Below are 137,712 nucleotides of genomic sequence, written 5' to 3' on the forward strand. Positions count from 1 at the left end.
TTTAGAGTTATAAACACAGGTATCGTCATCGGGAGCGCGGTTGCGCAACGTCTACCTCGCTACTTGAGGGAAAGAATAGAGGGCGGTGTCGGGCTGGAGAGATGGCTCAGCCGTTAAAGGCTAGGCTCACAACCAAAAATATAAGAGTTCGGTTCCCAGCACCCACGGCTGTCTCTCCAGCCACCTTTTTTGTCCGACACCGCACCGGCGCACACAAACTGTTACTATAGATAAAAAACGACTCTTAAAAAAATGCTAGCGGTATGTAGAATAGGTAAATGAATAAATTTTAAAAAAGAAAATAAAAATAAGTAAAAAGGAAAAATTCTCTTCCTCGCCTTACAAACCAACTCAGGATTAATTTTCAGCGCCCAGCCTTACCAATTTAGCTGCCCTGAATTTGTCAGTCTGTTTCAATTAACCGTTTTGAAAGTCAGCTTCAAACCAGCACCACTCCTATTGCTCACAGACCCTCAAAGACACAGAAAACACTTCTCTGCTGCTCCGCACCGTCTCTCTTGTGCTTGGTGTTCTTGACTCAACTTCAGGGCTCACAGTGTGGGTCACAGCGAACACCCAGCAAAGACATCTGCACACCCACACCCCGCTGCTCCACACCCTGCACGCGAGCCGCGGATCTGCGCGCTGGCGTCTGTCCTAGTCACTTAGCGTGGTGACCTCTTTTACCCGGTGCGTGATGTTTCTTCCCTGGTTTTGTTGTTGCTAGTGACTCCAACTCGAAGTCGTCCTCTTCCTCCTCCCTTTACTACTCCGTTCATTTTGAAAAAAAAAAATAATAATTTTGGCATACGTGGACCTCCCTCAGTCCACCAGGACCTAGGAACTCCCGACAGCTTTCCCCTTCTTCTAGGCTCTTGGGCTCAGCTGTCCTCAACTATTCCCCAGGTTGCTCAGAGTTCTCCCTCCCTTCCCTAGATGGTCTGTGGCAATTCCATCACATCCAGGAGGAAGGGACCACTCTCCTTTCTATGGCAGGCACCCTGTTTGTCTGCTCACTGACCGAGGTCCCACAAGATCGACTCTTCACTGCAACTCTGGTATGCCCCCATGTGGTCAAGGCCACTAAGTGCGTCTGTCAAAGGTGCTGTGTGTGATGCCAGCTGCTGGCCAGACCTAAGAGCCTCTGCTACTGTGGGGTGAGGACAAGGGTGGACATTGGTTCGTTCTGCCGTGGATTTCCAGGCTTTTCTCAGTGTGAACGGAATGGAGGTTATAGAAACGAAACAGTCCTTCCTTCCCAGGCGTAAGAATCTGGGCTCACATTGTTTACTGGGTGACCAACCATTCCAAGATAAACAAATTTGCCTGTTGTTTGGCCACTCAGCTGTTGTGGATGCTGCTGCCATCAACGTGGGTGACTGAGTATCTGTGTGTTTAGAACCCCAGATTCATATTCAAATCCATGAGTGGATGTGCCCCAGAAGAGTTACAAATACAGAGAACAAATATGTATATTTACTTAAAACAGTGTGTGTGTGTGTGTGTGTGTGTGTAAAACTCAACACTGTGGACCTCCGTGGTGAACTTTTTGTATGACATTGTCTTGTCGCAATGTCCAAGGCTGGACATACTTGTTTGCACACCTGGTCCTCACTCACTGTGTTAACACTGAGTAGGGCAGGATGCTGACATTATCTGGCTTGGTAGATGGTCTTTGTTGGCTACTCTCTTAGCTTTGGAGTCCTGTTTCACCATTTTCTTCTCACACAACTTTCTTCCAGTGGGATGATGCTTTCTTGAGTCCCTCACTGTCCATGAGATCTCACCTACTCTTGGCTTAGGCTTCAAAATCACAGATCAGAGAAAATTCTTTTCATGAAGTAGGATTATTTGTGAAATGGAATAAACACAAGGGGAGAGAGACAAGAGAGGCTGATATCATGATAAATGTGACCAAAACATTATTATATGTATGCGTGATCATATCACAAGGAAGCTTGTTATTTTGTATTATTAATACATTATTGCTGGGTGATGGTGGAGCATGCTTTTAATTCCAGGACTCAGGAGGCAGAGGCAGCCAGATCTCTGTGAGTTTGAGACCAACTTAGTCTATAAAGTGAGTTCCAGGACAGCCAGGGCTGTTACACAGAATAATCCTGTCTATAAATAAATAAATAAAATAAATTATTACTAGCAGTTGAAAACGGCGATAATCAGTTCAGTTTTCTTTATGTACATTACCTACCTTCAATTATTTCATTATAATTTCAAAAAGTAGTATTATACAGATCAGGACTTCAAAGTGAGGGGAAAAAACCCAACCAAATACTGTATTTAGCACACAAACAAACAAACAAACAAAAAAAGAGATTTAGGAGGTGGCTTAGCTACCAAAGGTGGTATGGACTTTCAGTTTGATCCCTACAGTTGAGGTGGAAATACCCATTTCAAGTTGAAAAATTACTCCAAAATTCAGTTATTTATTATAACAAGCATTATTTCACACGACAATCTGCAGGTCAGAAGTGTGGGGTAGCTGAGCTGGCTACTGTCACCCTAGTTTCTTTCCAGACTTCAATCAAGGAACCTGGCAGGGCTGGAGTCATTTCAGACAGAGATGGGAAACATGGCCGACCTAAGCCAGACGGAGGAACTCAAGTTGTTTTGGGGTGCTTGCCAGAGAAGTGAGGTTCTGAGGCTGACACAGAGAGCATGCATGATTGCGTGCTCATGTGAACACAGACAGACAGACAGACAGACACACACACACACACACACACAGACACACACACCACACAGACAGACAGACAGACACACACACACACAGACACACACACAGACACACACACCCCTCTTGTGGGCGACAACGGGCACATGGTCACTTCGGCAATGTTGTCTGCTGTGATAAAGAGAATAAGGGAAGTTACATCCTGGCTCTGCTTCCACATCACACACACTTCATCATCAAAGGAAGTCAAGACAGGAAGTCCAGCAGGGCAGGAACCCTGGAGGAAGGAGCTGATGCAGAGGCCACGGAGGGGTGCTGCTTACTAGCTTGCTCAACATGGCTTGCTCAGCCTGTTGGCTTATAGAACCCAGGACCACCAGCCCAAGGATGGCACCGCCCACAGTGGGCTGGGTGGTGTCAATCAATAATTGGGAAAATGCTCTACAGGCTTGCCTACAGCCCCATTCTTATGGAGGCCCAGCCCATACCCCCTGTAATGTTTTTATTAATTATTTGGGACAGCCTGGTTCTTAAGACAACCAGCACTAAAATAGTCATACACGTTGAGTTGACTACAGTAGTCACATGGTCGTGCCTGGATTCATGGGCACCTAGGTTGTCTCTGTTATGTTCAGATGTCAAGGGCCCTGCAGAGGCTGAGTGTGGGACACTTGGTCTACAAAAGGTAGGTGCTGTGAGAGGTGATTGGATCGAGAGAGCTCAGCTTCCACTAATGGATTGATCCACACATGGCTTCATAGTTTATAGCCTTGCCCAGTTAAGTGAGGGAAACTCTGTAAGTTGTGGATCTCGTTGTTGGAGTCCCTGAGGTGTTTCTTTGGGGTCTATGTGTTGTCCTGTCCATGGATCTTCTCCTCTTAGTCTCTCTTCGTAGCTGCCCAGCGGCCATGGATGAATTAGGTTCACCTGAAAGGAGGGCTGGAAATGAAAAAGAGATGGAGGGGCTAGAGAAACACGGAACCAAGACAAAGTTCTCTGATCAAGGCTCAAAGTTTAATACTCAGCACTGCGGGTTATATAGAGGAAGGCCACCAGAACCCATCCTTTGTTTCAGCCGGGTAACGTTGCAAAGCTGGCTCAGCAGACAGTCTCCTCTTCTAAGTTCTTTTAGGAAGTTGCAAGTGTAAACAAAGCATCTGGCTTCGTCTAGATGTTAAAGTCCTGTAGGAAGTTGTAAGTGCAGCCAGAGTGGATGACTCCACCTACTTTCTTTTGTAGCAAGGTCTATTGCGATAAACAAGGTCTTTCCCGCCTGCTCAAGGCTGAGGGAGGGCACATCTCATTACTGTCAGGGAACTGTCTTCTAAGTTGGGGTTCTCCGTGTTAGAGACCCTGAGGTGTGTTTTTTTTTTTGGGGGGGGGGGAGGGGGAGCCATGTCTTGTCCTTGGGTCTTCTCCTCTTAGTCTCTCATTGCTCACGGTTAAGGGGGAAGCTTTGCTGTGCAGTAAGCACTCTGTCACCTCATGCCATTCCGTGGGCCCAGAAAGAACATATCAGGACTAAAGCTTCTGATATTGAGTCGAAAGAAGTGCTTTCCGCTTAGACATCTTGCTACAGCCACGTACAGGTGAACGCACCCTGGGCAAACACTGTTAAAGCTGGGGCTGAGGCGGTCCTCTTGATCTGGTGGGGACCTTGAAGGGGTTGTCTACGACTGCAGGAAGGTGAATGTTCTGGTGATCGGGGGACCACTGGGCAAGAATCAGAGATGTCCACGCACTATTTTATTTTTGTGTCGAGTCTTCTTCCCACCCTGGTCCGGCCTTTTCTGGAGTCCCGCACTGATTTACTTGGACGTAAATCAGGGCCCATCTTCAAAGTGGCTAAGTGGCCCCAACAGGTGGCCTGAGGATTGAGTTTTGAGACCTGTCAGTCATCCCTGAGGAAGGCGGCCTCCGTGTGCAGCCTCCTTGCAGTCCCCGATCTTCCGCTATGAACGCAGAGGGCGAAAAGGCAGAGGAATAGCGTGTAGAGAGTAATCCACGCGCGGGCTGCGGGTCATGGCGCTGGGCAGCGGAGACTTGCGGCTGAATGCGCATCCGCCTTGCGGTGCTGGGACAGAGTTTCCCGGCGTGTCTGGCGAGGGACGCGGGGCGGGAAGGATGTTCCGGGATCGTGCGGGTGTGTTTCGGTGAGGACGGCGGGCGTGATTCCGGGAGAGTGCGGGAGCTCATTGGAGAGTGTGTAGAGATGGTGGAGAGCATGGAACAGACGGAGTGATGTTGGTAGCACTGTTGGTGCAATCCTTCCTATAAATAGCCGTTAGCCTGCGTCACTGGAGAGACGCTTCAATAGGTCTATTTTCAAGAAAACCTCTGCCGGTTCTGGTGGCGCAGGCCGGTAGGATTTGCTGAAGGAGGCAGAGGCAGGAGGATCTGGAGTTCGAGGCCAGCCTGGACTACACATTTTTTCTCCTTTCTTTTTTTCGACAAAAACACAAATCCACGGCTACACTACACCCCAAACAAACCTCCAACCACAACAAGGCCGCCTCTAAGTCTTTTCCTCCCGGAATCTGATCGGATATCCGTAGCCCAACCCGGACCAGCTTCTCCAGCCGCACGGGCTCCCGCTCAACGCTGCAGCTCACAAGCCTTTATCCACGCACACGCGCGACCCTCACGCTTGCCCACGCCGCACTCCACACCCCTCTCTCCCCTATAGGCTCTGCTCTCTACAATTCGCCTGCTCAGCCCTCTCGCGACCCTTTTCTCCGGTTCTGTACGTGCGGAACGAGTCAGCGGCCACCGCTCAGAGGAGGAAAATGTTGGCTGTAAAGAGTCTGACTTTTTCTCTCCTCGAGTGTTTGTTTTTATGTACAAAGAGCGAAAGCGAGCGTCGTTTAGCGTTTATAAACACAGGTATCGTCATCGGGAGCGCGGTTGCGCAACGTCTACCTCGCTACTTGAGGGAAAGAATAGAGGGCGGTGTCGGGCTGGAGAGATGGCTCAGCCGTTAAAGGCTAGGCTCACAACCAAAAATATAAGAGTTCGGTTCCCAGCACCCACGGCTGTCTCTCCAGCCACCTTTTTTGTCCGACACCGCACCGGTGCACACAGACTACTATAGATAAAAAACGACTCTTAAAAAAATGCTAGCGGTATGTAAAATGGGTAAATGAGTAAATTAAAAATAAATAAGTAAAAAGAAAAAATTCTCTTCCTCACCTTACAAACTAACTCAAGTTTAATTTTCAGCGCTCAACCTTACAAATTTAGCTGCCCTAAAATTTTCAGTCTGTTTCAATTAACTGTTTTGAAAGCCAGCTTCAAAGCAGCACCACTCCTATCGCTCACAGACCCTCAAAGACACAGAGAACACCTCTGCTGCTCCGCACCATCCCTCTTGAACCTGATGCTTTTGACTCAACTTCAGGGCTCACAGTGTGGGTCACAGCGAACACCCAGCAAAGAGATCTGCACTTCCACACCCCGCTGCTCCACATCCAGACCCGCGGATCTGCGCTGGCGTCTGTCCTAGTCACTTAGCATCGTCGTCCTCTTCCTCCTCCCTTTACTACTCCGCCCATTTAAAAACAAAAACAAAAACAAACAAACAAACAAACAAACAAACAAAAAACGTTTTGGCATACGTGGACCTCCCTCAGTCCACCGGGACCTAGGAACTCCCGACAGCTTTCCCCTTCTTCTAGGCTCTTGGGCTCAGGTTGCTCAGAGTTCTCGCTCCCTTCCCTAGATGGTCTGAGACAATTCCATCACATCCAGGAGGAAGGGACCACACTCCTTTCTATGGCAGGCACCCTGTTTGTCTGCTCACTGACCGAGGTCCCACAAGATCGACTCTTCACTGCAACCCTGGTATGCCCCCATGTGGTCAAGGCCACTAAGTGCGTCTGTCAAAGGTGCTGTGTGTGATGCCAGCTGCTGGCCAGACCTAAGAGCCTCTGCTACTGTGGGGTGAGGACAAGGGTGGACATTGGTTCGTTCTGCCGTGGATTTCCAGGCTTTTCTCAGTGTGAACGGAATGGAGGTGATTGAAACGAAACAGTCCTTCCTTCCCAGGCGTAAGAATCTGGGCTCACATTGTTTACTGGATGACCAGCCATTGCTAGAGATTTAAAAAATAGTCTTATACAGATTATGACTCCTAAGTGGGGAAAAACCCCAACCAAATACTGTATCCAGCACACAAACTAAACTAAACTAAACTAAACTAAACTAAACTAAACTAAACTAACTAAACTAAACTAAACTAAACTAAACAAACAAAGAAAGTTAGGAGGTGGCTTAGCTACCAAAGATGGTATGGACTTCCAGTTTGATCCCTACCATCGAGGTGGAAATACTTATTTTCAAACCACATTCCACATTTCCCCTTGTATGGTTCCTTCTTGATGGTTATGTTTGGTTTTATTGAAGTTGAAGAATTACTCCAAAATTCAGTATTTATTTTAACAACCATTATTTTATACAGCAATCTGCAGGTCAGAAGTGTGGGGTAGCTGAGCTGGCTACTGTCACCCTAGTTTCTTTCCAGACTTCAATCAAGGAACCTGGCAGGGCTGGAGTCGTTTCAGACCGAGATGGGAAACATGACTGACCTAAGCCAGATGGAGGAACTCAAGTTATTTTGGGGTGCTTGCCTGAGAAATGAGGCTGACACAGAGAGAATGCATGCTTGCACATGCACACACACACACACACACACTCCTCTGGTGGGCGACAACTGGAGACCTCCTTTCTAATATATAGGAATCCACAGTGTGCCCACTGAGGTTGTTTGGAGTCCCTGTTTTGCCTCTCTTTCATTCCACGATCCACGGGCACATGGTCACTTCGGCAATATTGTCTGCTGTGATAAAGAGAATAAGGGAAGTTACACTCTGGCTTTGCTTCCACATCACACATCATCATCAAAGTAAGTCAAGACAGGAAGTCCAGCAGGGCAGGAACCTGGAGGAAGGAGCTGATGCAGAGGCCACGGAGGGGTGCTGCTTACTAGCTTGCTCAGCCTGCTGGCTTATAGAACCCAGGACCACCAGCCCAAGGATGGCACCACTCGCAATGGGCTGGGCCCTCCTCTGTCAATCAGTAATTGGGAAAATGCTCTACAGGCTTGCCTACAGCCCCATTCTTATGGAGGCCCAGCCCATACCCCCTGTAATGTTTTTATTAATTATTTGGGACATCCTGGTTCTTAAGACAGCCAGCAGTAAAATAGTCATACAAGTTGAGTTGACTACAGTAGTCACATGGTCGTGCCTGGATTCATGGGCACTTAGGTTGTCTCTGTTATGTTCAGTTGTCAAGGGCCCTGCAGAGGCTGAGTGTGGGACACTTGGTCTACAAAAAATAGGTGCTGTGAGAGGATTGGATCAAGAGGGTTCAGCCTCCACCAGTGGATTGATCCACGCATGGCTTCAGTTAAGTGAAAGAAACTCTCTAAGTCGTGGATCTCCTTGTTGGAGACCCTGAGGTGTTTCTATGTCTCGTCCTTGGGTCTTTTTCTCGTAGTCTCTCATTGCTCACTTAACGTTAAGGGGGAAGCTTTGCTGTGCAGTAAGCACTCTGTCACCTCATGCCATCTCTGTGGGCCCAGAAAGAACTTATCAGGACTAAATCTTCTGATATTGAGTCGAAAGAAGTGGTTCTCGCTAAAACATCTTCAGTCTTATTCACAGAGATGAAAATGAGCAGGCACTGCAGAGAAACAAAGAATCGAATCCATTTTTGAACAACACTAGCATTTTAATGCTTTCACAAAGCACTCCCGAATTCCGAACAAGACTGTGTTTCCCCGGGAAGGATGTTCCGGGATCGTGCGGGTGTGTTTCGGTGAGGGCGGCAGGCGTGATTCCGGGAGAGTGCGGGAGCTCACCAGAGAGTGTGTGTTGGGAGAGCGGAGAGCACAGAACAAACAGAGTGCTGTCAGTGTGATCCCTTTCTGTAAGTAGCGGTTAGCTTGCGTCACTGAAGAGACGCTTCAATAGGACTATTTTCAAGCTTTCTCTCGCCGGTTCTGGTGGCGCAGACCGGTAGGATTTGCTGAAGGAGGCAGAGGCAGGAGGATCTGGAGTTCGAGGACAGCCTGGGCTACACATTTTTTTCTCCTTTTTTTTTTTGGACAGGAAACACACAAATCCACAGCTACACTACACCCTAAACAAACCTCCAACCACAACAATACCGCTTCTTCTGTTTCTTCCGCCCGGAATCTGATCGGATTACCGGCGCCCCAACCCGGACCAGCTTCTCCAGCTGCACGAGCTCCCTGCTCAACACACTTCTCCTTGCACACACCGGATTCTCACGCCTGCCCACTCCGCACTCCACACCCATCTCTCCCCTACAGGCTCTCTCTCCTCTCTACCACCCGCCTGCTCAGCTTTCTTGCGCCCCTTAGGTTTTTTCTCTAGTCCTGAACCACAACGAGTTGTCATCCACTGCTCAGAGCAAAATGCTCGCTGCGAAGAACTATTATTTTTTTCTTTTCTCTTTGAGTGTTCGGTTTTATGCACAAGGAAAACAAATGAGAGTTATTTAATGTTGAGAAGATGAATGCACTTGGCGGAGGCGTGGTTGAGCAACGCCCAGTTCACTACTTTGGAGAAAGAATGCAAGACCCTCTTGGGCTGGTGGGATGGCTTAGCCATTAAAGGCTGGGCTCACAAACAAAAATTCAGAGCGAGCAGGGCCGGAGCTCTCTCCAGTCACCTTTTTTGTGTGATACCATTCCCGCGCACACAGACTACCGCTACGTATAAAAACCACCATGTTAAACAAAACAATAACAAAAAAAAAAAAAAAAAAAAAAAAAAAAAGGAATCTATTCCTCACCGATGAAACTTCAATTCGGGTTTAATTCTCAGCGCCTAACCTTACCAATTTAGCTGCCCTGAAATTCCCTGAAACGCCCTGAATTTCAATGAACTGAATTGAAAGTCAGCTTCAATTCTACACAGACATTCACAGTCACAGAGCCACACTTTCTCTGCTGCTCCGCACCATCTCTCTTGTGCCTGGTGTTCTTGACTCAACTTCAGGGCTCACAGTGTGGGTCACAGCGAACACCCAGCAAAGACATCTGCACTCCCACACCCCGCTGCTCCACACCCTGACCCGCGGATCTGCGCGCTGGCCTCTGCTGTAATTACTTAGCGTGGTGACCTCTTTCACCTACCGCAGTTTCTTCCTCTCCCATTTGCTGCTGTGGCCACAGCGGGATCTCTATTTCCTTGTCCTCCTTGCCCTCCTCACCATCCTCTTTCCCTTCTTTTGAAAATATTTGTTATTTCCTGAACCTTCCTAGAGTTAGTTTCTGCAGGTCAGCTAAAACACCAGGACCAACTACAAGTTGGGGAAGAAAAGGGATCATTTGCTAACATGTCTTAATCCCACTCTGTCACTGAGGGGACTGAGGGCAGGAACCAGGAGCCCCTGGCGGAATGCTGCTTTCAGTCTTGCTGCATGTGACTTTCTTCTCAGTGTGCTTCCTTATACTGTCCATGATCACCAGCCCTAGGATAAAAACCTTACCGGATATGCTAGTCTACCCCGCCCCTATTCCATCCGTCATCAATCAAGAAAGTACCCTGGCAGGCAGGCCTACAGCCCATTCTAATGGGGGCTTTTTTTTTTTTTTTTTTTTTTCAATTGATGTTCCTTTCTCCCCCATCCCTCTAGCTAATCCTAGCTTGTGTCAAGGTGACAAAAAAATAAAAATAACCCAGCAAAATTAACCCCTTGTAACTTGACACACAAAGACCATAATTTTTTCTTTCTTGTTTGTCTCCAAGATGTAGTGTTAATATTACCACCACAGTATAAAACATAGTATAACTTTAAAAGTCATGCAGTCTTAAAATTTTTTTTTTTAGCACTTTAAGAGTCTAAGTTCTACGTAAAAGTCTAATGTCTCTTTAAAAGTCTAAAGCCTCTCAATTGTGGGCTTCTATAAAACCCTGAACCCCTCTAAAACGCCAGGACACAGGTTCTCCTAACACCTTTCTTGTTTTCTGGGCTCTTTTGCTGAGGACTCTGAGTGTTCAGCTGGGAAAGCAATTCCTGCCTATGGTGGTCATTGTGTTTCTAGGCTGGCTGACCAAGGTCCCCTATATTATTGACTATCAGCCAGGAGCTCAATGTTGCCCCCTAGTGGTCAAGACTCCTTATGCCTTTGCTAAAATCTGTCATGTAGTGAGCATGCAGCCAGCAGGGATCCAGCATAGCCTGCGCTTCTGCTGCTGGCTGATAGGGGCCAGAGCTGTTAGTGATTCATGCAACACTGCAGTTTCAAGATCTTCCTCCTTCTGGACGGCATACTAGAGACCAAACGTAAAAGCTTCTTCCTTCTTAAGGGTATGGAATGGCCTGCACTCTGCTCAGGTCACTCAGTGTGTAAGCCCAACCACTGCTTCTGCCATTTGCCTGTTGTAGATCCTGTTGAATCAACATGGGAGTGAATGAATACAGGTCCAAGACCCCGCATGCGCATCCGCTGGGTCTTGTATGCTCTGGGATAGTTTAGAATGCATTCCAACCTAATACCGTAAGCGTGCTTAGAATGTGATGAGATTGTGCCGAGAGAGAGAGAGAGAGAGAGAGAGAGAGAGAGAGAGAGAGAGAGAGAGAGAGAGAGAGAGAGACAGAGAGAGAGACCTTTTTTTGTAACATGTTGTGTAGCCTGAAGCTTGAACTTTGTGGACAACATTGTCCTGTTGCAGTGTCAAAGAAAATTGGATGTGCTTGGATATGCCTGATTCGCACCCTTGATTCTCACGTATTCACGCTCAGGGGTGAGGCAGTGGGACCTGGTGGGAGGTCCTTTCTTGCTCCCCTCTTGGCTCTAGTTTCCTGTCTTGCCACGTGCTCTCCCCTCCTCACATGCTTCTTTCCCTAGGATGCTGCTTGAGCTCTTCGCCAGAGGCCAAACCACGAGTCCACATTTTTTCGGATTTTCCTTCAAAACCAAGAGTAAAACAAACCTCTTTTAACCACAGTAGAAGATGGGCTATTTGTGAAGAGAAATAATGGAAGAGGGGGCAGAAAAGTGAGGGTGATGTCATCAGAGCTGGTCAGTGTCATCAGAACATGTGTGCACCCATGACAAGATCACAAGGAAACTCATTATTTTATGTAGTTAACAAATTCTTATTCAAAGTTGAAAAATGAGAATCAGATATGATATACATGTATGTATGTACATGAGTATAAACTGGCCTCGATTTTTTATTAGATTACAGGAAATTCTTCACACAGAAGTGTTAGTGGAGAAAACTTTTTTCATTTGTTTGTAGCATTTTATGTTTATTTGTTTCCACTTTTAAAACATAATTTTTCAATGGTTATTGGGATTTCACATACCCTGATCGTCCTTATTTCCCAGTCCTCTCAGGTTTCCCTCCACCTTGTCCCCCACAATTGTGGTCTCCCCTCTCCAATTTTTTTTTTTTTTTTTTTTTTTTTTTTTTTTTTTTTTTATCTGTATAGTCACTGGAGTACAGGCAAACTCCTGGTGGCCAGCCAGTCCCTTAAAGAAGAGTGAGTTCTTCCCCTCCCCCAGCCTCTCTGTTGCCATCTATTTGTGGAGAGCTACATTTCAGTATCCTTATCATAATTTTTAAAAGTTCTCTTTGATGTTTTCCTGTCTAGACTGTTACTTTTTGGGGGTGCAGGGATGGAGGTTAGGGTTTGCCACCGAAGCTTTCTATGTCCTTCTTTCTCAACTGTGAGTCTGTGGTCATCGGTACCACTGCAGAAGAAGAAGCTTCCTGTCCGTTATAGTCAGCAGAAGCACGGATCACGGACCTTCACATGGTATCTGCTAAATGCACGGATCATGATATCCGCCTGTCAGCATGCGCCACAGACTCAGCATGGTCTCCAGTGGCAGCAAGGGTCATGGGCCCCATCACCATCCTCTGAGGGAGCTCAGCCCGCAGACATCAACATGGCCTTCAGTGGTAACAAGGGCCACAGGGATCACGGACACTGCAGCAGGGCCACGGACCCAGACTTGGCCCCTGGCTACAGCACGGACCACAGACATCAACCTGGCCTCAGGTGGCGGCATTACAGGACATGCTCAGGTTCTGGACATCAAAATGGTTCAGCCTCTCTCCACAACCTATGCACAACTTAGTTCCTTCATCATTCCCACCCCTCCACGGAAAATTCATTCATCAAAATGGCATGGAAACTGCAGCACATCATTCAGGATATATACACATATATATTTAAATATATGTAAATATATACACACATATTCATATATATGTAAACACACATATTTATATATGCACACACACACACATTAAGTGGGGAAAAACTTAAAATTTAAGCACAAATAAAAAAGAGGGTTAGGAGTTGGCTAAGCTACCCCAGATGCTGGCTTTGCAAGCCGGACTGCCAGAGTTTGATCCAGGAATTCATGTTGAAACCCTCATTCCCAAACACATTCCACACTTTCCTCTGTTATATGGTTCATGGTTCTATTTCTGTTAGTTCCTTTTTTTTTTTTTTTTTTTTTTTTGCAGTTAAAGAAATTACTCCAAAGTTCAGTGATTTATTATAACAACCATTATTTCATATGACAATGTTCAGGTCAGAAGTGTGGGGTACCTGAGCTGGCTACTGTCACCCTAGTTTCTTTCCAGACTTCAGTCAAGGAACCTGGTAGGGCTGGAGTCATTTCAGACAGAGATGGGAAACATGGCCTACCTAAGCCAGACTGAGGAACTCAAGTTGTTTCTCAGGTGCTGGGGTGCTTGCCGGAGAAGTGAGGTTCTGAGGCTGACACAGAGAACATGCATGTGACTCCAGTAGTCACATGGCCATGCCTGAATTCATGGGCATATGCCTATAGTCCTATGTGGCCTTTGTTATGTTCAGATGTCAAGGGCCTTGCAGAGGCTGAGCGTGGAACGCTTGCTCTGCATAGGATAGATGCTGTGAGAGGTGATTGGATTATGAGGGCTCAGCCTCCACCAATGGGTTGGTTCACACATGGCTTCATAATTTACAGTCTTATTGTGAGGTGAGGGCAACTTTCTGAGATGAAGCCTACCTGTTGGAAGACATTAGAGGTATGTCTATCTTATCGTTGGTTCCTTTGTGGTTTCTCGGTTTTCCCTGTCACAAGGGGACCATTGCTCTCTCACATGTTCCCTTCCATTGAGTTGTGCATCTCCGTGTACCTAGAAACAACGCACTGGGACTAAAACTCCTGAAATAGAGCCCAAAGAAATACTTTCTGCTTTAAACTTCTTCCAGATAATCAGAGATGAAGTTTTATTAACACCTTACAGAAAAAAAAAAAAAAAAAAAACAGCAACAAGCTAACATCAAATCCATTTTTGAATAGCATTAATATTTTAATATTTGCACAAAGCATTTCAGAATCCAGAACGACACAGTGTTAACATTTCAGAATGTATGCTCATTATAATTTTTTTTGAGTCTTTTAAGGAACAAAACTGTGAGGATAAATATTAATTGCCAACTTGCAGACTCTATAGAATTACCCGTGAGACATGTCTCTCAGGATACTTGTGAGGGGTCGGGCCTTTAGAGTAACCCGAGTCTCTGAGAATGTGGAAGGAGCCATCTTAATTGTGGGCTAGACCATTCGTTATGGACTCTTGAGTGTATAAATGGAGACAGCGAAGTGGACACGAGCCACTCATTCTTCTTCCTCTTGGTGGATTCCCTGTGACCATTTTTTGCTGCTTTGACCTCTCTGCATTGACAGGCGGTAACGTGAACTGTGAGCTAAAAGAAACCCTCCCCTCCTTAAATCGCCTTTATCACAGCAACAGGAAAAGAAACGAAGATAACAACCTTGTATTGATGAAACAGTCCGAGAATTGGATTTTGTCCAATCTCTTTATCCTTTAGCTTAAAGAACAGAAAATTGTAACATTCTTTAACATTTTGCACCATCCCTGGCAAGGACGTTTCTAAAGCCGGGCTGGGATAGTTCTCCTGAGCTATGGAGTCCTTGAAGACGCTGTCTCCAGCTGAAGGAGGCCGATGGGAGGACCAAAGGGCCAGAACCTGCGGTGTCCACGCATGTTTAGTCTCCCTGTTGAGTTTTCTTCCCGCCCTGACTCAGCCTCTCCTGGAGTCCTGGAGTCAGGGTCAAGCCTCCCAGGACTAGTGGGCTGAGCAGGTTGTCGGAGAATTGATTTTTTGCGACTTGTCGATCACCTCTGAGGAAAGTCGTCTCCACGTGCAGCCTCTCCCCGCATTGATCTTGTGCTGTGAATGTGGAGTTCAGAGGACTAAATAGCCAAGGTAGCCGAGACGCATGCGCGGGCTGTGCAGCAGGGCAGAGCTTGTCGCTCTGGCAGCGTTGGAGTGTGTTTCCAGGAGTGGCCAGTAGGGGGCAAAAGATCTTTGCTTGAATTTCTTGAAAACAACCGGGAAATACCTAGGCGACCTACGTCATAAAGAGAAAGCTTCAATTACGAAAATAGCAAAGAAGGCGCTTGCCGGTTCTGGTGGCGCAGGCCGGTAGGATGTGCTGAAGAGGCAGAGGCAGGAGGATCTGAGTTCGAGGCCAGCTTGGTCTACACATTTTTTCACCCCCCCAAAACATTTTTTCTGCCCCTCTACAGTTACATTCGTTGGTAGTGAGCAAGCTATATGTTCCCCCTCCACCCCAAACATCTTTTACGCCTCTCTAGAGTTACATTCGTTGGTAGTGACCAAGCTATACGCCTTTATTTTGAATGCATAGCTGAGGTATACTTGTATATCTCAGATATACCTTGAATTTTCTTCTTTTAAGTACCTACAGATGTTGGGAGGACGCTTCCCAACTTCCTTGCAAAATATTTAGGCTGGCCACAAAAGGTGTGTGTTCACAAGGGAATGCCCTGGATTCCTTCAGGACGCGGTATATATTATGCAAATTAATGTAGTGGTAAGTTTAGTAAAGCCTTTGTGTCTGTCTTTGAGTGAACTATTTCAGCAAAATCTTTGCTAGGTTTGGGTCAACCAGTAGAGACTAAGAAATTGTTAGGAGCCTGTTTAAACCTTGAAGAATGTTTTCTCTCTGGAAAGTCTGCACTTGCTATGTGACAACTTGCTCTAATCTGGATCCTAAGACTCCTGGCAAACCTGGAGTTCTTTTGATTATGGTTAGCCATCATCAATAGGGACCGAGATTTGTGTGAGTTGTCTGCTGTCATGAGCAGCAAAGGGCAAGAGAACTTTGGTAGCTGGAACCTTTCCCAGCCCCAATTAACCTTGTATAGTTGTTTAAACAAGGAAACCGATGTGAGCTAGCTGGGTGTCAGTCTTTCCTGGGAAGGCTGAACCCTTCTGCTCCTTCAGAAAACGAAGGCTTAGCATCTTGGTGAGCTTCTCTGTCTACCGCTGCAACTCCGACCAACATCAATCAATAGTACAGGGAGAACCTTGCTACTATAAACTTGGCCTGTTCAACCTTTGGTAATCAATGACAAAAGAATTACTGCTTTGGCGTTACAATGAGCTTGTGGAAATAAAGATAGACAAGAATTGTTGAACCAGATGTAAGTTTCAAATAAGAAATACATAATCAATAATCCTGCTGTAATTTCCCCTTGGGTAATGATTTTGTTCTGTTTTTGAAGAATATGTTTTTGTGGACATTGTTTAATTTGTGGCTATGAGGTAACTTTCTTTTTAAATAGAAAACTTTGTTTTAAGGGTATTAAAGAGAGTTAAGGGAACAAAAGTAAATTGATGGATCCTGCTTTTGCTTCAACCACTGTGTGCGTGTGTGTGCGCGTATGAGCCTGTGTGTGTGTGTGTGTGCGCGAGTGTGCATGCGTGTGTTTGATTCCCCTCCTTTTCTTTTCTTTAATTGCTGGCTGCATAGGCAGCAGTCCTTATTGATCAGTATCTGAACTGACCCCGATAGCTGCTCTCAGCACTGATACCAACTGCTGATGTCACACCTCGCTGCCTGCCTTGATTTACCCTGTGGTGTCAAAGCTGGCGTTTGACAACAAACTCAAATAGATTGTCTGGTTGTGGTGGTTCTCCAAAACCACAGAGGGCTGAACTTAATCACTGCTAAAAAAGAAGGCAGGAAGGCAGCTTTGAGTTGAATCAACCCTAGGAAGGGCAATGCTAGATGATTAGGATGAACTGAACACAGAGCAAAGGCAAACCGTACTTTCTGGAAGGACACCTGACTGCTTGCAGACTATGGATCAACCTTTGGACTGCCAATCATTATAGTTGTGCTGACTTCACTGCTCGGTTCCTGCTTTTCAGCTGTCTCACCAACTTCCTCTTACAAAGACTACGTGTGTCACCACCCAGAGCATCACTGGATTCTTCATGTCTAAAAACTAGCAGCTTTTATCTGACCTCAACCTGCCCACTCTGCCTTTGAGACCCACCAGCAGCCTCGCCAAATGACTGCTCTCTATCTTTTTCTTTTTCTCCTTGCCAGAGGTGAAATATTTTGGGTAAGAGTCTAGGTAGTGAAAACAAGTTATTCTGCTTCCAATCAAACCACAAACACAGCTGTGTCTCTCTGGTAGCCAGACACACACACGCACACGCACACGCACATGCACACATGCAAACATGTATGTCCCCATCCCCTCTAAAGGTGCTCTACTGTCATGTCACGGAAAGGCTGGGCCCCTCTCTATTCCAATAAAGCAATCTCAGCCTGCTCATATCTTCTCTATCTTGTCTCCCTGTCTCTGCCTCGATTCTCCTACAGTGGCAATGTGCTCTTCTAACCAGTCCCCAGAGTCACTCCCCATTGTGATCAGCACAACTCTTACTTCAAAGGGGATAAGAGTTTACTCTGGAGACAAAATGAGTGACCATGCTCAGGAACACAGATTTAGATTACCCCAGATAGAACAAAGAAGCCATCCATACTCGTACACCTTTCAGGCACATTGGCAGAGACGTGGGAGACATGGTTACAGTAGAGTGGGGAGCCTTTGGTACAGACTCAGATGCTACCTGGTGATGCTCTCAGCTCTTGGATGGGTGGAAGTTATCTGTCTGTTAATCTATCCCAAGGAGAGCTAGTCTTCCGAGTTACTCGATGGTGACAGAGAAGAGCAATAAACAGTTACTGTGAGGGCTAAAGAGAGATGCAGGAGACATGACTCCGTTTGGGGGGGTGGTCTGATGCCCTCTTTTGACCTTCAGGAGTACTAGGCATGCACACGGTGCACACACACACACACACACACACACACACACACACACACACACACCAAAACAACTAAAGTGCATAAAAATAAATAAACCTTTCTTTCTTCCTAGGGCTAAACATGGCTCAGTCTTCCTTCCTTCCTTCCTTGCTTCCTTGCTGCCGTCCTTCCTTTGTTTGTTTCTTTCTTTCTTGCTTTCTTTCTTTCTTTCTTTCTTTCTTTCTTTCTTTCTTTTTTTCCGAGACAGGGTTTCTCTGTATAGCCCTGGCTGTCCTAGAACTCACTCTGTAGACCAGGATCTGCCTGCCTCTGCCTGCCAAGTGCCTAAATTAAAGACATTTGTCACCACTGCCCGGTAGGGGCTCACAGTTTTTCAAACCCTCTGTGGTCACTAAAGCTCTAATGTGCTAATCAGTCAGCCTTACATAAGGTTATGTGAAAGTTGCTGCTTCTTTCCAGAAACTTTCATTTTCACCAGACTTGAAAAGGGCTGGCAGTTACCTTTAGTTATCTTTAGTAACCTTTCACCATTTGTGTGTGTGTGTGTGTGTGTGTGTGTGTGGTTGTTTTGCTTCTAGGCTGATTTCCTTTCTTCCACAGGACATAAGTTTTCACTAAATTTCTCTGTAATGAGTATATTCTTTTGATAATTTTATCTTAAGACTTTCAGTGCTTTTATCCCTGGAGACTCTTAGACATTATAACCTCAGTCATTTCCACACTCTTATAGATTTTATTCTCACTGATAAAACCCGAGAGAAATTGAGTCCCCACCTCGGTGGGCCAGGCCCCTAGGCATGCTGAGACCACGTCTTTACTCCTCTCTGCTTAAGGAGAACAACTTTGAGCTGGAGGTATTGCCGTTCCCCAGCCATATCCTAAGTGGTACCAGGTGCCTTTCCCTGGCTCTGCCAAGCTGCGGCTGTACCAGGGCAAACTCTATTATTTGGAACAGAGACCAAGTTTTTGTTCCGGGGAGTCTTTGGATTTGGAGATGGCTTTCCAAGGTTTCACTGCTCTCCACTGTTAGACTCCAGGATATCACCTGGGACACTGCATCACAAGCCTTGGCTCTCCCGCAAGGCAGGGAGATGCCGACACTGAGTCTAAACCCAATCCTCAGTTACCCTTGGGATGTCTGCTACACAATATATATGAATTAGGGCTGTTCCAGACCATCTCTTCTGTGGCTTGGCCATAATACCCCTTGGACAATGCGTCCAAAGGGCCACCAGAGGGCACTCTTGACTATAGCATCCTTCGTAATCATAAAAATTTCTGCAGATGTGTAGACAAATGGCCATGGACGTAGATTGTCTAACCCAGATAGGCTTAGTAGGTTCTAGGCCTCAAACCTTTCAGAGCCCTGCTAAATATGGCATTTGAAATCTTAAACTTACGATGCTTAAAATGACAGAGACTTCCAAATCCTAGCAATGCCCCACCCCCCCACCCCACCCCCCACCACCAAGGTCTCCAAGAAGACAGGGGTACAACAAGAAAGGATTCCACTTGAACTGTGGTACGATATCCACTGAGAAAGACTGCTCCACTGTCTCGATCCTGAGGCCTGGCCTGAACCGTGGACAAACAGGGACACTGGGCTTGCCTTGCCTTACTTAAGTCAAAGCAAGATCAGTTTCCGAAGTTCCTCCTCCACAGGAAGGCCTCTCTCAGATTTGCCCGGCCTGGCAGCTAAAGACTGATCTTGCCCTGGGACCTGTGTTCCCAACTAAGCCATCAACATCACAGGTTCCTAGTGGGGTGACTGTCTGGGTAATGGGTGAATCTGTCATTTTAATTGACACATAGGCCATTTACATGATCATGTCTCCTTCTCAGGTCTCTGAGGGGTTTGAACCTGGTGATCAACAACCTGTGTCTCACGGTAAATCATTGGGTAGAGAAAGTCTGAGGATATGAAAGCTTTCAAAAAGTAAGGGTCTAAGAAAGTATTTAAAGGTCTAGGAAGATGTTCTGAGGCGGGTAAATGCAAGTTATGAAGGATTTATCTTTTTGGAAACTTTAGAAGATTCTTGTAAGCTTCAGGGAATCTACTTGAATTTACCTTTCACAGGTCAAAAGGACTCAAGATAAGTACTGTCAACTAACAGCCTGTTTCCCTCCCCACCTGCCTATTCCTGAGGGTGGGATCTATTTCTTTTTCCCTAGACCTGGGACCACACCCCCCCTTCCTCCAACTACCAAGACCATGGGCCTAGAGTTTCAAATGGACACCCAAGAAAATATTTTTCTCCCTAAACTTTATCTTCTGCCCTTAACATCCAGGTGTTCTTTCAGAATCTGCACCTGGGAAAGCTCCAAAACAGTTACCCACAGGTGCTCTGGCCCAGCCTCACACACTGCTTCACCTGGGCGTACACATTCCTACCCACAGATGGTCCCACAACCTGGACAACAGTGAAACAACCAGCTCTTCCCCAGACTTGGCCACATTCCAGCTTTTTGTCCACACCCCATAACAGCAGAGCCCCAATGTCAACAGGAAGTAGCCAGACGATTATGCGCATTCAGTTATAATCAACAAGGGCAGAAATGTTTGGTTTCAGATATGGGGACAAGCACCTGAAGCACATGATTTACATATCCAATAAACCCACCTTTAATATAATCTAATCTGGTTTGAATGGGCTCATTTCACTGGCAGGAAAATAATCAATTACTTTCCACTGAGGTTCATTTTATAAAGAATAAGATTTATAAATATGTTATCTATATTTCTTAAGAAAGTTTCAAACCGAGTATTCTATTCTGCTAGCAGCCTCCAGATGAAGATGTTGAACTCTCTCTCTCAGCTCCTCCTGTACCATGCTCACCTGGATGCTGCCCTGCTCCTGCCTTGATAATGGACTAAACCTCTAAACCTGTAAGCCAGCCCCAATTAAATGTTGTCCTTTATAAGAAAAAAAAAAAAAAAAAAAAAAAAAAAAAAAAAAAAAAGCAGGTGGTGGCGCACGCCTTTAATCCCAGCACTTGGGAGGCAGAGGCAGGTGGATTTCTGAGTTCAAGGCCAGCCTGGTCTACAGAGTGAGTTCCAGGACAGCCAGGGCTACACAGAGAAACCCTGTCTCGAAAAAAAACCAAAAAAAATTTTTTTAAACCATGCTTTCCTTCTTCTGAGCTACTAACACGTTCTGAGGAAATCCTTTATGTGCCCATCATCAGCTCGCTCTGTCACTTTTGGTTTCTTTGGTTTCTTGCAGCTTTCATATGCGGCCCCACTAGCTGACTCTGCTTTGATTCTCCTTCCACCGACACAGTGAGAGCCATATTCGTGACTGCTCAGACATCTTATACCTGCCATCTTCTTATCCCTTCAGGGTTTGGGGACCACTGCACTGTGGACCCAGCAACTGCAGCTGCTACAGGGCAACTGCTATTGTCTGCTTTGACACCATGAAGGAGGGATCTGCATTATCTCATCCCCTGCATCTGCTCAAACCCTTTATACTTTGTACTATATATGCCCTTTATACTGTAATATACCCTTTATACTATATGTACTTTTTATACTATAATATACCCTTTATACTATAGATACCCTTTATACTATATATGCACTTTTTACTATATATACCCTTTGTACTATAATATACCCTTTATACTATAGATACCCTTTATACTATATATGCCCTTTATATGCTATATACTCCTTATACTATAATATACCCTTTATACTATATACACATTTTATACTGTATATACCCTTTATATTATCAATACCCTTAATACTACATGCCCTTTATACTATATATACCCTTTATACTATGTATACCCTTTATATTATTCATACCCTTTATACTATATGCCCTTTACTATATATATATCCTTTATACTATATATGGCCTTTATACTCAATATTTATATTTTATACCTGTTATCTCACTTTGGCAGAAAAGTGTGTAAAGTTGCTGTAATTAAAAAGCATTTTTGAAAGCCTAACGAAGGCAGATTGAGTGCTCCAGACCTCCTCCCATACCTAGAGACAGCCTGACTCCTAGGAGGCCCATCATAACCAGGCTTACAGGTGAGACACCCTCCCTGTCCTAATACCTGACCTAACTGGGACCCCCACAAGGCAGATGCAGGACCTATCCACCCTGCAAGAGACACATCTTCCTTCCTGTCCATAACTCTGCTGGGGCAGATCAGGCACTCCAGCTCCTCCCAGACCCCCAACCTGCCCATACCCAGAGACAGTCTGACTCCCAGGAGGTGTGCCTTAACCAGGGTCCGAGGAGATCTGCTGGAACCAGGGACACAGGAGGCCTGCCCTAACCAGAGACAGCACTGTTTACAGAGCTCCACCTTCCTATAAGGAGGGACAGGCTATTCCCGAAAATTGATCATATAATTGGACACAAAACAAGCCTCAACATATATAAGAAGATTGAAATAGTCCATGCATTCTACCAGATCACCACTGACTAAGGCTGGTCTTCAATACAACAAAAACAACAGGAATCCCATATACTCATGGAAACTGAACAGCTCTCTACTCAGTGATAACTTGGTCAGGGAAGAAGTATAGAAAGAAATTAAAGACTCTCTAGAATTTAACGAAAAGAAGGGCACCTATACTTAACAGACTCAATGAAAACAGTGATAAAAGGAAAATTCATAGCCCTAACTGTTTCCAAAAAATAAACTGGAGCGAGCATACACTAGCAGCTTAACAGCACATCTAAAAGCTCTAGAACGAAAAGAAGCAAATGCACCCAAGAAGAGTAGACAACAGGAAATACAAACTCAGGGCTGAAATTAACCAATTTGAAACAGAGAGAACAATACAAAGAATCAACAAGACTAGGAGGTGGTTCTTTGAGAAAATCAACAAGACAGTTAAATTAACTAGAGGGCACACAGAGAAAATCCATATTAACAAAGTCAGAAATGAAAAGGGAATCATAGCAATAGAAACTGAAGAAATTAAAAAAACAATCAGATCCCACTACAAAAGCCTATACTCAGCAAAACTGGAAAATCTAGATGAAATGGATGATTTTATAGATAGATACCAGGTACCAAAGTTAAATCAGGACCAGATAAACAATCTAAACAGTCCCATAACCCCTATGGAAATAGAAGCAGTCATTAAAAGTCTGCCAACCAACCAACGAACCAACCAACCAAAAAAGCCCAGGGTTAGATGGTTTTAGTGCAGAATTCTATCAGACCTTCAAAGAAGACCTAATACCAATACTTCCAAATTATTCCACAAAGTAGAAAGAGAAGGTGCACTGCCTAATTCATTCTATGAAGCCACATAAAGACAGAATAAAGAGAACTTGAGACTAATTTTACTTATGAATATTGATGCAAAAATACTCAATAAAATTCTTGCCAACTGAATCCAAGAATATTGTGGGTTGCCCTGGTGCTGTTTGTATTTGATGTTAATTCTGTTTCTGAAAGAGGGGCATCCCTGACTAGGAGTGGATCACACACTCAGGTGATTTCATGTGAACCTTCTCCTCATTTTAATTGGTAAAATAAAGGCTAGAGCCTGTGATTACAGTAGAAGGGAAAGGTGAAGCTGGAGGTCTTAGAGAGTAGAGGAAGAAAGATGGAGGAGAGGAGGAGGGAGGAAGATGGAGAAGAACCACATGACCTGGAGAAGTCACAAGTAACAAGGAATCTCATAGCTGGGGAATAGATTAATGTAGTGGTAACCTGATCAATCTAGGCGTACACCTTATGAATATTGTAACTGTGTTGTGTGTTATTTGTATGGGCTTATTGGGATTGGAGATTTACTGCAACAAATTAGACCCATCATATTGCTTAGAACCCAACTAACCTGAGATAAAAGTCCCTCCCCCACCGAACAGCTGGGGTGGTGATCTCAGGCTGCCGCAGTGTGTAGATTGAAAGCTGACTGGGTCTGAGTGGTCTACAGAGAGCTGCAGAGAGGCTCCCTTCCCAAGTCCTAGGCAGACAGCTAAGCCAGGGAGGGACTGGGGAACTTGGATCACAACTGCCTGTGAGGTAGTTTTCTGGCAGACACAATGGACTGATCTGGGTATATACTCCCAAGGGAGCCTCTCCATGCTTGCTCTCCCATTTCCTCTGGGTCTAAACAGGACATGGGACAGCCAGTCCAGCTCTCCTGACCGCTTGTGCTCCAGGCTGCTTGAGATCAATGCACATGCTTCCAACTACAACCAAAACAAAAGACAGAGAGGCAGCTCAGAAGCAAGTCTTTCTACTGTCAGCCCCTCCCTGCCAATAAAAAGAATCAGAGCAGGGCAGTGGTGGCACTTGCCTTTAATCCCAGCACTTGGGAGGCAGAGGCAGGCAGATTTCTGAGTTGGAGGCCAGCCTGGTCTACAGGGTGAGTTCAAGGACAGCCAGGGCTACACAGAGAAACCCTGTCTCAACACCCCAACGTTCTCCCCCCCCCCCAAACCAATCCAACCAAACAAACAAACAAAACCCCCAACCCAAAAACCAATCAGAGGACTGCAATGTGATGAATTGAACAGCAGACAGAAACAAAGGTACAAAAACTAAAGATCAGGTACTAAGAATTACAAATATATATATATTTTCATACTTAAAGATGAGAGACACAATAAATACCTTTTGGGCTTCATGGGATGATATTTTGAACAGTTTGACATGGATAGATTCAAAGGTAATAGACACCTTGTCACTTACTGTTGTTGTAATATTTATTCTCTTGACTTACTATATCTTCCCAAAAGACAGGGCCCTAGATAAAAAATCACATGCCTTAGAAAAGGGACTCACAGAAACACTAGAACTAAAGGCTCAGGATTTTATAAGTCAAGATAAGCAACAGAAAGAGGAGAATGAAGGTTGGAGAAAGGAGCTGGAAAAGATGCTAGAAAAAAGGATACAGAATTTCATAGATCAGACTGAAAGATTGCTTTTTCACAATTCCTCTACATGAACATAATAAGGAAAGGTTTGCTTTCTCAGTACCTACCTTCAATAGAAGTTGCTCACAAGAAAAGGTATCACTGGAAAGTCCTGCCACAAGGAATGTTAAATAGTCCAACCTGTCAATATTTTGTACAACAGCCGTTGAAGATGATTCTCAAACAATTTCCACAATCCATTATTCATCATTAAATAGATGATATCCTATTGTCTGATTCAGATATAATTATCCTGGAAAGAATGTTTGATGAAGTAAAAAAACAAAACAACAAACAAACAAACAAACAAACACCTTGTCTTGCATAGCTCCTGAAAAAATACAAAGAGAGGATTCTATTGATTATCTAGGCTATAGAAAAAGTCTGCAGAAGGATAGGCCAAAAAGTTGCAAATCAGAAGAAACCAATTAAGGACTCTTAATGATTTTCAGAAGCTACTGGTTGTTGTGGGAAATATTAAATAAGAGCAGCAAACTACTGCACTATGCTTTGGTTCTCTCTGCCGTGTTGGGCTGGTCGACTATGCACTGGCGGGCAATGGCTGACCTGTTTTTATCTCATGGAGACCCTGACTCAGAGCTCCAAAATTTTTCCACCCAGTTCACTAGGTTCCCACTGGCAGGTTGCTACCACACCAGCCCCATTCTTCAAATCCCCCATGGCCTTTGTGGTGCACATCAGGCAAACTCATGATTAGCTTCTGTACCTTTCTCTTTTGAACTCAGATGAGCTGCTGCATAAAGGAAAACACAACACACATTTAGCTCAGAAACAATGGTAATTCAATTGCTGGATGCAACAACAACTAAAACCTAATCTTGTAAGCCTTATTAAAACTAAATCCTCTGGAGGTGAATCCTGACAGATCCAACATTGAAACTGGGAGACACTAGTAGCTACATCTTGTCCTCATGCTATGTGGGACCATGAAAGGATAGCTTGGTTTGTGGTGGAGCACTGGCTAGAGATGGCCGGAGACCCGGCAAGTATTTCTGCAAGGGACAGCATACATTTCACCACACTCCCAGACTCCAGGTTCCTGACACATGGCCAAAGACCTCCATTGATCAGTGACTTTCAGTCACATAGGGCAACAGCCCTACCAGTCCCTCCACAAGTAGAGAGCGTGACTACAGGCTGCAGAGCCTCAAGAGATCTCCATAGTAATGAGATACCTAAAGGTCAGAGGGTGTAGCCAATTAAGCATTTCTTCCCAGACACTCCTCCTTAAAAATGGTATTTAGCTCAGGACTGCCCTGAGAAACGGAGGGGGTACAGCTTTGTCCACTTTCTGCCATGACAATTAACCTTTTAAAACCTTGCACTTCCTCATGTCCTTGGGTCCCCACTCTAGGTAACCATGGAGATGGCCTTTGCTGTTTAATCTCCCACTAGAAGACTTCTCTACATTCCTGCTGTGGAGGCCTGCCAACTCAAACATGCTAGCTGACTCAGCCAAGTGAGTGCTGTAACCAAGAGTCTGTAACCCTTGGGGTGCTGCCAGAGCTTCTCCCTCTTGCCTCTCTTGGCTGCGGGCAGGTCCAGGCCCATATGCCCTCGTGTCTCAGTTCTTCCAAAGCTCCTAACAGCGTCTAGGAGCCCAAAGACAGAGACCACTGTTCTCCCAGTCATCCGCTTTGGCCCAGAGACCCCCCACTCAGGAGCTTTGCCCCTACGGGGACTTCAGGCAGAGACTTTTTCATGCCTGGATGGAGCCTCATAGCTTCTCACAGCCCAGCATCTGCCTGGCACCACGTGAAGTGAACTTAGTCAAATTCCTGTGCTTCTACTCCCTGGAGCTCAGTTCCAGCTGCCTGGGATGGCAGACATGGGTAACCACAACACAGCCCAACAGGACCCACACCCACGAGAGAGCTACAGTCCCATAACACTATCTCTATCCAAAATGATCCTCTCTCTCTCCTGCTTCTCTCTTTCCATCTCTAAGTGATTGGCTCCCTTTATTCATTAGGGGAGAGTTCACAAGAAGTCACCTAAGTTTGTGACTCATTCCTTGTTTGCAGCTCCTCTCAGGAGAGTGGAATTATCATCCAAATACAAGCAACCCCAGGGCTATGCACAACAACTGGGAGATATTAACTGGCTGCAGCCTGCAATTGGCTTGGCTACTCAAGAGCTGAGTAATTTATTTCAAAACATACAGGTGATAAAGATTTTAAAAAACCAAGAAAATTATTATATGAGGATGACCAGGAGTTAGTTCTAGTAGAAAGAAAATTGCAGGATATTCGTTTAGATCATATTGATCCAAAGATGGCCTGCATCATAGTTATCTTACCTTCTAGTCATTCCCCTACAGGAATTCTCATGCAGAGCAAAGATTATATTTTAGAATGGATATTTTTAGCACATAAACAGAGTAAGAAATTAAAAACCTACAATGAGGCCTCTGAATTAATACTAAAAGGAAAAATGAGACCTTGACAATTAGCTGGAAAGGACCCAACTGAAATGGTGCTATTTTTTACTAACTCAGAGAATGCCTCATTATGGGCCCAAGATGAACATTGGCAAAGAGCATGCAGTAATTTCTTGGGAGCAATTAACAGCAGATTCCTTAAAAGCAAGTGACTTCAGTTCATAAAAAGAACTAATTGGATTATTCCTTGTATAATTAAAGAAATTCCAATTTCTGGAGCCCCATATTTCAAACTGGTGCTACTAAATCAGGAAAGGCAGGATATACATCAGAAGATGTAAGTAAGGTGGCTGAGAGTCCCTATAAGTCAGTTCAAAAATCTGAATTATATGCATAGTCATGGTGTTGTCTGATTTTCAAGAGTCTCTTAATATACAAACTGATTCTCAATATCCAGGAAGGTTTGTTTTATACATGGAGACTGCGGAACTTATTCAGGGTGATTCTGAATTGATTTCACTATTTACTCAGCTACAGCAAATGATCAAAAGTAGAAGTCATCCACTATATATAACACACATAAGATCCCATACAGGTCTACCAGTCCTCTGGCACAAAGCAATAACGAAATTGTTCAGTTACTGATAGGAAGTGTACTAAAGGCTTCGGGATTACATTAAAAAAAAAAAAAAAAAAAAAAAAAACCCACCATGTTAACAGCAAAGGTTTAATGTTGCAACCGGCTCCTCTCTACCTGGCTTGAGACAAAAGACTTAAAAGCCTGGTTAGTTACTATGTTGCTCAGCTCTGCCTGGCTTCAAACTGCCACTCAGGTCTTCGGGTCAGGGTCTAGAGGGAGAGAGAGTGAGGATGAAGAGAAGAGACGCAAGGAATGGAGACAAGACAGAGGTTCTGATCAAGTCTCTGATCAAGTCTCTTTTATTTGAAGGGAAATCTAGGGTATTTATACACTTTTGCCACGCCCCTTGTAGGCGCATGGATATGACATAAGTCTTGGAGGCGTGGCTAGCATGTGGATAGCTGCTTTCTTGCCGCTCTCTGCTAAAGGTCAGCTCCCAACAGGTCCCCCTTTTTAATTATTTTTTCAAAAGGGAAGGCTGGGAAAACTTACGGAAACTGTGCCTGTCCTAGGTTGGAACAAAGGACACCAGCCTCCCTTTCCTGTCCTTGGATACTTAACAGCCATTGGTTGAGCTCCTGTCTTAGGATGGTGAAGCCTCCCTTCTTTTAGGGGCAAGGGCCTCGATATGTTCTCTTACCCGTCATTGACTATCTGGCTTAGAGCGTAAGTTAGGGGTTAATCCTCATCAGTCTTGATGACAGAGGTTTCAGAGTCCCCTACTTCCAGCCTATAATAATGGATCTGTATGGGTTTCATTTGAATAGCATCTATCTGTTGCCGTACAAAAGCCATCAGTCTGTTGAACAGCATAAACCCGAGAGACAAGAGACTTAATGCCTAAATAGTCCATATAACAGCAACACTCTTTTTAAAGGGCAACACACAGAAATACAGAACTGATCATAGCTTTGATCTTAACAAAACAAGTAAGGAAATTCCCTGTCCCTGCTCAGTCAATCTCAACCCCCCAAAACAACTATAACAACTGTGGTATTGGGTTTAAACAATGTACCCCACTAAATCATAAGTCAGAGAATCAAGAGTCTAATAGAGCCACCCTGGAGATTCAGGTGGTGATGTCTCTTCAGCATTGAGAACTTCCCAAGTCAGGTTTGCTTCCTGATGTGTTCCAGTTTGAAGGCAATTGTGAAGCATCTTCATGTTTCTTTCATACTTCCTGCAAAGAAAAAATATGCTTCTCAGGGGGTTTCTCCTCCCTAGATTTGTTATTGTTGTCTATTTGTTTAATCAGTCTCTCTGGCAGCCAATGTGTAGTATCTGCAGTTTGGGAATATATGCAAACAGATAAGCACTGGATCTGGCCCATTCCAGGTTCCAGTTAATGGGTCTTTCCAGAGGACTGTTGCAAAATTCTTTTTGGTATCAGGATGCCAGACAGAGGAACCAAAGCCTTGATCCCCTCTTTTAGGACTCTTATATTTGTGATTAGTAGGGAATAATGGAAGTAACAATAGTTGAACTATCCTCCTTCCTGTAGGAATAGTGACTATATTCTGAATTGCCTAGGCCATTACCTTAATCTCACCTTGATAATCATTATCTATAACTCCAGGAAAAATTTGTAGTCTCTGCATAGTAGCACTGCTTCTTCCCACTATCAGGCCAAACACATTTGGATAGAGCGGTCCAAACACTCCAGTGGGTAAAGCCTGAGGTCCCATTTCTGGGGTTAATACTATGTGGGTGGCAGAACTGAGGTCCAGTCCTGCGCTTCCTGGTGTTGCTTGACTAAGTTCAGAAAGGGATTGGTGTTTGCTGGTATAAAACTGACTGCTTCATAAGCCCGTTTGGCTTGCATTGCTTTGGGGCCTGGAGCTGGCCCCTGTTCCCGTTTCCCTGATTATGGGAAAGGGTATTTCCTTGTGCGTCTCTTTTGGACCTACATTCAATAGCCCAATGCGTTCCACGTTTGCAACATGGGCAGAGCCCAGGCTGTTTGCTGGGTTGTCTCTGGGTTAACTCATTTTCTACCTTGCAATCTCTTGCAAAGTGTCTAGGCTTGCCACATTTAAAACATGCCTTTCTGTCTCTACTTGCTTAAAATTTTCTTACTGATTGTCCTTGCATAGCAGCTGCCATAGCTAAGCCCTGTTGGTAGGAGGGACCTATGTCAGAACAGAGTCTGATATACATTGCAAGATCTGTCTTTTTCCTGTAGGGTCTAATGGCCGCTTGGCAGGCAGAATTGGCATTTTCATATGCAAGTTGTTTCACATAATCTACACCTGCCTCTGCATTACCAAAAATCCTCCCTGCTGTTATCATTAATTGATGAACAAAGTCAGAAAATCGTTCATCAGGCCCTTGCCTGACTGTTGTTAAAGATGCACCAGGGTCTCCCTTTACTGGGAGTTTACACCAAGCCTTCATGGTTGCATTTTGAATTTGAGCATGTAAACCTGGATCATATTGCATCTGGTTATCACTAGAAGCAAATTACCCTTCTCCTACTAAGGCATCAAAGGACCAACCATTGCCTGCCTCAATGTTTCTCCTAGCTGTCTCTTTACAATTCTCATCATACTCTGATTTCCAAGTAAGATAGTCTCCACCAACTAACAACTGCTCTCACTAATGTATTCCAATCACTAGGAGTCAGCCACTCCTCTGCAAAAGACTCTAAAATTGCAAGAGTAAAGGGAGCGGTGGCACAGTATTGAGATACGACATTTTAAAATTCTTTAATAATTTGAAAATTAAACCCTGTGTGGTGTCTCCAAGCAACCCCTTGAGCATCTCTGGTCTCTGATACAGGAAAAGCCTCAGCATCTCCCTCCTCTGGCTGATCTGTAGCTGAACTAAAGCTAGAGGACAGGGACTGCCTTTGGACACCGGGTTGAGGAACGTGAAAATCCGGGGGATTTTCGCAGTTGGTCTCTTGAGACCTCTTCCCTGTCCTTAATTTTTGTAGCTGATTAATTAAGTCCTGATACTCTTTTTCTAACTCTATTAGTTGTTTAAGAATAGAAATTTTATCCTGTAACTCCTTTCTGGGATCTACAAACACTGTCTCTACAGCGACAGCCTCTGGAAGCGGAGGTTCACTGGGAGGGGCCTGTCATGGTCATAATATTTAACTGCCTCTTCCTCTAGGTTGGCACAATCTGGCTCTGACAAATTGTCATCAAACTTTGGTTGTTTTTTGGATTCTAATTTCGGATATATATGGTTTTTTTTTATTTTGAACCTGAAAGACAGCACTTAAACAGCGAACCAAAGGCAGGCAATTAACACATGTGAGCAGCAAACAGCAAAACAAAAACAGAGTTAAGTTCAGGCTGACTTATTTCTTGCCCCATTTTCATTATACCTTTCCTGGCAGATTCCTGCGGCAGTCAGCAGATCCTTCTAATGTCCTAACTGGGTCTCTAGTTCCTAACGTCCTAATGTTCCTAACGTCCTTCACTGGGTCTCTGGTTCCCTCTTCCTCTCGTTGAGGCCAAAAATGTTGCAACCGGCTCCTCTCTACCTGGCTTGAGACAAAAGACTTAAAAGCCTGGTTAGTTACTATGTTGCTCAGCTCTGCCTGGCTTCAAACTGCCACTCAGGTCTTCGGGTCAGGGTCTAGAGGGAGAGAGAGTGAGGATGAAGAGAAGAGACGCAAGGAATGGAGACAAGACAGAGGTTCTGATCAAGTCTCTGATCAAGTCTCTTTTATTTGAAGGGAAATCTAGGGTATTTATACACTTTTGCCACGCCCCTTGTAGGCGCATAGATATGACATAAGCCTTGGAGGCGTGGCTAGCATGTGGATAGCTGCTTTCTAGCCACTTTCTGGTTGTTGGTTGGCTTCCAACAGTTAAAGACAAACAAACAAACAAACAAACAAAACAACAACAACAACAACAAAAAACAATCCAAGTCTCCATCACTTGGCAACAAGCCAAGGAAATTGTGAATCGTCCTCCTACTTCCTCATTATGTAACAAACCTTCATTAACTACAGGAAGTAGGTAAATGCAAAAGGTACCCAAAGAAATGATATTTGGCAAACAGATGTCTTCCATTTGACAGAATTTGGTAAACTGAAATATGTGTACATATTCAGGATTTCAATGGACAACTACCTTAGAAACTACCTTCAGAAAAGGCTGATTCTGTAATTACACATTTGTTAGTAGTTATGGCTATTATGAGAACACCTATACATATTAAAATGAACAAGGTCTAGCATATGTCTCTAAGATGAAGCAGTTTTTTAATATAATATAAAACATGTTAATATTATATAAATATGTTAATGTTATAATATATTTATATTATATAATATAAATTATATATATACAATATAACATGTTATATTATAATATAAAACATAATCCTACATGACAAGTGATTGTGGAGAGATTTAATCAAACTTTAAATGAGATGATTAACAGGCAAAGGGATGGGGGAAATAAAAAAACTCCAGAGATAGATTACATAGTGCTTTATTAACCTTAACATTTTTTAATGCCAATGAACAACAACAACAAAAAAAAACTATGGCTAAGGAAGACATTGGATTGTAGAAAAAACTTCTGAACTAAACAAGCCTGTTCATTTTAAGCGTATTCTGACATCAAAATGGAAAACAGAAAATGTGTTACACTGCAGGAGGGGTTACACCTATATTTCCACAGGAAAAGAAAAGGTATGAACTCCTTCCAAATTGATAAAAATATGACAAAGGGAGGCCCCTGTAGATCTTGGCTGCAGACCAGAAGGAGACTAACAAGAACAAGATAGGTGATGCACATGTGGTGATGTATATGTCTCTGTACACAGAGACAGCTCTGGAAATGGCTGAGACTTAAGTGTCTATATCCAGCCAATAAGACTTATTGGGTACAAATTCTCATGACTTGTTATTGCATACCATCCTTTAAGATGACATGCATAGAAAATTATATCATAGTTTGATTTTATGTGATCAAACTAACCTATGAGAAAAGGTAGTTGTCTTCCTTTATTGATCTTCATTAACCAATTTGTGAACCCTGCAGGATCCATTTGAATGTCTTGTGAGGCTTGTGAATTGCAGAATGAAAGAGAAGAAACATAGCTCTGACAAGATTCAGAGTCTGGGATGCTGAGATTCCCAGACCTTCTATTCCAGCTCCTTGTTTGATTCTACCTCAACTACATTGAAGCTATTTCTTGTAAAGACTTGCTTCCAGGACATTTCTAGAACAGCTAGCATGCCCATCCAGCCTTTTAGACTGTTATAGTCAGGATGTCAGCTAAGCCATGAACTTTCTCAGCACATAGAGACTACAAGGCAAATCATGCCAGTTAGCCTTCCTTCGACAAAACCAATTTTCCTATTTCCCCTTGGGCCCCCAGAAGGGAATTCTTTACCCCAATTTAGCTAGAAGCAAACAAAAAAAGATTGTTTTTCCTGTCCTTTAGGTTAGGGTGGATGGTTCTGGTTATTTTATGAATTGTAGATATGTTGTCATTTAAAGGGATAATTTGCTAATGTTTTAGCTTTGGACAGGGAGGAAACTAGAGAGCTTAGACTAGGGTTTCTACCTTTCCTTTCCTCTTCTCTATTCTTCCTTGTTAGCTAAAGGAAAGAGGGGTAGGAGAGCAAAAGAGGGATATAGCAATATCATAGAAATTAGAGGGATAGACAAATAGAGAGATGTTATCAAATTTAGTTTTAAACAAAACATTGTATAGCCACATCTTACATTGGTAGAAATCTTTATAATTGATGCAAATTGAAGTTATCAATTTACATTAGTACAGAATTTATAGATTGCTGTAGATTTAAGGTTTTAATTAGTGTGAATTTCTTAACTTGATGCAAAGTTTGAAATTAATGTTCTTACTCTTTGACAGGCATTGTGCTTATGCAACTCATCTAGAATATAAAGCTTAAACCCAGTTCTTCTAATAACTGACATTATAAACTGTCTAAAATGATGGAGTAATGCATGTTAAAGGCCAGATAGTAAAATCATAGTCATATTATATTCTGATTTGATTATAATAAACTGTTTTTAATTTAACCTAATAAAAATGACTAAGAATAGTTAAGGTTTAACAGTTTAGATATACTTTAAATAGATAGATAGTCTTCAAAAGCGTCAAAAGTCCACAGACTATGATATTTAAGGGTATTTTTTTTTATTAAAGATCATTTGACTAGAGGTGTATTTGCCCCTGACAGCACCCCCTTTTTGGTTCAAAGAAGAAATTGAGCATCAGTGGAGTTTCTCCAGTTGTGAAAAGATAGCCACTGGGCAAGATTTACCTCAATTCATCTACAGACAAAAATACTGTCCAGGAAAAGGACACACTATGTGAAATTGTTGACTGACAACTTTGCCAAGACAGGGAAAGTAGTTCTTTATAATTCTGCATTAGAAAGGTCTGTCAGATAATCCTGGTCAGAAGGCTGAAGACTGATGCTCCAACATGTTGAGGAATGGGAGACTGACCAGGTTATTCAGCTGTCTCTACAAATTGGTTAAGTTTTGGAAGCTATGTTTTGTGCTTCCTATATATTCATGTAATGTTTAATTTGTTCTTGAATTCTGGTAGGATTGAAGATAAGTTATAGTCTTATACTCAAGTCAAGTTGTTTAGCATTGAGAGAGTTGGTATAGATTTGAGAGGATGGTTTTCAGATGGTAATACAAGCTAAAAGCAGAATATAATTCAGGTATTGAATTGCAAGCTTTTAAAGTTAGGATTGGTGGTAGAGTGCTTTATCTAAATTGGCAAATATGATGGCCTGGGTGTTAAGTGTATCTTATACTTTATAATTTCCATGATTGGGGTGACTGTGCTCAATTTATATCTGAGAGAAAAAGTCTTTTAACTGGACAAAAAGGGAGAAATGTAGATTGCCCTGGTGCTATTTGTATTCTGATGTTAATTCTGCTTCCTTAAGAGGGTCTGCCTTGACAGTGAGTGGATCATGTAATCAGGTGATTTCATGTGAATCTTCTCCCCATTTTAACTGGTAAAATAAAAGCTAGAACCTGTGACTGGGCAGTGGAGGAGAATTTTTTACATTGAAATGTAAAATAAATATACCAAAGCTGCAGAATTATTAAGGGCTGATTACTCTGTCTAGGCAGATATAATCAGTCAACTATTCTGCAAGTGTGTCATTTTCTGGACAGTAATTTGTCTGTAGATGGGAAGAGGCAATTCTTGTCTAGTGGCTGTCTCACCACAACTGGAGTAACTCCAAAGATGCTCAATTTCTTCTTAGAATTCAATATAGGAAGCTGTCAGGAGCAGACAGGTCTCTAATCAAAATGAACATTAATACAGAAATGTTTGTAATGTCAATTCTGTGGATTTCTGATGTTTTGAAAACCAACTATCCATGTAAGGTAATCTGGACTGTTGTCTGTTAACTCCACTCAGCTATTTCTAAATAAAACATAGGAAACACCCTAACAATAAGCTCCAAGCCATGAATTTGCTATAGTCCCTTAACTCACAGGCTGTCCATCTCAAATCAGTTAAAAAAAGTTAAAGAAGGACTGGGTCTAAGCCTTGTATTCCTAAATGTGTTATACTGGTACAATGCCTATGAGAGTAACAAGATTCATCCCACTTTTATATCAATAAGAAGCTCGTGCCAATGAAAACCCAGTGGCAGATACTCGCAGCTAACCATTAATCTGATCAAAGGTTCCCAATGGAGAAGGTAGAGAGTAAACTGAAGGAGCTGAAAAGGTTGGTGGCCCCATGAGGAGAGCAACAATACCAACCAGCCAGAGTTCCCCAGGGTCTAGACCACCAGCCTAGGAGCACATATGGAGAGACACATGACTCCAGCTGTATATGTAGGGGAGGATGGCCTTGTTGGGCATAGGTGGGAGACTAGGTCTTTGGTACCTTGAGGGCTGAGCACTGAGTGTGTGTGTGGGGGAAATCTGAGGGTGGGAAGGGGGCATGGGGGGTAGGTGGGTAAACACCCTCATAGAAGCAGGAGGAGGGGGGATGGTATAAGCGGTTCCTGGGTGGTGGGGGGAATGTGGTAAGGGGATAAAATTTGAAATGTAAATATTATATCCAATAAAAGAGCAGAAAAAAAAAGAAAAGCGGTTAGAACCAACATGCTTAATAAAATGTCAGCTCTCTTAAAAAAAAAAAAACTATCTTGATACTAAAATTTGTTTTGAGAATTGTATATTGCAGAATGATCAGCCTTGGTGTATCTACTCAACAAGCAAGCTGGGCAGACCTGCTCAAACCTCGGAGGTCCGAGAATTCCATCTGGAGGCAGTGAAGACACAGCATCAGAGGCTTGTCAATTTACTCTTCCCCCAACTCCTCTTCTAATATCTCAACGCCCATAATCAGCTTGAAGAAGCTAATGAAGAGTCAGCGCCCCCATTCCCTGGGCTTGGGGACTAAGGTGGTAAATGTTGGGCTGTCTTTCTGGAGAAAAGTAGTGGTTTTGTGGGAATAGAGAGGATTCGTTAGGATTTATTGCATAGCCATAACCTATTAGTAGAAATCTGTACAATTATTATCAAGATGAAGTTATAAATTCTTAAATCACACCAATTCACTTTGATTACAAATTTTAAGGTTTTCATTGGCACCAGCCAATTCTTATCTTGTGGAGACTCTGACTCAGAGCTTCAAAATCTCTCAACATAGCTCTCTAAGTTCCCATTGGCAGGTCGCTACCATGCCAGCTCCATGCTTCAAAACCCCTATGGCCTTTGGCTGCACATCTGACAAACCCACACTTTGCTGCTGTACCTTTCTCTCTCAAACCCAGTTGAATCGCACCTTGAAGGAAACACCACACAAATTTAGTTCAGAAACAATGGTAATATCAATCACTGGGCAAAACAACTGGAATCCTACTCTTGTAAGCCATATTAAATCTCAATTCTCTGGTGGAGAATCCTGGCAGATTTGCCATATAAGCTGGGAGACACTAGTAGCTACATCTTGCCCTATTGCTATCCCATCCAAAAAAGATCCCCTCTCTCCTCTCCCTCTCTTCCCCTATCCAACCCAGAAGTCTCTCCTACTCCACCAGTAGTTGGCTCCTTTATTCATTAGGGGATGGTTGACAAGTAACCTGAGTACATGACTCATTCTTCATCCACAGTCTGTCTCAGGAAAGCAGAATTAACATCAAAATACAAACAATACCAGAGCCATCCACAGCACCCACATGCACTAGTGAAGTACCTACTGTGTATAGTTGATTGTGATGTAGCAGAAACAGTGCACAAATAGAACATCTTTTCTCTCTTCTCTAGGAAGATCAGCCATATTAGAGTGCCCGAGATACTGGCATCAACACTGGAACAAATGCTTATTTATTTCTCAAATTTCCAAACCTTGGATAGAAGGTCTAGCAGCCTGCTCTATAAAAGATGCCACTTTGTTGCACATTGAAAATAAAGAAGAACTGGTAAATTGTTAAACAATATTGTTAAGTAAAATATAAGGCCTTTCTTTAGGCTATGTCAACTTCTCTGGGCTCTAACTATGCTCAGGAACTGGAGGCTTGCATTTTAAAGAGTTCATAATGTGAGAGAATAATTGGACTTATGAGTTAATAACTTGGATGAATCAATTAAAATACAAATATATAGAGAAAAATTTCTTCAATGTAGAGAGAATTATTGGTGGGGAGCAAGGAAAACTTCAAATAGGAGTAATCATGTTTTAGAAGGTAATAGAAGAATGTAAGTCATGAATAAACGTGCTGTAGTTTAAGTCTTTCCCTCTGTTTTGATTATAGAGATTCGTGCAGAACTTTATAAAGGGAAAAGAACAGCTATTTTTTATTGGACTAAATTATGTACAAGAGGAGAAGGTCTGGAAGTGGATAAATGGCTCTATTTTAAATCCTGACTTGTAAGTTTCAAATGAGGTGATGTTACAATTCAATTCATATCTATTTTACTAAAAATTAAGTTTTATAATTTTAATTTAGTTTATAAATTCTTGAAAGGTTCAGAATAGGCTGAAAAAACAAGTCAACTATTATTGAAATTTTTCATGTAGAAGTACACATCAACCCTTTAAAATAGTTTGTCTCTCTGTGTGTGTCTGTGTGTGTGTATTTATTTACAATGAATTTTACAGGATAAATAGTAGATTCACTTATCCATGTTAAAGTATTTTAAAATGTCTATCTGAAATACTTAGATTTTTAAATTTTTAAAAATATACACACTTACAAAGAGTTTCTTTAACTCTTTATGTGTGTGTGATGGCAGTTATGTATGTGTACCATGTACATGCAGGAGACTGGAAAGGTCAGAGGAGGGCTTCAGATTTCCTGTAATTGGAGTTACAGATGATTGTGGGAGCTGGAAGTTGAATCTGTGTCCTTTGCATAAGCAGTAAGCACTCTTAACCTCTAAACTATCACTCCCACCATTACACAAAAGTTCTTATGTAGTTCTTTAGAATTGTGGCAGAAAGTTGCATCTTAGTGTGCCACGAAACAAGGTTCTCTAGGCAGAACCAGAATAGACATTACCATTTGAAAATAATTTCATCCAAACTAATGATTGTTTGTGTGTGTTTGTGTCTGTATGAATATTGATTTTGTTTTGTGTGTGTTTCTTAATTGTATATGATGTCAAATGTTTACTTAATTTTGATTCATAATACAAAAATATTATGATTAAAAAGTGAAACAATTCATGTAAAGTGTAGGATTACACTCAATTGCTGTGTGATTTTACCCTTGGATTAAATGATGCTCTGATCAAACAGCAACAACCAGCTAAATCTGGAGGCCGTCCTGCTACAGGAGAAAGAGAGTCAGCTAGTCTGCTTTTGTTTGCATTGTACTGAGAAAATGGCTCCAAGTACAACGTCTAGGTGCCTAAGCCCCACAGCTCATTCAACAGAACCCATATAAAAAGCCAGATGCAGAAGTGAATACCTGTATCTTGGCGCTCCTACAGAGAGATGGGAGGTAGAGACCAGAAAATGATCCAGAAGAACTTGGGCCAGTGAGCCTGGAGTCTACAGCAGGTAGAAATAAGATAGAAGGGGAGACACTAGGGTGTCATCAAAATTTCTGTTCATTCTCAAGGAACACTATTAAGAAACAGAAACAGAGGCAAAGGCACAGGAGTGGGGGGTAGGGTTCTGCCTACTGTCTGATATGTTATATCTTCTGCAAGAGAAAGGGTAGTCTTGAACTCACCCTTCCTTGCAATCACCCAGAAGATGCCTGTGTTAGTGTTTGTCTTCTGGTCTCGTTCCTACATGTAGGGGTCTGCAGGAATTCAGGGTATGAGACTTGTGCTGCAACAAAGCAAAAATGCACCAGCCTCTGGGATGACACAGGAAGGAATTAGATCCTGCTTAACATGAGTTGAAACTCTTGTCCTATCTGCATCCAATTCTATAGACTCATTGTGTTTATTCTGTTTGTTAAATACAGTGACTGAGCACCTACTGTGTGTAAGTGTTGACATGTATTCATGTATATCTCAATACCTTCCCTAAACATTAGCTGGTTCTACCCTATATATTTTAGGAAACTAAAGTTAGGCAAAATGAAGATGCTTTCTACATAATGTTTGTAGCAGGTGGAGTAGATTTCATCCCCAATTCCCAAACCTCCTTTTTGTACATCATGATAAAGATTCTTGCTGCAAGAATTCTTCTCCAGTGACAATGCACCAAAAATTTTAGGGGTTTCTATCTGCTGTATTTTAAATGTTTACATATGTTTATAATGTTTGTCATTGTGTGTTTACTATACATAAATACTATGTAATCTAGAGTTTTCTTAAAAATCTAAAGACAAATAATCGTTGATGTGTTAATTGTAAGGAAATCTTGGATACTAGGAGCAGCTATGCTTTGCTCTCCAGATTACGAACCACTGGCAAGGATGTAGAAAACAGCTGTGCCCTCATCTCACACACAGAAGTGTTTTCAGATTCCTGTTCTTCAGACAACCATTGGATCTGCCAAAAGACCCTGAAACATGTCTGAAACTCTATGTCCTGATTGTGAATCTCATGCATGTTTAGTGAGTATTAGGATTTTATTGATGTGAACAGACAGCATGACCAATGCAAGTCTTATAAAGAACAACATTTAATTGGGGATGCTTTACTGGTTAAGATGTTCAGCCCATAATCATCAAGGCAGGAGAATGGCAGAGTCCAGGCAGGCATGGTACAGCTAGAGCTGAGAGTTCTACATCTTCATCTGAAGGCTGCTAGCAGAATATTGGCTTTCAGCAGCTAGGATTGGGTTTTAAAACCCACACCCATCGTGACACACCTACTCTAACAAGGCCACACCTTCTAACAGTGCCACTCCCAGGAATGAAGATCCTGATAAGGAACTGCTCCGGTTTGGCCAGATGTTCAAAAATTGGAAAACAACCAATCATATGCACCCGCGCGAAAGTTTCTCCTTTTCCCCACCCCGAGCTTATATAAACCCTAAACCCTGGAGCCACGAGGTCGATGCCCCTGTCTCCCACATTGAGACACGTGTCGGCCCGGAACGTTCCGCCATTAAACTACCTCGTGTTCTTGCAGCAAGTTGGTCTTCCATGTGTCCTTTGGGTGCGCGCCATCCTGTGACTCGAGTGGGGTCCCCTTTGGGGGCTTCCCGAGCCTTACAGTTTTAGATACCCAGGATCTTCCCTTGGGTGTGTGAGACTTAAAGGTGTGTGACTTAAGGGCGTGACTTAGAGATCAGATTTAGAGACAAGAACTAAGGGCATGACTTAAAGGCGTGACTTAGAGGTATGGCTTAGAAGTGAGACATATAAAAGTCGAGAGGTAGACAGAAGAGTTGAGTACAACTTGGAGTTAGTTGATTATTAGGTAGAAGACACTTGGACTAGAGAACAACTTGGAGCAAATTAGTAAGAATTAGGAACTCGGAAGAGAACAGAGAATTAGGCATTAGGCATTAATTATTAGGCACTTGGCACTTGGAGAAAGAACTTGGAACTTGGAGGCACTAGGGACTAGGGACTAGGGACTAGGGACTAGGGACTAGGAACTCAAGACTTGGGACTTGGAGAGAAGAAGAGAGACTGAAGAATAAACGGGATTGAATCACACTCTGTCTGGTCTCCATTCTTCGAGTCCATTCTCACTCTCTTTCTTGCTGAACCCTGACCCAAAGACCTGAGCTGCTTGGGGCAGTGTGGGCTAACAAGTTAGTCCCCAAGGCTTTTGGCAGTGCCGGTTTCAACATTGACAGAGCGGTCCGAGATATTTTGGCCCCCCAAGCGTAAAGCAGCTTGGGCCGTAACACCCCATGTGGTGTGAGCTCTCTCCATTCTCATTCCCCTGTTGGTTGGAGCAGGCATGGAGGGCTCAACTGTAGGTGAAACTTCAACCCTCTTTATGGGGTTCAAAAATACTGAGGAATTCGGTGTTCTACTAAACATAGACTGGAGCCATTTGGAAAATTCTGCTTCCTATCTGGAAGCCCAGTTAGATTCCTTAGCTGAGACTGTTCTTCAGAATTGAAGAGAATTGGACCTCTTCTTTATGACACAAGGAGTTCTCTGTGTGACACCAGGAGAAACTTGTTGCTTCTATGCCAGTCGGTAAGGAATAATTAGATAAAATTTAACCATGGTCAAAACAACCTTCAGGGAAAAAGAAAGGAGGCATTAAGAATCTAACAACTGGTACCAATCTTTGTACTCCCAGTCTACTTACAGCCATGGCTAGGTAATTAATCCTATTGCTCCTAGCTCTCAGTATAGGACCCTGCTTGTTCAACTGCCTTCTTAGCTTTGTAAAACAGAGAATAAACTCTGTTAAAACACTAGTGCTAAGGAGATGGTATAACCTCTTTCACTTAGGTGAATCCATGTGTTGACCATGCCCACAGAACCAGTGGAAATATAACAGGTCCCCCAGAGGTTAGTAGGTCACTAGGCCTTAGCACAACTGACACCATGATGGAAGTACAATTCAGACTTTGGAACACAGCATATTGACAGCACTACCTGCCAAAATAAGAACCAAAACCTAATCCATCCAAGTCTATAGTTCTGGGAAAGTCTCTCCATGTACTAATCTTGGTTTTTGGCTTTGTAGTTTGTAGTTTGCTTTGGACTAACTGCTTTTGATCATGAGGTATGTCAACCAAGTATGTGGTTTTTGCTCAAAAAACTCACCCTGGGAAAGATTGGATGTGTCAAGCAAGTATGTGTTTTTTGTTCAAAAACTCACCCTGAGAAAGATGAGAGTATACTGGGGTCCTGAACAGGCAGTTTAGTTGCTGGGTGCATAAAAAAAACTTTTTATTGGTTTGAACCTGTGTCTGAGAGTTTTCTGGTGAGTAGCTCACCACACCTGAACAAATAGATAGCAAGAAATAATCAATCTCAGTGTTGAAATCAATAAAATAGAAACAAACCAAACAAAAACCATTCAAAGAATCAATGAAAAAAACAGTTGTTTTTGAAAAATAAATCAACAAGATTCACAAACCATTATCCAAATTAACTAAAAGATACCAAAGAAGATGTAAATAAGCAAAATTAGAGACAAAATGGGTATATAACAACAGACAATGAAGAAATCCAGGACTATTAAGGACATACTTTAAAAGTAACTAATTGGAAAACTTAAAAGACATGGATAAATTTGTTGACACACATCACTTATCAAAGTTAAATCAAAATCAGACAGGCATTTAAACAAACCTATAATTCCTGGTGAAAAAGAAGAAATAATTAAATGTCTACCAACCAAAAAGGCAGGTTGATTTAGAACAGAATTCTGCCATACTTTATAGAAGAATTAATGCCAATACTCCTCAAATTATCCCATAAAAATAAACAGAAGAAATATTGTATTTTTAAATAAACACGGCCACAATTATCCTGATAATTAAGATACCTAACACTCAACAAAGAAAGAGTATTATCAAACAATTTCTCTTATGAGTATAGATGTAAAAGTTCTCAAACTGAATAGTAAGAACAATCAAAAAGATCATCAACCATGATCAAGCAGGTGTCATATCAGAGATATAGGGATGGTTCAAGATACATAAATCTAATCAATGTTATCCACCAGATAAATAGACAAAAAAACAAAACCATGTGATCATCTCATTAGATGAAAAAAAGGCATTTGGTAAAAAAAAAAAAAAAATGCAACATCCCTTCATGATGAAAATCAATATAATAAAGGCAGTTTACAGCCAGCACCCTGCCAACAACCACCTAAATAGAGAGAAAGAATTTCACTAAAATCAGGAACTAGATAAGGTTTCCCACCCTCTTCATACCCATTCAATATAGTACTTGAAGGCTTAGCTAGAGCAATAAGACAACAGAAAATGATCAAGAGGATACAAATGGGAAAGGAAGGAGTTAAAGTACCTTCATTTGCAGATGACATGACAGTATATATAAGTGAGTCTCAAAATTCTGTTGGGAAGCTCCTACAGATGACAAATCCTTTCAGCAGTAGTCAGATACAAAATTAACTCACAAAATCAGCAGTCCTCCTGTAGACAACTGACACATTGGCTAAGAAAAATGAGAGAAACGGCACCTTTTATAATAGCCTCAATAAATTTAAAATATCCTGGGATAACTCTACCCAAGCAAGTGAAAGACTTGTATGATTAAAAACCTCAAGTCTTTGATGAAAAGAAAATTGAAGAAAATTGAGTTAGAAGATGGAGAGATCTTTCATGCTCATGGATCAGTAGGATCAATATATTAAAAATGATCATCCTACATAAAGCAATCTATGGATTTTATGCAATCTCTATTAAAAGTCCAACACAATTCTTCCCAGATCTTGAAAGGACAATCTTCAACTTCATATTGACACACAAAAACTGCATGATAGTTAAACAATTCTGAAAAATAAAAGAATGGTTGAAGGTATCACTATCTATGATCTCAAATTGTACTACAAAGCTATAGTGATTCAAACAGTATGGTGTTGGCAACAAAACCAAACCAAACTGAAACCTGTTGATCATCAGAATCAAATTAATGACAGAGATGTAAGTCTACATGCTTATAGAAATCTAACATCTTTAAATGATTCATTTTTATATGCATTGATATTTTACCTGTATGTGTGTCTATGTCAATTTCCTGGAACTAGAAATATAGATATATGGGAGTTGGCATGTAGGTGCTGGGAATTCAACTGGGGTCCTCTGGAAGAGCACTTAACAACAGAGAAGAGCACTCTTAACAACAGAGCCACTTCTTCAGTGGACACCTGATGTTTGATAAAGAATCTATAAATACACACCAGAAAAAAAGTCAGCATCTTCCACAAATGGTACTGGTGAAACTGACCTTCAAACTGTCTTTATTAGTAAAATGCAAATACATTCATACTTATCACTCTAGACAAATCTTAGTTCTACATGGATCAATGACCTCAGCATAAAACCAGATAAACTAAACTAGATAAGAGCAAGTGTGAGGAATAGCCTTGAATTCATTGGCATAGCAAAAGACTTTTCTCAACAGGGCAATCTTAGTATGAGAAGTAAGATCAATATTAATAAATGAAACTAAGAATCTTCTGTACAGTAAAGGACACAGTCATTCAGACAAAGTGGCAGCCTACAGAATGGGATTTTTTTTTATCAACCATATGTGATACAGTGTTAATATTTAAAATATGTAAATAATTTGAAAAAAGTTCTTAAAGGAAAAAAGACCAATGGCAGAAAAACACTTTAAAAATGGCCAGTATACTTAGTTATCTGGGAAATGCAAATCAAAACTATGTGGAGATTTCCTTTTACACCATCTAGAATGGCCAAAATTGGAAAAACAAAACAAAAAAAGGCAAAAAGAAGCAACAACAAGTTTTTAGTGGAGAGGATCCAAGGGGTGTACTCATTATTGTTGAATGAATACTTGTACAGTCCCTATGGGAATCAGTGTGGTGGTTCCTCAGGACTCTAGTAATAAATGTACATTAAGATCCAGCTAACTCACACTTGCACATATAGTCAAAGACTCTACATTTCATAACAGAGACACTTGCTCAACCATGTTCACTGCTGCTCTGTTCATAATTGCTAGAAATTGGAAACAACTTGAATGTCCATCAATATAAAATGGATTAGGAAAATATGGTACATTTACACAATGGAATATTACTCAGCTATTAAAAAAGAAAAATAATATAATTGACAGGTAAATAGATGGAGCTAAAAATAAATTATCCTAAATGAGGTAACCTTGACTCAAAAAGACAAATAAGATATGTATTTGATCGTATGTGGATATTACCTGTTAAGTTCTCAGTAAGCAGGCAATAATCCCTATAACCACAGAAGTTAGGTTAGAGTAATGAAATACAGGGGAGAAAGACCCTTCCTAAGAGAGGAAAATAGACTAGATACTTACAGTTGGAGGAGGCTGAGGGAAGTGTAACAAAGATCAAATGGGAGAGGGGATAAAGAGGACAGTGAGGAAGGGACTTTGGGGAGGCACAAGGAAACTTATGGGGTATTTGGGGGGTCATATAGAAGCCTGTTACAGTAGATGCTTCTTAAATACATATCTGAAATAAGTCTTAATGGAATAACCAAATAACAGGGGAGAATAAGCCTCAACTAGACATCTCCTGCCACTAAATGAACCTCCAGTTCTGTGAATGGGTTTCATCTTTTCAAGTTGTTGGCTAATGGGACCCCCATGGAAACCCCAAAACAATTCAGACAATTTCCAAGGCTATATATTGCTCTTTACAAACTGATGGTAAAGCCCAGTGGCTGAAAACAGCGCTTAGATAACACACTGAACAGAGAGTATTCAAGCTTTTGCTTACCTAGAGACTTCACCCCTACATAATACCGTTCAGGGTAATGTAAAGTACCAGAGAAGAAAGGTGAACACTAGCCCAGATACAAATCTTTTGATCTACATTGGTAACTTGCCATTAAGATAAACTGATGCAATTGTGCCACAAAAGTTGTGGGAGTATCGAACCAGTATCTGATTAGATTTAAGTCCTACTCCATGAGATGGAACCCATGTTCAGGTGGCCAATATCTTGAGATTAGATAGGTCATGGACCTAGGGAAAAAGTAACTACTACTGCTCTGCTAAAGGAACACAGCAATTACATGACTCCTAATCAAAATCTGCAATACTGTGTCTTGCTCAGCCATCATCAGAGAAGATTCTATAAATGGGAACAGATATAGAGACTGACAACTGGACCATGTTTAGAGAGTGAAGGACCTTGGAATACTCAGGCCTAAATGGATAGTATCCATCAAATCTTTTTTCTCAGGGCTCAGAGAACTCTGAAGAAGAAGGGGCAAGTGGGGATGAAGACCATCAAAAAAACAAGACCTTGTAGACACAACAGGACTGAGGTACGTACGAGCTCACAGAGACTGGACCAGTATGCTCAGGGCCTGTACAAGTCCAAGTTATGTGGGAGTCACAGCGCTGAGAGTGAAAGTGAACACGAGCTCATCCCTAATCCAGAAACTATCTCCCACAGATATCCATTTGCAAAGGAAAAACCATTTTTCTCCATTAGTCTTACTAGGCACACAAATCAAACTTACAAGTCAGAACTATGCCCAGCACTAAATGGCCAGCAGAATACACATACAAGGTATTTTTAGAGGTATTTTTTTCTATAGTGGTTTGTCTTTAAAAAAAAAAAAACAAAAAACTCACAGTCTTTTGGTTATGTGTCGAGGTTTCCAATTTTATGGGATTTCCATGTGCAAATGTGTGTCTCTGCATCTGTATGTATTTACTGTGTTTTGTGTTCTGTTTTTGTTTTGTTTATTGAATTTGTCCAATTATGGTTTGTTTTTATTTTTTCTAATTAAAGTAAATTATTGAATTATTTTTAATATTCTTATTTCTTTTCTAATGAGAGAGAGGGAAAAGGGCATGGATTAACATGGGTGAGAAACTGGGAAAGATTTGAAAGCATTTGGGAGAGGGAAACCACAATTATAATATGTATGACAAAAATCAATTTCTACTAAATGAAAGGAAAATAAATAAAAAATATAAAGAAAATTGTTAAGACAATTTCTATTCAAAAATAAACTTTAAAATTATTTTGAGATCATATGATTACATTTTCCCCTTCCCTACACTCCCTCCAAAACTTTGTATGTATGCAGTCCCTCCTTCTTCCCTTTCAAACTCATGGTGTATTTTGTGTTAATTATTGTTGAATGGAAGCATACATATGTTTAATAGAACCCACTCAGCTGACATAACGTTACTTGCATACATGTTTTCAGGGCCGACCTTTTGGCATTGGATAACCAGTTGGTGTGTTCTTCCCCCTCAGCATTCCTTAACTGTCTGTAGTTCTTTATGTGGGTTGAACTTCAGTTGACCATTCTATTTTCTGCATTTAAAGTAGTTAGTTAGCACATGTAAATTTAACGTTAATGCTTATGCACTGAATGACTTCTGTCATCTTTCTATTTCTTCCTGTTCATAAATCTGAGGCATATTTCCAGCCTTCAAAAAGGAAACTTATTTTCATAGATTTCACCTTAAACTATAATGCAACATCATGCCCAGGAGTCAAATTCTCTTCTCAGAGAGAGTGGGCTTCTATGCACTAAAATACAAATGCATCCTGTTCATCTTAGGGAACGAGTAGTTCACTGAGGTTGCTCAAGGACATGGGTAACTCTTGGGTTCATGCATTACAGAAAAGTCCTTGACACTAATGTGGATAATCACTCACAAAACTATGTTAAAAAAATAGAAAAACAACAAAGTGTCATGAAATTATCAGCCCAAATCACCTCTGCCTCACTTCCCTTGGACCCTCTGCTTTTGACAATGTGACATAGTAGAAAGACTAGATGAATAGAGATCGTAAAGGGTAGTGTATTATGAGGCAAAATCCACAGGTTTTGGAGCAAAATCAGACCACATTCAACACAATCCTTGAAGCCTGGTGGTTGTTTTAATTTATACATACACAGTTATAAGAGCGATGGTCCTAAAGATATACTTATCCTAATACCGTAATATTGTATGCAGGCTACCTTACATCAAAAGGAACTTTTCAGATGTAATTTAAATACACTGAGATGGAGAGGTATTTCTGAAATAACTAGATGGCCTGGCCTAATCACTGTGTACCTCTATAGAGAAGAGAGGTCATCAGAGAAAAACTTAAGGATGCTACACTGTTGGCACTTAAGATGAAGGAAGGGGCCCTTGCCATGGAAAGCAGGTGGCTGCTGGGTGGTGGTGGCGCACGCCTTTAATCCCAGCACTTGGGAGGCAGAGGCAGGTGGATTTCTGAGTTCGAGGCCAGCCTGGTCTACAGAGTGAGTTCCGGGACAGCCAGAGCTATACAGAGAAACCCTGTCTCGAAAAAAAAAAAGAAAAGAAAAGAAAAGAAAGCAGGTGGCCTCTTGAGACCATTAGGCCAAGGGAGAGTTTGCCCTTAGCTATCAAAAAATAATATGGTTCAACTGTAAATTTTAGTCCAATGAGATCTTTTTTGAACCTCTGACCTTCAAAATTGAAAGAGAGATCAATGTTGCTCTTGTTTAAAACTTTTATATATATGTTTAGATTTATTTTAATTTATTGTATATGAGTATTTGCCTGCATACATACAAACACACACACACACACACACACACACACACACACACACACACACACAAACAAACAATATGTGCATACCTGGTGCTTTCAGAGGTTAGAAGAAGGCACTGAATATCCTTGGACTTGAGTTAGGGAAGGTTATGTCCCACCATGATGTGTTTGGAGCCAAACCCAAGTCTTCAGCAAGAGCAGTCAGTGCTCTCTCTTAACTGCTGTGCCATCTTTCCAGAAGCTCAGTGGGATTTTGCCTTTAAGTTAGAGCACTAACATAAAACTGGGATTGTTTTGTTGTTCTGGTTTTTCAGACTGTTCAAACAACACCACCAACTGTTTCAGAAGAAACAGTGTCTCTCTGTGTAGTTCTAGCTGCTCTGGAACTTGATATGTAGACCAGGCTAGCCTCAAACTCACAAAGATCTTTATTCTTTGACCAACCAGTTACTGAAATTAAGTAGTGTACCACTATACCCAGCCCATAAATCTCTTTTGATATGGCTTTGTATATCTCCTGAAATTTATCCAATGACTTCATCTAAACAAAGCTGGCCACAGGAGACACTGTAACCATGAAGTACCTGGGTGCCAGGGGCTCATTGCTACTGTCCTTCATAACAGAAGCATACATTTTATTTATCACTAGCCATGAAAACAGCAAGATTTAAACTTCATTTTCTTCAACTAATTATGAATTCCAGTGATTATGAGAAAATTCTTTGAACAGCTGTCACCTGTGGGTGGCAGCAGTGTCACTTGGCCTTTACAGTCAAGTGAAAACTCTTGTTGTTTTTTTCATTTTCATCTCTGTGATGCAGTAGTGGAAGACCAGGATAGTAAGCATGTACTGAACCTGGTGAGCCATATTCATAGATAAGCCTACCAGTATTATAGTTGTCCACTGACCTATTTTACACATGAAGATACTCTGTAATAGCTGTTACAAAAATTTCCAAGTTATTGGATTACAAATAAGGTAATCTATGTTTTCTTGATATATGACTTAGAAGCCAGTTTGCACACAAATATTATACTGGCCAGGGTTACAACATCAATGAAACTTCTTTTGTGAACTTATATTGTAGTGCTAGAGTGTGCTCAGAGAAATAGTCCATTCTGAAGAGAAAGTAGGAAGACAGGAAGTCAAACAACTCCAAATAGCTGCGCAAAGTCCGTGCCATTGAGCAGATTCACTAGGCCCCTTTCTTCTATATGTGTGTATATGGAGTAAGGACTGCTGAGAGTCAGTCTTGGACATGCTCAAATGCCTTAAAGAAGCAGAGACCATCAGGATGGCCTAGAAGATCAAATACCAACTGAGCCCCAAGAAAGGACACAGTGATGGTTTTAAATGGGAATGGCTCCCATAGGCTTATGTATCTGAATGCTTGGTCCACAATAGGTGAGACTATTAGGGAAACTTAAGAGGTGTGGCCTTGTTGGAGGAGGTGTGGTCACATTGCTGGAGTTATGTCACTGAGGTTGGGTTTCTAAAATCCCACAGCATCCTCAGTTTACCCTCTGTCTGTCTTGTGGTTGTTGTCTCAGTATGTCACCCACTCTTTCAACAGGATACTTGCCTGTGTCCTATTATGTTCCTCACCATGGTGGTCATCAACTCATTATCTGAAAATTTAAGCAAGCTCCCAGTAAGTATAAGTTGCCTTCATCATTGTATCTCTTCACAGCAATACATAAGTTAACTAAGATAGGAACTCTCCAGTACGCTGCAGGCTATACATTGTGTTCTAGATTTCTAGCTTTTGTAAGCTCCCATGCTGAGGTGGGCTTAAATGATACATATGCCTTTGAATCGATTCTGATCTTGTAAGTAACCTCCCACCTAAATTTGTATAAGTAACACCCATAAAACTTATAGGTTTACCATGTTGGATTTTGGTGGTATCTGTTATTTGATCTGTTATGGACTCCCTCTCTAGAGTGAGAAGATTCGTGTGTTGTATATGCCCAGGAAAGTCTGTCACACAACAATCACACACAGTTAAATTATATTAAGTCTTTAGGTTTTTTTGTAAGAAAGTATCTTCTTGGTAACTGATAATCTATATAATCCAACATGGAATCCTACAGTGACTGTCACAAAAACATACCTTCCTTACATATATGGTTTAAACCCTCTTGTGTTTGACACACTGTACTTTTCTCTGAGAATACAGAAGTGAATCACATACACACACAAAAACTAATTTATTATTAGTTTGCTAGAAATGAGAAGGACTGCAAATGAGAAAGACCTAAATGCAGTATGAATTGAACACTGGAGAAAAGTATTTTTCTGAATGAGATATGCTTGTATTAATCTAACAATGAGCAGGGTAAGCCCAGTGGTGGTGGTACATACCTATGAATTCAGAACTAGGGAGACAGAGGCAGGTAGATCTCAGACTTCAAGGCCAACCTGGTCTACAAAGGAAAGCAGGGCTCAACACAGCCAAGAATACACAGAGAAATTCTGTGTCAAAAAAACCCAAACAACAACAACAAAAACAAGTAATAAAAATACAGATTCAAAATAAACACAGTCTACTACAAAAAAAGAACTTTAAAATTTTTTAATTTCATTTCAATGTGTGTGTGTGTGTGTGTGTGTGTGTGTGTGTACAGTGCAAGTTTGAAGTTCACAGACAACTTGTTGTGGACAGTTTTAGGCTTCCAACATGTGGATCCAGGTGTTGAGTTCAGTGTTAGTAGTCGGTGCCTTTACCATCAAAGTCATATTCCTGTCCCTGAAGTAACACTTTAATAGAGAGCAAGGCTATATGGTGGTACCAGGCATCTGGGGCTTACAGAGTGACCTTGTTATAAAACAAAATTTACAAAAACAGATAGAGGTAAATCTCAGTAGTACAGCGTGAGAAGGTTTAATCCATATATAAAGTAAGAAGAAAGAGTTAACAGAGAAATTGCTTGTGACCTGTTATTTCGTCCTTTTTGGGACTCATCAGTACAGTGTAGCACATAATCCAAAAATTTAAAATATTTGTCCTTAAATTTTAACAATGTTTAAATGATTGCAAGATTAGGCATTAAATGCTTTAAGGGAAGGTTAGTAAAATCTAATAAAGAATAAAATTCATGTGGCGTACGTATGTATGGAGTTCTCAAAAAAGTTAAATTTGGAAAATAAAATGACTCTTGTTTGTAACATATTCTTAGTCTGTTGATTTTTAAAAATCTGAGAAGTAAAGTAAAAATATTTGACAATGCTATTAAATCTCAGTGTTCAGCACTGCTTTTATTTTTGTATAGAACTGCCTTCATATTGGTCATTGAAGTTTTTAAAGAAAATGCTGACTATATTTACTATAATGTTTGGAGGCCACAGGCCAATTATCACCTTTTCCTGTGATTACAGAATCATTTTCATGGGTTCAGCCACCCCATATTTTAGGTCCCTTGAATTCATAGCAAGGACAAATGAAAAAGTTCATACCTGATCATGAAATGAAGCTCACTAATACAGATCTGTTTATACTTTAGTTTTACATATGAGTACTAGAATCATCTATCTGAATTCTATGCAGTATATCTATGACCCTCTAATCAAATTTTTGTCTTGGCTGTCAATGTGATTGTTGATGGATTTGGATAATGGTTTTGGTAGATCAGGAGTAGAGGAGCAACTGTAGATAGCAGGTCACAGGGCATCTGTTCTCACGCATACTTTGGCACATTCCCTACCCTAGATTTACAATTACTGGGCAGCGTATGGTGTTGGGCTTGTTACAGATCCATTTCCTAAGTGTGCAGCTCCTACCACTGCTGATCCCATTGTCACTCAGGTAGGCACATACTTCTGCTCCTCGGATGAGAACCCTAAAGCAAAGAACAAAGAATAATTACTGCACAGGCCAACAGTGCATTCAAACACCTGCACCAGTTTTATACCTAGCATATCTTACATCCTCAGGCTTGACTTGAACACCACATTTTTGTCACTTATCCATGTGGAACCCTGGAATGTGTGTACGAGGGAATTGACTGGTGCTTGCTCTCATGTTCAAACACACTGTGGCTACAGGTGACTTCAATGGGGGTGATTTTCAGTTTTTGATGTATTTTACACATGTATAAAAGTGGGGGAAACCCAACTTAGTAAATTTCTTTAAGGTCTTTAATGATCGATGTTGACTATGTCTGTATTTTACCATTCCAGTGAAATGGCTCTGTTCAAAACAGCTAGATATGCTCACACACAAGAGCTGTCTCTAGGCTTTTTTTTTTTTTTTTTTTTTTTTTTGGATGAGGAGGCATTAGAGAGGTTACCAATATATGTGGAGTCTCTGCTTCTGTGAACAGGTACAGCAGTGCAAACAAAGGACCAACAAGTCTTACTCATGCTGTTTTGCATTAGCTTCCTGGACTTTGTAACCCCCACTGCCCATCTGTAGTTCTGACACCAGCAAAGAAAATTTTAGTTGGTGATGGAGCAGACAATATCTCTCCCAGATGCCATCATCGTGGTATATATTTTTGAGTGAAATTACTCTAAGTAAATGTGTTGAAAGATGGCCAGTAAATAGGATGACATTCAAAAAACTTAAGCTTGTGAAGCTGTGGTGTTAGCATCTCTTACAGATACAATGTACACATTTCAGAGCAAATGAACTCAGTATAAGGGAAATTTTTCTGAGAACGTACAAGTTGTTATACTCAGTGTTGTCTGTCCACATCCAAGGATGCTCTGTTGACTCTCTGTGCAGGCCGATCCAGTGGTCAGAAGGCCCCTTGTATCTCTTCAGAAAATTCTGTCATAACAAAGATGAAGTAAATACACATGTCTCTCAGTTTCACAGGATCCTTGAGTCTCCATCCAAGAGCCTCCTCTCAGGATGGCAGCTTCTTGTAACTGAGGGTCATCAACTTTAAAGCCATAATAACCCTCAGTTCTCAGTGTAAGCATTTTACACCCATAACGCCAAATACATTGATGATTACCCATCCCATTAGTCTTGGAAAGTCTTTGATTTATGATGTCCTTGCCATTTTTAATAGATGCCACATTCAGTGTGCAACATGTGAATACTTGGAGAAAAGCTTGCACGACTACAAGGTATCTCTGGACGTTGTATGTCTGGCCTGGAAGGTCTTACTATGAGCACTACATGAGAACAGGTCTCTGCAACAGCTTAGGGCTCAAGCCAGAAGCAATGACCTAAGGAAATGGCACAAACCACTGTTCTCCACATGTACCCCATCTGCCTGAATGAGATCCTTCCCCATGCTTTAGCCCCAAGCTCTCTATCTCAAGGCAGTACACATACAACAACAACAACAACAAACCCAACAAACTAATTACTGATGCCCTTTCTTACCAGCTCCTCCAGGCTGTCAAACAGAGCTAGATGGGCATCTAGTGCCATGCAGGAGAACTGGCTGAATGTCCAGTTTCCCATGTCTTCAGAAAAATAAAAGCATTTTCTTCCAAATCCAATCCAGCCACTTGGGCATGTGGCAAAGCAAGGTTCACAGCTCTCCATGATTGCGTTTTTATTTCTCACTAAAATGCAGACAGTGATATAAAAATGTAATACAGAAACATTTGAATGTGGACAGAATGCTGCAGAATTTGGAGAGTCAGTCACTTACCTGACAAAGCAGCAGAAAGAACAACTACAGCTACAGTGAGGACCGTGATCACTCCATAGCAGCAGTGAAGCTTAACATGAGACTCAGTTTTGAGAAATTTTGCTTGGAGTTTTTTACCTGAAAATATAAATGTGAGAATGTCAATTTTAAAACCCTTTTATAGAAATATATAAATTTACCCCAGAACCATGTGCAGATTTGCCTTGTACCCCACATAGTGCAAAGCCCTTCAGAGAAGCTTTCAGTTCATAAGTGATGTCCTTGGTTTGCAGAACATTAGAGGAAAGGGAGGTAGACATTCTGTCATAGAATCTCCCAGTTATTGAACTAAAGGCCAACGAAAGAGCAAGAAACAGAAAGAGTGAAGATCAGGATGAAGAAGAAACAACGACAAGGTTATCTATAAATCTGGCTCCATAGGAATAGACCTGGTTAGGACTGAGGAAACCATGATAGTAATAAAGACAAAAAAACAATGTGCCAGGACTGTGGATGCCAGTACATGAAAGTCAGGATTTCAAGGCTAATCTTGGCTAAATATTGAGTAAGAGGCTGAGAGAACTGTTATAATCTGTTCTATCCATCCATGAATGGAGCTAACTAGATCCACCTAATGATATATAATTCAGTATATTACCAGAAAAAATTAAAACAAGCATTTCTTCAAAATCAACAAAAGCATGTTCAAAATTCAAGGTAAATTCAAAATAACAATTCTGGACACATTAAGAATTGAAGGAAGTTCTCTAACTTGATAAAAGGTTTGTACTGGATAGGATTGTGTCAAGTTGACACAAGCTAAATTCATTTGAGAGTAGGGAACCTGAGTTAATAGAACACCTCCATAAGACTGGGCTGTAGGCAAGACTGCACTACATTTTCTTAATTAGTGGTTGGTGTGGAAGAACCCAGCACACTGTGGGTGACATCATCCCTGGGATGGTCATCCTGTCTTTTATAAGAAGCAGCATGAACAAACTGCTAGGAGCAAGTTAGTAAGCAGCGCCCTCAACAGCCTCAGCATCAGCTCCTGACCCCAGGTTCCTACTCTGGGTAAATGCCTGGCCTGAGTTCCTTCAGTGATGAACACTGCTATAATAAACACTCTCCTTCCCAAAGTACTTTGGTCATGGTGTTTCCTCCAAGCAATAGAATCTCTAATTAAGACAGGTACCTATGATACCCCAATACAAAAATTGAGCCAGCATGAATGCTTTTCCCCAGTGACCCAGAAAAAGGGAAGGATGTCTGCTCACACTCTTCTAGTGTGACCTTGGGGGTCCAGGACAAAAGAACAAGAAAAAGAAATCACATTCAACCATCATAAAAAAAGATGAAAGTTTTGATAATCAGACTACATGGATATATCTACATATGCAGTTCTAAAGAGGCTATTACAAGGGCTTTTAAAGTCATGAATGGGTTTATAATATTGCAGAAAAATATATCGATGCACAAAATAGTTTTCATTTTATACACTAACTCCTCCTCCTGTTTCTCCTTCTTCTTTTGTTTAAACCTCAAATGTTTATTATGGAAAAGTTGAATCATATATAAAAGCAGTATAATAAATTCTTAATTCAGGATAACTTCTCTCACAGAACTATAGGGTGTGTATGTTTATCTATGCAGAAAATAAAAATGTTTCAGTTATGGGAAAATTTGGTTCAGCTGAAAAGCCTCTACATTCTTTTTGGTCTTGCTTTTTTGGTGATTATGAACGCTGTTTTACAGGAAGCCCACTTTTATTTCAGTGAAACAAACAAGAAAATAAAAATTAATGTAATGGAAGAGAGTAGAAAGAAATTTAAAAAAATAAATGAACAAAACAGACAGTTTCCAAATACAGAAGAGGGTTTTTTTTTCTAAATACAGAAACAGAAATTCCACAGCATTGATCATTTTCATAATTCAGCACAAACCATACATGGCAGAAGATTTGCTGGTGGGGGATTCAACCTTGCCCTGCACCTCACCTTCTCCCTTCCTTTTGAAGCAGATCTGCAAAGCTCTATCACCACAGGGAACTTCAGAGCTGTGCTCATTGAAAAATTAGAGTCTCCTTCACTTTGGGACATAAGGTGCATGCTATGCAGCAGCATCCTCCTATTCACCACTGTGTCCTAGCAAGCTAAACACACACACACACACACACACACACACACACACACACACACACACACACACACCAGGCTAAAGAAACAAATGAAAAAAAAATATACAACAAAAGCCAAACCCCCAAACCAACGAACAAACCAAAAATCAAAACCAAATAAAACAAATCTATGTCTCAGGCTCTTGTAGTTAATTCATCATTCGTTTCTCTTTTCCAGAAATATTTGAGTGTTAAATACTCTGATGGAGTAACTAATATAACAGATGCCTCCAAGCGTCTCCACTCGTACAGAGACTCACTATGACAGGTTAACAGGCAGGATTCTCAGCTCTTCTGAGGGTCTCTGTTGAAACTTCCCTATATTCCTTTAGTTTGATTCAAATTGCATTAAAATGCATACCCGTTTCTCCCACCTGAAGGCAGTCTGCAGCAGTGAGGTCTGTCTTCAGCATGCCTGTAGAAGCCTCTTCAATCTTTGCAGCACTCACCTATGAGCTGAGAGGAAGAGCTGAGACTCAACTGAGTTCAGGAGGAGATTGGAAACAAAACTGTGAAGAGGGAGAAGGAGCCTGCTATACTGTCTGAGTTTTCTAGTAAGCACTTTACAAGCTCAGCCCAGACAGGTGATTTCTGTGTTCAGGTCACTCCTACATGTGTTCATGTGACTCCTTCTCAGTCCTGAACACATCACCAGTCGGCACATAGTTTTCTGTCTGTTGGAGAAACAGAATTACAAGATAGGAGAATATGACAGGAAATTAAGTGGACTTTAAACACAATAAACGAAACTGCTAAATGCCCGAGAACTGAAAACTGTTCCTTACTTATTATCACTGATTCTTTAGGAAGAATATTGCTTTGATTGAAGATGCTGTTATTAATTGGGGGAACTATTTATTTGAAACAGGGTCTCACCTGTAGCTCTGGCTAGCCTCAGTCTCACTTCATAGATCAGGATGGACTCAAATTCTTGAAGAACAGCTTGCCTCTGCTTGTAAGTGCTAGCATTAAATATTCAAGCCAGCACACTTAGCCTATATATTTTAATGTTGGAAGATTTTTACTCACAGAATCTCTATATTTGGCCACTCTCACAATTGTCAGTAATTATGATGTTGGTTAGAAGAACCAGGGCACTGCTGATATGCAGATGAAGGGAAACACACAGCTACAGAACCATGACCTGTCCAGGGGTCTGCTAGGAGCAGCAGCTCCATCCTCAGTGGGCACTCCACAAAGAGTGCAGAAACAGATCCCTTTGAGAGATATTCTTGCATTATGGTTTACAGCATGTAAACTGGAAAGTTACAACATTCACGTCAGTGAGTGCTAGAGTGCACCCAAGAACTAAGTATAGACAGGAGAGGAACAAGCATACAGTGCATGTTGTAAAGAGCAACATGTACAGTGTAGTGGGAAAGTATATTGTGTTCTAGTTCCCCAATGGGTTGGCAGTGATAATAGACAGCAAAGTCCAGGTATGGCCACAATGTAATGGTGTGACCCTTACACTGTGCCCACCGAGGTTGGACGAATTACCTTATATCATTTTATTGCTCTCTTGTGACACTCATAGCTACCTGTGGCTATTTTAAGCCATTTGGATCTGGTCTGTCCTCTTTCTTCTTGTTGTCTCCTCATTCTGTCTCCTCTGTCTCTCTGTCTGTGTCCTGTTTCTAAAACTTTCATCCTGCCATCTATTTCCACTGCCCAATCACAGGCTCTAGCCTTATTTTTCACCTGCCCTCACCTGCTTACAGACAGCAATTTACAGGTTGTCTCCTCTTATCTCAGTCCAATGGTTGATACACGCTAGTAAAGGTTGAAATGTCAGATTGTAAGTAAATAAGACTGTTATAGAAAGGCAAACAAGAAAAGAGACCATGGATTAAAGCGCAAGATGGCAAATTTCTAAGACAGGCATGCTTGCCTCTGAGCCCTTTATATATTAAAATCTCTTTGCAACAAAGCATTATAAAGACTGGCATAACTGATGTTAACTAGAAGCTTTAGCACATGTTCCCTGTTATTACTGACTTCCTTCCCCAATCCTGACCATTGGCCAACATTTGACTCTCCTGGGCCCTGAGAAGAATGTCCTAATTTCAGCTGAGAAGCAGTTACAGAAGACAGTATGTCATCTCTTATCATCAACAAAAGGCAAGACTGTCAGGCCCAAAAAAACCCACCCATGTTCTACAGGACCACCTTGGGTAGCAAAGCACAGGCTGCTTTGGACCAGTCTGGAACACTGGAAGACTTGGAAGACTGGTCCAAAGCAGGGGCTCAAGCTGGTGGGTAATGCTGGAGACCTGAGGAAATTCCATCAGAAGCATGTTTGTGTCATTTTGCCAATTATTTCCTGAAAGATCCTGAAGAAACAGGGAGTGGCAATTATTATGTGGAATATGGAAACCACTTTGCCAAGGATATGTAAGAGCCAGGGGCCCAAGAGAGACCAAATATGACAGTTCTGCAAAAGCATTGGCCCCTGCCATTTGTAAGGTTTTCCCAGCTCCTGAATGTATTTAAATGTTTCTTCTACTTGCCTGGACTGATTTGCATCAGCTTTTCAGGTTCAGGGCCTACTGGTTCTGCAAGATCACCTGGGGCTGGATCTTTAAAAGCTGTTTTAGAGCAGTTTGCTAGCCCCAGTTGATTTCTGGGTGTTGTGGGCCAGCTGAGTGGAAGTCTGCTGGGATGGACATACACTAGGGACAGAAGGTAAAGTTAAGGAGCTTAGAGGAAAATTTTTATTTCAGTTCTACACTTGAAACTTCCAGGCCTGTGGTTCTGGTAGTTGGGTGTGTGTATAGAAGGAGTCTCAATACCAGGGGAAGGAAATAGCCCACACTCAGGGATAGGTAATGAGAGGGAAATCTTTAGTTGTTAATCGACAGGAGTCCTTATTTAAAGTCCATTTTAATTTGTGACAATGGATTCAAATCCAGACTCCCTGAAGCTTACATGATGGTTTTTACATTTACAAAAAAAAAAAAAAAAAAAAAAAGATAAAGTTTTAGATATATTAGCAGGATCACTGTAATCTGCACTGAACTCCTCACAGTAGAAAAGTAGCTAACTACTGTCTGTAAACAGTTGGAATAGACTCATACCTTAGAGCCATGGTGGAAGCTTGAGGGAGCCAAAAGGATAGTTCAAGGTTAAAAGCATAAATAAATATGTATATTTCCCTTTCCAGTATATCTTTCTTTGTTTCTATCAATTATCTAAAATATATTCTATATATAAATGTCTATCTATATCATCTATACCTATCTGTATCTATATATAAGTTCATATCTACTATTTATCTGTCTATCTATCTATCTATCTATCCTCTGACCCATTTCTAATTAAAAAACAACTAAAGGAAATTTTAAAAACTTGATTCTGTGACTATGATAATTGGAGCCAGTGCGTTACCAAGGCTATATTAATAGCTTATTATAACTCCATTAAAATGTTTAAACTCTGAACCTTTAGAGTCTTAATATCATGTATTGCCTTTAAGACTCGTTTTTCACATACCTCAAGTCACATCCTCAGACCTTTACAGTTTGCATTTGCATACCTCAAGTCACTTCATTAGACCTCACATACTTTAAATCCCTTTCTTAGACCCTCACAACTATAATAAATTTTAAGCCATTTTAAAATTCAATATGCTCTCTTCCTAGCTGTCCAAAGAGAGAGTCCCCTCCTGTCTGCACTCAGAACAAGATGTAGAACTCTCAGCTCCTCCAGCACCATGTCTGCCTGTACGCTACCATGCTGCCTGCCATGATGATAATGGACTTAATCTCTGAACCTGTCAGCCAGCCCCAATTCAATGTTTGCCTTTGTAAGAGTTGCCTTGGTCATGGTGCCTCTTTACAACAACAAAACCAAAACTAAGAGAGTCACAATGGTGCAGGACCCATGAGTGCCTCTGTAGTGGGAGGTTACAGGGAGATGAATGTAAGCAGAGCCACTCTCTCTTAGGGGATCAGAACTGGAGATACCCAGGGGAACATGGAGCACTTAAGGAACCATCAAATGCTCCATATACACACCCTGACCTGGCACCATTGTCTTAAGTGTCCATGACCAGAGGCCATCCACTCAGTCCTCTGCAGTGGGAAGACACTAGCAAAGGCCTCCCAGGCAGCAGAAGCTTTGCTCTGTACAAAACTATCTGGTGATATCATCCTGCAGAGGCTACCCTACCTAGAATTCGACTATAGTGTAGACTCCTTAGAAGGACAGCTAAAATTCAGATCCCATCCTAGTGTTGGGGGTTGAATCAACAAGAGAACCCTCAAAGAAATCATTTCCTATCAGCCCCACTGGCCTTATGATCCTGCCCTTTCCTTACACGCCTTGTTGTTGGGAACCTTCATTCATTCTTTCGGTATTGTATACATTTCTAAATAAATAGCCCAGCTTTCTTCAAGTTTCTGTTGCAATACTGGCAGAGAAGATTCCAGATTGATATGAGCCTTTCCCAGAAAACTATTCTGTAACAACATAGCAGATGCTAATTAGAGTTATACCCCAAGTTGTTGTTAAATGGCCAGGCTGTCTTGCAAGTATTTCTGGATAGAGGCTGGCCAGAAGCACGAATGTAAGCAAAAGCAAGCAAGGCTGGTGTTAGAATCTGGCCACCCTCTCTACTTCTTCCCCAGTCCTGTTCCTCCTCCTCAAGCTCCTTTCCTGGAATGAGAGTGCCTGTGGCTCAGGGACTGTGACTGTCACAGAAAGAGGACACACAAAGGCCTGGTCTGTAAAGCAAGGACTTTACTGTCTATGTCGCAGTTGATACAGCCTTGCCTTCTTCTTCCTTTAACACTGACACAGGTAGAAGTCTGCTGTCCATTCAGCAGCTCTGCTGTCCCTAGGAGGACCTGGTTCACTCTCTCAGCCCCTTGCTGTGAAGTAGGAAGTGAGGGTAGAGTTACATCTCAGTGATGGTTGGGGTTTATGTCCTCTAAGGGGCACAAGAGGAAGCTCCCACTTCCACTGCTTAAACTGGAAGGGACACCACTCTGAAGGAAACATGCATACACCTGCCCCTAAGTACAGATGCCAGAGCCCAGTCCAAGGTCACAGGAGGAGATGACAAAACCAGCCCTGGAGCCACAGTACTCAAGGTTATTACTGTCACCACAGTAATCACTACTTACTGGAAGCTAGGAGAGGGGTTGGGTACTTCACTGGCTCAAAACAACCTGCTTGGAAAGGATGTCCTATTTTATGAATGGAGACACCACCCCTAGTCAAGAAAGAAAGTACAGTGGTGTGACCCCCATTCTGAGTGCAAAGCCTGAGGTTTCTTCCACATCCATCTGCTTTCTGCTTTAGAGAGGTCAGGATCCAGCTCTTGAAGCCTCAGAAAGCAAGCCTGATGGCATGATTTTAAAATCCCCATTGAACCAGGCATGATGTTGCCTGCTTTCAATCCCAGTACTCTGGAGGCAGAGCCAAGAAGATCAATATGAATTGGAGGCCAGCCTGGTCTACATATCAAGTTCCAGGCCAGTCAAGGCTACTAGTGAGACCCTATCTAAAAAACATAATAACAATAAAATAAAATTTAAAACTGTATTGTTAAATGGAGTCAGGAATATCCTCTCAAGGAGGGATCTGTTATCCTGAAGTGTACAGAGACTATCTATCCCAAGGGCAAGCCTAGCTTCCTACTTAGTTCCTTCTATAAAGTTTGCTCTATGGGTCATGGAAAAAATTAAGATTGTATTAAGATGAAGCACAGCACAGAAGTTCTTGGCGATTACATTTTTAATCTTCTTCGAATTGGAATAACACACATAATCTCCCTCGTAAAATTTCACCTTCTCACAGCTTTCCTAGCACCAAAGAAGTTTCTTCAGTAACATGTGACTTGCCTGAGCTAGTGGCCCATGGCTGTTAAAAGGACCCACTGAGTCATTGACTCCCACACTTATTTCTTCCAATCCTAACCTATGTGGTGGTGGCAGCAATACAACAGAACAGCAAGGGACATCTGCATTCTAAAATACATAGCAACATAAAGAAATATATGTTGATATGTCTATTATATCTATATATCTATATAAAGATATATGAGGATACATATCTATATATAGTGTTCTCTCTATATAAATAACTAGACATAGACATACAGACATAAACATATAGGTATAGACATAAATATAGATATATTCCAGCGACTCAGGAGGCTAGAGTGCTAGGACCCCAAACCTGCATAACGTAGTGAGACCCTGACTCAAGATTTTAAAGGTAAGAAGACGGCAGAGTTATAGTGCAGTGGCAGAGCTCTTGCCTAGCATCTATAAAATCTTAGGTTCTATCTCCAACAAAGTCTCCATCATGCAGCAATGATGTACCAAGGCTGGGTGCTAATCAGGTGCTCACTGGATTATTCCCTGGGCATTTGTCTTCAACCATGTACCACTCCTTTAAAAAACAGCTGTCTTTTGTTTAGAGGGAAATCACTTGACAGCAAAACAAATTCTAAAGTGAGTTTCCCGAGTAGCCCGTTGGTTTTAAGGGAGGATGTTACTTCATTCCCTTGTTGGCTATAAAGAAGTGAATCTCTTTTAGGGACTCTGTTTCATCCAAGGTCAGAATAGGGCTCCATCAGTTTGCAGCCCGCACTGCATTGGTTGGCAGTAGGGCAGTAGGGAGGGTGGTAGCAAGCCTGCTGTGGCTGATTCTGCAAAGGACTCTCTGCCCAGTTTGGAGCCTGCCAATTCCAGATGAAATTCAAGTTTAAGCAAGCATCCAAGCCAGGAAGTCTTGTGCTGGCCAGTATTTCAGCACTGGCTGGAATCCATTAGTTAATTGAAAAGACAGTGACTACTCCTTCTTACTACACAGTCAACTTTAGATGAAACACCTGCCTCCTTTGAGCCTCCACAGAAACAGTCACAACCTGTAGGTGGCAAAGAGCCCAGTACAGGGCATGCAATGAGCTTTCTGCAGACAACAAAGACAAGACTCTGGAAATCTGTGAAATGCCTATAGCTCACCGTGGCAACAGTTCAGAACAAGTACATATTTGGTTTCCTAACTTCATCTTGCCTAAAATCTTCCAAAGGAAAGGGGTAGAAAAGCTGTCATTCAAGCCCTAGGAATCAAATGCCTTCCATTTCAGCAGTGAACCCTTCCTTTGGATAAAAGACACAGCCTTGGTATTTCTGTTGAAGCAAATATCAGTGACCACACATACTCTTATAGACACTTGACCTCTGTGCCTCTGTGGCTTTAGTTTATATTTTGAATGTCTTTTAAACAATGCTACCGCTGTTGCTCTGGTAGTGACAGTCCCAACAGAATGGGCAGCTGGGTAGCAGTTTCAGCTGGGAGGCATGCATCAATAAGGGCAGAACTTAGAATTCTCTTCTACAGATTCCCGACTGTCTTTGATGAAAGAGTCCCTGACCAGGAGTCAAGAGCAGAACAGGAACGCTGGGTGCAATATCTCAGGCTCTTGCCAGCAGGAGAGCCATGTGTGCTGCATCAATTGTGAGTCCTGCTGACAGCCCAGCTTTCTTAAAAATATATTTGGTATAGAAGAGCAAGAGAGTGGGGCTTTAAGGAAGACAGTTTCTGGACAAACACACTCCACCATAGTGGCTATACCAAAGAGATAACTGTCTTCCAGGAACAGAGCCCCTGCCATGGACCGTAATGCCTGAGATGGACTTTACCTTACCCTGTGTTAAGTTTCACTTTGCCTAGACTTTACCAGTAAGAAAAGAGAGGCTCACAGGGGTCATTTTTAACTTGCTGCCAATCCCATCACAAAAGTGACAGGATCAAAGATTGGAACCAGGTTTTCTAGGTCTATGTTCTATAAAAACAAAACTCTTGTGGCCTTTGCAAGGGCCCTCCCCTTCTCCTTCCCTGCCCTGGGTTTTCAGTCTGCCTCTCCCCTGGCCAGCATGCATGAGGATGCCTGTCCGGTTTCCATTGGCTCCTGGATCACAACTACTCTGCTTCCAGGTACAACAGAGGAAGCTCTCCTCTCCAACAGACAACCTGGAAGTTACCCGTACACTCCAGGTATTCTTAACATCTAAAGCAGGAAGACTGCTTTTAAGTGGGCAGTCAAACTCCATTCTATACCTTTGGCTTCACCCTTAAAGGATGGATGGAGGGCAGTTGTCAAGGGTCTCCCGAGGTAATTTCGGACACCACTAGCAACTCAGGCAATACAGAACCAAAGGTGCTTGGCAGTCTATTCATTTTTATACTTTTTACAATCTATGAAAACACTGCGCACTCCAGTATTCTTTCAGTTTGATATTCGGGCAACTCTGCCAAGCAAGCATTGTCTTGCTTCCTTTTTTTGTATCCCAGGAAACTCAGGGGAAGTCCTCCCTTAACCTCAGGACCCTAGGAGGTTCCTGGAAGCAGCCAGCCTGTCTGCAGAGTGCACTCAGGAAGGTCCAGGGCAGCAGGCATTTTCTTTTGGAGGCTACCCATTGGTCTCAGGCTCCTAATCCTACATTGGAATCACCCAGGGAGCTCTGAAAAATACCTTAAGAGATTCCGACAGAATTAATCTGTCGAATAGTCTGGGCGTCTGGATTTGCTAAATCCACACTTGATTCTAAGGCAGCTGGGCTGAAAACGCCTTAGATCTTGTTGAGATCTTGATTCTTCTTGTCTCCGAATCAGGGCTGCCTTTGAAACTCAGCCAGAGCTCTTCCACAGCACCCTTACTTTTCCTCCTTCGCTGGTTACAGAGCCAGCAGGAGCCAACCCCCATGACTTACCAAGTTGGCAGGAGTTTGGCTCAGGTGGCCTTGGAGTACGGGCTCTCAGCCTGGGGATCCGGGGACTAAGCTGGAGGCACAGGAGCTGGCGGTCCGGAATCCGAGCTGACTGGGACAAAGGCGGGGGGCCGCGCCCAGGTTCGGGTAGGCTCCAGGGAGGGAACGGGGCGTAACCGGCAGAGTAACCGCCAGAATAGGCGGGGACTGGCCTTAGCACCGCCCCTTCACCCACTTCCCTGGCAGGAGCCGCCGCACACTAGCAGGACGAGCTGCCACTGCGCAAGGGGATTGGGCAGGCCTTGGAGTTCGCCCAGCGGTGACACCCTGGGAACTCATCGCGTCGGCTCTGCCACGGCCACCAAGAGCCAAGGCCCTCCCCCTGAGAGTGCTACCTAGAGCCTGTAACCACAACCAATACCAGGACCCGGGCAGAAAGGCTTGTTAAACTAAGCAAACTAAGATCAAACTAAGATTCAGTTCGATCTGCTTTCAGAGACCTAGGCTTTCTCCCGGTCTAATGTTAAGTCTTCTCTTGAGCAGGAATAATCTAGAGCCTTTTCATTTCCCGTAAGGAATTATGCGAAGGAATTAACATGCCAATGAACCTTCCCAATATACTTTTAAACGCTTTTTTTTTTTTTTTTTTGACAGTTAAACAAAAGTGCTTTCAGATTTGTGGCCACATATAGTCATGGCTATGAAAACTCGCATGAGGTTGACCCTCTGAGAAAAGCAAAACTGAAACTTGGCAAGCACGTTGGGAGTGCAGGGTGTACTTGCATGGGTAAAGGCCTCCCCCCTCCTGCAGTGTGCTGCAGTGCTGCAGCTAAGTGACAGAAAGTGAAAGGGTTAAAAAATTTCAAAAACTCCTAGCAGGTTGAGCAGAACCAAGAGTGCAGGTCAGCTTGGTCCTGAGCTCTGTGTTTTAGGAACTTGGCTGACCACAAGATAGATGGTTGAGTATGAATAGACTCTTGAGAATAGCCTATACAAAATGTTCCCCATGACTGTTCCTTGGACCCTGTCACAAACTAAATACTGGGCTGGGACTTTCCACAGGTACTCTCCAATAACCCCCCTTCACTTCCCCTGGGTTGTGGTTCCCCCCACCCCACCCCAGGGTTGTGGTTTTTTTTTCCTTGTGGTTTTTGCCTTTAAATATTCTCTGCCTCCAAAGCCCGGGGTCAGACCCTACTGCCCCTGCGTGAGTCATGGGTCTTGACCTCAGCATGCTGATGGAAATATACCTCTTGCTGATTGCATTGAGTTTGGTGTCTTGTGAGTTATTGGGTGGACGTGAATTCCTGAGACTTGGGTGAGGTCCTCCCTTTGTGGGGGGTCTTACAAAGGAAAGCTTTTATTCTAAAAGTCTGAGGTGTGTTGCAGCAGCTGCTGGAGATGGACCCATGGACTTGTACCTTGCATCTCCAGCCACTGTTCATTCTTAGTCTTCTGCTTTCTGTGTAGACTATCATTTATATTTTTTTGAGACAGCTCTTCCTTACTTGTTATTTTGGACTTTTTACTTTGGGATAATTGTAAATTAATAAAGAACTGGAAGAAATAAAAAAATTAAAATCCAATCATTTACTATGAGACATAGGTGGTTGATTACTGAGAGCAGTCATTAAAAAGCAAGTTATTTTAAGTGGAGGAATTAAGATGGTAAAATCTCAGTGTTAGTAGCGGGATAGCTTGAGTTTGTTTTTACATTGAAACCTATTTTTATGAGTTTATTCCTTTTAATGTGAAGCCTGCGAGTCCATCTTTTCAGCAAGAGACTTAGTAGTGTAGAAAAAGCAGGGCTTCATTTGTACATGTGAAATTGACTGACAAGGGGTGAAGAAGTTGGCTGAAATCAACTCATTGCTGCTAAACTGATAAAGCCACCTCTGACCATCATCACATCAGGAATCTGAATAATAAGTATGAAGAATAAATTTGAGCAGGAATTATAATCCAAATGACCTCTGCATCAATTACAATGACAGAACTACCTAGACAGCCAGCGCAGGCTCCTCCATGTGACCTGGAAGACTTTGTTGGTGGCAGAGGTCATCAGTCTTCAGCTGTCATACAGAACAGCATTAAGTTCTGCTCACGCAGAGCATCATCAGCCTTTGGTCACCAGATGCAGAAGGGCTGAGAGACTTTGCTGTCAGTGAGGAACTTGAGAAAACAGCTCTTACACACAACTATTTCACTCAAAAGGCAAAGATCATATTCCACATGTTTTTCCTAAGGATCATCTTCAGGGCCTGGGAAGATGGCTCAGTCAGAAAAGTGCCTTCCACATAAGTGAGAGAATATGAATTCTGTCCTTCATAACCTACATAAGAAAGCTGGGCCTGGAAACATGAGCTGTAAACTCAGTTTCAGATAGGGAGAGACTGGTGGATCCTTGAAACGTGCTGGTCAGTTAGCCTAACTTAATCTGTGAGCTCCAGATTTAGTGAGAGAATACACACACACACACACACACACACACACGCACGCACGCACGCACGCACGCACGCACGCACGCACACACACACACACACACACTACAGAGATCAATATCTTTCTTCTGAGGACAAGATATTGAACATGATTCTAAGATGGATTAACTTGGGCTAGGTATCATATCTCATTCTCTCTCTCTCTCTCTCTCTCTCTCTCTCTCTCTCTCTCTCTCCATCTCCCTTTCTCTGTTCCCCTCTCCCTTTTTTTCCTCTCCCTCCCTCCCTCTTTCTCTCTCTCCCCTCCCTTTTTCTCCCTTTCTTTCTCTCCACCCCTCTTCCCTCTTTCTGTCTGTCTGTCTGTCTGTCTGTCTGTCTGTCTTTCATTCCTTCTTAAAGATTTATGTGCATGCATATGTGGGTGCCCACGGAGAACAGAGACAACACATCTTCTGCAGCTGGATTTATGAGTTTCACAGTGTAGCTCCCAGGAACAGAACTCAGGGGAATTCTAACTACTGATCTAGGAAGTCCTAGTTTTAGAAAAGTAGTTTCTACTCAGAAGTTGAAAAATTACTAATATGTTATAAAGGAATATTTTCATATTTGCATATATTAAATAAAGAGTTGGCAGCTTTCTTTCAAAACTATAACGAAGACAAAATAATAAGTAAGCTATTTTTTTTTTTTTTTTTTTTAAGGAGATGGACCAGGGAGATGATTCAGGGCTTAAAAGCGCTTTCCACATAAGTCTGAGCATCTAACCTGGATCTCAGGAACCCAAGGCAGCAGGAGAGGACAGAGTCCTGTGACCACATGACTCCTAGACATATATTGTGACATAGATATGACTCCTTCAAGTAATAATTTTTTAATGGGTCAAATGGGTAACTTTCCAATGTTTCAAACAGGTGAATATGACTAAACTAATCCCATTAACACAGGCTCTTCTCATGGAAAATGGACTGGCTGTTAACATCTGCAGCGACAGCCAGATATGCATTCCTTGCACTGATGGCAGTGGGCATTACCTTTCTGTCTCCACACCACTAGCAAAATACTTCTGTATATAAACATGTAATATGAGACAGCCTGAATCCGTAGTCCTGAGACAGGATCTGGTTCCAGAACAAAGGATCTCTTATTTCCTGAGAGGCACATAGTGTGTTTAGCACTGACTGTGTGTCCCAGCTCTCTCCTTTCTGACTCTGTCTTCTAGAGATTCTCTCTCTGAGCTTCTCAATGCACAGACTCCTCTTGCCCTAGGTGTCCCCATAAGTAATGCTCTCAGAACTCAGAACTGTAACAAAATGAGACTCACCTACCCAGAAGATCACATCAGATATGGTATTCAGGGCAGGAAATGGTTAGTAATAAATAATATTTTCTTTTTGTTCTTGTCTTTTATTTCCTAGTTGATTCCTGTAGGACAGTAAAACTGGTCTCGCCTTCCATCCCCTGAAGCTGCTCTGCTCTAAATCTCTGTCTACAGCTGTAGTTTCACTTCATTACAGCCCAGTGAAATCCCTTCCCTGTTGTAGGGAAAAAATAAGGCTGGAGATCCCAGGGTTCCTCCCGCCATGCTGTGGGTAGTCGTCTGGGAAAGCTCTGGATTCCTCCAGCTGGAAGTTCGGCCTGGCTGCTCATTAACTAAAGGCCTCTCCCTGGCTCCTCACAGTTCCTCATGGCAGCGCGGCCCCAACACACGAGGAAGTCCTTGGGTTTCCAAAACTGGTATATTCACATGGCAGATGGTGGATGGATCTGATGCATACCCCCTAAAACCCAGGATCAACCTGAGTTAAAAGGGGGAGGGGAGAAGGGGGAGGGGCTGGAGAGGAATGTTTAATGGCTCCACCTCTGGCCTTCAGGTACCTCATTAGTATGTAAATCTTTCTAGGGCCTGTTCCCGCCCTCCACCTGTGTACATGACTGAAGGGTGAAGGTGGAATGGAGATTAGACCTCGTGTTAGGCCCGACATCATGTAATGCAATTGGGTTTCAACTTGAAACAACTTCATGCTCCTAAGGGAAGTCAAGAGAGGAGCTTGCCAGCTGCTTAAATACTGGACCCTCAGGGGAGGATCTTCAAGCAGGTTGGTTAAATATTCTACCTCTCAGTCTTCAATCCTCCAGTAGCTGAAACTCAGCTTCTCAGCTCTGAGATGAGAGCCACTGAGGCTTCCCTCCCTGTACTCAGTACCACAGACAGCCTGCAGGAGGGAGAAATGGATATGTATTTAATAGTATTTGAACCAAACTGTAAGAGCAGAGAGGAGCTTCACCAGGGACAGGAAGGCAAAAGAGCTGAACCTTGAACAAAAGAATAAGAACAGAGGGCTTCTGTGAGCCTGTCACAGTGGGTCTGCAGAGTAGGAGAAAGCAGACAGGATTAGCTATGAGGTTGTTACATTAGTTATTCTGTTGGAGCAGGCAACACTTGAATAGTTCTCAGGGAAGAGAAACACAGAGTGAGTCAGTCACCTTTTAAGAGCCAGAGCTGCAGCTCCAGCTTTCTTTCTTTCTTTGTACTTAGCTTGCAGGTCCACTCTTCCCAGGGATCTGGTAATCACACTCTGGTGGGTTACACCAAATTGCTGTAGAAAATGCTTGCTCTAGGTGTCTCCAGTGAAGGAAATTCAAGCAATGGCTTTACAATGTGCATAGTGATAGAAGTTGCCTGGGAAGCTTGGGGCTTGTGTTTTGCAGATCCATTGTAATTAAAAAAGAACTGTAAGGAGGTGGCATGGGGTGGGGGAGGGGTGAAGGTAGGGTGAGGGTTCAGGGGCTGAACCCACCCAGGACCAGAACCTTTCCATTTTCAGCTCTAGATAAGTTACAGAAAAAGTATATAATGGGGTTTTCTACTTCATTCTTCAGAAAGGAAGCAGAATTGTGGTTTTTGTTTTTCAAAGTGTCTATGCTTCATTATATTGCATTCCTTTATCTTCCTTTCCCCCTCATTCCTGCTGCTTCACCTTAATTTTTTTTCATTTACAGAAAATACTGGATTTTGAGAAAACAAGATTGATATTTATCAAAATACAAAATTCACAACAAATGCTAATGCTTACCACTTAAACCAAGTATTCTAACTGAAATTATTATGATTATAATTATTATTATTACTGATGATGATGGTGGTGGTGGTGGTGGACTCTTTAGCAAAATCTCATCCTTTATCCCAAGCTGGCTTGGAGCTCCTGCTCCCTCTGCTTCAGGAGGGTTAGCTTTCTGAAACCAAATATTCAAATATTTAGCCAGTGGAACCATTTCTTGTTGTAAATGTGAAACTCATGTCTAAAGTGCAGCTGTTGTATAACCAGCTGCAGGCATCTCACAACTTCACTTTTCTGAAACCATAACTTGTTTTGTCACTGAAACAGTTTTTAAGATGAGCTTTTTGTGCAGCAGAAGAAACAAGAAAGGCTTGTTACTTCTGTCTCGGGGACTGAATATGCATAAAGAGAAACATAAATTTGGTTAAAAGACAATCAAGAAAACTTAAAATGTGAATTTGTGATTATTTAGTTGGATTGTATAGTGGAAATGTTTCATTACGCTTAGGAAACTTATAAGAACTTGAATAATGTTAGGACAGTGGCATAGCAGGAAGAGGAAATATGAAGCATTTAGTCAATGGACCAAGTTTAGGTAAGGAAGTAACAGGTTACATCTGTGAAAGTGTGAGAACAAAATTTGAAAGCAGCATTGTAACAATAACAAAAATTCATGGTCAGCAAAGACCACCAACAATTTGTTAAATATAGTCATAATAAAAATATTAAGCCCCTGCAGGGGCAGGGTGACAAAAAATAAAGGCATACAAGGGCATGCCCAGACAAGTCCAAACAAGTCCAAGTGAGTAATAGGCTATCTGGTGTTTACTTTTCTCTCCCTCCCTTTTCTGGGAGGTCCGAGTTTCTGCAAGTTCTGCCAGTTCTGCAAGTTGCTGATGTTTGAAATATCCAATCATATGTAACCGCGCCAAATTTTCCTGCTCTCCCCAACCCCTACCGATAAATATCCCAAGTTCCCTGGGTCCAGGGCGTGCGGAACCTCTATCTCCTGTGTGAGATATGTTCCAGCCCGAGGGCCCTCGTCATTAAACCTCCTCTGCAATTGCATCAAGAAGGTCTCTCGTGTGTCCTTGGGGCGTGCAGGTCCGGACTTGGGTGAGGGTCCCCTTGCGGGGGTGGGGGGGGTAGGGGGGTGGGGGGGGTGGGGGGGGTGGGGGGGTGGGGGGGTGGGGGGGTGGGGGGCTGGGGGGGTGGGGGGCTGGGGGGGTGGGGGGGTGGGGGGGGGTCTTACATTTTGGTGCATGGGCTGGGAAGTGCGCGACCCCAGGACTCACGACAACCTCTTGGAGGTAGGTCTGTATGAGTGGAGTGTGTCTGAGTGCAGCGCTGCTGTCTATGTCTCTGTGTTTTGGTTTCTGTGTCTGTGCCATGGTTTCGGTTTCGGGCAGCGGTCACTACAGGCCGTCAGGACTTAGTGACCAGCGGTAGCTGCAACCCTGGGGGACGCCCTAGAAGAGCTGGGAGAGCCAGCTAGGTCAAGGGATTTGACCATCTGATGGTCGAGGGATTCGGCCGGGCGGTTGAAAGATTTAACCGTTGAGTTTCTGAATCTGGGAGACGGAGTTCTCCATCTGGAGGAGAAGACGTGGTGTGCTTCTCCATCTGAGGTCGCGTTTGGCCAATGTGGCCAGGTGTGTTTGTCTGTGTTTTCTGTCCCACCCGTGGCAGGGGTGCGATATCTGTGTTGTTTATGCCACCCGTGGCAGGGGTGAGCTATCTATGATTTTATTGTTGTTGTTGTTGTGCCACCCATGGCAGGGGTAAGCTATCTGTGTTTTTTTTGTTGTTGTTGTGCCACCCATGGCAGGGGTGAGCTATCTGTGTTTTATGTACCACCCGTGAGAGGGGTGAGCTATTTGTGTTTTTTTATATGTGTGTGTCTTTTCTTGGCAAATCATCTGTGTGTTAGCTGTTAATCTACTGTGTTAAACATCTTGAGTTAAAAATAGGTAACATGATTGCCGGCAGAGAGGAATGAAGCTGCCGGTACAAAAATACAGCTGCAGAAAGGCGGGCAGGTCCTTTAATAAGGGGCAGCTACCTCGATTCCTGCTCGCGGTTCGTGTTCCTACAGCCCGCCTACCGCATATAGGGTATACTCCAGGTAACAAGCACATGGAGGGTGCCCAAGCCCAGCCCACACTTGGCGGGCGACAACTCGTGGTTCCCAGCACAGCAACAGTGTGCAACAGCTAACTGATAATTCGCCCTGCTCTGTGGCCAGGAGAAGGGTACCAGCAGAAAACAGAAAAAGGGGGCCAGCAGTTTTTTGGCTTCTATAATAAGAAAGTTGATAATGATTTTTCCCAGTTTAATATGTGAAAGAGTGCTTTTTTCTTAAATTACAGCTAAAAAGTTACAGGTTGTCCTGAGTCCGAAAAATATATATATAGGCTTCCATTTAAAAAAAAAAATGCCATTGCTGTTTGAGACAATTTCATTACTTATATGAGACTTTCATTAAGATTTGGTTCAAAGATGGGAGTTCAGACAAGATAAAATTAAAAAAGTGATAAAGACTTGTGCTCATATGTTAGATATAAAATGTTTACTTTCCTGTTCTTGTTGTGAATCACTTCTAAAACAATATTCTAATCAGAAATAACTTTTAAAAGATTTTTATAGAACTATGACCAAGGTTTCTATTTTTGCCAAAAGTTAAATTCAAATGAGTGTCTAATGTAACTCAAGTTGCCTTTTAAAAATTGTTAATACTGTGTAAACCTTTAATATCGTAATAGTCCTTACTGTGAAATGCTATTCGTTCTGATTTGATTTCTTTCTTAGAGCTTCAGAGGTGAGCTCACATTGCACCTGTGGACAAGGTACTGTTTACAGACTGAATTAGGTTGTGGTCTCTAGTGTGATGTGAACAGCAGTCATGCAGCCTCACAGATACATTAGTCTGTACAGAGTCCTAAAAGACTATTTACTGCTTTTACAGGTGATCAAAGTAATAAATAAGATAAGAGCCTTTCTTCCACAAGACCCTTATAGGTTCTAGTCTTCAGGAGTAAAGAACAAGAGAGGACACCGAAAGAATGTTCCCTCAGACATGGGGACCCCATCAATTGATCAGGCTGTGGTCAACAGTGGGTTACAGAAGGTAAGGGACACCCAAAGGCCCACGCCAGATTCCATTGACAGATCTTGAGAGAGCTAGAGACTCTGTCAGTATAGACAAGGCTTCAGAGGCTAGAGAGACTACAAAACGAGTCATTAAAAGATTTAAGAAGTATACTATACTATATCAGGGAAAAAGGAAAAGAGTAAAAGAAAAGAAAGATAAGATAGATGGGATCATAGACAGGGTTAAAATTATTGGTGGTAATAGCAAGTGAGAGAAGGTTAAGGAATAGAGAAAAGTTGCCGGGAAAGTCTAAAAGAAAGGAATAGAAAAGAGATTAGAAGATAAAAGGTTTACTGTAAGTTGCTGTGAAAGTCTAGAGGAAAAGAGTGGAGAAGATAGAAAGTCTAGAGAGAGGAAGAAAAAGAAAGGTGACAGGAAAAAATTTACAGAAAGCAGAGAAGAGGGACTCCAATCAAAGGGAGATAAGAAACTCCTTTAAAAAAAAAGACCAGTTTGCACATTGCAAATAAAGGAGCCAGCTTCAGGTTCAAGAGTGCCCTAACAAATAGAAGCCAGGGCCAAGAAATCCCAGGCCTTGAAAAACATCCCAGATGGTGAAGATATTAGCTCTGTGTAAAGACAGCGATTAAGATAGACAGGGTCCTCCTCCAGGCCAATGGACCAAAATATATTTATGGACTACCCGAAAATGGTGGACTAAGAGATGGGCTGGGTATCCCATTCATTTATGGTCATCCTAGGCTGCTCCTATCCCCTGTCTGGTTGAGGAGATACCCCCTAGGATGGACATCCAGATACAACACTTCCTGGGCTGCAACTAGCTGACAAGAATTCAACGGATAAAAGACTGACTTCAGCCAGGAGCCGAGGTAACCTGCTTTACAGACAAAAGCAGTTTTCTCCATGCTGGTCAGAGGCAAGCCAACACTACTGTGGTGGACACAAATGTCATCTGGACTGACTCCCTGCCCCTGAGATCATCGGTGCAGAGAACAACCTTGGAACTTGGGGCTGACAAGAAGACCAACATCTGCATAGACAACTGAGGAGACTCAGTGGCCTGAGGCAATAACCAGACAGATCAAGTGTCTTGATACTGTTCCAGTTGTGGGCCTAAGAGATGGCCTCACTTAAAACACAGAGTAAGAGAAAGAACTCAGATTGCTGGCCATCCTGCCAGATGCTATCTAGAGGAAAAGAGACAATGGTGCACACAAGAAGGGAGAACTATACTCCCCAGAAAGCAAAGGGTTTACCAGGCTAAATGCACAGATGGACTCTTAAGATATGAGTACAACCAAGCAGCTAAGAGATTTAAAGCATATAATAGACTTCAGGTTTTGGGCTAGAGAAATAATAAGATAGTGTAGGATATGCCAGCAAGTAAAGGCTTATGAGACTTAAGAGTAAATAAAAAAATACCTAGAAGAGAACAGCCTAAAATAAAAGTTTTCCGAAGGTTTTCAAATGTCTGAGATAATTAGATCAGATAACAGACTTGCTTTTGTCTCTAAGATAAGTCAGGAATTGTCAGAAATATTAGAGACTAATTAAAAGCTCCACTGTTTATACTGTTTCCAAAGTTCAGGACAGGTAGAGAAAATATACAGAACCCTAAAACTAATTGCCCTCTGGAACTGGTGCTGGCTGGAGACTGTCCTTTGTCTTTGTTCCTTACCCTTTGTTCCATTTTGTGTGAGAAATGATTTTTTAGGCTACTAAGAGACTGTTCCTGGAGCTGTTGGTCATTTGACTTCCTTGAAGTTCACCATCACCACCCCTGACTGATGCCAACTGGAGAAGATCCGGATGCCTGAACAACCCCCTACTCTTTAACTCCAGGTCTTCTAAAGAGCAGCAGGCCTTGACTCCTGAGACCACCCCAGAGGCACAGGGAAAATGCTGCCTTGGAGGGTGAAACTTAGTGTGTACACCCAAGGTTAAATGACAGCTTGTGATTACAAGATTGAAGTTGAAATGTGAATCTAGAGTTATATAAATTTGTTCCTTTTGCAATTTCTCTTTATTATATATCTGATTATATATCTATCTATCTCCTATATATCTATATCTATATCTATATCTATATCTATATCTATATCTATATCTATATCTATATCTATATCTATATCTATATATCTCCTGTGTGAGATATGTTCCAGCCCGAGGGCCCTCGTCATTAAACCTCCTCTGCAATTGCATCAAGAAGGTCTCTCGTGTGTCCTTGGGGCGTGCAGGTCCGGACTTGGGTGAGGGTCCCCTTGCGGGGGGGGGGGGGGATCTTACAAAAGCTTGTATCTGAACTTGCATGTTGTTTATTGTGAAGTCTATAAGAAATCTGGCAGTCTTAGTTAGTTAACAAATTTATTAATTAGTAATTATCATGGTGGATTACCTTAGGGTAAGAATCTAGGTCTGTTTTCTAGCTGTCAAGCTACAGTTACCTTAGCTGTCAATGTAGTCAGAATCCTGAAGAAGAATAAATTATAATCTAGGAGTCATGTATTAATTAAAAATGACAGAGTTCATCTATAGTCCAAACAGTCTCAGGTCCCTGTGGTCTCCATGGCAACTTGGGCAGAGTCAGTAGGACTTTGAAGCCCAGAAGAAGGAGGGCGGTTTCCTCTGTGGAACAGAAAACACATGGAATGAGAAATAACTCACCTTGAATTAGACAATATGAGTCACTTGTTTCTTAGGGTATCCAGGCTTGTCCATAGTTCTTGTCAATGGTTATCATACCACAGTCCTGGCAGTCTCTAGTAGCTGTGTCTATATCTTCTGAGACTTTGGGGTAAGCTGTTAGGCTTTGAGAGATTCTGTCATATAGTTGAATATATTAATAATTAGCACACTTCTGACGAGATTAAAAGCTATATTGATTGGTCATTCTGAGTTAGAAAACTTATATTTGTTAAATTATTTGTCTGAGAATGTATATAGTAAATATATCACACTATAACTTGCTTGAGCTGGGAAATTTTGAGCCATTCTATTGCTGGTTCGCAGAGCAAGAGACAGGCGTGTGTGCATGTGTGGTTGATGCCCTAGGCGTGGGCCCTGTGTAGGGACATGGGACATGCACTGACTGGTCTATATAACTGACTTTACCATGCTGATGCCCCATCCTGCAGCTTTGTAAATTCAATTTTTATATCCAGTAGTCTTCTGAAGATTTGTTAGAATTTCTGTGTAGCTAGAACCGTGTCATATGTGAAGAGAAACACTTTCACCTATTCCGGGCCCCTTCTGAGTCTCCTTCGCCCGAGAAAGAGACATGAGAGGCAGTGTTCGGGTAGTTACCACAGCGAGGCTTTATTCTTGTATCAGTAGAAGTGGAAGACCCCGAACCCGGAAGAGGCACTGCTATATGTACCCTAGAGTGGCGTGTTCACTTCTGATTGGCTGTTCACTCATCACCCCTTGTTACGCCTCGGGATTGGCAGTGGCTTGGCGCGCTTTCGCCTCTTGCACCTGCGCAGTTAGTTGTTTACTTTTGAGAGCACAGGATGCCAGCGCCATCTTGTAATGGCAGATGTTATCACCGCTAACCGCGGCTCCCTACATTCACCTATTTCCAAGAATTGTAAACCTTCTTTCTTTCTTTAAGAGACTCATTTTATGTACATGGCTGTTTGCCTGCCGGTTTGTGCATAACATGAATGCCCAATGCCTACAGATGCCAGAGGAGGGTGATGGATCCCTCAGAACTGGAGCTGTACATTGTTGTAAGCTACATTGTGGGTCCCAGGACTTCAACCGAGGTCCTCTGGAAGAGCTGCAAGTGGTCTTAACAGCTGAGCCATTCTCCAGACACCTGACCCTATTTCTTTGTCCTAGCAAGGACCTTCTGGGAAAAATCTACCTGGAGCAATGAGCAGACATCCGATTTTTGGTCCTGATAGCTGGGAAAACATTCATAATTGCACCATTGAAATGAAGCAGACTGTTGCTGGACTTCCTGTTTTGTATTTAATGAATAATTTTTTAGCATTGAGGAAGTTCCATTTACTTCTGTTTTTCACATAATTTAGCTGTTTATTGGGATATTTTTAGTTTTTCCTCATTTCTTATTTTGTTAATATTTTTAACTATATCATTTTCCCCTAATGTTTCCATAGCTCCTTCTAACCAGGGCACTTTTCACGGAGCCAAATCCAGATTTGTGTTGTTTGCATTTCACTGGGATCTTCACTCCCTCCATTCTTGTTCTTTCATTATTCACCCAGAGTTCAGTGACCAGAAGACTCCCTGGCAGAAGCTCTGTTTCCATCCTCTCTAGACTTCTTTCTACCATAGACATCCTTTGTAGATGAGGACCTTCTCTAAAAGGGTTGGCAGAAGACTTTCAGGAACAGATAAACAATTGTAAAGCTGATTTTGTGGTAAGTTTATTTTATTTTCCTTAAGAAGTTCTTAAAATTGACATTTTTATATTCATATTTTACAGGTAAAAAACTCCAAGCAAAATTTTTCAGAATTGTCTCCCCTCGGTCTCCTGCTAAGCTTTACTGCTGCTATGTATTGATCACGGTCCTCACTGTAGCTGTAGCTGCTCTTTCTGTTGCTTTGTCAGGTAAGTGACTGACTCTCCAAATTCTGCAGCATTCTGTCCACGTTCACACTGTCAGTTATACTACTGACCACTGTGAGCCAGGCATTGTGGGAAGGGCTCTGGAGAAAACACACAGGAAGTTCCTGTTCTCTGGGAACTTAGGTTCTAGTAGGAAGATGGATGAAGGAACGCACAGGCTGTGGTGTGCACAGGAGGCCAGGTTCAGCATCCCTGGGAAGATACCATCCAGCAAGCTCTAGACAGAGATGCAGGATAGGTAGGTCCCTTGAGGGAACTGTTCAATGCAGAAAATAATGAGAGGAAATCTGAAAGTAGGAACGTCAAAGGTAAGGCTAGGATGGTACAGTGCCTCCCCCAGTGACCCATCAGTTTAGTTACCAGGCTCAACTGTATTTTGAAAGTATTAAGTGGAAAGTCCCTGAAGAAATATATTTATAGAATTTTTATATCACACTGTCCAGAATAGTGCAATAAAATCTTGCATTGTCCTTTTAAGTATATAAATCTTCCTTTAGGGCAACGTGTCCACCCTGTATGAACTACCTATCCAAAAGTTCTCATTTCTATCTCAATTATCAGGCTGGCTGTCAATAGGTGTCCATACAGAGTGCTTGCTGCTGTAGCATCACTACTGTATTAAATAGTCATTTAAAGCACAGAATGTGATGCTAGTATAGAAATGTACTTCATGGGGGCCCTCATGTCAGTGAGCATCTGAGGGAGAATGGGACACAGGCCCAAAGTGGGAGGCCTTTAGATAAAGGCCCATCATGCTCAGGAGAGGATTCCTACAGATCACTTAGGAAAGCTACAATCAAATTCACACCTAACACTGACCTCAGGAGGGTATTCTGAAAAGAGAGAAGACATGCTGGTTATGACTCATTGTATTGTCTACATTTTAGTAAGAAACACAGAACAAATCTCAATAAAAAATAATACCTATGCTGCTTGCCCCAGCAACTGGATTGGAGTTGGAAATAAATGTTTTTATTTTTCTGAATATGCAAGTAACTGGACATCCAGCCAGGACTTCTGCATGAAACAAGGGGCCCAACTAGCTCGAATTGACAGCCTGGAGGAGCTGGTAAGAAATGGGCAGGGATTGGTTTGTCTGTGTGTTCTGTTGAATATTGTATTGCCTTTAGATAGGGAGGTTACAGATGAAGCATGAGGAAGGATCCCATCCCAAGCACATGGAGACATGGGGAATGTGTGAGTGTGTGCAATTTGCTGATGCTTACCTTCTGACTGAAGCCCTGAGACATTCAGGATATATTCTCTCATTTGGTGCTCATAGTCATCTGGAAGTCAGATATGGTATTTTTCTGGGACACCTGGTGGTCATGAGTGTTTTCATGTGAGATGGCACATGTTGTGTACAAAAGGAGACAACTGTTAATAACTGCAATGGGAGGTTAACCCAGAACTAACCTGACAACAGAAGAATGTGTCATTACATTTGGTACTTTAATTCAATTTAGGTCCTTTAGAATTACAGATGTCAAGTGGATCCGCTGAGAATTGGGGGCTAATACAGCTCCAAAGTCTGTGACCCTCAGTTCTACCCTCCTGTTATTTCTAGAGGAAGCTGTGGAGTGGAGAGACTCCAGGATTACCTGAAACAGAGACACATGTACTCTCAGCTTTTTGTGTTTTATGACAGTATATCCTAATGAGATACAAGGGGATATTTGATTACTGGATCGGCCTGCACAGAGAGTCATCAAAGCACCTTTGGAAGTGGACAGACAACACTGAGTATAACAACTTGTATGTTTTCAGAATGTTTTTCCTTCTACTCTGTTCATGTGTTGTGATGTAGGTGTGTTGTGATGTAGGTGTGTTGTGGTTGTGAGGGTTGCAAGAGTGTTACATGTGAAGCCAAATATACTGGGAAAATAGAAAAAAATGAACTTTTGTGCTGGAGGTGTGGCTCAGAGGTAGACTGTGTGCTTACATGCAACAGCCAATCCCCAACAAACTCCACATCCTGACAAATTTAAATCAATTGGATACTCTCTATTTATTATACATTATCTTGAAGCATTAACATAGTGTTATTTCATTCCAAATACTCAGAATGATGGTGGCATCTGGGGTAGATGTTGTCTGCTATCACCACTTGAAAATTTTTTTTTTGATGGTAACTGCCCTTGTGTGATGTCCAGAGCCTTGCTGTCAGCCATCAAGTGTTCTAAAGCCCTAGGAAGCCACCTCAAAACTGCCACCCTGAAAATTATCAGTTCTCTGTTTGCATGGTTGTACCTGGTCACAGAAGTAGAGACTCTAGGCAAAGTGAGAGTCTCCCCTAAAGTCTTCCTATCAATGGTTATGGGGTCAGCACTTGAATGTGAGCACAGCCATTTTGAACAGTCCCATTTCAGTGGAACGATAAAACACAGAACCAGTTACCTTCATAGTTAAAGACCTTTCAGCAATTTACTAAGTGGTGCATTTCTTCCCACTTTTATACATGTGTAAAATATGTCACGAGAGCATTGACAATCACCCTTGTGAGGCTCCCTACTGCTGCAGTTCATTTGAACATTGCAGCCAGCATTATACACACATTACAGGGTTCAACATGGATGTGTCAGAGGTGTGGTGATCAAATCGCACCCTGAGGATGTATTAGTCCTTAGGTACAAAACTAGTGCATGGGGTTCCAGTGAACTCTGCTTCTGATTCATATCATAAATAGGCAGAAAAATGAGTGAGTTATGATTGGAGGAGTGAATGTAATGGCAGACGCTGCTGAAATCTTTTTTTTTTCCCCTTTAGGGTTCCCATCCGAGGAGTAGAAAATTGTGGATTCCTGAGTCACAGGGGGGTCAGCAGTAGCAGGGACTACATAAACAGGAAGTGGATTTGTAGCAAGTCCAGCAGCTACACCTTACAGTGCCAGTAGTTTTGTGTCCTGGCTATGTCATAGCAATCATGAGGAACACATAACATGTATGTACTGTTGCTGCCTCATTGATGATGTGCTAAAATCATTATCACAGTCAGTGCATAATGTATGGTGACATCAAAGATGACAAGTGTATGAGGACTCTTCATATGTGCGTTCTCAAAGGGGTGGGAGAGTGGAAGGTGGGAGATATACATAGGGCCAGGAAGTTGAATAGAGACATTAGCTGAAATACCCAAAAAAGGGGAGAGAGAACCTGTAATGGCCATAGCCAGAGGTTAGGCATGGCCCCCGGTTGAGGGACTGGGCCACCCACTCTTCTCAAATTTTAAACCAGGATTTCTCCTGTCTAAAGGAAATACAGAGACAAAGAGTGAAGTAGAGACTGAAGGAAAGGCCATCCAGAGACTGTCCCTCCTGGGGATCCATCCCATCTGCAGTGACTACTGCTGATACCAGGAAGTCCTTGCTGACAGAAGCCTGATACAGTTGTCTCCTGAGAGGCTCTGCCGGAGCCTGACCAATACAGATTCAGATGCTTGCAGCCAAACTTCGGACTGAGCACAAGGACTCCAATGGAGGAGTTGGGGGAAGGACTGAAGGAGCTAAAGGAGTTTGCAACCCCATAGGAAGAACAACAGTATCAACCAAGGAGACCCTTGAGAGCTCCTAGGGATTAAACCACCAACTGAAGAGTTCACATGGAGGGACCCATGGCTCCAGCTACTTATGGAGCAGAAGATGGTCTTATCTGGCATCAATGGAAGGGGAGGTCCTTGTTCCTGTGAAGGCTTGATGCACTGGAATAGGGGAGTGCTAGGGTAGTGAGGTGGGAGTGGATGGGTGGGTAAGCACCCTCATAGAAGCAGGGGGAGGGGACGAGTGTTGGGATAGGGTGTTTTTGGAAGGGAATCTGGGAAGGTGGATACCATTTGAAATGTAAATAAATGAAATAAAGAATAAAAATTAAAAAAAAAGAATGGTTCTAAGTTAAATAGGTATTCAGGTAGTAGCTGTTACTCATATCTTAAACATAAACTAAATCACATCAGTATCAGTAACTTCTACGTTTTTTTTTCTTTTTTCTTAATTACTTATTAATTTACATTCCAAATGCTGCCCCCTCCTGTTAACAACTCCCAGATTTCTTCACCCCATGCCCCTCCCATTGCTTCTGAGGGGGTGTTCCCTTTCTCCCACCCCATCCCCTCACCCATCCCCATCCCACCCCATTTTATTCATTCCCCTTCTCTGAGGTATCATGTTTCTGTGGGTTATTAGGACACAGAGATGATGGACCTGTTTAGAAATTGTTCTTTGTAGCAAATCTCATCTCTGTTGTCAGGAAATCAGCAGTTCAGTACACAGGAGTCAGCAGTGGCAGCTCATCTACTTGCAAACACTGGAGTCATGACCTCACTGTTAAATTCATAGCTTAGTGCCTGTTCATCACAATCTCTAGGGCATAAGGATGGCATCCAAATAGTGCCAGATAAAGTTATTTCCTTAAAAACAGAAGAGACAGTAAACTTAGGACTTTCCTAAAAACAGTCAGACATAATTTTCTCATGAAAGACATAAAATGAACCATATTGTAGGAAGTGTCCAGGAATGCAATATGAAGAGATTAAAACCTAAAAGTGAAAGACAGAATGACTGAGATTGCAGCAGCCTGCTCAGCTTCCCTGGAACTGTGTCAAACAGCCATGCTGGTTCCATGACTTTCATCCTTTCAGGTGGACATGGCTGTGCCAGTCACTGTTTTACCAGAGTTAAATTTCTGGATTATTGGAGTTGCATTGATGATATGTTAAAACTTTGACTTTTGGAAGTCTTAATATTATAAATTTCTTTTAAGACCTTTATGACTTGTGTAACCTCAGACTTTTTTTCTTAGTCATTGCAAAATGAGTTTTTTAAAAAAAAAAAAAACAACAAAGGAACAGTAAAAAGTTACACTGAAATTGCTTGTCTTCTTAATATGAGGGCTGTCAGCAAAGCAAACTTTTCAATGAGTGTCTTACTGGAGACTAAGGAGGTCTAACAAAGAAAGGTCCAATTTTCATATATCAAATGCATTAAACTGAGAAAGCTTGATTCAACACTTGGTCTAGTTTAACTTGGTTTTCAAAGGCAGTTTTAATATGCAGAGCAGTGGCTGATAAGTTTGCTTAACACCTGTAGCTAAAAGTTTGGGAGCTGAGCTGAGCTGGAAAGGCTGCTTTTAAAGGGACAGGCAGGTTTCTTGGATTAAATAAGGAAGTTAAGAGTTGTTTGTCCTGGAAGAATCTCTGTGACAAGGTGCTTTTATTTTAGAATTGTGGCTAGAAAAAGCGAGAAATTTTGTTTGGTTTAAATATGTAAGATGTGTTGTTACTTCATTTTTGTTTGTAATTGGTTTTAAAGTACAAATATGTTCATGTCTTGGTTATAAATTATTGGCCTATAAATTATTGGGTTTGGTTAAAGATTTACAACTTGGGTAACAAAAGGTTGGCTTAAAACTGGTAACACAGGGTTAGTCATTCAAAAACCAGATGTATAAAAGATATCAAAGCAATGTCTATTTAGTGAGATATTAAAGGCTGCACTATCATGCATTCATATATAAGAACTGGCAGCCAAACTTTGTAACATAAAAGTAATCCACTTGGTGTTGATTTTAGAGAAAATAGATTGCTTACGTTGTTAAAAATTGGTTTTGTTTCCAAAAATTATGGTCATATGCTAATATTGCAAAGGAAACTTAAAAATGTGGTTAACTGCCAACATTCCTTCGGCTGCAGCTGACAGGCAGTTCAATCGTGAGCTTGAAATTTTTTGACTTGGTTATGTTTATAGAAGAAAAGCTAGAGCTGATAGAGTTAAATAAAAGAGTTAAAAAACAATTGTGGCACAATATGGGTCTAATGACCCCTTCACACAAGCTTTATTGGATACTGTGGTAGAAGCAAATTTAATGCCCAAATATTGGAAAACTATATGTAAGGCTACTTTGTCAGTAGGAGATTACTTGCTTTGGAGCTCAAAATGGCATGATACCAGTAAGAAAACCGCCATGATGATTGCCCAGGCAGGCAATGCAGATTGGGATCTTAACATGCTTCTAGGAGAAGGTTAATATGAAGGTAATGCTAATCAGGTTAAATTGCCCGCAGGAGTGTATACATAGATTGCAATGGTTGCCTGCTGTGCTTGAAATCAATTACCTACTAAAGGGGATCTTAGTGGAAACTTACTCAGTATTAATCAGGGTTCTGAGGAACCATTCCAGAAATTCGTAGACAGGCTGCTGAAAGCAGCTGGTAGAATTTTTGGAGATCCTCAAACAGGAATTCCTTTTGTTACTCACTTGGCTTATGAGAATGCTAATGCAGCCTGTTGAACAAAGCAAAGACAGACTTACATGGATACTTCGTCTTTGCGCTAAAATTGGGCCCTCTTACCATCAGGGTCTGTCTGTCTTACAAGGGACCACTGTACAAGCAATGCTTGCACAGAGCCATAAAGTTAAAAGATGTTTTTAAATGCGGAGATTCAAGTCATTTTTTAAATGACTGTCTCAAAAACAGGCACTAGCAAATAATCCAGTCACAAGACAGAAATTTGTCCTTGGTGCAGGAAAGATAATCTCTGGGCCAGGCCTCAGGATAGGCCAAGATTAAAAACATTTACATTTGAATTAAGTTGATATACAATGGGTGCAGCAGAAGTTTGTGTGACAAATACTCTTTTTGCCTAGGTCATCCTGACCAGCCCCTTAAAGGGTGTTTTCTGGAATTTGTTTATTGCCTTGTTTGTTCCTTGGAAGGGTCAGCTTCAGGGCCAAGAGTTGTAATGATTATGCTGGAGAAATTTAAATAATGGCTGCTCCGCCCATGGCATTGTAACTACCTGCTGGAAAAAGAATTGTTCAACTTGTTTTTTTTTGTTCCTTTGCATCTAGTTCCTTCCAAATTATTTAGAAAGAGAAAGGACAAGATGGCTTTGGTTCCTCTAATATATATTGGGTTCAGTCTATCACTAGCAAGAGACCTAATCTTAAGTTCTGTAACAATTAGAAGGTTGCCTTCAGCTTGGCATTCATCTTATACTCTCACTCAGCTAAAAAAGATTGGTTATTGAATTAATCCAAAACAAAGTTTAAACTTAAGATTTATAAAACTAATGGGGCATTACAGCCTGACTTGCCTACTCCAGCTGCCATTTCAGTAAATATGTATATAATTATTATAGATCTAGAAGTTTGTTTTTATACCATTCCTTTACATTTCTGGTAAAGGTGTTAGGTTTACATTCAGTAAGTTTGGTCTTAATTGAGAATCCATGGTCCTCATCATTGGAAAGGTTTGCCTCAAAATGGTTAATTGCCTTACATTATATATATATAAATTGTCTGGCACAGAAAATTCTAATAAAAGATAGTTAGGGCTGGAGAGATGGCTCAGCCGTTAAAGGCTAGGCTCACAACCAATTCGGTTCCCAGCAATCACGTGGTGGCTCACAACCATTTGTGGTGGGATCTAGTGTCCTCCTCTGACTTGCAGGTATACATGCAAACAGGAAAAGGTTTGCTTTTAATTTCATTTGCATTTAATGATTTTCAAAAGTTGTTAAGAGATATTATTTGGCTAAAACCTCATCTTAAGCTTACCATAAGAGGATTTGAACCTCTGCTTGATATTCTCAAGGGAGATACAAGTCCTAATTCCCCTTGACAATTAATTAAGGAAAAATAGCTTTTCGGAAAGTAGAGTAAGCTGTTAGTTATCAACAGATAAATTATATAGACTATGAAAAAGTGTTGGCTGTTTGTGTTATTATTACTCATATGCCCACAGCAGCCCTTTGGCAAAAGGAACCATTAATGTAGATTCATCCTTCATCTACAAGTAAAGTTTGTGTTAATAAAACATTGTAAGATAGAATCCTAAAAACATTTTCAATAAAATGTTTATTCCTTATTCCAAATAGCAATTAAATTGGTTATTGAAAAATGATATTTGGCCTATTATATGGCAAACATTTTAAGCAAATTTGGTGATCCCTATCCAAAAGATAAGTTGTTACAGTTTTTCTCTGCATGCTTTTATATTTCCTGAAGTTTACTACGCATGCAGCTCATAGAGAAGACATTTGCTGTATTTACAGATGCCTCATCTAATGAGAAGGCAGTATATGTAATTAGATCACATATTTGGATCACATGTTTATTTTCTTGAGTTTTCTCTACTTGAGCACAAATAATTAAATTATGTGTTGTAGCCACTGTTTAAAATACTAGAAAATCAAGCTTTCAATTTATATACTTATAGCCAGTAAATGGCTCATAATTTATATTTGCTTAAAATACTATCTTATTCTTTACAGCATCTTGATACAATAATTTGGCATTTCTAAAAAGTGTGCAAGTCAAATTGCAAAAACTTGTTTTCAGCATTCTCAATTTTTTCATATTGGTGTTAAACCTTGAGGACTTATGTAATCAATTTTGGCAAATAGATGTTACTCATTTTGATTTTTAAAAAATTAAAATATGTACATGTGACTTGACACTTTTTAGGCTTTTTAGTTGCAACTAATTTAACAAGAGAAGCAACTAATTATTTTCCTGTGCTTGGTGTTCCATACCAGACTAAGACAGGTAATGGAACAGGCTATTACAGTTATTTGACTACAGTCAAACATTTGAGATGTTTTGTTAACAATTTAATATTGAAATTCCTTATTATCCTCAAAAAAAAATGTGAAAGAGAGATTATAAAACCTTAATATCTTTATAACTCTCTGAGTGTGGGAAAAACAGCTATTGGTGCTTCTTCCCTGATTTTACAAAAACTCTAAAAAGTTGGCTTTTTAAACTAAAAAGGGGGGGGGGAGAATTATACCCTCCAAGGTCACCAAAAGCACATCTTGCTTTTGTGTTATTTGTCTTAAATTTTCTGCAAACTGATGTTAAAGGTCAGTCTGCAGCAGATTGCCACTGGCATCCAGTCACTTCCAGGGTCTAATGGAGAGACCCCCTAACTAATTCTTGGAATGGTCCTGATCCTGTTTTAATTTGGGGTCTTGGCTTGGTCTGTATTTTTTCAGAAAAAGAAAATGGAGCCTGATGGCTGTCTGAAAGATTGGTCTGGTCTGTCAAGTGGACACAGATCTTGAGCCTAATAATTATGATTCTGGTAATGAAGAATCAGATAACAAATCTAGTCAGAGTGTGTTAGCCATGGAGGACCTGAATCTCTAGATAAGGTTGTTACTCTATCCAGGGTGTTCCCAAGTCTCATCTCCACCCAACCTAAAAGAGGGGACTTCCGCTCCTAGACCAAGCAGAGAGGGGCCACCCAGAACCCCCTCTGTCTGGCAATCTGAATTCTTGCTAAGGCTGCGAGGCTAAGCACTGCAAGGGAATATAAATAAAAGTTAAAAATATGTTTCTGGGTTCCCTGAGGGACAAGCCTGACTGCATAGGGGTTGATGTCGAAAGTATCCCCTCTCCAGGAAAAAGACATCGGGACAGGTATGGCCTTCAGGCCTTACTGGACAACGACAGGAGGACTGGAGCCATTACAAGGTTCCCTTTAATTACTGGATGTCAGGCCTCTATCCCCGCCTTGGTAAGATTAGAATTGCCACGGTCCTTCTATACTTGGAGTAGAGAGGAGACGTCAGGGACAGTCCTGCTTAACACTGAAGGCCTAAAATCAGCTATAAGCCTAAAATTCAGCAATAGGCCTGACTTACTTGCCTGCTCAAAGTCTTAGGTCTCCATGGAAAAACACTGAAACAGAGGGCTATAAATTATTGTAAACAGACAGCTTTTGTTGAAATCTACCAGCCTGAGTAGTCATAGACTTTGTATCTGATCCCTGTCAATCAGCGGTTGGATGAAATACTAAAACAGTTCCACCTTCAACCTTATTTCCTTGGATAATCATATTGCTGTTAACTTTTGAACCTTGTGTCTCAAGCAGATAAGTTGCCTTCACACAAAGATCTCTCCCAACAAGCCCGGCTACTCGGTACCTCAGATGGGATGAAGTCATGTACCCCACACAGCTGCTTCTACTGGACCTGTTCCTCCTGACCTATCCTCAGATGGGCTCCATAAACCCTGGGCAGCAGGACACAGCCAACTCTCCTACATCCCCCATACCCATTCTTCTAGGTTCCCCCTAGAGACACTTCGCCCCCAATGTCAGCAGGAAGTAGCCAGATATCACGACGACGACCCTATTCCTGTTTCACCTCTCTCTTCTCTTTTTAAGTTAACCAAATCGGGGGAAACTGTACTCTCCCCCCCCATGAGCAGGACTGAGAGACCTTGGTTGCCACAGCAAGGTCAAGTGACGGGATCTAGGTGGAGTTACCCACCTTGGCTGCCCGGAACACAGCAGAACTGCCCCTGGGCTTGCCTTGAGACATCTCAGGCTGTGACCTGGAATGGACTATGGATTATCCCACCCATCTGAAACCAGGAGGGGTTGTGGGTTGGGTCTTCCCCTTTAAATTGAGAGCTGAACATTAAAGCTTTGGGCCTTGATCAGAGAACTTTGTCTTGGCCTCATCTCTTCTTGCCCTCCTTCCCCCTTCATTCCCAGCCCCCCTTTCAGGTGAATCCAGTTGACTTGTGGCCGCGGGCGGCTACAGTTTGCTACTAACAGTCAGCATCTGCATTCCAGTGTATCTGGGATTTTACCTGTACACAGCTGTGTAGAGCCAGCATCAGTCTTCTGGATACTAGAGAAACTACAGTCTCTGCTTCAAGTGTACAAGATATTTTAAGATGTGGTCTTTGCTCTAATGCTCCCTCCTTGAGGCACCAGCATTTCTCAAATCTCTATTCCCTTTTCAGATTTGTTTGTTTGTTTATTTATTTATCTATTTATTATCTTTCTATTGTTTAAAGGTCTTTTTAGACATTCTTACTTAGACCCTTAGCTCTCTAAGGACCTTTAAGACACTTATCAGCAGTTCATGTGAGGAGATCACATACATAGTTGTAGATGCCTAAGGCTGCCTAGAAACCATTTCATGGGACAATTTGGCGATGTCTGACAGCAAAAGTTGTTTTCCTTGGGTAAAAATAATAAAGGCGAAGTAACCCATGGAGAGGAGGGAGAAGCCTGTCAGTCACGGTGACTGATTTTAGTAGGGCCTGTGTGCTGTACCAAAAAGAACATATCTCACGTTTTTGTTGCTTATAGTTGTGGCCCCAACTACCTTTGTTTTTGTATGCATTTTTATTTTATTCTAGGTCATTCTTCTGGTTTTTTTTTTTTAATAACCTTTTACTTTTTAAATCTAGAACATCAAAGATCTATGTTATCTTACTCTACACAAAACACTGGCCAGATTCTGTCTTATTATATTGAATATATATTGGTCTTTTAAAGTTATACTTTTAACGATGAGAACCAACTGGAGATGTTGGTCCCTGCTAGTGACTGTTAGGTTGGCATCAAAATCTGAACAGAGGGATTTATTGTTTTTAAACCTTTATATGGGCTTTTTTGGCTTAGTTGTTTATTTGAAGTGAAAACTAAAAGTGGCTAAATTACTAGAAGAATGTTTGAATACCTTGAATTATAGTGTCTCTTGTTTGATAAATGTAGACTCAATGAATTTGAGGTCATTTATGGATAAGCATTTTGGTTTAATCTATGACATTTGAAATACAGTCGGTACCCAGAATACCTGTTATGCAATGTCTTTTTCAGCAGAGCAAGTAATTACTGATAACAAAACTGTAAAAATTACTGTAAACAAAACCCCATCTATATAACCTTAACTGGTGAATAGGTGAATACAATATCATTAAAGGTTTTTTTTTTTTTTAATAGAAGAGTCATGTGACAGTGCCATTTGTTTATTTAATCAGGTACAAAATACAAGCTGCAGTTGTAGGCATTAGGCATTTGTCAGAACTGTCAAATGACTCATCTTCTTTACCCTCAGTTGGCAGTAGACTGGGAAAACAGACAGAAGATAATAATTCAGTATTTATATTGCTAAGAGCCACTGAGGAGAAGCTAAAAACTAGTAAGTATCTTTCTGAGATGGTCCCACCATGGACTGTAAATCTATGATGGGTTTGCCTCTTAAGTCTAGGCTGTTAAAATTACATTTAGAAAACATTCTTGTTATTAATATCTTTTTCTTAGATGGCTCCTGGCAATACATGTTACATCTTTCACTGAATAAACGTGTTTAGAAGCTACATGCTACTTCATGTGCAGATGAGGCACTGAAACCCTGCTAGCACCCGGTGGAGTTCTTATAAAACAGTCAATGTCTCCATAAGAAACACCACTCTTCAGGATCAGGATACTCCTCTGTCTGGGTAAGAAGAGAATATCTCATTTTCAGAACTGCTAATACCACAATTTATTTCACTAGCATTCCAGAAAGTGTTGAAGCCATCTTCATTGTCTTTAGTCTAGTCTAGCCTGAAAAATAATCCTGGTTTTACCTCCATAGAGACATCTTCAGAGGACTATGCCCTCAGGGACTATACTGGGTACCTGAAAGTGCCTTCACTTGCCTTTCTGACACTCTGGGGGATTGCATAAGAAACAGCTCTATCTTCAGGCTCAGAATATTGATCTGTTGGTATAATGAGAAGAGGACCCATGTCATGTCCAGGACTGTTAACAACATTATTCCTTTCACTAGAATTCCAGGGATTGTTGGAGCCGTCTTCACTGTTCTTATTTCCTGTTTCCAAGAACATGTCTTGGGTCTCTGTAAGTATGTTTTTGGTATCTCTTGTATTGGCATTAGTGTTGCTTGCTGTTGTTTCAAATATTTGATGACTTCTTTTAAGGGCATATTCTCAGAAAAGAGGGCTTCCTGCCCCTGCATATAGACAAGGACCATGGTCGGAGGCTTTAAGCACTCATCAGTCAGACCTGCCATGAATCTCCCCATGTTTCTGCCACTTGATTCCCAGTACTCTTTCAAGGCAAACTTGTCCTTGCAGTGCCCAGTGAGGAGAAACTGCTGCAAGACCAGTTGAGAAATCATCTGCTCCTTGCTCTGCTTTTCAGGCTGCAACCAGGAGGTAAACATCTCCCAGAGTGTTTGCAGCTCCTGCTTTGCCAAGGAGCCATTGCTATTTGGTGGAAAGTTGAGTTGAGCACTTGGTGAAGTATAGATGTCTTCTCCAAACTGCACAGCAGAATGCTGGTTTGGAATAAACTCTCGATTGTCTAAATTAAGGGCATTTGTTAGTGACTCAGGATAAAAGGTTTCTCTGACCTGTGAAGCCATTGTAGAAAGAATCCTGAGAAAGTTTTAAATATGGCAATTCAGTATCTGTCTTGTGACTTTATAATCTGTTTCAATAGTTGGTGATGTGCAAAAGCTCTTTCTACAGAGAATTTCAGGGGTGATTCTAAGAAGCACTGAGATGTGATGTGTGTCTGCTTCCTCTATCATTAAAGGCTCTTATTTCTTTTTTCAACCAGAACACAGAAATCCACGGCTACACTACACCCCAAACAAACCTCCACCTGCAACAAGGCCGCTCCTTACGTTTCTTCCGCCCAGAATCTGATCGATTACCTGCGCTCCAACCCAGGCCAGCTTCTCCAGCTGCACCGGCTCCCTGCTCAACACCCTTATCCATGCACACACCGGATCCTCATGCCTGCCCACCCTGCACTCCACACCCCTCTCTCCCCTACAGGCTCTCTCTCCTCTCTACCACCCTCCTGCTCAGCTCTCTCGCGCGCCCCTTAGGTTTCTTTTCTCTAGTCCTGCACCACAACACAGAGCAAAATGCTCGCTGCGAAGAACTATTATTTTTTTTTTCTTTTTCTTTTCTCTTTGAGTGTTCGGTTTTATGCACAAGGAAAACAAATGAGAGTTATTTAATGTTGAGAAGATGAATGCACTTGGCGGAGACGTGGTTGAGCAACGCCCAGGTTGCTACTTTGGAGAAAGAATGCAAGACCCTCTTGGGCTGGTGGGATGGCTTAGCCATTAAAGGCTGGGCTCACATCCAAAAATTCAGAGGGAGCAGGGCCGGAGCTCTCTCCAATCATCTTTTTTTGTGTGATACCATTCCGGCGCACACAGACTAAAGCTAAGTATAAAAACCACTATGTTAAACAACAACAAAAAAGGAATCTATTCCTCACCGATGAAACTTCAATTCGGGTTTAATTCTCAGCGCCTAACCTTACCAATTTAGCTGCCCTGAAATTCTCTGAAACGCCCTGAATTTCAATGAACTGGATTGAATGTCAGCTTCAACTCTACTCAGACATTCACAGTCACAGAGCCACACTTTCTCTGCTGCTCCGCACCATCTCTCCTGTGCCTGGTGTTCTTGACTCAACTTCAGGGCTCACAGTGTGGGTCACAGCGAACACCCAGCAAAGAGATCTGCACTCCCACACCCCGCTGCTCCACATCCTGACCCGCGGATCTGCGCGCTGGTGTCTGCTGTAGTCACTTAGCGTGGTGACCTCTTTCACCTACTGCAGTTTCTTCCTCTCCCATTTGCTGCTGTGGCCACAGCGGGATCTCTATTTCCTTGTCCTCCTTGCCCTCCTCACCATGCTCTTTCCCTTCTTTTGAAAATATTTGTTATTTCCTGAACCTTCCTTGAGTTAGTTTGCTTTCTGTAGGTCAGATAAAACACCAGGACCAAATACAAGTTGGGGGTGGGGGGGCGAGGGAGAAGGGATCATTTGCTTATGTGTCTTAATCCCACTCTGTCACGGAGGCGACTGAGGGCAGGAACCGGGAGCCCCTGGTGGAATGCTGCTTTCAGCCTTGCTGCATGTGACTTTCTTCTCAGTGTGCTTCCTTATACTGTCCATGATCACCAGCCCTGGGATAAAAACCTTACCGGATATGCTAGTCTACCCCGCCCCTATTCCATCTGTCATCAATCAAGAAAGCACCCATTCTAATGGGGGCATTATTTTCAATTGACGTTCCTTTCTCCCCCACCCCCTAGCTAATCCTAGCTTGTGTCAAGGTGAAAAAAAATAAAATAATAATAACTCAGCAAAATTAACCCCTTGTAACTTGACACACAAAGACCTTAATTTTTCCTTTCTTGTTTGTCTCCAAGATGTAGTGTTAATATTACCACCACAGTATAAAACATAGTATAACTTTAAAAGTCACGCAGTCTTGAAATTTTTTTAGCACTTTAATAGTCTAAGTTCTATGTAAAAGTCTAATGTCTCTTTAAAAGTCTAAAGCCTCTCAACTGTGGGCTTCTATAAAACCCTGAACCCCTCTAAAACACCAGGACACAGGTCCTCCTAACACCTTTCTTGTTTCCTGGGCTCTTTTGCTGAGAACTCTCACTGTTCAGCTGGGAAGGCAAGTCTTCCTGCCTATGGTGGCCATTGTGTTTCTGGGCTGGCTGACCAAGGTCCCTGTATTATTGACTAATTAGCCAGGAGCTCAATGTTGCCCCCTAGTGGTCAAGCCTCCTTATGCCTTTGCTAAAATCTGTCATGTAGTGAGCATGCAGCCAGCAGGGATCCAGCATAGCCTGTGCTTCTGCTGCTGGCTAATAGGGGCCAGAGCTGTTAGTGATTCATGCAACCCTGCAGTTTCAAGATTTTCCTCCTTCTGGACGGCATATTAGAGACCAAAGGTAAAAGCTTCTTCCTTCTTAAGGGTAAAGAATGGCCTGCACTCTGCTCAGATCACTCAGTGTGTAAGCCCAACCGCTGCTTCTGCCATTTGCCTGTTGTAGATCCTGTTGAATCAACATGGGGTGAACGAATACAGGTCCAAGACACCGCATGCGCATCCGCTGGGTCTTGTATGCTCTGGGATAGTTTAGAATGCATTCCAACCTAATACTGTAAGCGTGCTTAGAGTATCACATATGCGTATGAGATTGTGTCATGCGCAAGAGCATGAGTGTGTATGTGTGTATGTGTGTGTGAGAGAGAGACAGAGAGAGACAGAGAAAAAGAGAGAGAGAGAGAGAGAGAGAGAGAGAGAGAGAGAGAGAGAGAGAGACCTATTTTTGTAACATGTTGTGTAGCCTGAAGCTTGAACTTTGTGGACAACATTGTCCTGTTGCAGTGTCAAAGAAAATTGGATGTGCTTGGATATGCCTGATTCGCACCCTTGATTCTCACGTATTCACGCTCAGGGGTGAGGCAGTGGGACCTGGTGGGAGGTCCTTTCTTGCTCCCCTCTTGGCTCTAGTTTCCTGTCTTGCCTTGTGCTCTCCCCTCCTCACATGTTTCTTTCCCTAGGAGGCTGCTTGAGCTCTTCACCAGAGGCCAAACCACAAGTCCACCTTTTCTTCGGATTGTCCTTCAAAACCACGAGTAAAACAAACCTCTTTTAACCACAGTAGAAGATGGGCTATTTGTGAAGAGAAATAATGGAAGAGGGGGCAGAAAAGTGAGGGTGATGTCATCAGAGCTGGTCAGTGTCATCAGAACATGTGTGCACCCATGACCACATCACAAGGAAACTCATTATTTTAAAACATAGTTAACAAATTCTTATTCAAAGTTGAAAAAACGAGAATCAGATATGATATACATGTATGTATGTACATGTGTATACGTATGTGTATAACCTGGCCTCGATTTTTTATTAGATTATAGGAAATTCTTCACACAGAAATGTTAGTGGAGAAAACTTTTTTCATTTGTTTCTAGCATTTTATGTTTATTTGTTTCCACTTTTAAAACATAATTTTTCAATGGTTATTGGGATTTCACATACCCTGATCATCCTTATTTCCCAGTCCTCCCAGGTTTCCCTCCACCTTATCCCCCACAATTGTGGTTTCCCCTCTCCAATTTTTTTTTTGGAGTACAGTCAAACTCCTGGTGGCCAGCCAGTCCCTTAAAGAAGAGTGAGTTCTTCCCCTCCCCCAGCCTCTCTGTTGCCATCTATTTGTGGAGAGCTACATTTTAGTATCCTTATCATAATTTTTAAAAGTTCTCTTTGATGTTTTCCTGTCTAGACTGTTACTTTTTGGGGGTGCAGGGATGGAGGTTAGGGGTTGCCACCGAAGCTTTCTATGTCCTTCTTTCTCAACTGTGAGTCTGTGGTCATCGGTACCACTGCAGAAGAAGAAGCTTTCTGTCCGTTATAGTCAGCAGAACCACGGATCATGGACCTTCACATGGTATCTGCTAAATGCACGGATCATGATATCCACCTGTCAGCATGCGCCACAGACTCAGCATGGTCTCCAGTGGCAGCAAGGGTCATGGGCCCCATCACAGTCCTCTGAAGCAGCTCAGCCCGCAGACATCAACATGGCCTTCAGTGGTAACAAGGGCCACAGGGATCACGGACATTGCAGCAGGGCCACGGACCCAGACTTGGCCCCGGGCCGCAGCACGGACCACAGACATCAACCTGGCCTCAGGTGGCGGCATTACAGGACATGCTCAGGCCCTGGACATCAAAATGGTTCAGCCTCTCTCCACAACCTACGCACAACTTAGTTCCTTCATCATTCCCACCCCTCCACGGAAAATTCATTCATCAAAATGGCATGGAAACTGCAGCACATCATTCAGGATATATACACATATATATTTAAATATATGTAAATATATACACACATATTCATATATATGTAAACACACATATATTTATATATGCACACACACACACATTAAGTGGGGAAAAACTTAAAATTTAAGCACAAATAAAAAAGAGGGTTAGGAGTTGGCTAAGCTACCCCAGATGCTGGCTTTGCAAGCTGGACTGCCAGAGTTTGATCCTGGAATTCATGTTGAAACCCTCATTCCCAAACACATTCCACTTTCCTCTGTTATATGGTTCATGGTTCTATTTCTGTTAGTTCCTTTTTTTTTTTTTTTTTTTTTTTTTTTTTTTTTTTTTTTTTTTTTTTTGCAGTTAAAGAAATTACTCCAAAGTTCAGTGATTTATTATAACAACCATTATTTCATATGACAATGTTCAGGTCAGAAGTGTGGGGTACCTGAGCTGGCTACTGTCACCCTAGTTTCTTTCCAGACTTCAGTCAAGGAACCTGGTAGGGCTGGAGTCATTTCAGACAGAGATGGGAAACATGGCCTACCTAAGCCAGACTGAGGAACTCAAGTTGTTTCTCAGGTGCTGGGGTGCTTGCCGGAGAAGTGAATTTCTGAGGCTGACACAGAGAACATGCATGTGACTCCAGTAGTCACATGGCCATGCCTGAATTCATGGGCATATGCCTATAGTCCTATGTGGCCTTTGTTATGTTCAGATGTCAAGGGCCTTGCAGAGGCTGAGCATGGAAAGCTTATTCTGCATAGGATAGATGCTGTGAGAGGATTGGATCATGAGGGCTCAGCCTCCACCAATGGATTGGTCCACACATGGCTTCATAATTTACAGTCTTATTATGAGGTGAGGGCAACTTTCTGAGATGAAGCCTACCTGTTGGAAGATATCAGAGGTATGTCTATCTTATCTCTGGTTCCTCTGTGGTTTCTCGGTTTCCCCTGTCACGAGGGGAGCTTTGCTCTCTCACATGTTCCCTTCCATTGAGTTGGGCATCTCCGTGCGCCTAGAAACAACATACTGGGACTAAAGCTCCTGAAATAGAGCCCAAAGAAATACTTTCTGCTTTAAATTTCTTCCAGATAATCAGAGATGAAGTCTTATTAACACCTTACAGAAGAAAAGAAAAGAAAAAAAAAAAAAAAAAACCAGCAACAAGCTAACATCAAATCCATTTTTGAATAGCACTGATATTTTAATATTTGCACAAAGCATTTCAGAATCCAGAACAACACAGTGTTAACATTTCAGAATGTATGCTCATTATAGTTTTTTGAATCTTTTAAGGAACAAAACTGTGAGGATAAGTGTTAATCAGCATACTTGTGAGGGGTCGGGCCTTTAGGGTAACCAGAGTCTCTGAGAATGTGGAAGGAGCCATCTTAATTGTGGGCTAGACCATTCGTTATGGACTCTTTAGTGTATAAATGGAGACAGCAAACTGGACACGAGCCACTCATTCTTCTTCCTCTTGGTGGATTCCATGTGACCATTTTTTTGCTGCTTTGACCTCTCTGCATTGACAGGCCGTAACGTGAACTGTGAGCTAAAAGAAACCCTCCCCTCCTTAAATCGCCTTTATCACAGCAACAGGAAAAGAAACGAAGATAACAACCTTGTATTGATGAAACAGTCCGAGAATTGGATTTTGTCCAATCTCTTTATCCTTTAGCTTAAAGAACAGAAAATTGTAACATTCTTTAACATTTTGCACCATCCCTGGCAAGGACGTTTCTAAAGCCGGGCTGGGATAGTTCTCCTGAGCTATGGAGTCCTTGAAGACTCTGTCTCCAGCTGAAGGAGGCCGATGGGAGGATCAAAGGGCCAGAACCTGCGGTGTCCACGCATGTTTAGTCTCCCTGTTGAGTTTTCTTCCCGCCCTGACTCAGCCTCTCCTGGAGTCCTGGAGTCAGGGTCAAGCCTCCCAGGACTAGTGGGCTGAGCAGGTTGTCGGAGAATTGATTTTTTGCGACTTGTCGATCACCTCTGAGGAAAGTCGTCTCCACGTGCAGCCTCTCCCCGCATTGATCTTGTGCTGTGAATGTGGAGTTCAGAGGACTAAATAGCCAAGGTAGCCGAGACGCATGCGCGGGCTGTGCAGCAGGGCAGAGCTTGTCGCTCTGGCAGCGTTGGAGTGTGTTTCCAGGAGTGGCCAGTAGGGGGCAAAAGATCTTTGCTTGAATTTCTTGAAAACAACCGGGAAATACCTAGGCAACCTACGTCATAAAGAGAAAGTTTCAATTACGAAAATAGCAAAAGAGTTTTCTGCCGGTTCTGGTGGCGCAGGCCGGTAGGATATGCTGAAGAGGCAGAGGCAGGAGGATCTGAGTTCGAGGCCAGCTTAGCTTGGTCTACATATTTTTTCTCCCCCCCCCCCCCCCAAAACATCTTTTACGCCTCTCTAGAGTTACATTCGTTGGTAGTGACCAAGCTATACGCCTTTATTTTGAATGAATAGCTGAGGTATACTTGTATATCTCAGATATACCTTGAATTTTCTTCTTTTAAGTACCTACAGATGTTGGGAGGACGCTTCCCAACTTCCTCGCAAAATACTTAGGCTGGCCACAAAAGGTGTGTGTTCACAAGGGAATGCCCTGGTTTCCTTCAGGACGCGGTATATATTATGCAAATTAATGTAGTGGTACGTGTAGTAAAGCCTTTGTGTCTGTCTTTGAGTGAACTATTTCAGCAAAATCTTTGCTAGGTTTGGGTCAACCAGTAGAGACTAAGGAATTGTTAGGAGCCTGTTTAAACCTTGAAGAATGTTTTCTCTCTGGAAAGTCTGCACTTGCTATGTGATAAATTGCTCTAATCTGGATCCTAAGACTCCTGGCAAACCCGGAGTTCTTTTGATTATGGTTAGCCATCATCAGTAGGGACCGAGATTTGTGTGAGTTGTCTGCTGTCATGAGCAGCAAAGGGCAAGAGAACTTTGGTAGCTGGAACCTTTCCCAGCCCCAATTAACCTTGTATAGTGTGTAAACAAGGAAACCGATGTGAGCTAGCTGGGTGTCAGTCTTTCCTGGGAAGGCTGAACTCCTCTGCTCCTTCAGAAAACGAAGGCTTAGCATCTTGGTGAGCTTCTCTGTCTACCGCTGCAACTCCGACCAACATCAATCAATAGTACAGGGAGAACCTTGCTACTATAAACTTGGCCTGTTCAACCTTTGGTAATCAATGACAAAAGAATTACTGCTTTGGCGTTACAATGAGCTTGTGGAAATAAAGATAGACAAGAATTGTTGAACCAGATGTAAGTTTCAAATAAGAAATACATAATCAATAATCCTGCTGTAATTTCCCCTTGGGTAATGATTTTGTTCTGTTTTTGAAGAATATGTTTTTGTGGAGATTGTTTAATTTGTGGCTATGAGGTGACTTTCTTTTTAAATAGAAAACTTTGTTTTAAGGGTATTTAAGAGAGTTAAGGGAACAAAAGTAAATTGATGGAGCCTGCTTTTGCTTCAACCACTGTGTGCGTGTGCATGTGCATGCGTATGTGTTTGATTCCTCTCCTTTTCTTTTCTTTAATTGCTGGCTGCATAGGCAGCAGTCCTTATTGATCAGTATCTGAACTGACCCCGATAGCTGCTCTCAGCACTGATACCAACTGCTGAAGTCACACCTCGCTGCCTGCCTTGATTTACCCTGTGGTGTCAAAGCTGGCCTTTGACAACAAACTCAAATAGATTCTCTGGTTGTGGTGGTTCTCCAAAACCACAGAGGGCTGAACTTAATCACTGCTAAAAAAGAAGGCAGGAAGGCAGCTTTGAGTTGAATCAACCCTAGGAAGGGCAATGCTAGATGATTAGGATGAACTGAACACAGAGCAAAGGCAAACCGTACTTTCTGGAAGGACACCTGACTGCTTGCAGACTATGGATCAACCTTTGGACTGCCAATCATTATAGTTGTGCTGACTTCACTGCTCGGTTCCTGCTTTTCAGCTGTCTCACCAACTTCCTCTTACAAAGACTACGTGTGTCACCACCCAGAGCATCACTGGATTCTTCATGTCTAAAAACTAGCAGCTTTTATCTGACCTCAACCTGCCCACTCTGCCTTTGAGACCCACCAGCAGCCTCGCCAAATGACTGCTCTCTATCTTTTTCTTTTTCTCCTTGCCAGAGGTGAGATATTTTGGGTAAGAGTCTAGGTAGTGAAAACAAGGTATTCTGCTTCCAATCAAACCACAAACACAGCTGTGTCTCTCTGGTAGCCAGACACACACACGCACACGCACACGCACATGCACACATGCAAACATGTATGTCCCCATCCCCTCTAAAGGTGCTCTACTGTCATGTCACGGAAAGGCTGGGCCCCTCTCTATTCCAATAAAGCAATCTCAGCCTGCTCATATCTTCTCTATCTTGTCTCCCTGTCTCTGCCTCGCTTCTCCTACAGTGGCAATGTGCTCTTCTATCCAGTCCCCAGAGTCACTCCCCATTGTGATCAGCACAACTCTCACTTCAAAGGGGATAAGAGTTTACTCTGGAGACAAAATGAGTGACCATGCTCAGGAACACAGATTTAGATTACCCCAGATAGAACAAAGAAGCCATCCATACTCGTACACCTTTCAGGCACATTGGCAGAGACGTGGGAGACATTGACAGTAGAGTGGGGAGCCTTTGGTACAGACTCAGATGCTACCTGGTGATGCTCTCAGCTCTTGGATGGGTGGAAGTTATCTGTCTGTTAATCTATCCCAAGGAGAGCTAGTCTTCCAAGTTACTCGATGGTGACAGAGAAGAGCAATAAACAGTTACTGTGAGGGCTAAAGAGAGATGCAGGAGACATGACTCCGTTTGGGGGGGGGGGGGTCTCATGCCCTCTTTTGACCTTCAGGAGTACTAGGCATGCACACGGTGCACACACACACCAAAACAACTAAAGTGCATAAAAATAAATAAACCTTTCTTTCTTCCTAGGGCTAAACATGGCTCAGTCTTTCTTTCTTTCTTTCTTTCTTTCTTTCTTTCTTTCTTTCTTTCTTTCTTTCTTTCTTTTTTTCTGAGACAGGGTTTCTCTGTATAGCCCTGGCTGTCCTAGAACTCACTCTGTAGACCAGGATCTGCCTGCCTCTGCCTGCCAAGTGCCTAAATTAAAGACATTTGTCACCACTGCCCGGTAGGGGCTCACAGTTTTTCAAACCCTCTGTGGCCACTAAAGCTCTAATGTGCTAATCAGTCAGCCTTACATAAGGTTATGTGAAAGTTGCTGCTTCTTTCCAGAAACTTTCATTTTCACCAGACTTGAAAAGGGCTGGCAGTTACCTTTAGTTATCTTTAGTAACCTTTCACCATTTGTGTGTGTGTGTGTGTGTGTGTGTGTGTGTGTGTGTGTGGTTGTTTTGCTTCTAGGCTGATTTCCTTTCTTCCACAGGACATAAGTTTTCACTAAATTTCTCTGTAATGAGTATATTCTTTTGATAATTTTATCTTAAGACTTTCAGTGCTTTTATCCCTGGAGACTCTTAGACATTATAACCTCAGTCATTTCCACACTCTTATAGATTTTATTCTCACTGATAAAACCCGAGAGAAATTGAGTCCCCACCTCGGTGGGCCAGGCCCCTAGGCATGCTGAGACCATGTCTTTACTCCTCTCTGCTTAAGGAGAACAACTTTGAGCTGGAGGTATCACCGCTCCCCAGCCATATCCTAAGTGGTACCAGGTGCCTTTCCCTGGCTCTGCCAAGCTGCGGCTGTACCAGGGCAAACTCTATTATTTGGAACAGAGACCAAGTTTTTGTTCCGGGGAGTCTTTGGATTTGGAGATGCCTTTTCAAGGTTTCACTGCTCTCCACTGTTAGACTCCAGGATATCACCTGGGACACTGCATCACAGGCCTTGGCTCTCCCGCAAGGCAGGGAGATGCCGACACTGAGTCTAAACCCAATCCTCAGTTACCCTTGGGATGTCTGCTACACAATATATATGAATTAGGGCTGTTCCAGACCATCTCTTCTGTGGCTTGGCCATAATACCCCTTGGACAATGCGTCCAAAGGGCCACCAGAGGGCACTCTTGACTATAGCATCCTTCGTAATCATAAAAATTTCTGCAGATGTGTAGACAAATGGCCATGGACGTAGATTGTCTAACCCAGATAGGCTTAGTAGGTTCTAGGCCTCAAACCTTTCAGAGCCCTGCTAAATATGGCATTTGAAATCTTAAACTTACGATGCTTAAAATGACAGAGACTTCCAAATCCTAGCAATGCCCCACCCCTCCACCCCACCCCCCACCACCAAGGTCTCCAAGAAGACAGGGGTACAACAAGAAAGGATTCCACTTGAACTGTGGTACGATATCCACTGAGAAAGACTGCTCCACTGTCTCGCTCCTGAGGCCTGGCCTGAACCGTGGACAAACAGGGACACTGGGCTTGCCTTGCCTTACTTAAGACAAAGCCAGATCAGTTTCTGAAGTTCCTCCTCCACAGGAAGGCCTCTCTCAGATTTGCCCGGCCTGGCAGCTAAAGACTGATCTTGCCCTGGGACCTGTGTCCCCAACTAAGCCATCAACATCACAGGTTCCTAGTGGGGTGACTGTCTGGGTAATGGGTGAATCTGTCATTTTAATTGACACATAGGCCATTTAGATGACCATGTCTCCTTCTCAGGTCTCTGAGGGGTTTGAACCTGGTGATCAACAACCCGTGTCTCGTGGTAAATCATTGGGTAGAGAAAGTCTGAGGATATGAAAGCTTCCAAAAAGTAAGGGTCTAAGAAAGTGTTGAAAGGTCTAGGAAGATGTTCTGAGGCGGGTAAATGCAAGTTATGAAGGATTTATCTTTTTGGAAACTTTAGAAGATTCTTGTAAGCTTCAGGGAATCTACTTGAATTTACCTTTCACAGGTCAAAAGGACTCAAGATAAGTACTGTCAACTAACAGCCTGTTTCCCTCCCCACCTGTCTATTCCTGAGGGTGGGATCTATTTCCTTTTTCCTAGTCCTGGGACCCCCCTCCCACTTCCTCCAACTACCAAGACCATGGGCCTAGAGTTTCAAATGTACACCAAAGAAAATGTTTTTCTCCCTAAACTTTATCTTCTGCCCTTAACATCCAGGTGTTCTTTCAGAATCTGCATCTGGGAAAGCTCCAAAACAGTTACCCACAGGTGCTCTGGCCCAGCCTCACACTGCTTCACCTGGGCCTACACACTCCTACCCACAGATGGTCCCACAACCTGGACAACAGTGAAACAACCAGCTCTTCCCCAGACTTGGCCACATTCCAGCTTTTTGTCCGCACCCCATAATAGCAGAGCCCCAATGTCAACAGGAATTAGCCAGACGATTATGCACATTCAGTTATAATCAACAAAGGGCAGAAATGTTTGGTTTCAGATATGGGGACAAGCACCTGAGATACATGGTTTACATACCCAATTATATTAAACACACGTTTAATATAATTTAATCTAGTTTGAATCGGCACATTTCATTGGCAGAAAAACAATCGATTACTTTCCACTGAGGTTTATTTTATAAAGAATAAGATTTATAAATCTGTTATCTATATTTCTTAAGAAAGTTTCAAACCATGCTTTCCTTCTTCTGAGCTACTAACACGTTCTGAGGAAATCCTTCATGTGCCCATCATCAGCTCAGTCTGTCACTCTTGGTTTCTTTGTTTATTTTGCAGCTTTCATATTCGGCCCCACTAGCTGACTCTGCTTTGTTCTCCTTCCACCGACACAGTGAGAGCCATATTCGTGACTGCTCAGACATCTTATACCTGCCATCTTCTTATCCCTTCAGGGTTTGGGGACCACTGCACTGTGGACCCAGCAACTGCAGCTGCTACAGGGCAACTGCTATTGTCTGCTTTGACACCGTGAAGGAGGGATCTGCATTATCCCATCCCCTGCATCTGCTCAAACCCTTTATACTATATGAACTTTTTATACTATAATATACCCTTTATACTATAGATACCCTTTATACTCTATATGCCCTTTATATGCTATATACTCCTTATACTATAATATACCCTTTATACTATAGATACCCTTTATACTATATATGCCCTTTATATGCTATATACTCCTTATACTATAATATACCCTTTATACTATAGATACACCTTATACTATATATACCCTTTATATTATTCATATGCTTTATACTATATGCCCTTTAATCTATATATACCCTTTATACTATATACGGCCTTTATACTCAATATTTATATTTTATACCTGTTATCTCACTTTGGCAGAAAAGTGTGTGAAATTGCTGTAATTAAAAAGCATTTTTGAAAGCCTAACGAAGGCAGATTGAGTGCTCCAGACCCCCTCCCATACCTAGAGACAGCCTGACTCCTAGGAGGCCCATCATAACCAGGCTCACAGGTGAGACGCCCTCCCTGTCCTAATACCTGACCTAACTGGGACCCCCACAAGGCAGATGCAGGACCTATCCACCCTTCAGAAGATACATCTTCCTTCCTGTCCATAACTCTGCTGGGGCAGATCAGGCACTCCAGCTCCTCCCAGACCCCCAACCTGCCCATACCCAGAGACAGTCTGACTCCCAGGAGGTGTGCCTTAACCAGGGTCCGAGGAGATCTGCTGGAACCAGGGACACAGGAGGCCTGGCCTAACTAGGAACACAGGAGGCTCCCCTAACCAGAGACAGCACTGTTTACAGAGTTCCACCTTCCTATAAGGAGGGACAGGCTATTCCCGAAAATGGATCATATAATTGGACACAAAACAAGCATATATAAGAAGATTGAAATAGTCCATGCATTCTACCAGATCACCACTGACTAAGGCTGGTCTTCAATACAACAAAAACAACAGGAATCCCATATACTCATGGAAACCGAATAGCTCTCTACTCAGTGATGACTTGGCCAGGGAAGAAGTATAGAAGGAAATTAAAGACTTTCTGGAATTTAACGAAAATGAGGTTATGACATACCCAAACTTACAGGACTCAGTGAAAGCAATTCTAAAAGGAAAATTCATAACCCTGACTGCTTCCAAAAAAGAAACTGGAGCCAGCATACACTAGCAGCTTAACAGCACATCTAAAAGCTCTAGAACGAAAAGAAGCAAATGCACCCAAGAGGAGTAGACAACAGGAAATACAAACTCAGGGCTGAAATTAACCAATTTGAAACAGAGAGAACAATACAAAGAATCAACAAGACTAGGAGGTGGTTCTTTGAGAAAATCAACAAGACAGTTAAATTAACTAGAGGGCACACAGAGTATCCAAATTAACAAAGTCAGAAATGAAAAGGGAGACATAGCAACAGAAACTGAGGAAATTAAAAAAAAAAATCAGATCCTACTACAAAAGCCTATACTCAGCAAAACTGGAAAATCTAGATGAAATGGATGATTTTGTAGATAGATACCAGGTACCAAAGTTAAATCAGGACCAGATAAATGATCTAAACAGTGTCATAACTGCCAAGGAAATAGAAGCAGTCAATAAAAGTCTGCCAACCAAACCAAACCAAACCAAACCAAACCAAACCAAACCAAAACAAAACAAAACAAAAAACAAAAACAAAATACCCCCAGGACTAGATGGTTTTAGTGCAGAATTCTATCAGACGTTTAAAGAAGACCTAATACCAATACTTCTCAAATTATTCCACAAAGTAGAAAGAAAAGGTACACTACCTAATTCATTCTATGAAGCCACATAAAGACAGAATAAAGAGAACTTGAGGCCAGTTTTACTTATGAATATTAATGCAAAAATACTCAATAAAATTCTTGCCAACTGAATCCAAGAATGTTGTGGGTTGCCCTGGTGCTGTTTGTATTCTGATGTTAATTCTGCTTTCTCAAAGAGGGGCGTCCCTGACTAGGAGTGGATCACACACTCAGGTGATTTCATGTGAACCTTCTCCTCATTTTAATTAGTAAAATAAAGGCTAGAGCCTGTGATTACAATAGAAGGGAAAGGTGAGGCTGGAGGTTTTAGAGAGTAGAGGAAGAAAGATGGAGGAGAGGAGGAAGGAGGAAGATGGAGAAGAACCACATGACCTGAAGAAGTCACAAGTAACAAGGAATCTCATAGCTGGGGAATAGATTAATGTAGTGGTAATCTGATGAATCTAGGCATACACCTTATGAATATTGTAACTGTGTTGTGTGCTATTTGTATGGGCTTATTGGGATTGGAGATTTACTGCAACAAATTGGACCCATCATATTGCTTAGAACCCAACTAACCTGAGATAAAAGTCCCCCCCCCAAAACAAAACAAAACAAAACAAAACAAAAAAAACAACCCAGCTAGGGTGGTGATCTAAGGCTGTAGCAGTGTGTAGATTGAAAGCTGACTGGGTCTGAGTGACTACAGAGAGCTGCAGAGATGCTCCCTTCCCATGTCCTAGGCAGACAGCTAAACCAGGAGGGACTGGGGAACTTGGATCACAACTGCCTGCGAGGTAGGTTTCTGGCAGACACAATGGACTGATCTGGGTATCTACTCCCAAGGGAGCCTTTCCATACTTGCTCTCCCATTTCCTCAGGGTCTAAACAGGACATGGGACAGCCAGTCCAGCTCTCCTGACTGCTTGTGCTTCAGGCTACTTGAGATAAATGCACATGCTTCCAACTGCAACCAAAACAAAAGACTGAGAGGCAGCTCAGAAGCAAGTCTTTCTACAGTCAGCCCCTTCCTGCCAATAAAAACAATCAGAGCCAGCCAGTGGTGGCACTTGCCTTTAATCCCAGCCCTTGGGAGGCAGAGCCAGGTGGATTTCTGAGTTGGAGGCCAGCCTGGTCTACAGAGTGAGTTCCAGGACAGCCAGGGCTATACAAAGAAACCCTGTCTCACCCCCTCCCTCCCCCAAAACAAACAAACAACCCCCCCAAACCAAAAAACCAATCAGAGGACTGCAATGTGCTGAATTGAATAGCAGAGGGAGACAAAGGTATGAAAGCTCCAGATCAGGTACTAAGAATTACAAAATATATATATATATATATATATATATATATATATATATATATATATGATATATATATATCATACTTAAAGATGAGAGACACAATAAATACCTTTTGGGCTTTATGGAATGATCTTTTGAACAGTTTGACATGGATAGATATAAAGGTAACAGACACCTTGTCACTTACTGTTATTATAATATTGATTTACTCTGTCTTCCCAAAAGACAGGGCCCTAGATAAAAAATTACATGCCTTAGAAAAGAGATTCAAGGAAACACGAGAACTAAAGGTTCAGGATTTTACAAGGCAAGATAAGCAACAGAAAGAGGAGAATGAAGGTTAGAGAAAGGAGCCGGAAAAAAATGCTAGAAAAAAAGGATACAGAATTTCATAGATCAGACTGAACAGCACAGAGATAGAGATAAAATTTGGAAGCAGAGTCTAGAGGATAATTTACTAAAGCTAGTACATCGAAAGAAGGCAGGTGCTACAATATCAGAATTACAACGTTAAAACTATGGAAGCAGGGCCTAGAACAGAGAAGATACAGAAATTTATAGAGCAGTATGAACAACAGAAAGAAATTTAAGACTTGGAAATATGGCCTAGAGGAAACACTAGAATTGAAGGCACAGGAAATTAAAGATTATAATAAACAAAAGGAAGATGCAAAATGAAGATGGGAGACAGGAGCTGGAAAAGATGCTAGAACCAAGAATGCAATGGCTCACAGATCACACTGAACAGCAGAGAGAAAGTAATGAGGATTGCAAGCAAGACTTAGAGAATAACCTTTTAAAATTAATCAATCAAAGTAAAATAGCAGAATTTTAGAATTATAATATAAAGAAAAATTTAAAATGTGGAAGCAGAACCTTGAACAGAGAATACAGGAACACAAGGAACAGGAGGAATGACAGAAGGAGAGATATGAAGCATGAGCACAGACCTTCAGGGAGGAATTTAAAATTTCATTTAAGGAAAATACTCAGGTAGAGACAGAAGATAAAATTAGAGAAAGCCAACCAAAGGTTATTAGAAAACAGTCTTTAGTTTTATCGGTTAGTACACAACAAAGACCTCCAGACTATGATCATCCATCCACAGGGTTATCAGGTATTCGAATGGATGTGTTAGAAGTTAGAAAATTTAAGGAAAGTGTCACTAATTTTGGGATGCCTTCACCATTAGCTCAAGCTAAGAATACTAGTAAACAATATTGAGATTGAAGGAATGGCTGACACTGGAGCAGATGTCACTATTACCTCTCCAAAATCTTGGCCTGCAAGTTGGCCATGTCAAGAAGTGGACATCCAATTTCAAGGAATTGGGACTTTATCCCAAAGAAAGCAAAACACCAGATGACTTAGATGTACAGGACCTGAAGGTCATGTAGGAAAATTAAGGCCATATGTGGCTGATATAGCCATAAACTTATGGGGAAGAGATCTGGTACAGCAGTGGAAAACACAAATTAATATCCCCTCAGTTTCAGAGGCTAGCCACAAAACTGGTCAGGCGCCTAAGAAAAATATTAAATTAGGAAACATTATCAAAGGCATTTACAGCCTGTCTGGGCTGTCCATAAACAAAATACAGCAGGGGCTGAAAATTTAACTATACTTCAAGGAGCCACTGCTGATAAGACACCAACAGCCTTACTACTAAGGTGGCTGACTGACCAACCCATTTGGGTTGATCAATGGTCTATGACAAAAGAAAGACTACAGATGCTAGAACAACTAGTCCAGGAGCACCCAAGGCATATAGAGGATTCTACCAGTCCTTGGAATTATCTGGTATTTGTCTTTAAAAAAAAAAAAGTCTGGCAAATGGAGGATGTTGAGAGATATCAGAGCAATTAATAAGATTATTCAGCCAATGAGTTCCTTGCAGCCTGGAATTCCATTGCTTTCCTTACTGCTTAAGGAATGGCCTATCATAGTGATTGATCTGAAAGATTGCTTTTTCACAATTCCTCTACATGAACATGATAAGGAAAGGTTTGCTTTCTCAGTACCTACCTTCAATAGAAGTTGCTCACAAGAAAAGATATCACTGGAAAGTCCTGCCACAAGGAATGTTAAATAGTCCAACCTTCTGTCAATATTCTGTCTGTACAACAGCCATTGGAGATGATTCTCAAACAATTTCCACAATCCATTATTCATCATTATATAGATGATATCCTATTGTCTGATTCAGATATAATTATCCTAGAAAGAATGTTTAATGAAGTAAAAAAAAAAAAACCCAAAACAACAACACACGCACAAACAAACACCTTGTCTTGCATAGCCCCTGAAAAAGTACAAAAAGAGGATTCTATTGATTATCTAGGCTATAGAAAAAGTCTGCAAAAGGATAGGCCAAAAAGTTGCAAATCAGAAGAAACCAATTAAGGACTCTTAATGATTTTTAGAAGCTACTGGGTGTTGTGGGAAATATTAAATAAGAACAGCAAGTTACTGCACTATGCTTTGGTTCTCTCTGCCCTGTTGGGCTGGCTGACTATGCACTGGCTGGCAATGGCTGATCTGTTTTTATCTCATGGAAACCCTGACTCAGAGCTCCAAAATCTTTCCACCCAGCTCCCTAGGTTCCCACTGGCAGGTTGCTACCACACCAGCCCCATTCTTCAAATCCCCCATGGCCTTTGTGGTGCACATCAGGCAAACTCATGATTAGCTGCTGTACCTTTCTCTTTTGAACTCAGATGAGCTGCTGCATAAAGGAAAACACAACACAAATTTAGTTCAGAAACAATGGTAATTCAATTTCTGGGTGCAACAACAACTAAAACCCAATCTTGTAAGCCTTATTAAAACTAAATCCTCTGGAGGTGAATCCTGACAGATCCAACATTGAAACTGGGAGATACTAGTAGCTACATCTTGTCCTCATGCTATGTGGGACCGTGAAAGGATAGCTTGGTTTCAGGTGGAGCACTGGCTAGAGATGGCCAGAGACCCAGCAGGTATTCCTGCAAGGGACAGCATACACTTTGCCACACTCCCAGACTCCAGGCTCCTGACACATGGCCAAAGACCTCCATTGATCAGTGCCTTTCAGTCACATAAGGGCAATGCCCCTACCAGCCCCTCCACAGGTAGAGGTCTTAACTACAGGCCACAGAGCCTCAAGAGATCTCCATATTAATGAGATACCTAAAGGCCAGAGGGTGTAGCCAATTAAGCATTCCTTCCCAGACCCTCCTCCTTATAAATGGTATTTACCTCAGGTCTGCCCTGAGAAATGGCCAGGGTACAACTTCATCCACTTTCTGCCATGACAATAAACCTTTAAAAACCATGCACTTCCTCGTGTCTTTGGGGTCCTACCATAGGGAACCATGGAGAAGGCCTTTGACTACCAAGCTGCTGTTTAATCTCCAGCTAGAAGACTTCTCTACATTCTGGCCATGGAGGCCTGCCAACTCAAGCAAGCTAGACAACTCAGCCAAGTGAGTGCTGTAACCAAGAGTCTCTAACCCTCGGGGCACCACCAGAGCTTCTTCCTCTTGCCTCTCTGGGCTGTGGGCAGGTCCAGCCCTTATGCCCTGGTGTCTCAGTTCTTCCACAGCTCCTAGCAGTGTCTGGGAGCCCAAAGACAGAGACCACTGGTCTCCTAGTCAGCCGCTTTGGCCTGGAGACCCCTACTCAGGAGCTCTGCCCCTACAGAGTCTTCAGGCTGAGACTTTTTCATGCCTGGACGCAGCCCCACAGCTTCACACAGCCCAGTGTCTGCCTGGTACCACGTGGAGTGAACTCAATCAAATTCCTGTGCTTCTGCTCCCTGGAGTGCAGTTCCAGCTACCTCAGACAACAGACATGGGGAACCACAACACAGCCCAACAGGACCCATGCCCACGAGCGAGCTACAGCCCCACAATGCCATCCCTTTCCAAAATGACCCTCTCCCTCTCCTGCTTCTCTCTTCCAATCTCCAACCCAGAGGTGATTGGCTCCCTTTATTCATTAGGGGATAGTTCACAAGATGTCACCTGAATATGTGACTCATTCCTTGTTTGTAGCTCCTCCCAGGAGAGCAAAATTATCATCAAAATACAAGCAACCCCAGGGCTATGCACAACAATTGCAGCCTGCAATTGGCTTGGCTACTCAAGAGCTGAGTAATTTATTTCAAACCTTACAGGTGATAAAGATTTAAAGAACCCAATAAAATTACTAGCTGAGGATGACTAGGAGTTAGTTCTAGTAGAAAGAAAATTGCAGGATATGCATTTAGATCATATTGATCCAAAGATGGCCTGCATCATAGTTATCTTACCTTCTAGTCATTCCCTACAGGAATTCTCATGCAGAGCAAAGATTATATTTTAGAACGGATATTTTTAGCACATAAACAGAGTAAAAAATTAAAAACCTACAATGAGGCCTCTGAATTAATACTAAAAGGAAAAATGAGACCTTGACAATTAGCTGGAATGAACCCAACTGAAATGGTGCTACCTTTTACTAACTCAGAGAACGCCTCATTATGGGGCCAAGATGAACATTGGCAAAGAGCATGCAGTAATTTCTTGGGAGCGATTAACAGCAGATACCTTAAAAGCAAGTGACTTTGGTTCATAAAAAGAATTAATTGGATTCTTCCTTGTATAATTAAAGGAATTCCAATTTCTGGAGCCCCATATTTCACACTGGTGCTAATAAATCAGGAAAGGCAGGATATAAATCAGAAGATGTAAGTAAGGTGGCTGAGAATCCCTATAAGTCAGTTCAAAAATCTGAATTATATGCATAGTCATGGTGTTGTCTGATTCTCAAGAGTCTCTTAATATAGTAACTGATTCTCAATATCCAGGAAGGTTTGTTTTACACATAGAGACTGCTGAACTTATTCAGAATGATTCTGAATTGATTTCACTATTTACTCAGCTACAGCAAATGATCAAAAATAGGAGTCATCCACTATATATAACACACATAAGATCCCATATATTTCTAACAATCCCTCTGGCACAAAGCAAGAATGAAATCGTTCAGTTACTGATAGGAAGTGTACTAAAGGCTTCGGGATTACATAAAAAAACACCATATTAACAGCAAAGGTTTAAAAGTAATAATTTTCTATCACTTGGCACGAAGCCAAGGTATTAGGCAATGTCCTACTTCCTCATTATAAAACAGACCTCCATTACCTACAGGAAGTAGGCAAATGCTAAAGGTACACAAAGAAATGATATTTGGCAAATAGATGTCTTCCATTTGACAGAATTTGGTAAACTGAAATATGTGTACATATTCAGGATTTCAATGGGCAACTACCTTAGCTTCAGAAAAGGCTGATTCTGTAATTACACATTTTTTAGTAGTTATGGCTTTTATGAGAACACCTATACAAATTAAAATGGACAAAGTCTAGCACATGTCTCTAATAAGATGAAGGAGTTTTTAATATATTATAATATGAAACATGTTACAGGCATATCACATAATCCTACGGGACAAGCGATTGTGGAGAGATTTAATCAAACTTTAAATGAGAAGATTAACAGGCAAAGGGATGGGGGAATAAAAAAAAAACCACAGAGATAGATTACATAATGCTTTATTAACCTTAACACTTTTTTAATGCCAATGAACAAACAAACAAACAAAAAACCCCTATGGCTAGGGAAGACATTGTATTGTAGAAAAAACTGCTGAACTAAACAAGTCTGTTCATTTTAAACGTATTCTGACATCAAAATGGAAAACAGAAAATGTATTACACTGCAGGAGGGGTTACACCTATATTTCCACAGGAAAAGAAAAGGTATGAACTCCTTCCAAATTGATAAAAATATGACAAAGGGAGGCCCCTGAAGATCTTGGCTTCAGACCAGAAGGAGACTAACAAGAACAAGATAGGTGATGTACATGTGGTGATGTATATGTCTCTGTACACAGAGACAGCTCTGGAATTGGCTGAGACTTAAATGTCTATATTCAGCCAAAAAGACTTATTGGGTACAAAATTCTCATGACTTGTTATTACATACCATCCTTTAAGATGACATGCATGGAAAATGATATTATACTTTGATTTTATGTGATCAAACTAACCTATGAGAAAAGGTAGTTGTCTTCCTTTATTAATCTTCATTAACCAATTTGTGAACCCTGCAGGATCCATTTGAATGTCTTGTAAGGCTTGTGAATTGCAGAATGAAAGAGAAGAAAGATAGCCCTGACAAGATTCAGAGTCTGGGATGCTGAGATTCCCAGACCTTCTATTCCAGCTCCTTGTTTGATTCTACCTCAACTACATTGAAAATATTTCTTGTAAAGACTTGCTTCCAGGACATTTCCAGAACAGCTAGCTTGCTCATCTAGCCTTTAGACTGTTATAGTCAGGATGTCAGCTAAGCCATGAACTTTCTCAGCACATAGAGACTACACGGCAAATCATGCCAGTTAGCCTTTCTTTGACAAAGCCAATTTTCCTATTTCCCTTTGGGCCCCCCGAAGGGAATTCTTTACCCCAATTCAGCTAGAATCAAACGAAAGAAGATTGTTGTCCCAGTCCTTTAGGTTGGGGTGAATGGTTCTGGTTATTTTATGAATTGTAGATATGTTGTCATTTAAAGGGATAATTTGCTAATGTTTTAGCTTTGGACAGGGAGGAAACTAGAGAGCTTAGACTCGGGATTTCTACCTTTCCTTTCCTCTTCTCTATTCTTCCTTCTTAGCTAAAGGAAAGAGGGGTGGGAGAGCAAAAGAGGGATATCATAGAAATTAGAGGAATAGACAAATAGAGATATGTTATCAAATTTAGTCTTAAACAAAACATTGTATAGCCACAACTTACATTGGTAGAAATCTTTATAATTGATGCAAATTGAACTTATAAATTTACATTGGTACAGGATTTATAGATTGATGTAGATTTAAGGTTTTCATTAGTGTGAATTTCTTAACTTGATGAGAAGTTTGAAATTAATGTTTTTACTCTTTGACAGGCATTGTGCCTATGCTGCTTATCTAGAATATAAAACTTAGACCAAGTCCTTTAATAACTGACATTATAAACTGTCTAAAATGATTGAGTAATGCAAGTTAACTCATAGTTATATTATATTCTGATTTGATTATAATAAAGTGTTTTTAATTTACTCAAATAGAAATGACTAAGAATAGTTAAGGTTTAACAATTCAGATATACTTTACATAGATAGATAGTATTCAAAAGTGTCAAAAGTCCACAGAATATGATATTTAAGGGCATCTCATTATTAAAGGTCATTTGACTAGAGGTATGTTTGCCCCTGACAGCACCCCCTTCTTGGTTCAAAAAAAAAAATTGAGCATCAATGGAGTTTCTCCGGTTGTGGCAAGATAACAACTGGACAACATTTGCCTCAATTCATCTACAGATAAAAATACTGTCTAGGAAAAGGACACACTACGTGGAATTGTTGACTGATAACTCTGCCAAGACAGTTCTTTATAATTCTGCTTTACAAAGGTCCATCAGATGATACTGGGCCAGAAGGCTGAAGACTGATGCTCCAGTATGTTGAGGAATGAGGGACTGTCCATCTTAGTCAGCTGTGTCTACAAATTGGTTAAGTTTTGGAAGCTATATTTTGTGCTTCCTATATATTCATGTAATGTTTAATTTGTTCTTGGATTCTGGTAGGATTGAAGATAAGTTATAGTCTTATAGTCAAGTCAAGTTGTTTAGCATTGAGAGAGTTGATATAGATTTGAGACGATGGTGTTCAGATGGTAATACAAACTAAAACCAGAACATAATTCAGGTATTGAATTGCAAGCTTTTAAAGTTAGGATTGGTGGTAGAGTGCTTTATCTAAATTGGCAAATATGATGGCCTGGGTGTTAAGTGTATCTTATACTTTATAATTTCCATGATTGGGGTGATTGTGCTCAATTTATATCTGAGAGAAAAAGTCTTTTAATTGGACAAAAAGGGAGAAATGTTGTGGGTTGCCCTGGTGCTATTTGTATTCTGATGTTAATTCTGCTTCCTTAAGAGGGGCTACCTTGATGGTGAGTGGATCATGTAATCAGGTGATTTTATGTGAATCTTCTTCCCATTTTAACTGGTAAAATAAAAGCTAGAGCCTGTGATTAGGCAGTGAAATGGAAATGTGGGGCTGGGGGTTTTAGATAGTAGAGGAAGAAGGGCAGAGGAGAGGCAGTGTGAGGAAGATGGACCAGAATCACATGGCTTGGAGAAGCCAAGAGTACAAGGCATTTCATAGCTGGGGAATAGATTAATGTAGTGCCATGTGTACCCAAACTAGGTGTACATGTTATAAATAGTGTAATTGAGTTGTGTGGGTTTTACACAGGCTTATTGGGGGTAGAGATTTACTGCAACACAAGAACACATCAAAAAGATCTTTCAACACTATCAAGTAGGCTTTATCCCAGGGATTCAGGGATGGTTCAATATACTGAAATCTATCAACATAATCCATTATATAAACAACCTCAAATGAGAAATCACATAATTATCTGACTAGATGCTGAAAAAGCCTTTGGCAAAAATACAACACCCCTTCATGTTAAAAGTATTGGAAAGATCAGGAATTCAAGGGACATACCTAAACATCATAAAACATTATACAGCAGTGCAATGGCCAACACCAGGTTACATGGAGAAAAACTTGAAGCAATTTCACTAAAATTAGGGACAAGACAAAGCTGCCCACTCTCTCCATATCTATTCAATATAGTACTTGAAGTTTTAGCTAGAGCAATTAGAGAACAAAAGGAGGTAAAAAAAAAATTAGAAAGGAAGAAGTCAAGGTGTCACTGTTTGCTGATGATATGATAGTATGCATAAGCAACCCCAAAAATTCTACCAGAGAATTCCAATCTCTGATAAACACCTTCATCAAAGTGGCTGAACATAAAATTAACTCAAACAAATCAGAATTTTTTCTCTACAGAAAGGATAAACAGGCTGAGAAAGAAATTAGGGAAATAGCACCATTCCCAATATTCACAGATAATATAAAATATCTTGGTGTAACTCTAACCAAGGAAGTTAACCAAAGATCTTTATGACAAGAACTTCAAGTGTTTGCGGAAAGAAACCAAAGAAAACCTCAGAAGATGGAAAGATTTCTTATGCTCATGGATCAGTAGAATTAACATAGTGAAAATGGCCATTTTAACAATAGCAATCTGCAGATTCAGTGCACTCCCCACCAAAATTCTAATCAATTCTTCACAGAGACAGAAAGAGCATTCTCAATTTCACAGGGAATAACAAACAACCCAGGATAGTGAAAACAATTCTCAACAATAAAAGAACTTCTGCAGGAATCACCATCCCTGATCTCAATCTGTACTACAAAGCAATAGTGATAAAAAAAACTTCATGGCATTGGTACAGAGACAGAGAAATAGATCAGTAAAATAGAATTGAAGACCCAGAAATAAACCCACACACCTAAAGTCATCTGATCTTTGACAAAGAATCCAAAACCATACAGTGGAAAAAAGAAAGCATTTTCAGCAAATGGTGCTGGTCTAACTGGTGGTGTCTGTATGTAGAAGAATATAGATTGATTTATTTTTATTTCCTTGTACAAAGCTGAAGTCCAAGTGGGTCCAGGACCTTCACATAAAAATGAGGTACACTAAATCTAACAGAAGAGAAAGTGGGAAATAGCCTGGAACATTTTGGCACAAGGGAAAATTTCCTGAATAGAACACCAATGGCTGCAGCTCTAAGATCAGCAATTGACAAATGGGTTCATGAAGCTGAAGAGCATTTGTGAGGCAAAGGACACCATCAACAGGACAAAACGACTACCTACAGACTGGGAAAAGATCTTCACCAACCCTATATCTGATAAAGGGCTAATATCTAAAATATGCAAAGAACTCAAGAAATTAGACTTCAGAAAATCGAATAACCCAATAAAAAATGGGGTACATAGCTAAACAATGAGTTCTCAACTGAGGAATCTCGAATGGCAGAGAAGCACCTAAAAAAATGTTCCACATCCTTAGTCATCAGGGAAATGCAAATGAAAACAACCCTGAGATTCCACCTCACACCAACCAGAATAGCTAGGTTAACACACTCAGGTGACAGCAGATGCTTGTGAGGATGTGGAGAAAGAGCAACACTTGTCCATTGCCAGTGGGATTGCAAGCTGGTACAACCAGTTTGGAAATCAATCTGCCCTATACTCAGAAAATTGGAGATTTCTGAAATAACTAGCTATACCACTCCTGGTCATATATCTCAAAGATGCTCCATTATCCTACAAAGACACTTGCTCTACCGTGTTCATAGTAGCCATTTTTAAAATAATCATCAAAAGATAGAAACATCCCAGATGTCCCTCAATGGAAGAATGAATACACAAAATGTGTTACATTTATACAATGGAATACTACTCTGTATCAAGATATTAGAAAAGACTACCAGGCTTAGTTACCTACCATGTTCCTGTGCTATGCGCACCACTGACAGGCCACCTCAGTCCTGATGCCTGGTCAGCCGAGTGCTGGCGGACAAAGGCCGACCTGTTTTAGCTCATGAAGACTCTGACTCAGAAATCCATAATCTCTCCACCTGTAACGCGCGCCCCCAAAATCCCTTTTCGCCCGCGAATAAGGACAGGAGGCGATACGGGTTTACTGCCACGAGGAACTTTTTACTACCGCACACGATAAAGCGGAAAGACCCAAGAAACCGGAAGAGGGTCCCTTAAATACACCCTAGAGTGACGTATTCACTTCTGAAGGGCTGCTTGCTCACTACCCAGTATTACGCCTCGGGATAGGCCAGTGGTTTGGCGCTCTTTCTGCCTAGCAGCTGCGCAGAATGATTGTTTACTGCTGGGGAACCATGCGGCCAGCGCCATGTTGGAAAACGCACGTGTGCAGCCACAGCGGCTCACTACATCTCTCCCTGTTTAAATTATTAATATGAAACAGCCTTTTGCCTATTAAATGTAGTACCAAATAAGATTCGAACTCAAACCCGATCAAGCAAACTCCATCTTGGGGGGGAGTAAGCGATCAAGAGCTTATAGCCCGAAGATTTTTTCCTTACCCTTCCAGGTGCCATGGAAACGAGTCCTCTGGGTGCATGGGCTAAGGAAAATATAAAGAGAATTGACACCCATCCCTGTGCAATGGAGTATATATATAGCTCCCAGGAGTGCAAGGGCTGTCAACCTATTATCTGGTATCACAATTATTTAGGCAAGAGCTGACTGGACAAGACTTCTCATCTACCCAGTGCAAATGAGCCGAGCTCTTGGGGTGCATAGACTGAGAATGTCTCTGTCATAGGCTATTTCTAGCCTAGATCATCAAATTTCAGGGAGGATGCTTGCCCCAAGGCTGCGCGTGCTTAGGCTTAGAGCTACCTTGTCACGTTTTTGCTGGGCTTGAGCTTACAAACCATCCATCTATGAATACTAGTTCACATCCTAGAAGTGTATCACGCAGGCCTATTCCGGCTCTTAGGAAAGAAAGAAAGAAGGAAAGAAAAGGCAGAAGAAATTTATTTTTAAGAAGTAAAATCTCCACGGGCAGCAGGTTTCATCCGCTGGAAATCCGAGCTTGTAATCACGGCTGTATCTGGTCCAACTTCCCATTCCACTTTCCTTTTAAGTAAGCAGAAAGATTATGGCTTTAAATAAATGTATCATTCACAAATCTCAGAGGTGAAATACCTGGATATGGGGTCATTGAGACACAGCTCATTTGAGCCACATCTGCGAGCTGTATCAAATGTGCTTGGAGCGAATAAACTCTCTGATTGACCAACACATCCACTTTCTGTGGGAGGGTCAAAAGCCTCAGAGGTTTTTTCTGAAATTTGATTAGCAACAGTAGCTGCTGTGATTTGATTAACCATGTCTGAGTCAGCTGTTACAGCTGCAATTTGTAGGGATGGTAATAGCAGCGATAAGGGCTGCAGTTATATTAGAATCTCCTTTCTTGTCAGGATAAAATCAAGGTCTCAGACGTCTGAACGGGGATAGGGATCAGAGTGGTAAACTGGCTATTAGACCTGCTTATAGAAAAGCAGACCAGCACTGTAATATAAGGCGAGTTACATTGGTACAAGTTAGCAGCAGCAACGCCTTTTAAGAAGGCAAGGGCATAGGTTTTTGAGAAGCAGATAGGTTAACCATCTAAATTTACTGTATATACTAGGAACCCGATTTTGGAGAGTCCAAATGGGAGCTGAGAGCGTCTGCAGATGAATCCTTCGGGGGGTCCTTTTCAGGAACCGCGAGTCGCCGCGTCAGTCGCTCTGGCAGCCAAAATGGATTGTCTTCCCCCTGTGGAAACACACAGACCGCTCCCCGGGATCTTATTAAAATAGGATCCGGGCCTTTCCATAGACCAGTCAAAACATCTTTCCATTTTACCATTTCTTTTGGCCTAGTTGGTTCCAGGCAATGTCGATCAGCCGCTGAATTGCCTTGACTGTCCAAATTCAGAAAGTTGAGGGTAAAAAGTGCCAGAGAAATAATAGCTCGTGGCACCGTGGGCAGAGCTTCCTCAACTTCTCCCTTTTGTTTTATCAAATAAGTTTTAAGGGTGCGGTGAGCACGCTCAATGATGCCCTGTCCCTGGGGGTTATAAGGAAGACCCGTCAGGTGTGTCACTTCCATATGGCGACAAAATTGTTTAAATTTTTGAGAAGTGTAGGCTGGCCCATTGTCCGTTTTAAGGATTTTAGGCTTTCCCCAAGCACTCCAAGCTTCGAGGCAATGTTGAATAACATGGGCCGCCTTTTCTCCGGTCAAAGGAGAGGCAAATATAACTCCAGAACAAGTATCAATAGAAACATGCAAATATTGTAATTTACCAAAGGATGGGATGTGGGTAACATCCATTTGCCAGATTTGTAAGGGCCTGATTCCCCGAGGGTTAACTCCTGTATGGGGAACAGGTAGGAAATGACAGCAGTTTTGGCATTGAGTAACAATATCTCTGGCCTCCCTTCTAGAGATGTTAAATCGACATCTTAATGTCTCAGCTGTCACATGAAACCTTTTGTGAAAAGCTTTAGCCAAATCTAACTTTGGTGAAAGGGCAAATGCAATTAACCTTGTGGCTCGATCTGCCAGGTCATTGCCACGGGACATAGGTCCCGGTAAGCCTGAGTGAGCCCTAATATGAGTTATAAAGACCGGGGATCTACGCTTAGCCAGGGTAAGCTGAATCTTTTGAAAAACTTCCACAAGTCTGCTAGATGTCTTAATTAACCCAGCAACTTCCAATGCTTTTACTGCATTAACCACATAGAAGGAATCTGAAACAATATTTAAGGGACCTGGAAATATTTCCAGAACCTCTGACACCACTAAGCATTCCACCATTTGAGGTGAGGTTTCATGATATTGTTTGGATGTAACTTTATCATTAACCACATAGGCACCTATTCCTGTTTTTGACCCATCCGTATAAACTACCATTCCATCTGGGAGCGGCTCCTGAGACACAATACGTGGAAATATGATAGCTTGAGTTAAAGCAAATTGTAAGATGGGATGCTTAGGATAATGATTATCTATTTGACCATTGAAGGAAGTAACCAGCACTGCCCACACATCAGAGGTCGCCGTTAATATTTGGACTTGGTGAGCAGTATAAGGCACTATTAAAACCTTAGGCTCTCTTCCAAAATGAGTAATAGCCGCTTTTAGCCCTTGAAGGGCAAGCTGAGCGACTGCATCTGGATACCTTTCAATGATCTTTGCAGGAGACGCATTAGGGTGGACCCATAACAAGGGCCCCTCCTGCCATAATACAGCAGTTGGTAAGTGTCTAGTTTTAAAAACACATAAGTCAAAGGTTTTGGTTTCATCTATGCGTTTCAACTGGGCGTCTTGCAAAGCGTTTTCTACTACTTGCAGAGCACGGCTCGCAGCTGGTGTTAAGGCCCTTGGTGAGGAAATATGAGCATCTCCTTCTAAAATATCAAATAAAGGTTTCAGCTCGGCCGAGGGAATTTTTAAAAACGGTCTTAACCAATTTATATCACCTAATAATTTCTGAAAATCATTTAAAGTATGTAAATGGTCTCTACGAATCTCCAATTTCTGAGGAATTATCTTTTCTGGATAGATAACTGTCCCTAAAAAGGAACCAATCTCTGAAAATTGAACTTTCTCAGTAGCAACATTTAGACCCCACTGTTCTAAGGTTTTTAATAATAAGGGGTATGAGGTCTGTAAAGTACCTAAATCCTTATGACACATAATAATATCATCTGTATAATGAGCCAGCAACAGCGAAGGAAATTGCTTCTTAATTGGCTCGAGGGCCATTTGAACATACAGCTGACATATGGTAGGGCTGTTGGCCATGCCCTGAGGCAGGACTTTCCACTGATATCTCTTATCAGGTTCAAAACGATTAACAGTAGGTAATGTAAACGCAAATCTTGGCCTATCTTGTGGACATAAGGGAATAGAGAAAAAACAATCTTTAATATCTATAATTATAATTTTCCACTGCTTAGGCAAGGCAGAGAGTAGAGGCAAACCTCGTTGCACAGAGCCAAATAGTCGCATCTGTGCATTGACCGCTCTTAAATCATGTAAAAGCCTCCATTTCCCGGATTTTTTTTTAATAACGAATATAGGTGTATTCCAGGGGGAGGTAGAAGGTTCTAAATGACCGAGCTGCACTTGTTCTTTAATTAGTTTTGTAGCAGCTTCCAATTTCTCAGAGGATAATGACCACTGAGGTACCCAGACGGCCTCCTCTGTGAGCCAGGGTATGGGTATAGAGCCCTCAGTGGCAGCTAGGAAAAACCCAGTCCTTGCCTTCCTGCGTTTGATTCTTGTGAGACAGGATCTAACCTTCCTTGTTCGTTCCTGCCAAGACCTTTCCCTTCTTTAAATCCCATGCTTTTCATAATGTTTACAGCTTGTGGGGAGTATTCACTGGTCAGAACTAGCCCTAGGCCCTGTAAAATGTCCCTTCCCCAGAGGTTGACGGGGAGGGGAAGCACATAAGGTATAAAACTTCCTGTCTGACCCTCTGCTGCCTTCCAAGTCAACGAGCGGGAGCTGACTGCAGGGCTGGCTTCATATCCCAATCCTTGTAGGGAGTGAGATGATTTCTCTACAGGCCATGCCTTAGGCCACCAATTAGCGGAAATGATACTTTTATCCGCTCCTGAGTCCAGAATTCCGGTAAATTTCTTCCCCTCTATTGCTAACTGTAAGGTGGGTCTAGTTTTAAAATCAACCACCAGATGAGCGAAGTCAGTTCCTGAGGAACCAAGCCCCTGAGAACCTCTAAGCTTCTCAGTGGATGGAAAACAATCATGTAAGCTTGGAAGAACAATCAATTGAGCGATCCTATCTCCAGGGGAGATAGAGAATACACCTTGTGGGCTAGAACAGAGAACTTGAAGTTCTCCGGTATAATCCTGATCTATTACACCGGGGTGTACCACAAGCCCTTTTAAGGTGAGAGAGGAACGGCCTAATATAAGACCAACGCTTCTCTCTGGCAGGGGGCCTCTGTAATCGACCGGGATCGGCTGCACCCCCATGTGTGGCATTAATAAGACTCGGGAGGTGGAGCACAGGTCCAGTCCTGCGGAACCCCTTGTGGCTCTGCAGCGAACAGAGTCTCCTGAGTGTTCTGCAGTGTCCCATATCTTTTGGGGCCCTGGGATCTCGGGCCCGCATATCCGTTTTTTGAAAATTTTTCCTCCTTAATGGCTGACAGATTTGGGGGGAGAATTTGACCTTTTATATCCCTAATAGAACGGCAATTTTGAGCCAAATGATAGCCTTTTCCACACCTAGTGCACAGTTTCGTTGGTATTTGATTATTTGGGCACTCCCTTTTTCTATGTCCGGCCTTCCCACAGGCATAGCACCGGGCCATATGTTTTGACGGGAAGGTTCCACGATTCTGACCCTTAAGCAGCATTGCCGCCATTTCTAAGTTCGCCGCCGCGAGCCCTGCGTTAGTAAGAGGACCTCCCAATCCTCGGCACACTCTTAACCAATCTTGTAACCCCTTAGCTCTCCGCGGCGCAATAGCGGCACGGCATTCCGCCGTGGCGTTTTCAAAAACCATCTGTTCTATTAGCGGCATCGACTGTTCTGGATCCCCAAAGATTCTACCCGCTGCCTCGGTCATCCGCGCCACAAAGTCAGAGAACGACTCATTAGCTGCCTGAATTATCTTGGACAAATAAAGGTTACTGCCTTCCTTCCTAGGGAGGGACTTCCACGCCTTTATCGCAGCTGCTGCTGTCTGCGCGTAGACCTGCCAAGGATGAGCGGTCTGGTCATTCGCGTGTACGCCAACTCCCGCTAGCATATCAAAAGTCCATAATTCCTGTCCCTCAGTATTTGCATTAATCCTAGCTTGTGCTTGTAACGCCTCATGCCACAAGGCCTTCCACTCTAGGTATTGGCCCATATTGTTAAGTACCGCCTTCACTGTGTTCTGCCAATCTCCTGGAGTCATGGCGGCTGTAGCTAACCTCTCTACTTGGGCTACAGTAAAGTTAGCTCCAATTCCATATGCGCGCACTGCTTCCGCTAATTCTTTGACCTGTCTATAATCTACGGGAGCATAAACGCGGGCGCCTTCTGCCGCTTCAAAGACCGGAAATGCAAGCTGTAGCTGCCTCTGATCCGCCGGGCTGAGGAATGAGTTAGGGCCTCCGCCCGAATCGTAAGTTGGAGGCAAGAGTGGGGCTGAGGAATTCAAAGGCTTTCTTAGTCTTACTTTGGGACCGCCAGCCTTAGTACAGGCAGCTGGTTCCTGCCCCAGGCCCTCTTCCTCTCCTTGTGTTAGATCTTCCTCGGAGCTGCTAAGGTGTATGGAAGCAGGCTCCTTAATTGGGTGCGGGGGTTCCCGCTTCTCTTCACCAGCCGGTGAAGGTTTGCTAGCTTTAACAGGCCCTGCAGTGGCCTGTATCCCTCCTGAACATTCTTTCCTATAACCAAACTCTCTGGCCAGTCTCTCTCCAGACTTCTTCGTCTGTTTCTCTTTTCCCAACCCTATGGCTGAGCACCTGTTGCCACATCCTGGTTCTGATAGCTTAGAGCAGACCTTTTTTGAAACCTCTCCACTCCTATTAGCTGTGCCTCGAGCTAGTTCCTCACAACAAAAATAGACTGTCAACGAAAACCACACAAGGCCAGCTACTACAGCAGCGGCAGTGAATGAAAATTCGGTCGCAACAAAGGTCTCCACGCCAAGCATACCTTCCAGGATGCACCTCGAGTTCCGCAGTTTGTAACCCGTCCCCAAGCTTGGGTGGTCTCCCGCAGCGCCTTAAAATTTCCCGGGTTAATCGGCACCAGATGTAACGCGCGCCCCCAAAATCCCTTTTCGCCCGCGAATAAGGACAGGAGGCGATACGGGTTTACTGCCACGAGGAACTTTTTACTACCGCACACGATAAAGCGGAAAGACCCAAGAAACCGGAAGAGGGTCCCTTAAATACACCCTAGAGTGACGTATTCACTTCTGAAGGGCTGCTTGCTCACTACCCAGTATTACGCCTCGGGATAGGCCAGTGGTTTGGCGCTCTTTCTGCCTAGCAGCTGCGCAGAATGATTGTTTACTGCTGGGGAACCATGCGGCCAGCGCCATGTTGGAAAACGCACGTGTGCAGCCACAGCGGCTCACTACATCCACCCAGCTCACTAGTTCCCACTGGTGGGTCACTACCACTCCTTCCCCTTGCTTTAAAATCCCTATGGCCTTTGTGGGGCACATCAAGCAAACCCATGCTTTGCATTTACCTTTCTCTCTTGAACTCAGTCAAATCACTGAGAGAAGAAAAAAACATACAAACTGAGCCAGAAATAATAGTAACTCAATCTCTGGGTGCAACAATTAAAACCTAATCTTGTAAATCTTATAAATCTGATTCCTCTGGTGGTAGATCCTTGTGGATCCACCATGAAACCAGGAAACTCTAGCAGCTACATCTTGCCTATCTGCTATCACCATTCCAAAAGCCTGTAACTCTCTCCTCTTTCTTCTCTTCCTCTGTCCAACCTGGAAGTTGGACAACCTCTTTATTTATTAGGTGGTGATTCACAAGAAGTCCTTGAGTATGTGACTCATTCCTTGTCTGTCACCCCTCCCAGGAGTGTAGAATTAACATCAGAATACTAAATACCAGGGACATCCACAACACTACTCATCTCTTAAAAACAATTCCTTCATGAATTTTGTAGGCAAATAGATAGACCTAAAAACTATCATCCCAAGTGAGGTGACCCAGACCCAAAAGGACATACATGGTCAATACTCACTGATAAGTGGTTATTAGCCCAAAAGCTCAGAATGCCTATGAGACAACTCACAGACCATATGAAGCTTAACAGTAAGGAGGCCAAAGTGTGGATGGTTCAATCTCACTTAGAAGGGGAAACAGAATAATCATGGGAGTCAGGGTGAGGAAGGGACCTGGGTGGGAGAGGGGAGGGGAAGGGAAAAAAGGGGGGTCAGGATCAGGTATGGGAAGAGAGAGAGAAGAGTCCAGAAGGCTAGGAGAAAGGAATAGAAATACATAGCACTGGAGATGGGGGTGGGGAATGGAGAGAGAAGGTGAAACCACAACAAAGTGCCAGATCCAGGGATGCAAGGGGCTCCCAGGACCCAATGAGGATGACATTAGCCAAAATGTCCAACAGTGGGGAGTTAGAACCTGCAGAGACCACCTCCAGTAGATAGAGATGACCCCCTAGTTGAGGGATAGGGCCACCCACCCATCTCAAAAATTTTAATCTAGATTTGTTCCTGTCTAAAGGAAATGCAGGGACAAAAAATGAAGCAGAGATTGAAGGAAAGGCCATCCAGAGACTCCTCCACCTTGGGATCCATCTCATCTGCAGACACCAGACCCCTACACTATTGCTGATGTCAAGATGTACTTGCAGACAGGTGCCTGGTATGGCTGTCGTCTGAGAGGCTCTGCTAGTACCTGACTAAGACAGATGTTGATACTCAGAGACAACCATTGGACTGAGCTGGTGGACCACAATGGACAAGTCAGGGGAAGGTCTGAAGGAGCTGAAGGGTTTTGCAATCCCATAGGAAGAACAACAGAATCAAATAACCAGACTCCCCCCAACCCCTTCCGACTCCCAGAGCTACTAGAAACTAAACCACCAATCAGAGTATACATGGATGGATCCATGGCTCTGCTAAATATGTAGCAGAGGATAGCCTTATCCTGCATCAGTGGGAGGAGAGGCACTTGGTCCTGTAGAGGCTTGATGCACCAGAGAAGGAAGATGCTAGAGGCATGAGGCAAGAGTGGGTAGGTGGGTGGGGGAGAACTCTCCTATAGGCAAAGTAGACGGGGAATGAGGTGAGGGGTTTGTGGAAGGGAGACCAGGAAGGGGGACAACATTTGAAATGTAAATAGATAAAATAATTAATAATAAAAATGAAACAGTTGACAACAGTAAAGTTTTGGTGAGGGAAAAACAAAGAAGACAGGCATAGTAGAGAAAGGTTGCATATGCCTAGTGATTTTCTGAAGTGAATAGAGTTATATTTGACTGGTGTCCAACAGCATAGCTGAATGGTAGACTTCACACTATTCATATAGAAGGCTTTGAGTTTGATCCCTGGCTCCACACACAATAAAAATACCTCAGATTAAAAAAAGAAAAAAGTCGGATTTCTGAGTTCAAGGGACAGCCAGGGCTACACAGAGAAACCCTGTCTGGAAAAACAAAACAAAAAAACAAAACAAAACAAAACAAAAGAGCAACGTTGCACTGTCGAAATCTAAAACATTTCTTAGCTCTCTGCTCTGTTTACTTCCTTTACAGTATAGCATGCTTTTCTGTCACTAATCCCTCCCCAGTTTTTCAGTTCTGTAGGTTGCTGTCAGACCTAGGTAGCCAATCACTGGTAGCTTCCAAGTCAATTGGTTTGAAAACTCAGCCCACAAGCACCCAAACTGTCTTCCAAATATCTTCATTCATCAGAGGCTCATTGCTTCAGCAAGAAGATAGGTGGTTCCGAACCTCCCTCCCCAGACTGCTTGGAAAAGGGAGAAAACTGTAAGTATTTAATGAACTGATACTTAAACTAAAGGGAGGGAGGGGAGCTTCATCAGGGGAGCCGGACCTCACTCCGGTTAGCCCGCCACAGTGGGTCTCTATAGATCGGTGGAGGCCGGGGTGGGGTGGAGGCTGCGGAGCTCTGTGGTGGGTAGGAAATCACTGGTGTCAGCCTGTATTTTTCTAGTATGGCCTATGTTACTTAAATGTGTTTGGAGAAAGTACAACCAACAGAGAACTTGTTAGTACCCTCTTGCCGGGCACCTGGAATCTGCACTCCACTAACTTAACAGGAAGTGCCCATAAGGCTGGGATTTACTGTGCTCACTCAATGTAATTAATCTGGAGCAGAGGTGGGTGTTGTAGGTGTTACGTTTGAACAAACACCCAGTCCCTCCAACCTTCCCACCCCCCACCTGCAGTCTTACAAATACCCTTGGGGAAATGTCTGAGTGTCTCCCATTGGCTTGGGGACCTACACTCATACTCAATTTTGAGATCCCTGCTACTGCAGAAGAAAATGATCCTTTTGAGTTTGTAAATCAAAGTAGGTGTCCAGATTGCTGGAGGATTGATTGGAGGACCAGGGAGGTTATCAGTCACATTCTGCCAGCCAGCTACACCTAAATTGCCCCTCCTCCACATCTCCGCCCCCCTACCCCCCTTTCCAAGACTCCCACAGCTGATGGTTCAGTCCCCCTCCCTGAAACCTCCAAGCTTTCAGAATGTCTCCCTCTTCCTTAGGACAAAGTTAGCACATATCAAGTATACTCTTCTGGCCTTAAATGACTCTTGTGGCGTCAGAAAACAATCTTGGTTCTAGCATTAGATATTGTATCCTAGGTGTTTTCCAGTAGGGTGGGAGTGGGAGATTTATCCCATCAGCAAATCCATCTACAGATTTAGTTCATAATAAATGATGGAAAAAGAACATTAGAGATTTCTATTTACAACTGCATCCTCTCCATTTTGAAAAACATTTATATTTTAGTCATTAACTGTGTTCCCCTTTACTTTAAAAACCATATTTTGTTTTATGTGCATGGGTGATTTTCCTGTACCATGTGCATGCCTGGTTTCCACAGAGGTCAGAAGAAGGTGTGGAATCCCCTGTAACCAGACTTAGACAATCGGGAGCCACCGTGTGGGTGCCGGGAATGAACCAAGTTCTCTCTCTACAAGAGCAGCCAGTGCCCTTCCCTGCGGAGGTGTGATCTCAACTCTACCTTAATATTTTTGTTTGGAAATAAAATATCAACTTTCTTGAAAAACAGAGTTCACAATTATTGTTAGAACAAGGGCCTAGTGGCAGCCTGAAGATATCAGGCCAAACTCCTCCAGAGTGGACAGCCTGCCTGCTATGATGACTGGAAACACTGTTCTGGGAGGTGAGGGACAAGCAGAAGAGGAGGGAGATCTAACCATGCCTCCCTTGGATCCTAGGGCCCTACTCAATGCCCTACTCAGTGCACACCTAAAGTACCCTCCTCCACAGCTATCCTGGGCCCTTAAACAGAATGTAGAACAGGCTCTCCTTGAGGCAGAGTAGCAGGTGTGATCTGTCTGCTGCCTCTGACTGTGGTTTATGACCAGGTTCCACCAAGTCACATGTTCCTCACAGTAAGCCAGAGCAGCTGCTGTGTTGGGAAAACTTAGAAAAGTAAATATTTCCTTTGTTCTTCAGACTTTTCTCCTGGCTAAAACTGCAGGCAGGTCCTCACAGCAGTGACCAAAGTCCATAAAACAACTGAATTTGGTGAAAGTTGCTATTTCTGCTGTCTGCACACCGGGCTCTCTAGACTCTGCTGCAGCTTCTCTAAGAGTTTCACCTTCTCTGACTAATACCCAAAGAGAAAGCTCATGAGTAAGACTACTGTTCTCAGATAAGCCACGTGCTTCTGAGGGCTTAGAGGCTGGATGGACACCAGAGGGCCCTAAGAGAGCCGTGACTAAGCAGTAAGATGGCGAGGTTCTAAAATGGCGCCTTTTCATCACCTTCCTGACCTGAGAACAAAACATGGCTGCTTAAAACAAAGGCCCGGGCAAGCCTTTTCTCCAGCCAGTGGCGGCCCCTGCTGGTGAGCAAGTCCAACAGTTTAAGGCCAGAGTTGGACGTGGATTTTTGATTGACCATTAAAACTAACGAACGTGGTCTTTGTTATGTTATTGTGAATATATTCAAAATCTCTTCAGATAGTTTCAGAAATACTGTACGTTATTGTGAGCGGTGTTCATCCTACTGTGCCTCTGAACACCAGATCTGACCCTACTTTAAAGAAAATATTGTCTACTCCGTCTCTACTCCCTGCAGCCCCTGGTAAGGGATAGCTTTACTAGCTTATTAACCAGCACCATTAATAGGAACACACAAGTAGATTTCTCTGCTGACTTAATAAGCCAATTCAAGCTGAATTGAAAGTAGAAAAGCATATTTATTTCAGAAGAGTTCCAGGGCAAGTTACCCAGTCTCAGGGGACAAGATCAAAGAAGTCCTGCCCAGGCTATGGCAGGGAAGTTCTTTTTATAGATTGTAGGTGAAGGAAAATGACCTATGGGCTGGAGACAAGTTTGCTACAGTTGCAAGGAGAGTCAAACTGGGCTTTTGGTACCAAGGCTGAGGTGGAGGGAGGTGGGGGATGTGAGCCAAGTCGGAGGCTCCAACCAAACACACATCAGCATCTATCAGTGGATGAGTGTAGAAAAACTGTGATGCACACTCCTATATAGAATAAAATACTATGCACTAATAAGATAGGATGGGGCAATGTCTTTTGTGACAACATGTGTGGACCTCGGTGACATGCTGAGACAAATTAGTCAGGCATTGAAAGCTCAACATTGTCCATTTGTCATAGAGGAGATAGTTAAAATCAGACAGGAGTTTATAATCTTTTCTTGGATTTGGAAAGATTTTTTAAAGCATGATGCAGAACTAGACATCACAATGAAACCACTCCTTTAAAATATGAAGGGGTTTAAAAATCTCCCAGGATTTACTTTCTATAGTGAGTGTGAGGAGATCTGAGCAGCGCTCACAGGGGAGGAAGATTGCTCACAGCCACACATGGCTGAGAAGTGCTGGAGCTGGAAATGAGCACCTGAGGATTTATTCTGCTGGGTTTTTATACTTTTTATACCTAGAAAGAAGGAAGGTTGAGAGTTCTCTGTGGATCCAAATCCAGAGGTCAGGTGTGGTGCTTAAAGCCTTCTAACCCTAAGTATCCTTTTTCTTGGTTGTTAATGTAATGGAAGCTTCCTGGTATTTTAGGTGTGTGAAAAATGAGCAAAATGCAATGGTTAAAGTCCGTGGAAACTTTGTAAAAACTATAATCTGTACCCAGTAAAATTAATTCACTTGGTATACATTTTCATGAAATTTGGAAACATGTAATCTTGCATTCTTCATCTACATATATAGAGTCTGGAGATTTGGCTCAACCATTGAGAGCGTTTATTGCTCTTGCAGAGGCCTGAGGTTTTATTCCCAGTACCCACATGGTGGCTCACACACCCACCCCTATCTCCAATTCCAGGGATCCAATATACTTTTCTGAATTCTTCTAACACTAAGAATGCATGTAGTACACATACATACATACATACACACATACATATATACATACATACATATACACACACATACATACATACAGGCAGACAAAGAGCTCTTACATTAAAATACATAAGACTAAAACATTAGTTTTCAAAGTATGTACAGACCCCTCCTTTTCCCCAGTTTCCCCAGTGTCTGTTGCAGACACACTCACTGCTCCTCTGCCACAGTCGTAAGTACTCACCTTTCCAGATGCCATTAAATGAATCCATGAAGCAGAGACTTCCCACCTGAGTTTTTACAGTGTGTCACAGCAATGCCCTCTGCTCATCCCTCACAGTGCAGTGCCTATCAGTAGCATGTCAGAAACAAGCACTGCTATCTAGATCCTGAGAGACTGCATCCACTGTACCACTGGCACAGAAACATACTCTGAATTCAGAATTGTGCATGAATCTCACCAGCAAATATTATACAAAGAGGTTATGAAAAGCTGGCAGGAAACTTCTACAGAAGTGAGAGGAGGAAGCGAGTAGTGGCAGTTGGGGGGTCTCTTCTCAAAGGAAATTGCATGGGGACCACATCCTGTAGCTCTGACCTCAAGTTTGCATAAGCTTGCTGGCAGGTTGAGTTTAGGGACTTTTTGGGTAAGCAGCCTTTGGGACATTTGGCCTGTTAAAGTGGGACGAGATAGGGCACACACAGACATGTGGTCCAAGCTGTTTTTTGTGTTGAGAGAAGGTCTACCTTGTTATCAGCCTAGGGATATTTCAATGGTCACAAATGTCATTTTTACCGGGATCCTGAAAGCTGCTGCAAAAATTCACATAAAGATTTCTTGCAACTTGAATACAAGCTGTCCTTTCCAGCATGGGGATATGTGGGTAGGATGGGAGCATATCATATTTTACACTGACAGACAGCTTTGTAGTGCTGTACAGTTTAGTCTTAAAAAGGTGTTAGATCCATGTCAGTGTATAACCATCCTGTTATGCAGACAGTGATTTTGCTCTTAAATCTAAGATGACTTTTGCCCAAGACAAGTTCTCAATCATTCTCTCTTAGTTTTTTAAAAGTCAAATGTCTTTATTATATTAAGTTTTGTGCTTGGGTGTATATGTCTACAGATGGACTGTAGTAGTTTGAAGTTGGTTTTTTTTTTTTTTTTTTTTTTTTTTAGCAGACAGCAAGTTGTTTGAGTAGCTCACATTGGAGCAATGCTACCCTTTCCCTGTCTAAAACCTTTAGTCGCTGTTAAGTGTCTGTTGACCACATGTGTTTAATGCCATCTGGAGTCTTGTTTTCTGCTGTGTTGTTTCAGTGTCTACTCTATTGATAGCATCAGGCTTTCATTTATGTTCCATGAAGACATGAAGCATTAGATTAGGCCTTGCAATCTTTCTGATTTTGACCTCTTCTTTTTCAAAATAATTTTTGACTATTCTATTTTCTTTATAATGTTTATAGTACTTCTCATATAACATGGTGCTATGATATTTTTTCTGAAGGCAACCACCCCTCAGGAATATGTTGCACATATACACTTATTCAGGACTTGTTGACATACAAGCAATAGGGACTGTTCCAGTTCATTATGTGTTTAGAGCTGCCTTGATTTATTTCTTTTTTATTTCAAAAATTTAACTGCATTAGTGTTTTGCCTGCATAGATATCTATCATGTGCATTCCTAGTGCCCACCAAGGTGAGAAAGTTGTCAGATTTCCTGAATCTGGAATGACAGAGGTTTCTGAGTTGTTATATGGATGCTAGAATTGAACCCAGGCCCTCTGCAAGATCAAAAGTCTCTAAACCACTGAGCCAACTTTCTTATTATTATTTCTTCCTGACTTTACATGGAGTTTTTGTTATGCTTATTATGAACATCCTATTTTTAGATTCATAATTTTATGGTTTTTTAGCATTACTGTAAAGAGCACTGTCTAAGATATTAATTTCCACATGACTGGACTACATAACTGATTTTACCATGCTGATGCCCCATCCTGCAGCTTTGTAAACTCAGTTTTTATATCCAGTAGTCTTTCCAAGATCTGTTAGAATTTCTATGTAGCTAGAACCATGTCATATGTGAAGAGAAACACTTTCACCTGTTTCCAAAAATTGTAAACCTTTCGTTATTTAAGAAACTCATTTTATGTATCTGGTTGATTGACTGCAGGTTGTGAATAACATGAATGCCCAGTGCCTACAGATGCCAGAAGAGAGAGATGGATCCCCTGGATCTGGAGGTATGCATTGTTGTAAGCTACTTTGTGGATCCTAGGACTTCAACCCAGGTCCTCTGGAAGAGCTGCAAGTGGTCTTAACAGCTAGGCCATTCACCAGACACCTGACCTTATTTCTTTGTCCTGGCGAGGTTTTCCTGGGAAAAGTCTACCTGGAGCAATGAGCAGACATCCGAATCTTGCTCCTGATTGCTTGGAAATATTCATAATTGCACCATTGAGAATGAAACAGACTGCTGTTGGTCTTACTGTTTTGATTTTAATGGATAACTTTTGTAGAGTTGAGAAAGTTCCTTACACTTCTATTTTTCACATAATTTTGCTGTGTTTATTGAGATATTTCTAGTTTTTCCTCTCTTCTTATTTTGTTAATATGTCTAATTACATCAATTTTTTTCTAATGTTTCCATAGCTCCTTCTAACCAGGGCACTTTTCATGGAGCCAAATCCAGATTTGTGTTGATTGCATTTCACTGGGATCTCCACTCCCTCAATTCTTGTTCTTTCATTATTCACCCGGAGTTCAGTGAGCAGAAGACTCCCTGGCAGAAGCTCTGTTTCCATCCTCTCTAGACTTCTTTCTACCATGGACATCCTTTGTGGACTAGGGCCTTCTCCAAAAGGGTTGGCAGAAGCCTTTCAGGAAGTTATAGGCAATTGTAAAGTGGGTTTGTGGTAAGTTTATTTTATTTTCCTTAAGAAATTATTTGAAATTGGCATTCTTATATTTATATTTTACAGGTAAAATGCTCCGAGTTGTCTCTTCTGTGTTTCCTGCTAGAAACAGGTGTCGTCGCTGCTACTATGGCGTGATCGCAATTACAGTCCTCACTACAGCTGTAGTTTCTGTTTGTGTTCATTTTTCAGGTAAGTGACTCATTCTCCAAATTCCTTGGCATTCTATTTACATTCACATTGTCAGTTATACTACTGACCACTGTGAGCCAGGCATTGTGGGCAGGGCTCTAGAGAAAACAGACTCCAAATTCCTGTTCTCTGGGAACTTAGGTTCCAGCAGGACGATGCTGTAAAGGAACACACAGGCTGTGATGTGCACAGGAGGCCAGGCTCAGCATCCCTGGGAAGATGACACTCAGAAGGCTCTAGACAGAGATGCAGGATACATAGGTCCACTTGTGGGGACTGTCCAAGACAGAGAATAAGGAGAGGAAAACTCCAAAGAGGACTTAAGGAAGGGTGAGGACAGAGAAGAGTAATATGGCCAGGAAGATACAGTGTCTCCCGCCATGACCCATGGGTTTAGTGACTGGTCTCAACTGCATTTTGCAAGTATTAAATGAAAGTTTCTGAAGTAATACATTTATAGGATTTTCATACCACACTGTTCAGAATACTGTAATGAAAACTTTCACTGTCTGCTTAAGTATGTGAATCATCCTTGAGTGCAACATGTCCACACTGTATATACTACCTACCCCAAAGTTCTCACTGCTATCTCAATTATTAGGCTTCTTGGCAAAGTACATGTCCATATAGAGTGCTTGATGATCCAAAATCTCTACTGTAGTAAACAGTCATGCAAAGCACAGAAATGATGCTAGTATTGAAGTGGACTTCCTGGGGGCCCTACTGTCAGTGAGCACCTGAGAGAGAATGGGACACAGGCCCAAGGTGGGAGGCCTTTAGATAAAGGCCCATCATGCTCAGGAGAGGATTCCTGCAGAAAAAAAAAGCTACTTAGGAAAGCTACTATCACATTCACACCTCACAGCTGAGCACGCGGGGGTGGGGTGGGGGGGTGGGGTGGGGGTGGGGGGTGGGGTGGGGGTGGGGGGGCGGGGGCATGGAGGGGGATATTCCAAAAAGAGCCAAAGCATGTGTGTTATAATTCATTGTATTGTCTACATTTTAGTTTCTAGAAAGACAGAACATATCTCAATCAAAAATAATACCTATGCTCCTTGCCCGAGCAACTGGACTGAATTTGGAAATAAATGTTTTTATATTTCTAAAAACTCAAGTAACTGGACATCCAGCCAGGACTTTTGCATGAAACAAGGGGCTGAACTAGCTCGAATTGACAGCCAGGAGGAGCTGGTAAGAAATGGGCAGGGATTGGTTTGTCTGTGTGTTCTGTTGAATATTGTATTGCCTTGAGATAGAGAGTTATAGATGAAGCTTGAGGAAGGATCCCATCCCAAGCACATGAAGACATGGGGAATGTGTGAGTGTGTGCCATTTGCTGATGCTTGACCTCTGACTGAAGTCCTGAGACATTCAAGAAATATTCTCTAAGGACATGCTTATAGTCAGCTGGAAGGTCAGATATGGCATTTTCCTGGGATCCCTGGTGGTCATGAGTGCATTCCTGTAAGATGGTACATGTTGTATACAGAAGGTGACAACTGTTAATAACTGCAATGGGAGGTTAACCCAGAACTAACAGGGCCACAGATGAATGTGTCATTACATTTGGTAGTTTAATTCAAATGAGGTCCTTTAGAATTAAAGATGTCAAATGGATCCACTGAGAACTGGTGACTAGTACAGCTCCAAAGTCTGTGCCCCTCAGTTCCACCCTCCTGTTATCTAGAGGAAGCTGTGGAGTGGAGAGACTCCAGGTTCATCTGAAACAAAGAGACACATGTACTCTCAGCTTTTTGTGTTTTATGACAGGATTTCCTAAGGAGATACAAAGGGTGTACTGGCTGCTGGATTGGCCTGCACAGAGAGTCCTCAGAGCATCCTTGGAGGTGGACAGATAACACTGAGTATAACAACTGGTATGTATTTGGAATGTTTTTCCTTCTAATGTGTTTATATGTGGTGATGTGCTTGTGTTGTGACTATGAGGGTTGAAAGTCAGTGTCAAGTGAAGCCAACTGTACTGGGAAGGAAGAAAACAATGAACCTGAGGGCTATATGTGTAGGTCAGAGGCAGAGTGTGTGCTTACATGCAACAGCGCATCCCCAGCACACTCTACATCCTGACAAATGTAAGTCATTGCACAGTCTCCCATTCATTAGCCATCATCTTCAAAGCATTTCCATGGTGTTATTTCACTCCGAATATTTAGCATGATGGTGGCATCTGGGTATTTGTTGTCTGCTATCACCACTTGAAAAATCTTTTCTTGGTGATAACTGCCCTTGTGTGATGTCCACAGCCCTGCTGTTGTCCACCAAGAGCTCTAAAACCCTAGGGAACCACTTCAGAACTTCAAGCCCGAGAATTAACAGTCCTCTGTTTTTATGGTCGTATCTGGTCTCAGAAGCAGAGACTCCAGTGGCATTAAGAACCTTCCCCAATGTCTTGTCATCAAAGAGCACTGGGGACAGCTCTTGAATGTGACAGTTGCCATTTTGAAAACATCCATTTCATTGGAAGGGTAAAACACAGAACCTTACAGGTCTATAATTAAAGACCTTTCAGCAATTTATTAAGTGCTGCATTTTTCCCACTTTTATACATGTGTAAAAATACTTTTAAGAGAGTGTTGAAAATCACCCTTGTGAGGCTACCCACTGCTGCAGTTCATTTGAACATGGCAGCAAGCATTGTACACACATTACAGGGTTCAACATGAATGTGTCAGAGGTGTGGTGATTAAATCAAATCTTGAGTATGTAAAAGTCCCTTGGTGTAAAACTAGTGCATGGCATTCTAGTGGACTCTGTTTCTCATTCCTGTTATAAATAAGTGGAGAAGAGTGAGATATGATTGCAGGAGTGAATGAAATGGCAGACTCTGCAGAAATCTTTTGTTTTGTTTTGTTTTCTTTAGGGTTCGCATCTACGGAGATGAAACACATGGCTTCCTGAGTGAAAGGATCAGCAGTGGCAGGGGGGGCATAAATAGGAGGTGGATTTGTAGCAAGTACAGAAGCACTTTATAGTGCTAGTAATTTTGTGTCCTGGGTAGAGAGTATGTCCTGGTAATTCTGACAAACACATAACATGTTATCTACTGTTGCTGCCTCCTTAGCAGTCTGGTAAAATCATTTTCACAATCAGTGTATAATTCGTGATGACATCCAAGTTGACAACAACCTCTGAGAACTATTCACATGTGTGCTGGGGACATCATGAATGTTCCTTGAAATAAATAGGTTTTCAGGTATGAGCTGGTGCTCACATCTGAATCATAAACTAAATAACATCAGTATTAGTAACCTCTACCATTTTCCTTTTTCTTGTTTCTTCATTATTTTATTTATTTACAGTACATGTCTCCTCCTGGTCCCCACTCCCAAAGTTCTTTACCCCTTACCTCCCCCCTTTGCTTCTGAATGGGTGCTCCCTCTCCCCACCCTGCCATCCCAGTACCCATCCCCACCCTTCCCACATTGGGGATTCCCCTTTTTTAGGGCATTTAGTTCTCTATAGGATTAGGTGATTCTCTTCTACTGAGGCTACAGAAGGTAGCCCTCTGCTACAAATGTCCTGGGGGCCACAGACCAGCCCATGTATCCTCTTTGGTTTGTGGTTTACTCTCTGGGAGCCCTAGGGGTCCAGGTTAGTTGACACCATGCTAGGACATCCATGCTAGGCTTTTGTCTGCATGTTCAATTTTGTATCAGTAATAGTGTCAAGAGTGTGGTTCCTGCCCATGGGATGGATTCAGAGTTGGGCCGATCACTGGATGGCCTGTCCTTCAGTCTCTACTTCATTTTGGTCCTTGCATTTTTTTTTTTTTTTTTTTTTTTTTTAGACAGGAACAATTCTGGGTCAAATTTTGAAGGTGGTAACCTCAACTTTTATGAGCAGATATGAAGTTTTTTTTTTTTTTTTCAGTTGTTGCCTTGATTGACTGGAGCCTTAAACAATGAAGGGCAAATAATACTGTGAAATGATTTTGTTATCACAAAAAGATGATTATTTTTCTGCTGCCTTCAAATATTTTTAGAATCATCAACATTCTTTTATAAAGTTCAATGACCATCATGAAGGGAGACATAGACCCAGTTAAAACCAACATTAATTTTATTAATAAATCATAACAAATATATAATTATAATATAATTAGAGTTATAATTAATTATAATAATTATAATGATATAAATTAATTATAATTAATTTGACAAGAATGCTTGTCAAAATACTTTTGGACGTACTTCTCAGTTTTCCTTTTTTAGTTAAGGTGGACTAAGAACATGTCTAAACAATCTCATTTACTTTCTTCTTTATTTTTTGAGAATTTCAAACATAAGTATATCATTTAAATTTTATTCTTTATTAGATTCATTTATTAGCAATACAGTTAATTACTGAGCCTTCTTAAGCATTATATTATTGGCAGTAGTTTACATATTGTTGAGTTGTAAGAAAAAGAAACTATTTATTTTTTATTTGATCATTCACTACTTTGCAGTGACAAGTTCCAAAAGGGTCAAAATGTTATGTCACATGCTATGTATATATAAAAACAAGGTTTACACATTTTCTCTAGATTGCTGGAATTGGAGCTGAGTATAACTACACATAACATATCTTTACTATT

The 137,712-nt window shown here is 42.1% G+C and overlaps 3 protein-coding genes, 4 long non-coding RNA genes and 1 pseudogene across 7 annotated transcripts; 5 read left to right on the forward strand and 3 right to left on the reverse strand.

The window, feature by feature from the left end:
• Window positions 1–12,531: 12,531 nt before the first annotated feature.
• LOC117715750 (killer cell lectin-like receptor subfamily B member 1F) lies at window positions 12,532–39,766 on the forward strand. The gene is made up of 4 exons (XM_076940958.1): window positions 12,532–12,780; window positions 37,011–37,208; window positions 37,542–37,657; window positions 39,643–39,766. The coding sequence occupies exons 1-4, from the start codon at window positions 12,532–12,534 to the stop codon at window positions 39,764–39,766; spliced, it is 687 nt and encodes a 228-aa protein (XP_076797073.1).
• An 11,154-nt stretch (window positions 39,767–50,920) lies between these two features.
• LOC117715298 (C-type lectin domain family 2 member E-like) lies at window positions 50,921–64,989 on the reverse strand. Its single transcript, XM_034512051.2, has 6 exons — window positions 64,854–64,989; window positions 56,489–56,583; window positions 53,973–54,089; window positions 53,699–53,883; window positions 53,025–53,131; window positions 50,921–52,199 (listed from the first exon to the last, which is right to left on the reverse strand). Exons 2-6 carry the CDS (start codon window positions 56,538–56,540, stop codon window positions 52,061–52,063), a joined length of 600 nt encoding a protein of 199 aa, XP_034367942.1. The 5' UTR covers window positions 56,541–56,583; window positions 64,854–64,989; the 3' UTR covers window positions 50,921–52,060.
• A 3,903-nt stretch (window positions 64,990–68,892) lies between these two features.
• LOC143443554 (uncharacterized) lies at window positions 68,893–69,389 on the forward strand. Its single transcript, XR_013112652.1, has 2 exons — window positions 68,893–69,025; window positions 69,192–69,389. It is a non-coding gene; the product is annotated as an uncharacterized LOC143443554 (long non-coding RNA).
• Window positions 69,390–71,603: 2,214 nt separating this feature from the next.
• Window positions 71,604–74,710, forward strand: LOC143443553 (uncharacterized). The gene is made up of 2 exons (XR_013112651.1): window positions 71,604–73,477; window positions 74,203–74,710. It is a non-coding gene; the product is annotated as an uncharacterized LOC143443553 (long non-coding RNA).
• A 2,410-nt stretch (window positions 74,711–77,120) lies between these two features.
• Window positions 77,121–82,188, forward strand: LOC117715209 (C-type lectin domain family 2 member F-like). The gene is made up of 5 exons (XM_076940959.1): window positions 77,121–77,190; window positions 77,853–78,038; window positions 78,944–79,125; window positions 79,705–79,811; window positions 80,823–82,188. Exons 1-5 carry the CDS (start codon window positions 77,121–77,123, stop codon window positions 80,947–80,949), a joined length of 672 nt encoding a protein of 223 aa, XP_076797074.1. The 3' UTR covers window positions 80,950–82,188.
• An 8,203-nt stretch (window positions 82,189–90,391) lies between these two features.
• On the reverse strand, window positions 90,392–91,224 carry LOC143443617 (zinc finger and SCAN domain containing protein 4C pseudogene; annotated as a pseudogene).
• A 5,428-nt stretch (window positions 91,225–96,652) lies between these two features.
• Window positions 96,653–130,543, reverse strand: LOC143443552 (uncharacterized). The gene is made up of 2 exons (XR_013112650.1): window positions 130,249–130,543; window positions 96,653–97,694 (listed from the first exon to the last, which is right to left on the reverse strand). It is a non-coding gene; the product is annotated as an uncharacterized LOC143443552 (long non-coding RNA).
• A 3,636-nt stretch (window positions 130,544–134,179) lies between these two features.
• On the forward strand, window positions 134,180–136,454 carry LOC143443557 (uncharacterized). The gene is made up of 3 exons (XR_013112655.1): window positions 134,180–134,309; window positions 134,889–134,995; window positions 135,997–136,454. It is a non-coding gene; the product is annotated as an uncharacterized LOC143443557 (long non-coding RNA).
• Window positions 136,455–137,712: the final 1,258 nt, after the last annotated feature.

This window comes from Arvicanthis niloticus, chromosome 9, assembly GCF_011762505.2.
Source record: "Arvicanthis niloticus isolate mArvNil1 chromosome 9, mArvNil1.pat.X, whole genome shotgun sequence".
NCBI lineage: Eukaryota > Metazoa > Chordata > Mammalia > Rodentia > Muridae > Arvicanthis > Arvicanthis niloticus.

What these genes read in the sequence shown, in the direction of transcription:
- LOC117715750 (XM_076940958.1), top strand. Translation starts at nt 12,532, where the DNA reads ATGCGCCACAGACTCAGCATGGTCTCCAGTGGCAGCAAGGGTCATGGG. An exon ending in TTGAAAATAAAGAAGAACTG is followed by an intron (nt 37,209 to 37,541) that starts GTAAATTGTTAA and finishes TTTTGATTATAG; the next exon opens with AGATTCGTGCAGAACTTTAT. An exon ending in TCTATTTTAAATCCTGACTT is followed by an intron (nt 37,658 to 39,642) that starts GTAAGTTTCAAA and finishes TTTGCTCTCCAG; the next exon opens with ATTACGAACCACTGGCAAGG.
- LOC117715298 (XM_034512051.2), bottom strand. Translation starts at nt 56,540, where the DNA reads ATGCTGAAGACAGACCTCACTGCTGCAGACTGCCTTCAGGTGGGAGAA. An exon ending in CCTTCAGGTGGGAGAAACGG is followed by an intron (nt 54,090 to 56,488) that starts GTATGCATTTTA and finishes TTATATTTTCAG; the next exon opens with GTAAAAAACTCCAAGCAAAA. An exon ending in TTGACAGCCTGGAGGAGCTG is followed by an intron (nt 53,132 to 53,698) that starts GTAAGAAAGGGC and finishes TTGTTATGACAG; the next exon opens with AATTTTCTGAAGAGATACAA.
- LOC117715209 (XM_076940959.1), top strand. Translation starts at nt 77,121, where the DNA reads ATGAATGCCCAATGCCTACAGATGCCAGAGGAGGGTGATGGATCCCTC. An exon ending in TCTTTCTGTTGCTTTGTCAG is followed by an intron (nt 78,039 to 78,943) that starts GTAAGTGACTGA and finishes TCTACATTTTAG; the next exon opens with TAAGAAACACAGAACAAATC. An exon ending in AACACTGAGTATAACAACTT is followed by an intron (nt 79,812 to 80,822) that starts GTATGTTTTCAG and finishes TTTCCCCTTTAG; the next exon opens with GGTTCCCATCCGAGGAGTAG.